Source organism: Muntiacus reevesi, chromosome 1 (assembly GCF_963930625.1).
Source record: "Muntiacus reevesi chromosome 1, mMunRee1.1, whole genome shotgun sequence".
NCBI classification, from domain to species: domain Eukaryota; kingdom Metazoa; phylum Chordata; class Mammalia; order Artiodactyla; family Cervidae; genus Muntiacus; species Muntiacus reevesi.
The window spans coordinates 136,265,779-136,409,957 of NC_089249.1; the positions used below are offsets into that span (position 1 = coordinate 136,265,779).

A 144,179-nucleotide genomic window follows, 5' to 3' on the forward strand; every position below is an offset into this window, starting at 1 on the left:
ATGCCAGCATGCTTGCATGTGGGTACTAGACTGGAAATACAATAAATCTGTACAGAGCAGCTTCATTAAGTACAGGGTCGTGAAAGCATGTCCTCTAAGATCATAAACAAGATGATCTTATTTCTTTCTCATCAGAGAAGAAAAAGAAATAAGAGGAACACAAATGGGAAAGAAAGAAGGAAAACTGCCACTGTCTGCAGATGACATGACACTACTCACAGAAAATCCTAAAGACTCCACCAGAAAATTATTATAGCTCATCAATGAATTCAGTAAATGTGCAGGATACAAAATTAATGCGTGGAAATCTGCTGCATTTCTATATACTAACAACAAAGTATCAGAAAGGGAAATTAATCAACTTAAGGTTATAAAAACTGCTTTTGTCCTTCTGAATTCTTAGCATCTAGACCCTATATGTTTGTACTAGATGAAATGGAAGCATAGCAAGATTACACACTTGCTATACATGGACTCCTAGTACACTATTATCCTTTACCAGTGAGGAAATGATTTCCCTGGTAACTTGTCTTATAAGGCCCATTCCACATAGACACCTGAAATAGCCAATGAAAAGGTTGAATATGCAAGCCTTTATTTTTTTTTTTTTAGCAATCTCTATAAATTCCTAGCAATATTTTGAACAGGACTTCTTGAATGATTATATCTTTTTCCCTCTTCTAAACATTGTTCAAATGCATTGGAACAGCACCAAATGATATTTTTTGTATTTTTAAAAAAGATATGTAGTGATTTGCCTCTATCAAGTGATAAAGCAAATGTAACTCAAGATGGTTCATGGTTGGTCCCCCAGGTAAATCTACTTGAAAAATCCAGTAATACTGCCAAAATTTGTAAGGAATTACAAAGCACATAATTTAGTACTTTGCATCAAATTTTATTCATATTTCTCTGATGGACTGAATTTAGATTAAATATTCTCTCGAGTTCTTTGCTTGGAAATCGTTTTCAAAAAAGAAAATTTTAAAAACTAGGAAAATAATCTGGCATTTTAAAGTGAGTATAAAACTCTTACAAAATCACTTAAATGCCAAAAGGATCATTTTAATGTGATTTGGGAAAGAATGAACAAAAATAAAAATATTTTTTGAACTGTGCCTTTTAACAACCCTAAGTACATCTGAGATCATTTCACAGTCATTATATTGCAGCAGAACTCTCTGTGGAAAAGAGAGCAGAGTGAAGTTTTAAATTTATTCCCAAAGTTCTCATAAAGTAATTATTTAATAAATAGAAAGTGAAACCAAAGCATAAAGTATAGAAATCTGCACAATAAATACAATGGTAACAGAGGGACCAATTTAAGAATTTCAGGGGTTTTACAGTATAAAGATGACATTAGCAATTTCTTTGGGTGCCAATTTCCAGGACTGTGTTTTTTATCTGTTGTGTGGTATAGAGTTTAGGATCATATTTTCTTAGTATTATGTTTGGCTTTTCATTCATTCAACAAATATTTATTTTGCAGATACTATGTTAGACCCTGAAGATACAAAATCAAAACAGGAGAATAATGATCCCAGATCTCTGATACTGACAATTTTAAATTGAGTGTGACAGAGGTCCATGAGATTTTGTCCTGTTTTCTAGAAATTGCTACAAAGACTCAAAATTATATGCAAAAGATGCAAAGCTCTTGCATTCTAAGCTCAGTGGTTACCAGCAGTTGGGGCCAGACACATCTTCAAGGGTTAATGAGAGGCAAGAATCCAAGCATCTTCTCTTCCATATTTATTACCCATCATCTCTGATAGTCAAAATACATGAAGACTGGTGGTGATAAAGTGAATTGCCTTATCAGAAGCAGTGTCCAAGACAAAAGACTATTTTCTTCCTTTCTCAACACAAGCCTATAGGAATGGTTATACTTCCAAAATCCACTGAATATTGAGAGCTTTGAGAGAATTACTTTTTCAATAGCAGGATTTCTACCAAAAATGGAGAAAAATATTTTGTTCCCCAACTGTACACTGTGTAACCAGCAGATTCACTCATCGGCCCCGGATCACCATAGGGGGAAGAAAAAAAGAACAGGGCTAAAAATGCAGGGAAAAGTCAATCTTCACATACTGTTAAGGTGGAGTCAAGAGACTATTTTAGAAAAGTTGCTGGGTTTGAGCTATCTTGGGAGAACTTCTCCCAAGAGAATTCTCAGCAGGAAGGTGCTGTGGGATAAGCTAAAAGTGAAAGAAAAGAGTGAAAAAGTAGGCTTAAAACTCAACATTCAGAAAACTAAGATCATGGCATCCAGTCACTTCATATCATCACTTCATAGCAAATAGATGGGGAAACAGTGGAAACAGTGAGAGACATTTTTTTTTTTTTTTTCGGATCCAAAATCACTGCAAATGGTGACTGCAGCCATGAAATTAAAAGATGCTTCCTCCTTGGAAGAAAAGCTATGACCGACCTAGACAGCATATTAAAAAGCAGAGACATTACTTTGCCAACAAAGGTTCATCTAGTCAAAGCTATGGTCTTTCCAGTAGTCATGTATGAATATGAGAGTTGGACTATAAAGAAAGCTGAATGCTGAAGAATTGATGCTTTTGAACTGCGGTGTTGGAGAAGACTCTTGAGAGTCCCTTGGACTGCAAGGAGATCAAACCAGTCAATCCTAGAGGAAATCATTCCTGAATATTCAAAATATTCAGTATTGGAAGCTGCCGTTCCAATACTTTGGCCACCTGATGCGAAGAGCTGACTCGTGGGAAAAGACCCTGATTCTGCGCAAGACTGAAGGCAGGAGGAGAAGGGGATGATAGAGGATAAGATGGTTGGATGGCATCACCGACTCGATGGACATGAGTGTGAGCAAGCTCCAGGAGTTGGTGATGGACAGGGAAGCCTGGCATGTGGCAGTCCATGGGGTCGCAAAGAGTTGGACACAACTGAGTGGCTTAACTGAGCTGAAGGGTAAAGAACGTGGAAAATACCATGTCAGAGCTAGATCTCCCATATCAGGGAGTCAGCAGGGAACCTGAACAGGACCCTCCTGGGTCCCATGTCAGAAGTGATCAATGTGAGCCAAACACCTCATCAATTAACAAGTAACCAAATGGCGTTCACCCCTAGTTCAATAAGGAGAAGTTTGCCTTTTCCCTCTCCTTCCTCTCCACCAGAACCTAAAAAAGAAGCTAGCACCTAGAAGGAGGAGGCAGATGGAGAAACTCTGTTCTGCTGAAGACACAGATAAACCTAGCTCTCCTCTAAAGAAAAAAGGCTGAATTGAGTTTGAGATCAGTCTTACAATATATAAGACTGTATGGTAAATGCAGAAACAAGACTGTTCTGGTAACTGAAAAGTACCTGGAATGTCAAAGAGTCTAGTCACCATTATATTAGGCAAAGTGAAAATTAGGCCTTGCTCTCCCCAGAGTTAGGCCCAAGTCTTAAGTAAAGGTATCAGCAATGAAAATTGAGTTAGCAGATATTTTATTAAAAGTTAGATGTGGGGCAGAGGCAGGCTTGAATCCCAGAAAAGACATCTGAACTGAAGGCACAGAGCTGGAAGCTCTTAGCACTGAAAAATACTATCACCAACAAGCAATATGAACAAAAATATATTAAATATAATAGTAGCTTTAACAATAATAATTAACTTTTATTGACCTCTTACTACCTGCCAGGCACTATACTAAGAGTACAATATGAGTTGTATAATTTAATCCTTAGAACATCCTAATGTACCTAGGGTATCACTTTTACACCTGTTTTACATAGAAGTAAAATGAAATTTTAGAGAATTTGAGAAGCTTTCCTTAGTTTCCCAGCTAGTAAACAACAGAACAAGCATCTAAACAAAAGTAGCTCTGATTCCAATGTCCACTTGCTTAACTGAATTCATTAAAATGCCTTCTGAACATTTTTAACAGTATGAAAGTAGATATTATTTAGAGATACATGAAGCAAGAAGGAAGGGAAATTCTGAAAACACTTAAAGTAGAAAAGCAAGACAATGAATAAAAATGAAAGGCTAATTTAGATATTTTATAACATAAGGACAGTGAGATGACTGTGGAAATATAAGTTTTTTTTCTTCCCAATCAGTGTTGAGAGCCAATTTAGGATGGAGAATGTGAATTTATAACAGCATAAGACTGTGGGGGTTGCTATGTCTTCACAAATAAAATGCTTGTTTTCTTTAAGAACTAACACTTCACCTACTAGCCCCATTCTCTATTCCTTGAGAGCAGCATAGAATAAAGTACATGAATATACTATTATATATGCATACCTATATGGAAAGGCTACAACCAGTGGGTGAGTATGCATACCTTTTTGAAAACAGAAGTCTATTTTGTGGATCACTTTCTTTAAACATAATCCATTTCATGGATTACAGAATATTCTATAGTTTCAGTAAAATGAAGGAAACTGAACTAAGAAATGATGAGGTTCACTTCATACCTAAATATCCAAAGCTACTGCATTCAGCAAACCTCATTTTATATAGTCATACCTCATTTAACTGGCACTGCTCAGGAATATGGTGTGCAAGATAAATCAATTTTCCAGATACCTAAAGCATACCCATGATAGCATCAAATTCATACTATTTTAGTGAATCTAATAGAAGCCTTCTAAAATATATACTTCCAGTCCTTCTTATAGAAGGTATGTAATATAAAATTTATAATTTTCTTGATGGTATACAATCATTCTTATACAAATCAGTATATGTGCCACACTACAATATAGCAACACCCTGAGGAGCTTATCCAGGTTGCTTTCCTCTAGACTAAGACCACTTCAGAGTTAGCATCAGTTCAATTCAGTCCTTCAGTCATGTTCGACTCTTTGTAATACCATGGACTGCAGCATACCAGGCTTCCCTGTCCATCACCACTTCCCGGAGCTTGCTCAAACTCATGCCCATTGAGTCGGTGATGCCATCCAACCATCTCATCCTCTGTTGTCCCCTTCTCCTCCTGCTTTAAATCTTTCCCAGCATCAGGGTCTTTTCAAATGAGTCAGTTCTTTGCATCAGCTGGCCAAAGTATTGGAGCGTCAGCTTCAGCATCAGTCCTTCAGATGAATATTCATGGCTGATTTCCTTTAGGATGGACTCGTTGGATCTTCTGACGGTCCAAGGGACTCTCAAGAGTCTTCTCCAACACCGCAGTTCAAAAGCATCAATTCTTCAGTGCTCAGCTTTCTTTATAATCCAACTCTCACATCCATATATGACTACTGGAAAATCATAGCTTTGACTAGTTGGAGCTTTGTTGGCAAAGTAATGTCTCTACTTTCTAACATGCTGTCTAGGTTGGTCATAACTTTTCTTCCAAGGAACAACCATCTTTTAATTTCATGGCTGCCGTAAAACATCTGCAGTGATTTTGGAGTCCAAAAAAAATAATGTCTGTCACTGTTTCCACTGTTTCCCCATCTATTTGCCATGAAGTGAAGGGCATGGATGCCATGATCTTAGTTTTCTGAATGTTGAGTTTTAAGCCAGCTTTTTCACTCTCCTCTTTCACTTTCATTAAGAGGCTCTTTAGTTCTTATTCACTTACTACCATAAGGGTGGTGTCATCTCCGTATCTGAGGTTATTGATATTTCTCCCGGCAATCTTGATTCCAGTTTGTGCTTCATCCAGTCCAGCATTTCTCATGATGTTCTCTGCATATAATTTAAATAAGCAGGGTGACAATATACAGCCTGACGTACTCCTTTCCCGATTTGGAACCAGTCTGTTGTTCCATGTCCAATTCTAACTGCTCCTTCCTGACCTGCACACAGATTTCTCAGGAGGCAGGTCAGGTGGTCTGGTATTCCCATCTCTTGAATAATTTTCCAGAGTTTGCTGTGATCCACACAGTCAAAGGCTTTGGAATAGTCAATAAAGCAGAAGTAGATGTTTTTCTGGAACTCTTTTGCTTTTTCAATGATCCAACAGATGTTGGCAATTTGATCTCTGGTTTTTCTGCCTTTTCTAAATCCAGCTTGAACATCTGAACGTTCACAACTCATATACTGTTGAAGCTTGACTTGGAGAATTTTAAGCATTACTTTACTAGAGTGTGAAATGAGTGCAATTGTGCAGCAGTTTGAACATTCTTTGGCATTGCCTTTCTTTGGGATTGGAAAGAAAACTGACCTTTTCCAGTCCTGTGGCCACTGCTGAGTTTTCCATATTTGCTGGCATATTGAGTCCAGCACTTTAACAGCATCATCTTTTAGGATTTGAAATAGTTCAACTGGAATTCCATCACCTTCACTAGCTTTGTTAATAGTGATGCTTCCTAAGGCCCACTTGACTTTACATTCCAGGATGTCTGACTCTAGGTGAGTGGTCACACCATTGTGGTTATCTGGGTCATGAAGATCTTTTCTGAACAGTTCTTCTGTGTATTGTTGCTACCTCTTCTTAATATCGTCTGCTTCTGTTAGGTCCATACCATTTCTGTCTTTTATTGTGCCCAGCTCTACATGAAAGATGACATCAAAAACAGAGTAAAGAGTTGGACTGTTCCCAGCTCTGTGACTTGAGGCAAATCTACTAACATTTCAGTGACTTAGTTTCCTCATTGGTAAAAATGAACCATAAAAACACCTTCTTTATGTGGTTACTGTGAAAGTCAGTATAATCAAATTTCTGAGAAGAGTGCCCGAATGTTAGTAAGAACTGCATAATTGATGATGATGGTGATGATGTTCTCAGGTAGTCCTCATAACAATCCTGAAATTTAATAATTCCTTATTTTGGAGATGATGAAACTAAGATTTAGATATCTTAATTAACTTGATAAAATAACATCATTAATAAGGAAGTGCTCACTCCAGGCACAAGGATGTAACCACTAGATTCATTCACCCACTATGTGCACACTTCCAACACATGCTGCTCACCCTACGGGTAGTGACCTGAGAGCTGGGCAGGGCACAACCCATACAGAAGCTCTACCCTCTAGACTCTTTTCCATGGAACACTTTTTGAAGACTAAACAAAAGTATGAAGGTACCCAACACAATTTTATGCACACAGCCTTTTAATAAATGTTTGTAACCTCAACATGCTCCAGTGTTTTTAGCCCTTTCAGCTGCATCCAATCTAGTACACTCTGAATCTAAACAGAAGTGAGATAACTTGCTAATTCAATCATTAATTCTAAGTCACTTTCTGGCCTAAAAAACATCTATTTCTGCGTTATTGACTATGCTAAAGCCTTTGACTGTGTGGATCTCAATAAACTGTGGAAAATTCTTAAAGAGATGGGAATACCAGACCACCCGAACTGCCTTCTGAGAAATCTGTATGCAGGTCAGGAAGCAACAGTTAGAACTGGACATGGAACAACAGACAGTTCCAAATAGGAAAAGGAGTACGTCAAGGCTGTATATTGTCACCCTGCTTTTTTAACTTATATGCAGAGTACATCATGAGAAATGCTGGGCTGGAGGAAGCACAAGATGAAATCAAGATTGCCGGGAGAAATATCAATAACTTCAGATATGCAGATGACACCACTCTTATGGCAGAAAGTGAAGAAGAATTAAAGAGCCTCTTGATGAAAGTGAAAGAGGAGAGTGAAAAAGTTGGCTTAAAGCTCAACATTTAGAAAACTAAGATCATGGCATCCGATCTCATCACTTCATGGCAAATAGATGGGGAAACTGTGGAAACAGTGGCTGTCTTCATTTTTCTGGGCTTCAAAATCACTGCAGATGGTGATTGCAGCCATGGAATTAAAAGATGCTTACTCCTTGAAAGGAAAGTTATGACCAACCTAGACAGCATGTTAAAAAGCAGAGACATTACTTTGCCAACAAAGGTCTGTCTAGTCAAGGCTATGGTTTTTCCAGTGGTCATGTATGGATGTGAGAGTTGGACTGTGAAGAAAGATGAGTGCCGAAAAATTGATGCTTTTGAACTGTGGTGTTGGAGAAGACTCTTGAGAGTCCCTTGGACTGCAAGGAGTTCCAAACAATCCATCCTAAAGGAGATCAGTCCTGGGTATCATTGGAAGTACTAATGTTGAAGCTGAAACTCCAATACTTTGGTCACCTGATGCAAAGAGCTGACTCATTTGAAAAGACCCTGATGCTGGGAAAGACTAAGGGCAGAAGGAGAAGGGGATGACAGAGGATGAGATGGTTGGATGGCATCACCAACTCAATGGACATGAGTTTGGATGGACTCTGGGAGTTGGTGATGGATAGGGAGGCCTGGTGTGCTGTGGTTCACGGGGTCCCAAAGAGTCGGGCACAACTGAGTGACTGAATTGAACTGAACTTCTGGCCTGAAAAATAGACTCATCTCCTACAAGAAGTTGTTTATGGACTTTTTGACAGACATTTTATTCCAGGTATTTTAGGCGATTTCTAAAATGGTCCCCCAATGATCTCTACCTCCTATCTTTGGCTATTCTCTTCCTTCGAGTTTGGACTCAACCTAGTGACTCGCTTCTAACAAACAGAACACATAACAGTGATAATGTCACTTCCAAGATTAAATTACAAAAACCCTGACTGCTATCTTGTTGGCACTCTTGTCCTCTCACCTGCTTACTCTGATAAAGCCAGATCACATGTTATGCTGTGGGCTCCCTATGGAGTGGCCCTCCCCGTAAGAAAGTAAAGGTGGCCTCCAAGTTAACAACAGCAAAGAACCTCCATACATGACTAGTGGAAAAACCATAGCTTTGATTAGATGGACCTTTGTGGGCAAAGTGATGTCTCTGCTTTTCAATACACTGCTGAGGTTTATCACAGCTATTTTGCCAAGGAGCAAGTGTCTTTTAATTTCATGGCTGCAGTCACTGCCCACGTTGATTTTGGAGCCCAAGAAAATGAAACCTAATGCTGTTTCCACATTTATCCCATCTATTTGCCATGAAGTGATAGGACAGGATGCCATGATCTTTATTTTTTTAATGTTGACTTTTAAGCCAGCTTTTTCACTCTGCTCTTTCACCTTCATCAAGAGGCTCTTTAGTTTCTCTTTACTTTCTGCCATTAAAGTGGTATCATCTGTGTATCTGATGTTGATATTTCTCCCGGCAATCTTGATTCTAGCTTGTGCATCATCCAGTCCAGCATTTCTCATGATGTGCTCTGCATATAAGCTAAATAAGCAGGATAACAATATACAGCCTTGAAGTGTTTCTTTCCCAATTTGGAACCAGTCCGTTGTTCCATGCCCAGTTCTAACTGTTGCTTCTTGTGCTGCATCAGGTTTCTCAGGAGGCAGGTAATGTGGTCTAGTATTTCTATCTCATTAAGAATATTCCACAGTTTGCTATCCACACAGGCAGAGATGTTATCATAGTCAATGAAGGAAAGGTATATGTTTTTTTGGAATTAACTTGATTTTTCTATGATCAAGCATATGTTGGCAATTTGCTCTCTGGTTCCTCTGCCTTTTCTAAAGCCAATTTGTACATCTGCCAGTTCTCGGTTCACATACTACTGAAGCCTAGCTTGAAAGATTTTGAGCATAATCTTGCTGGCATGTGAGATGAGTGCAACCGTACAGTGGTTTGAATATTGTTTGGCATTGCCTTTCTTTGGAATTGGAATGAATTTGTTGCACAACAATATAAAAGCAATATAAGTGTCTGACAAAAGTTGCCACATGGTTTTGTCATTATCTGGCTCCATTTTTGCCCATCCTACTAGTCTGTGAGCTTCTTGAGAGCTAAAATTTTATCTTCTTCCTTTATTTCCAAAAGCAGGAGCCTTGTTATCTAACTATTAAAACATCCGGAGCAAAGTCAAAAGACAACGATGAAGGAAAAGCCCAAGAGAAGCAAAAATGTTGGAAGGTAGGAGAGGGAGGGAGGAAGAGGAAGCTGTGGCAGAGTTTCAAATCCTACAGACAAAAAAATCAGAATGATGATAATGTTTGAAATATGACAGTACTCTGCTGAGCACATAAGTCATTCTTAACCAGCTCATGAGTAGTAGCTTGTCAAAGATAATCACCACAAGGAAGAATTAGTGGTGAGCCAAGCTCCCTCCATCCTGAGAAAGCTAGAGCTAATGCTGACAACTCAACACTTCTATAACATTTCCTGGCCTCAGTAATGAGAACTAGGACAAGAATAGCACTCCCAGTTCCATTTCCAAGGCAAACATGGCAAAAGGAGTGGGGGACAAAACTTTGACATATCACTTACACTACTAATCAATAGAAAAAGTTGTCTATATGAAGTCTCATGAGCAGAACTTTGAAAGGTTGTAAGGTCACTATTACTTTAATGTACTTTACCTGCCCAAGTTGACCTGATCCTTGATGATAATTCATTTTTCCAAACTTCTAGGGACTAATTCAGAAATATCATAATCAGTTTTTCTTTAATAACTACTCACTTTTAACTATTTTCTTAGTTTATTGTCCTAGTACTTTTGAACTTTTAACAGTCAGCAAAAATATCAGAATACACTGGATTCTATTTGTTACTTAAATAATGAGGAATACAATAAGAAAGAGACTAAGTCCTACGGAAATAAAACAGATCAGAACAAAGGGGGTTTTGGTCCAAGTCTCAGATATTCAGTAACAAAATGTGTCCTTTTGTTAAATGTGACACTTTCAGAATCATATTTTTCAGGATGCACAATAGCATTATTTCCAGGAAGTTGACTTTGTTAATGGGGAATCAAAACCTCCTGGTTTCAGGAAAAATCCCTGCAAGAAACAAAGCCTCATGAAAAAATGGAATGGAAAAAAATGTCTCCACTCTGGTCCTATGAAGCCCAGGTCTCTCTACCCAACTTTACCTAACACTTGATTAGAGGTGGGCCATGGTACAACCTTCCAAATACACAAGTCCGCCCTGCCTAGAATTCCAGGCCAACTGAGAGCACATCATGATGGACACTTTTCAATGCCATTCTCAGATGCCCAGTGAAGTGGCAGGAGCTCTACCATTTTCTACAAAACTCTTCTCCCTGTATCTGGGCAGTCCCTCTACATCAGGCATATGTAAAATGAACTACAAGCATTCTGCAGCTTAAGCAAAATTGAGCTGTTTGATACATCATCTCTACTCCTTCTTATGGTTTACTCCCACTTGGTTGTCCCAGACTCACTTTCCCCTGTCTTTTGGTGACTGGTGTGGTGGGAGGAAAGCTGAAGGGGAGATATGGACACATAGTCCACAAACTCCACAAGAAATCCTACCTCAACAGGAACATTACAGAGATGCTAAATCACTAAGCTGTTAGCATTGCAGTCCCTCAACTATAATGATAGTCTCCAATCATTGATCTACTTCTTTGGCATAAAGGCATCTACCACTGTTTTCCAAGTTACCCAGTCTTCCAATGCAGGTACTCTTATCCCAGGGTACATTAGTCATTTATTACTATTATTGCAGCTTCAACCGAGTATGTATTCAAGACTCCCCCAAACCATGCTATATTTCATAAGGCAGGAAGCTATTCCTGGGGAAGACATATTCAAGATAAGCTTAAGTCTCTCTTCTGTGCACCAACACCACACTGTGCACGCCCTTATTAAAGCACCTATCGTGGCATGGTATTGAAATTATCCTTGTTTTCAAAAAGTGTAAACTCTTTGAAAGGCAGGTACTGAATCTGCACAGACTCTAAAATTTTAGAGCTATGCATTTTTAATTGAACTAAGTAAATGCAATGTACTGAGAAGTTGTACATCTCTGGGTTATCCTTGCTCTATTTTATACAATCAAAATAGAAAATGCCCTTAAAACCTTGTAATGAAAATTTTAAGCAATTTTCAAATATAAAACATGCTCCAGGACATGGAATTTATAAATGTTAAAATCACTTCTTATTCTTCAATTTTGCCATCATTAAGATCTTCAAAAATGTGTATATTTCTTAATATAAATATATACTGTGATATTAATTCTTTGGCTTAACTCAGTGTTGCATTACTCAACTACCATAATGAGAATTCTCTCAGCAAAACAGAAAAAATAATTCTCCCCATTTATAAAGCAAATGATAGTAATATAAAATTGGATTATAAAATATTGTGAGTGCTTGAATAAGCAGTGATTAGGAACCAGAAATGTATCAAATTATCTATATTAATTACGATTTAAAGAGGCAATAAAGTCTTGACACTAAGCAACTGAGTAATAACAGACTAGAAACTGCTTTAAGTGAAAGGCTAGTTGTCTCATTTTTTTGTCTTAGGCTATTAATCATAGGGTATTCTTATTTATTGTTTTATATTAATACAAGGTATCATAGTAATAAAAACAACAAAAATTCAGCTCTATGTAGTGACTTGACTCAGTCCATAGCATTTAAAAAGGCAGAGACATTACTTTGCCAAAAAAGGTCCATCTAATCAAAGCTATGGTTTTTCCAGTAGTCACGTATGGATGTGAGAGTTGGACTATAAAGAAAGCTGAGAACTGAAGAATTGATGCTTTTCAACTGTGATGTTGGAGAAGGCTCTTGAGAGTCCCTTGGACTGCAAGGAGACCAAACCAGTCAATCCTAAAGAAAATCAGTCGTGAATATTCATTGGAAGGACTGATGCTGAAGCTGAAACTGCAATACTTTGGCCACCTGATGCGAAGAAATGACTCATTAGAAAAGACTGTGATGCTGGGAAAGATTGAAGGCGGGAGGAGAAGGGGATGACAAAGGATGACATGGCATCACCAACTCGATAGACATGAGTTTGAGTAAGCTCCAGGAGTTGGTGACGGACAGGGAAGTGCTGCAGTCCATGGGGTTGCAAAGAGTTGGATACAACTGAGCAACTGAACTGAACTGAAGCACTCCACCTAGTAGAAGCCCACATAGCTGTACATTTTGTAATATCCAGGTTCTCTATCAGAGTATCTTGGTCCCCAGGTGCCGTCACTCTCCCCTTGGTCTGGCGTTCACTTGAAAATAACCTGGAAATAAATTATTTTGACCTCTCAAAGCCTTTCTGTCCATGAAGACAGAAATATTAATTGCCACCATTACCTTTAAGCCATGATCTTCCTCTCCTGAAGGCTTTGAATTCTATATTTTCCTTTCATTTTATTCAATCATTCATCTTGTCCAGCCAAACAAGATTTTTTGTTTTTAGCTCACTATGATGTAGGAAAATATCAAGATACTAACTGGAAGGAATAAACTCAGAAATGAAACTTCCAGTGATAAGAGGAGAAAAGAAAGCAAAAGATACCTGAGAATAAGGTATCAGAGACATTAAATGAACATATACTATCCTTGAAAGCAGTGATTTTTCAGGAAAACTGAGTATAAAATAGGTAAAGAATCTAACAAAAATGGGACTGACATTTCACAAGAACATTTCTTATTGCCCATCATAAAGGACAAAAAAGAATGGAAGGGCTCTAGAAACAAAACTGCAAGACAAGCAAATAGATCCACGGATCCACTGTCAGCTGAGAAAACAGTAAAGGAAAGCTGCTAAAAGATTTCATCAAGAATTATTATAAAAAACTTGATTTAGGAGGCTGTACACATATAAACTTATTTATTAGTAACTGGTAGTTATAACATTTCTTTAAGATCAATCACTGTTTTATCCATTTGTATCTGATCATGATTATATGTTAATCAGGTCTGTGTCATCAGTTAGCGTAGGAAAAAAGTATGTAAACTTTTCTGGGCACTCATTCTTTAAGAGATACAAAATAACATTGAATTAGAATAATAAAAGCGTCACTGTTTACAAGCTACAGGTGTCAGGAGATCTCAGGCTAAGTTAGTCACAAGTCAAAGAGAGCTTTAATCATCTCTTCACTTGGCTGATTTGTTCTTGGTCTTGAGTGTTATCCTAGGCCTTCTTTGAGTTAGATGTTCTTCTATACTCCTAAGCGATATACTTCTATCACAACACAAGTTAAACTTTATATTATTGGCTTCTATTTCCTGCTAGATTTTAAATAAGTCTGACTCAAACTATGTTTTACTGACTAATTTAGCAATATCTAGCAAAGTTCCAGAACACAGTAAGCAGTCACTAAATATTTACTGAAGCAATATATGAAAGCTTCGACAGGAAAGATTACTCATGAAAGAGTCAAACACACGTAGTCTAAAAAAAGTTTGTCATTTCCCGATAGGTACTCCTGGAGAATCTTAGAATTATTAATGTTAACACTAAGGCTATGATTGAAAGCATCATGGTCCCTAGGAAATGAATGTCTAACTAAATGTTCAGGATTTTAGGAAGCAGGCATCCAACCTAATTAATCTTATGATGATAACAAGAATAAGCAGATAAACTAGAGTCATTCTTGCCCATCCTGATTCTCAGAGTCCAATAGCTCATTTTACAGTGTTCATGACACCAAGGTTCCTGGTTTTAGAATTTCTTGTAAGGACTAAATTTCAGTTAAGTCTAAAGTCTCTGATATGCAGTTACGATGGAACAATATTAAATGTTCACAAGCTTTAAAGTACCAACCATAACACAATGCCCTTACATTTGCTTGTAACTGCAACTTCAATTTAGCTCAGTTGCTCAGTTATGTCCAACTCTTTGCAACCCCATGGACTGTAGCATGCCAGGTTTCCCTGTCCATCACCAACTCCCAGAGCTTGCTCAAACTCAAGTCCATTGAGTCAGTGATGCCATCCAACCATCTCATCCTCTGTCATCCCCTTCTCCTCCCGCCTTCAATCTTTCCCAGCATCAGGGACTTTTCAAATGATTCAGTTCTTCACATCAGGTGGCCAAAGTAATGGAATGTCAGCTTCAGCATCAGTCCTTCCAATGAATATTCAGGAATGATTTCCTTTAGGATGGACTAATTGAATCTCCTTGCTGTCCAAAGGACTCTCAAGAGTCTTCTCCAACACCACAGTTCAAAAGCATCAATTCTTCGGTGCTCAGCTTTCTTTATAGTCCAACTCTCACATCCATACATGACTAATGGAAAAACCATAGCCTTGACTAGACAGACCTTTGTTGGCAAAGTAATGTCTCTGCTTTTCAATATGCTGTCTAGGCTGGTCATAACTTTCCTTTCAAGGAGTAAGCATCTTTTAATTCCATGGCTGCAATCACCATCTGCAGTGATTTTGGAGCCCAGAAAAATAAAGACAGCCACTGTTTCCCCATCTCTTTGCCATGAAGTGATGGGATCAGATGCCATGATCTTAGTTTTCTAAATGTTGAGCTTTAAGCCAACTTTTTCACTCTCCTCTTTCACTTTCATCAAGAGGCTCTTTAATTCTTCTTCACTTTCTGCCATAAGGGTGGTGTCATCTGCATATCTGAAATTATTGATATTTCTCCCAGCAATCTTGATTCCCGCTTGTGCTTCCTCCAGCCAAGCGTTTCTCATGATGTACTCTGCATATAAGTTTAAAAAGTAGGGTGACAATATACAGCCTTGACGTACTCCTTTTCCTATCTGGAATCAGTCTGTTGTTCCATGTCCAGTTCTAGTTGTTGCTTCCTGACCTGCATACAGGTTTCTCAAGAGGCAGGCCAGGTGGTCTGGTATTCACATCTCTTTCAGAATTTCCACAGTTTATTGTGATCCACACAGTCAGAGACTTTGGCATAGTCAATAAAGCAGAAATAAGATATTTTTCTGGAACTCTTTTGCTTTTTTGATGATCCAGCAGATGTTGGCAATTTGATCTATATATATATATATATTTGAAGAAATAATGGTTGAAAACTACACAAATGTAGAGAAAAATGCATAAATCTGCAAGTTCAAGAAATTCAGTAAACTCAAACAAAGCTATGCCCACATTCACCATAACTGAACTGATGAAAACTATAGACAAAGAAAATACCATGAAAGCAGCCAGAGAGAAATAATGCATTACTTATAGGGGAACACTTATTCAAGTTAACAGCTATCTCATGGAGGCCAGAAGGAAATGGAACATTTTAAAAATGCTAAAAGAAAATAATTTTTAAACCAGAATTCCATAAACATAGAAGATATCTTTTAGGGATGAAAGTAAAATAGACATAGTCTCAGATGAAGATAACTAAACTATGAGAATTTCTTGCAAGTAGATTTGTTCCAAAAGAATTGTTAAAGGAACCTCTTCAGACACACCCACAAGATGCCTGCAGCATTGAGAATGAAGAAAGAGCAAGAGAAATGGTAAATATAAGAGCAAATATAATAGACTATTTCTATTCTCTGTAGTTCTTTAAAATATGTTTGATATTTGAAAACAAGAATTATAACACTGAGTTTTAAGTGTGTATATATACAATACATAACATAATTACATTATTATAAGGTGAGATTAAAAACTATATAGTGCAAAATTAAGTGGGTGCGTGAAGGATCATCTGTAGGAAGCCTATATAGGAAGAATCTAAATGTAAAGATTCCAACTGCAATGTGACTGTCTATAGGAAAATGAACTTGAAAGTCAGAAGCAAGGTTAATCAAGAATAGATGTGAGTAGTATAATATGAAATCCTCACACAATCTTTAAGCATCCTCATGATCCTAACCCATCATGAGGATCATTTACCTCTCCAGATTCATCTCACTCTTCAATTCCTTGCACTACATACCCTAGTCAGATAAAAACTATTCCCTGCTGGCTCAAACGGTAAAGAATCTGCCTGTAATGCGGGAGAGACTGGGTCTGATCCCTGTGTCTTGAAGATCGCTGGAAAAGGGCATGGGAATTATGCCTGGAGAATTCCATGAACAGAGGAACCTGGTGGGCCGCAGTCTGTGGGCTTGCAAAGAGTCACATGTGACTGAGCAACTAACACAAACAGTCCATACTAACAAATCGCCATGACTGTATATGTTACTCCTTCTCAAGAGACTTCCTCTTTCCGTTTCTTCACCTGGACAACTTCAACTGACTTGTCAAGATTAGCTCAGGTGTTACAGCCCACACAGGACCTCCTGAAGTCAGGTTTTATGACTTTTCTATGCAGTCCACATACATATTATATGCATATGTATTTTATTGGAGATTTTGTTGTTGCTGTTGTTCAGTCACTCAGTCGTGTCCGACTCTTTATGATCCCATGGACTGCACACACCAGGCTTCCCTGTCCTTCACTATCTCCCACTCATTGCTCAAACTCATGTCCATTCAGTTGATGATGCCATCCAACCATCTCATGCTCTGCCCCTTTCCCTTTCCCTCCTGCCCTCAATCTTTCCCAGCATCAGGGTCTTTTCCATTTAAGACAATTCAGGGCTACCCCCTTAGTTGGCAGTAGTACAGCTCCCTGTACTTATGGGCCATACACCAAAAGGGTGGATGTCCTAAGAAAAACCTAGGGGCTTCTCTGGTGGCTCAGATGGTAAAGAATCTGCCTGCAATGCTGGAGGCTGGATTCAATCCCTGGGTTGGGAAGATCCTCTGGAGGAGCACATGGCAACCCACTCCAGTATTCTTGCCTGGAGAATCCCCATGGACAGAGGAGCCCAGCAGGTTACAGACCACGGGATCACAAAGAGTCAGACATGACTGAGTGACTAAGCACACACATAAGGAAGGTGGCTAAGGGAAAGGGATGTTGTATAATCAATCAGTAAATGTCCACTATAGTAGGAGATAATGTTCCTTGTTCTATGAATTTCCTGCAAAGAAGAGTCATTTACAGTCTTCATGAGTCTTTTCTGACCAAAAACATCACAAACTGCCCCTCCTTCATGAATTCCTTTCTACCAATATTTTTGTCATACCCTGGGTTTACCAGATCTCCCATGTATGTAATATAGTTAAGAAGCAGTCCATCAAAGGATTTTTTGTTTCTGATTTTGGAATTCATACATACATATATACATCATTACATTCATATCTTAAACTAGTATAGTTGTACAGCTAAAGACCAATTGATTATTCATGAATCACTTTTCACTGAAAAACACAAAAAATACATTAAACAAAGGAGAATCCAGACATTTGATGGTTGTATATTATATTAGCATTTTCCACATATACTCACTAAAATTCATTAATGATTTTTACTCCCTGGAGGACAGTAAAAGTACTGACCAAGCAGAGTTAAAAAAGAACAAAGAATTAGCACTAAAGGTCAAAGAAAAATACAAGTCTATAAAATGACATATGATATGAAGACCAGAACTTCCTCCTTCCTTAATATTACCTCTCCACAAGAAGACACAAAGGATGAAGCAGAAAAAAGCAGATAGAATAAAAGAAGACATAAGAGAAAAGTACTTTATGTGAATGGCTGTAAGGAAAAAACCAAAGTTCTACATTAATAGCAGAATATAAGTTATAAAACTGTATTAGCTATTATCATACATGACACACACAAACACGCACACACACAATCATGCATTAGAATTATTAAAAAAGCAGAAACCCAAGGTGGGGTGGGGCGGACCTAAACACTGCAGTATTCAAGTATAGTAAAATCCTAACCAAAATAAAATTGAAAATTACTTTAAAATTTTTCCTATAATTTTAATACACATTTTTAAGCATTAACAAGACATCAAAGGAAAGTGATTTATTTTAGAAAGCTGTTCAACAATATTAAAACCAATAGTATTCTGATTAAACAGAAAATTCTGATTAGCTAGTATACCCTATATACATTCAAGTGTTTTTTAATTTGAATTTCAATTTATATACACACCTGTGTATTCACACACACTATATATAGTTTTGACAGAAATTACCTTAAATTCTAAAATGCAGAATTTCCACTTTAAAACTATTAGATCTTGGGGTTGGTTTTCAAGGAAATGTTCAACTTCCTATCTCTAAAGGATTCTAAATCTATTGTGGTTTACAAGCAATCAAGTCTAAATCAATACACTTGTGTGTGTATGTGCAAAGGGTCATGTCTGACCAGGTTCCTCTGTCCATGGAACTGTCCAGGCAAGAACACAGGAGTGGGTTGCCCTACACTTACATGCAGCTAAACAAAGAACTCCAAGGATAGTCCACTAAAGAGCTAATATGCAAGTATGTGAAGGCATTCACATAAACAACAGGAAGAAAAGTATAAAAGGATTCATCACCACCTTTTTATTGTGTTCTCCCACATATGTATGAATGAGGTGTCTCAGAATCATCATTGCTATTTTTTTTATTATGGCTGTTGTTAACCAGCTCAACTGCAAATTCCTACTTTTCCTTATAGTTTCCATTAAGTGTCATCTAAGCAGCCTTCCCCCTTAGTCTTGGGTCCTTCTTTCTCTTATGCTCCAATGCCCTTTGAACACATCTCCATTATAACCATTAAATTCTTGCATCTGAATTACTTGTGTGCATGATCACTTCCAAAGTAGGTTTTAATCTCCTAGAGAAAGATATTCTATCATTTTGCCTAAGTAACTTCTACTTTGTTGGAGTTCAATATATATTCCATTAATGAATAATCAATCAAAACTCTGTATCAGAGATTAATTCCTTCAATTAATTATATAGACTAGGAGTTGAGATGGCAAGACAGATTTTCTGACATGTTTTCACTTCCCACACTCTTTGTATTACTAAGGAAAAGGCCCATAATGGCCTTCTTAATAGAGGAAGTATTTCTGTTCCCATCGAAGTCCAGTATCTCTACTTCTATTCTGTCAGGGAAACACTAACTGAAACCACCCACCCTGGCCAGACACCATAATAATTATTTGCATGAATAATTTTACCACAGGAGGTCCTGGTAAAGAACATGGAACTAATAAGCCACTACCAACTGGAAGAATTTGGGAAAGGTCAAAAGGAGATGCCACATGTCCTACCAACCTCCCAGAATCCTCCTCACTGGAATCCATCTTGACTGAACAATGCGTGCACCACCAGGAAAAACCCCGAATCAGGACGACTGGCTGCAGACAGCACAGAAACTAATCCCATAAAGCCAAGACTGTGAGCCACGTGGCGGAGCAGTCCTCCTAGGTCCCCTCATCCTGCTGCTCTCCACCTGGCTGTCCCTTCCCAAAAAGTCTCTTGCTTTGTGAGTCTCAGCACATGTCTCCTCGGACAATTCATTTCCAAGAGATAGACGAGCCACTCCGGGGCCTGGAAGGGGTCTCCCTTCCTACAACAATTCCATTCCCTCTGAGTCTTTTATGGGATTTGCTCTCATAATTATCCCCTTTCCTGCATCACCAATTATTTTCTTGAAGTTAATTATTCCCATCAACTTACAAATGCCGTCTTGTATCCTGTATCTTTATTTTAACTATAAATACACGAAACAGAAATAAACTCCCCTCTTCCAACTACCTTCATATTTCTCACCTCCTCTTCACTGCAGAACTTCATGAACCTGTTAGTGATGTCTGTCTTAACCTCCTTATTCCCATTCTCTTGTCAAGTCACTCCAACTGTGCTTCATTCTTTCCCCACTACATTAAGACTGCTCTTATGAAGGTGTTGCTGATCTCCATGTCACCAACTCCCACAGGCATGTCTCTACTATAATAATCCTGCTCAATCTCTCAGGTCATTATAAAGGATGGCCCACTCCCTTCTAGAGAGAGTTTATCCTCTCGGCTTCCTTAACACACAGGCTAGTTTCTTTTCCTATCTCAGTGACTGTCTCTTCTCAGATTTCTTTGCTAACTCTTCTTTCTCATGACTCAGTGATGAGCTCCATTCTCTTTGCCCACATCTCTTCCTATAATTTTAAAGATAATCTACATACAGATTCCTCTCAATTTGTTATGTAATTCTGTTTTCTCTATAAAACTTAAGAATCTTATGTCCACCTGCATATTTGACTTCTGCACTTAAATTTCTACTTGGCATCTCATAATTAAGAAGTCCAATGAAGAAATCGTTGTTCATATTTGTTCTTCCCCTAATCTTTTCCATAAGAATAAATTCTACTACCCTTTATCCAGTTGGTTTCTTAAGAAAAATGAGGATCCTTGTATTAGTCATGTATTGCTGTGTAACAATTCTCCCAAAACCTAATAGTTTAAGACAATGAACACTTAGTGTTTTAAATGTATATTTTCTATAGGTCAGGAGTTCAGATATGACTTAGTAGCTCTGACTCAGGGACCCTCATAAGACTGCAGTCAAGATGCTCCCCAAGTCTAACCATCCAAAGCCTAACTGGGGCTGGAAGTTCCTATGGTGGCCCACTCACTCAGTGCTGGTTATTAAATAGAGGGCTTCAGCTCCTCTCCACAGGAACTTCTCAAAGTGATTTCCTGAGTGGCCTCAGGATATGACAGCTAACTTCTCCCAAAGTGAAAGACCCAAGAGACAGCAAGATTTGAGCAGGAATTTCTTTTCTGATCTAGTGTCAAGAATCATACTGTCACTTGTACAATATCCTACTGGTTACAGAGGTTAGCCATACTTGGTTTGTGATGGGATGACCCAAGGACACAAATACCAGGAAGCATGACTCATTAGGGGCTCTCTTGGAAGCTGGCTAATCCAATTTTGCATAGGGAAAAAAATCACATAATTGAATTCTTCACAGTCCTTTTAATCTCAAATGTTTATTTCCTATAAATTATTCTATTAAACACAAGCACAACAAAGAAAAATATAGAATACGGCAGCCTAACTGTGAGATCCCATCCTCCTACTTCTCTTCCAAAACTCAGTAGACTTAGATAGCACATTTGAAACCGTGAGCTTTACTGGAGGCTTTGGAGAAATGAGTTAGGGACTTCCATCTACTGTGTACCAGACAGGAGAGTAGAGGTCTCATGACGTAAAACTCCCCACAAAAGACAAAACGCCAAAAAACAAAAACAAAACCTCACCATCAACCAATTAGAGAATGGTACACAAGATGATCACCTACCACGCAGCTCCTCTCCCTCACCTGGCCTTTAAAATTGTTTCCCTGAAATCTGTTGGAGAGTTAGGGGTTTTTGAACATTAGCTCCCACACTCCTCATTTGGCACCTGTAATAAACACTGCACTTTCCTTCAGCACAACCCAGTGTCAGTAGATTGGCCTTAATGTACCCTGGTGAGTGGACTCAAGTATGGTTTGACAACATTTACATGACAAAGATCTAAACAAACTAAAAAAAAATTATGAATCATGTAATCAAATTATAGCATTATAAATTAGCCTCAGAAAGACTAAAACTAGCACTCACTAGCTCTCCTTTTCCTTATTTGAACCAGTGCATTTTAACAGACCAGAAGACTCCATTCAGTTGTAATTATAGCCAACACTGGCTCCTAGCTCATATCTTCTCAGTCACCAGAAAGGGAAAACTCTTCCATCTTGACCCAGTTTGAAAAAAATCTGAGACGACTCTGCTTAACTCAGCTTGGTCATGTGACTACCTAATTGAGTCAGGGAAGCAAAATGCTACGAATCAGTTGGACATAGGGAAGATGGAAGAGTCCATTCAGAATACTTGCCACAGTGGGAGAATTAGTATTCCAAATAAGGAAGTATGCTACTCTCAAAAGAAATAAGAGTGTGTTGCCAAACAAAACAATGAATGTCAACTATACTTCCAACCCTAAACTATACCATCTGTCTGCATACCTGAGGATACAGGAATACATGGATGGTTGAAAGTAAAAAGTAGGTATTTTAAAATATTTCCACGGATGTACCCAGCCTTCGGGGCTTCCTTGGTATTGGTAGCTCAGCTGGAAAAGAATCCACCTGCAATGCCAGAGACCCCACTTCGATTCCTGGGTTGGGAAGATGTGATGGAGAAGGGATAGGCTAACCACTCCAGTATTCTTGGGTTTCCCTGGTGGCTCAACTGGTAAAGAATATGCTTGTAATGTGGGATACCTGTAATGTGCGAGACCTATTAAGAAGAGGTGGCAAGAATACATAGAAGAACTATACAAAAAGATCTTCATGACCCAGATAACCATGATGGTGTGATCACTCACCTAGAGCCAGACATCCTAGAGTGTGAAGTCAATGGGCCTTAGGAAGCATCACTAAGAACAAAGTTAGTGGAGGTGAAGGAATTCCAGCTGAGCTATTTTAAATCCTAAAGATGATATTGAGTGCTGCACTCAATATGCCAGCAAATTTTGAAAACTCAGCAGTGACCACAGGACTGAAAAAGGTCAGTTTTTATTCCAATCTGAAAGAAAGGCAGGGCAAAAGGACGTTAAAACTACCACACAATTGCATCATCTCACATGCTAGCAAAGTAATGCTCAAAATTCTCCAAGCTAGGCTTCAACAGTAAATGAACAGAGAACTTCCAGATATTCAAGCTGGATTTAAGAAAGGGAGAGAAACAAGGAATTAAATTGTCAACAACCGTTGGATCATAGAAAAAGTGAAAGAATTCTAGAAAAACATCTACTTCGGCTTCACTGACTATGCTAAAGTCTCTGACTTTTTGAATCACAACAAACTGTGGGAAATTCTTCAAGAGATGGGAATACCAGACCACCTTACCTGTCTCCTGAGAAATCTGTATGCAGGTCAAGAAACAAGTTAGAACCGGACATTTAACAAGGGACTGGTTCCAAATTGGGAAAGGATATCAAGGCTGTATATTGTCGCCTTGCTTATTTAACTTATATGCAGAGCACATTATGAGAAATGCCAGACTGGATGAAGCACAAGCTGGAATCAAGATTTCAGGAAGAAGTGTCAATAACCTCAGATATGCAGATGACACGACTCTTATAGCAGAAAGCAAAGAGAAACCAAAGAGCCTCTTGGTGAAGGTGAAAGAGGAGAGTGAAAAAGCCGGCTTAAAACTTAAGACTCAAAAATCTAAGATCATAGCATCAGGTCCCATCACTTCAAGGCAAATCGATGGGGAAACAATGGAAACAGTGACAGACTTTATTTTGGGGGGCTTCAAAACCACTGCAGATGGTTTACTGCAGCCATGAAATTAAAAAGTTACTTGCTCCTTGGAAGAAAAGCTATGACAAACCTAGACAGCATACTGAAAAGGAGAGACATTACTTTACCAACAAATGTCCATCTAATCAAAGCTATGGTTTTTCCAGTAGTTATGCATGGATATAAGAGTTGGACCATATGGTGCACTGGGAGGACCCTGAGGAGTCGGGTGGAGAGGGAGGTGGGAGGGGGGATCGGGATGGGGAATACGTGTAACTCTATGGCTGATTCATGTCAATGTATGATAAAACCCACTGAAATGTTGTGAAGTGATTGGCCTCCAACTAATAAAATAATATTTAAAAAAAAAAAAAAAGAGTTGGACCATAAAGAAAGCTGAGCACTGAAGAATTGATGTTTTGAACTATTGTGTTGGAGAAGACTCTTGAGAGTTCCTTGGACAGCAAGGAGATCAAACCACTCAATCATAAGGGAAATCAGTCCTGAATATTCATTGGAAGGACTGATGCTAAAGCTGTAACTCCAATACTTTAACTACTTGATGTGAAGAACTGAGTGATTGGAAAAGACCCTGATGCTGGGAAAGATAGAAGGCAGGAGGAGATGGGGACAATGGAGGATGAGATGGTTGGATGGCATCACCGACTTGATGCGACATGAGTTTGAGCAAGCTCCGGGAGTTAGTGATGGACAGGGAAACCCGGTGTAACTCCAGTCCACGGGTTTGCAGAGTCAGATACAATTGATTGACTGAACTGAACTGACTGATCCAGCCTTCATTGAGACTCATCTCAGTTACTGATAGTAAATTTTCAAAAAAATCTTTTATAAGAATACATAAAGAAAATTAATGCACACAATTAAAACACCAGCAGTTCAAAGACGAGCATCCTTTTGGAGCATTTTAGAGTGAGTTACTATGTAACTCAGATGGTAAAGAATCTGCCTGTAATGTGGGAGACCTGGGTTTGATTCCTGGGTTGGGAAGATCCCCTGAAGGAGCACATGGCAACCCATTCCAGTGCTCTTGCCTGGAGAATCTCCCTGGACAGAGGAGCCTAGTGGGCTACACAGTCCACGGGGAGGCAAAGAGTTGGACATGACTGAGCAACTAAGCATAGTGTGTAAAACACAACAGAGGAAAGGAAATTGGATCAATTTCTTCAGCTGGAATTCTTCAGCTGGAAGAATTTTCTTAGAACTTAAAGGAAAAATAATAATAAAATGAAAATTATAGGATGATGAACTTAAGAAAAAGAATATAGTGCCAGGAAATAAAATAATCAATAATACTAGTTTCAGAAGCAAGGAGGAAAACAAACTGGAGCAACATAAGAGAACTGGAAATTTTCTCAGATCATACCAAATATTAGTCAATACTCATGAACTCAAACTCTAAACATAGCATGGAAGAATGGCTAAATTTCAAGGATAACTGACAAACATGCAGAAAGATTTCATAAAACATTTCCTAGGAAAGATAATTTACTTATACCACCTATATATAAACTTTTCTTTAGTGATAAAAAAAAACTCATCTGTTCACCAATTATTTATTAAGTTACTACTATGTACTGTTTAGCAGCAGCTAGAGATAGAGCAATGAACAAACTACAGTCTAAATTCAATTTTTTAATTTAAAAAATTAAACTTCAAGGCAAGAGGTGAAAACTTACCAAGACAGATAATCTCTGTCAAGGTGGAAAAATTTGTTTCATTGTATTTTATGTCTCTTCATATTTAAGAGGTGATGCATTCATTTCATTTAACTTTGTGATAGTCATTCTGTCAGTTATGATTAGGTTCAGTCACAAAAGTAAATTAACAGAGGACTATTTCTTACACATATAAGTCCACAGGTAGGAAGTCTATGGGCATTTTAGCAGATCAGCTCCATGAAATCTTCAGAGAACTCAGACTCCTCCATCCTTAAGAATGCACCCTGTACTATCCTGCCATGCCCAACGATACACAAACACTCCCCCAAAACTGTCTGGGAATCTGTCTAAGGAATCTGTCTAAGGAATCTGCATTTTAACAGATATCCCAAGTAATCCAAATGCAGGTGATTTATAATCCACGTGAGACATTCTGATGTCAAAGAATGAGGAAAAGATGATAAAGCGACTCTTAAAATCTTGGTAATGAGAGAAATAAAAAATTACTTCTAAGAATCAAAGTATGAAATCAATAAACAGTTGCTAAGAGCAAAAAGGGCTTCCCTGGTGGCTCAGAGGTTAAAGCGTCTGCCTCCAATGTGGGAGACCAGGGTTCGATCCCTGGGTCGGGAAGATTCCCTGGAGAAGGAAATGGTAACCCACTCCAGTATTCTTGCCTGGAGAATCCCATGGACTGAGGAGCCTGGTAGGCTACAGTCCACGGGGTCGCAAAGAGTCGGACACGACTGAGCGACTTCAGTTTCACAGAGGAAAGATATGTAAAGTCACCTTAACGAAAGCCAAACCACCCATGTGTGACAAAACCTTGACTTTTACATATTTTCTTATCTATGGTCACAGGATGGTAGGTGATACAGAGTGAGCCCACAAACAATATGGAAGTCACTAAATAAAAGTCTCAGAGGTCTTCTCAAGATGTGACACCTACATCTTATTACACACCTTTTCAGAACTCCTCCATTTTCTTACACAAAATTTAGATGTGCTTTTATTGTTTTGTTGTTGCTGTTGTTTAGTTGTTAAGTCAAGGCTGGCTCTTTTGCATCCCCATAGACTGTAGCCCACCAGGCTCCTCTGTCCATGGGCTTTCCCAGGCAAGAATACTGGAGTGTGTTGCCATTTCCTTCTCCAGGGGATCTTCCTCACCCAGGGAGCAAAGAAGTCTCCTGCACTGGCAGGCGGATTCTTTACCACTGAGTCACCAGGGAAGCCCACTTTTACTGCTACCTTTTATAATGTTTCAGATGAAGCTTTATAATTTGAAATTAATTTTGTGCCAGTAATGGTATCCTCTGTCAGGTAATATTACATAAAAACAGGTAATATTAGGCTGTGGCTACTCATCCCGAAGGCTGCATATAAAATAATGTTCAACTAGAAGGCCAGACAAAAAATGCACACTACATTTTGACTTCCACATTCTCATCTTCTTTCATTCTGAAGGGAATCAGGAAACAAAAGAAAAAAGAAAACCCTAGAACAATGTGTCATAAAGCCAGATTTAAAAAATGGTTAACACTATTTTGTAATATCTATCACTGTACTTCTTTTCCTTAACACAAATGCAAAACCGAGTTGATTATTCCTATCCACTAAGAGCTTTTTGAAAATTCCAATCCATTGGTCTGTTCAGAAAAGATATGTATCTCCAACCAAATAATCCTAAATGCAATAAGTAAACTCTCCACACCATTATACTACTTCTCCCTAAAAAAATTTTCTCTTACCTCTCTTTTTTACTACGGTCTATCCTTTCAAATTGTCGTTTAATTTCCAAATTAATTCTTTCAGGGCTTCAATTCACTCAGGTAATTTCTCAGTGTCTGAACTAAGGGACTCCCACCACCAAACAGTTTCAAACTGGTGATAGAACGTTTATTAAAAGTACGAAGTCTGGGATCTGCCAACAGGACCTGAGATTCTGAGCAACTTCTGGGAACTTTAGTTTCTGTATATCCATGATTTAAATAAAACCAGGATTCTCGTCTGATGAGATAGATTTTAAGGGAAGCAATTTGGCAAGTTTTGCATCACCTGTCACAAGCCGTATACTGACGGAAAACTACTAAGCTCCGTTTCACAACCCAATTAACCGGGGAGGAGGAGGTGGGGTTAGTTAACTTACATTTCAGCACTGGGGAAGATGGAATTGTGGTCCCTTATACCCAGAAAGCTTCCTAAAAGCAAAACCAAGCGGTCGGTAGGGTGAAAGCTACGCCCCAGACTTGTTTCACTTGCTAACCAACTGCCTGAGACCCTGCCAGACCAGGCAGAAAAGGCTTGTGTCTGTTCGTTTTTTTCTTTTCAAATTTCAAATTCCTTTAAGCCAAACGCTGGACTCCAAACATCCTGTAGGGGAATAAACCGCCTCACCCGTTCTGAGTGTGGAAGAATGATTCCGCCTCGCCAATGACCGCAAGACGGACAAGCAACCTCAGAGAAGCCAGGTGAGGTCAGGAGCCCGTCTCACCCTCCTGGGAGGGAGATAGCTCTTCTCAGCCAAGCCGGCCTGCGCCAGTCCACAGCCCCACGCCCCTGCGGCCGGGCCAGGGCGGTGCATCACGTGGCCAGACAGCTCAGCCAATCAACGCAGCCCTCGGCGGTATTCAAATCAACGGCGGGGCCGACGGTTGTGGGAATCTGTGTCGCCTTCCGCTGCCATGCCGGGCACCGGGCGCTGAGGGAACCTCGGGCCCGGTGGGCGGAATGGAGAATCGGGATGTGCCTCCCGGCCCTTATCGGGCCACCAAGCTGGTAAGGCAGCGCGAACGACGAGATTGGCCGGCGGGGTGATGGCCGGTTTTACGTGAAGGTTCATAGTTTTTCCTAGGGCGGAGGGATGGGCCCCAGAGCCTAGGAGATCGCTGAAGAGGAGGATGAGGGGAGTTCTCGGGTATCGCGGACCTTTGTAGGACACGCTTGTCCCCGTCTTTTGAGAGTCTGACCCCTTCCTTTGCTCCAGGCTTCCGGGGTAGACGCATCGACCCAACTTCTTAATCGACTCTGTTCTTGGTGTTTTCGGCGTCCCCTGGAATGACTTAGAATATTCTGAGTTTAGATGCTCCTCACGCCAGATTTTCTACCCCCAACAGGATTCTAGGGGAATTTAGAACGAGTTCTAGTGTTTTGTAGGATCAGATTGTGACAGCTTCATTTTGCCGGCCCTGTGGAATTAAATACAGGTTGTATCGACTGAATACCACTCAATAACAGCTATTTCGTAACTAAACTCAGAATATTTTAAGTACCCATCAGGAGCCACCGTTGGTAGTTACAGAATTTGTACACGCGCACAGTGTTTTGTGTATTTGGTGAATCATCAGTCCACGAGGATACCGTGCCGCTGGTTATGTTGTGACATTAGGAGGGTCACTTGTGTGAGCATCAGTCTCCCCACTGATAAAGTAGAGCTGAGAGTTCTCCCGAGTAGATATTACTGTAGGTGAAAGTGTGTTGTTATCTGTAGAATAACAGACAACTTATTCTCTGTATAAACCGCAGCTCAATATAAGTTTCTTGAATAATATATGAAATGTGGAGGTGTATAAAGAAAAAACAGAGTTATTGTGTTTTCAGCCCTTAAATTTTGTGCTATGATGTTGGGACCACATAGGGTTAGCGAAGTGGTAGCTTAACAAGTAGTAACATATTTGGACTTATAGATCAGATTTCTTCATCTCTAATGTAGGGTTTTTTTAAATTAAAAAGTTATATATTCCTCTCTATGTACCACGTCTTATTTATTCTTTCCTCTGTCATGGAACATTTAGGTTGTTTCTATGTCCTGGCTATTGAATATAGTGTGGCAATGAATATTGGAGTACTTGTGTCATTTTAAATTATGGTTTTCTCAGGGCATATGCCCACTGGTGAGATTGCTGGGTCATATGGTAGTTTTATTTTTAGTTTTTGAAGGAATCTCCATACTGTTCTCCACTTGACTGTATCAGTTTATATTCCCACCAACAGTGCAAGAAGTTCCCTTTTCTCCACACCTTCGCCAGCATTTATTGTTTGTAGATTTTTTTTGATGATGGCCATTCTGATGGTTTGAGGTGATAGCTTATTGTAGTTTTGATTTACATTTCTCTAGTAATTAGTGCAGAGAAGGCAATGGCAACCCATTCCAGTGTTCTTGCCTGGAGACTCCCAGGCAGAGCCTGGTGGGCTGCCGTCTATGGGGTCGCACAGAGTCGGACATGACTGAAGCGACTTAGCAGCAGCAGTAATTAATGAAGTTGAGCATATTTTCATGTGTTCATGGGCCATCTCTATGCCTTCTTCTCCAGGAGATCTTCCCGACCCAGGGATTGAACCTGGGTCTCCTGCATTGCAGGCAGATTGTTTACCACCTGAGCCACAAGGGAAGCCCATTTTCAATGAGCTTATTTTCATGTGTTTATTGGCCGTCTGTATGTCTTCTTTGAAGAAATGTCTTTTTAGGCTTTCCACCCATTTTTTTGACTTGGGTTTTTTGTTTTTTGATATTGAGCTCTATGAGCTGTCTGTGACAAAAACAAATATTGTTATATTAACCCATACGTGTGGAATCTAGAAAAAATGATACAGATGAAGCCTATTTCTGGGGCAGGAATAGAGACACAGACATAGAGAATGGAGGTGTGGACAAAGGGAGGGTGGGAAGAATTGCGAAATTAGGATTGACATATATATACACACTTGGGCGTGCTCAGTCATGTCTAACCCTTTGCAACACCGTGGACTGAAGCCTGTCAGGCTCTATCCATGGGATTCTCCAGGCAAGAATACTGGAGTACGTTGCCACTTCCTCCTCCGGGGATCTTCCCGACCCAGGGATTGAACCTGCATCTCCTGCTTTGGCAGGCGGATTCTTTTACCACTGAGCCACCTGGTAAGCCCAATGTGTAAAATAGATAGCTAATGGGAACCTGCTGTATAACGCAGGGAGCTAGGTTTGGTGCTGTGTTGACCTAGATGGGTGGTATAGGGGGCGGGTGGGAGGGAAGTCCAGGAGGGAGGAGATATAGGCACACATATAGCTGCTTCACTTCATTGTACAGCAGAAACTGACACAGGTTGTAAAGCAATTGTACTCCAATAAAAAACTTTTATCACCACAACCTTCTATATCACCACTGTTAGACCTGCCACAAAGCCAAAAGTTTGGGTAATTTGAAAAAGATTTTTGAAAGTGTGATCATCTTTTTAAAATGTAGATATATCACAGTGTCATTAAACAAACAATAGACTTAAGTTTTAATTTGCTCCATCTGTTATGTTCATTATTGGAATCTTCACTAGTAAATATATAAACTTTTTTAATATTAAAAAGGTAAAACTAAAGGTAAAAAGTTTTACCAGTAAAACTACTGCCTGCCATAAGTGTTGTTTGCCCTGCTAAGTTATGAGTACAGGTTCTAGAGTTTATCCAGCGCCTGGTTTTCAGGTGTGTGACCTTGGTCAAGTTATTAAATATCTCAGTGCTTCATATTCCATATCTGAAAATGGGATAATAATAGTACCCATTCATTGAATTGTGAGAATTAAAGTGAAATAATGAATGTAATGCATAGTGTCTGACACAAATGCTACTATCATATCAAAATTAGTTGAAGTTGTAGAAACAGGAATAAATGCTTTCTCTGTTGAGGACTCAAGGCAGGTTCATTACAGGTCTCCATTATTCGTAGGTTTCCTAAGTAAGCCAATCAGCCAATGAAGTACTTTTAGTCAAAAACCATTACATAAAAATATTCTTGCAACACTGTAATTAAAAATAAGAAATCAGTATGAGATGTAAAAATTTTTAGCACAAATAAGACAAATGATTTCTTCATGAATTTCAATGATTTAATAATATGTGAGTGAGTGGATTTTTTTTTATTTTTATTTTTTTTCATTTTACAGTGGAATGAAATTACCACATCTTTTCGAGTGGGAATGCCCCTAAGAAAACATAGGCAACACTTCAAAAAATATGGCAACTGTTTTACAGCAGGAGAAGCAGTGGACTGGCTTTATGACCTATTAAGAACTAATAGCAACTTTGGTCCTGAAGTTACAAGGCAACAGACTATCCAGCTATTGAGAAAATTTCTTAAGAATCATGTAATTGAAGATATCAAAGGCAAATGGGGGACGGAAAATCTTGATGACAACAGTCAGCTATTCAGGTATTGGACAAAGAAATAACTGCAAAACTGAATTATTTAACCATAAAGTTTTACTCTGCTTCTATTATATAGCTACTAAAACAGCAGCCTCTTTAGGAGAAGTAATATTTTCTTTAGAAAACTATTGCTCTGAGTTCAATTGAAACCACTTAAGTTAAAGTCCTTTAAGACTAATTCCTGCACAATTCAAACCTTATAATGATAGACAGTATATATAATAATATAGAAAGTTGTGGGGAAAGAAGGAGGTACTATAACTTTAACATCTTCTGAAAGCTCTGTAACATGTGAAGGACAGAACATTATCAACCTTTAGTTTCATAGATTTAAGAATTACAAATTCTCACAGGTTCTTGCCTTCAATAGACATATAATCTATACAATCTAAGAATACATGTGATGAGGTAAATAATAGCAAACTTATGTAATAACTAACAAAAGAAATATACGACAGTTTGAAAACAATAAGCATTTATCATGTACTAGAAGCCTTAATTTATGAGTTGTGTTTTCCTTATTTAATCCCTAGAATAGCTAAACAGGATAGATATTAACTCATTTTTACAGGTGAAAAGGTGGAGACCATGCATCAACAAATCTTATTCGTTCAGTCTGAAATATGCTTATGTACACATTCATCAGACTAGTGAATACATTTCTTCTCATGTCAGCTGTGTTGTAGCCCACCTTGAGGACAGGAGACCTTTCTGACTTCCTTGGGTCAGCGTAATTGAGTTTTCTCTCATGCACCCAGAGTTCTTGATTATATATCCCTTAAATTAGATCTTTGGATTCTAATACACATGTTTTTTTACTCTACAAAATGAGTACTTTTCAAATGAGATGTAGAAATAAATTTTTGCCTATGCGTCAAAGATGATTTATGTCACACAAGTAAACTACAATAACAAATATATAAATACTTTGTATAAAACTATATAAACCTTTCCTCTCTGTGCTACTCATCAGTCACCTTTTAAGTTTCTCTGCTGCGCTCATCCTTTAGCTTCTACTGTCCTCAAGGTCCTAGGCCTGTCTACACTTCACCTCTCTCCCTGAACAATCTCCTACTATGTCTCTGCTTTCATGCCACGTCTTAATGACTTTCATGCCTCCAACCCAAATGTCACTCCTGAGCTTTAGGGCTCCCTTTTTGCCTGTTAAACAGGCACTTCACATATAATATAGCATATGAAAAATCACTACCATCTCCTAAGCTAACTTTTGACCTCTTATATCCATATCTGAATGAATGGCAATCTTCCTGTAGTTGCTTTCATTCTTTTCCTTCTCCTCTTTAAATATGATGTAATTATCAAACCGTGTATATCATGCTGCCTCAGTACTCTCTGATCTGTCTGCTTGTCTTCATGATATTTTTTTTATTAGACTATTGTTCTCTCTTACCTGAAATTCTGCAAAACTCTTAATCTTTCTACCTCTAGGCCTTTTACAGTGATAATAAAACTATGAATTGGTTTAAGAAGTCTTGTTAAAATGTTAACAGTTGCATTTGTTGATGGTCGCCTATGTGGATGTTATTTTATAAAAAACACCCTGTACTTGTTTGTATCTTTGAAATATTTTATATTAAATTGAAGGGAGGAAAAGCATTATAATCAATAGGAGCAACAGAGTTCTGAAAATTGAACAATCACAAAGGGCAGAAAATATGTACAAATTAGATAACTAATAAGAGAAATTTAGAAAATATAACTTTCTACAACTGTTTTGTATGTACCTCTCCAAAAGAATTAGTCCTAATAATAACCCTGAATTATACAGGAATAAAGTTAGAATATACAGTTTACTCATGATATCAGGAAACTATTAAAAAAAATTTAAAGGCTTAATGAGAAAATTAATTTATGTAGAATATTCATTCCTTGATAAATTAAATCCAGTGTTTTTGAGTTATTTTTAAGATTTTTGTTGTTGGTCAGTTGCTAAGTCATGTCCAACTCTACACGACCCATGAACTGCAGCACGCCAGGCTTCCCTGTCCTTCACTGTCTCCCAGATTTTGCTCAAGCTCATGTCCGCTGAGTTAGTAATGCTATCCCACTATCTCATCTTCTGTCCCACTCCCCCCCACCACCCACCCTCAATCTTTCTCAGCATCAGGGTCTTTTCCAATGAATCAGCTCTTCGCATCAGGTGGCCAAAGTATTGGAGCTTCAGCTTCAGCATTAGTCCTTCCAGTGAATGTTCAGGGTTGATTTTCTTTAGGGTTGACTTTTTTGATATCCTTGCAGTTCAAGGGACTCTAAAGAGTCTTCTCCCAGAACCACAATTCAAAAGATAAATAGGCACTAAAAGTTCATTATCTCACATTATTTAATTGCATATTCTTAAACCAGATTTCCTACAAGTTCTCCACTTAAAGTTCTTCCACGAAGACATCCAGAATTGAGAAAAAACAGCATAGAGAATTTTTCCAAAGATAAAGATAGTATTTTTAAATTGCGAAACTTATCTCGAAGAACTCCTAAAAAACATGGACTACATTTCTCTCAGGTAAACACACCCTTTTTACTAATCACTAGTTTAAATATAATTGCTGTGTGCTTAATAATATCAATAGAATAATTAAAATAAATGATTGTTTAAGATTTGTAGTCAATGCTTGGAATCACTTAGCTATATTATATTCTAAATGTATACATGTAATTTTATTTGGAACTCAGAAATAATAATAAAAATTATAGTGAGACATACTTGAAATACTATTTGTATAATTTAAGCACGTTGTATTTTAAATTAATTTGACAGTAGTGGGGGCAGATACAAAACCAAAAGCTCTATTACTGTGTATGCTAAGTGCTAAATTGCTTCAGTCATGTCCAACCCTTTGCAACTTCATGGACTATAGTCCACCAGGCTCCTCTGTCCATGAGATTCTCCAGGGAAGAATACTGGAGTGGGTTGCCATTTCCTTCTCCAGGAGATCTTCCCTATCCAGGGTTGAACCTGTGTCTCTTGAGTCTCCTGCATTGGCAGGCAGTTTGTTTACAACTAGTGCCACCTGGGAAGCCCCAAATGCTGCATTATTTCTTCAAGTGACACCTTTACAGCTCCACAGTAGACTGATACTAATAGAATTACTAAATATTAGAAGTAGTATCAGTTCATTATTTCCAAAATTTGAACATATTATATTAAATCAAAGTAATTCCTTTTTCAGGAAAATGCAGAGAAAATGAACTGTGAAATAATCGATGAAGATCAAGAAAATTTAGCTGATAACAGAGAAATAAGCCAGAAAGATGTTGAAGAAGTTTGGAGATATGTTATTCTGATCTAGTAAGCTAAAACTAAGCTATAACCAAGTTCCTGGGGTGTTTAGAATGTTATTTTGTTATTTTCATCAAGATACTCAGTTGAAGAAGAGCAGATTAATTCTCAAAGCTTAGAATTTCACCTGTATATGTGTTTCTTAATAAATACTTTTGTATTTATTGTTCTGGTACAGTAGAAGTAGAATGGTTTGACTATGATTTGCTTTCTCTTTGACTCAAAGTTGTAGCTATAGTTTGGGGTCTATGTTGGAATCCTTCAAAGTTATAAAGATAAATGTACTTTAAAGTAGATACTAAATATAAGCCTTAGAGGTTTGATTTAAGAAAAATATTCTGAAAGCTTTGTCTGTTTTCTATTCATACTCTCATATTTCTGTTCCACCTATTTCATGGAGAAAAAAAAGCTTGTATTCTTTCTTCTATTTAGCCTGCAAACCATTCTAGGTGTATCCTCCCTAGAAGAAGTCATAAATCCCAAGCAAGTTATTCCTCAGTATATAATGTACAACATGACCAATACAAGTAAACATGGAGTAGTTATACTGCAAGACAAATCAGGTTGGTATCAATAAAAGAAGTTGGAATCATTTTAAACTTGCTAAAAAAAAGCTACAGCTATAGTGAGGATAAAGAAAGACCAAAATATATAAAGTATATACATTAGGGAGACTACTGTTTTATCAGAGGTACTTTGGTCATCATGGTGAAATAATTTTTAAATGAATATTATTCACACTTGTTTTAGCTCTAAAGGTGGATTCTTGCATGAATTTTTTTTTTTAATGGAAGAGTAAGCATCCAAAGAGTATGCAAATATAATTGAAACTATTGTTTAATCAGATTTTATTGAGGACCTACAATGTGCTGGGCATTGTGCTAAAGATTAGATGATTAAGAGAAAAATGGTCCATTCCTTTCTGGAGCTTAAATGAGAAGTTACATACATATTTAAACGGGTCAAGGCACATGCAAAACCAAAGTAACACACAATAAAATAAGTCCAAATTTAAGAACAGTATTTAAAAGAATACTGGCTTTATATTGTATGTATTTTATGTAATTTATTGGTTTCAGATTTAAAGAAAATCAGGGAAATCAAGCCAGTTGCATTGGAAAATTTACATTACAGGAAGTGTATTAATAAATTTACTCAAAATGTTGGCTCTTGTTTTTTTTTTTTCCTAATAATCAGTTGCTGGCTTTAGAATTAACTGACATGCATTACTTTGATTTTCTTTCTGTGGGCAGGAACTTTTGAGATTTTAACCATAAGAACAAAAAGTAAATGTTGAAAACCTGGAGCTATGTTGTATATGCATGCAGCTTTGGATCAGTCCCATCTTTCATTACCTGAAATAACTTGAGTGTATGCTCTCATCTAAGCTTTCTATTCTTTATGATTATTAACTTTTCAAGTGAAATGTATGTGTGGTTTTTGTGTTTGTGTCAAAAAACTTTAACACTTATGCATCATATTTCACTTAGTGGCAACTGAGAGATTTTAAGCAAGCCTTGCTTTGAAATCACCTTAAAATATAATTAAATATTATAATTATTAATTAAAAATTTTAATTAATTAAATATTTTAATATTATATTTTGTATATTTATATTTTATAAAATAAAATATTCAAATATAGCTTGTTTCTATCATAGATCTCACTCAAATCAGTAATATTCAAGAAGCATAGCTAACTTTTAAACTTGTATTTTAAAATACTATATGGCCCTATATCTTACTAAATATGTAATCAATTTTAATTCTGGTAGTACATATACATATATATAAATATATGTATAATTATGTAGCAAGTGTGAAGTTTTGAATATATTGTTAAAATAGTTGTATAATTAAATGATATTTTTTGTGTAGATGATCTTCCTCACTGGGTACTATCTGCCATGAAGTGCCTAGCAAATTGTAAGTAAACAAATGGTATATGTGTGATATGTATGTGTATTATATTGATAGTTTTTAATAAGAACCAAGGGATTATTCTGATTCGTGAAAGTCATGATAAAATTGAACTATATCATTTCTGTTGGTGTTTAAATGAAGATCTAGTAAAACTGATTACATTTCATTGCATGTGGATTGTGTTATAGAACACTTAACTTTGTCTGTGCAGATAATGATTTTATAATCCAAGCTAATCATTTATGACTCAGTTCTCATAGATCATAAAATCATAAGCTAGAAGATCTCAAAGGATTTTTAGGTATAATCTACATCAATTGTCTCATGAGTCCAGGGAGTTCAAATAGCAACTTACAAGTAAAGTAGCTTGTAAGTATAAAGTTTCAATCAGAAATGAAGTCTCATAAAATGCACTTCATTCCCCTTGTCATTGTACACAGCTTCAACATTCAGATGTTTCATGATATGCTTCTTCTCCATAGGATATATTAATGGGGCTTTTATGTTTATGAAAAAGAATGATCTTTACTAAATTAGATCATTTTTTAATGTTTTGTTCTTCAAGATTTTTCCATACTGGTCAATGATGATTGATTTTTAAAATTTAAGGCCCTGTTCAAGTACAAAACACTAATTGCTTTCAAAAGTCAATTTTAAAAATGTGTGCAGAGGTGTGTGCTTCTTAATCATCAAAAGTAAAATTATATTTTAATAATTATATTACAGAAGTAATTTTCTAGGTCTTATAAAATTTGTATTTTATTAATGTTCAAAATAAGTATATATTCCCTTATTGTCCACTGGGTGTCAATATGACAAAATAACAGAATAGCAATAAAGTAAATAATATTAGATACAGAAAAATTTTATTTATCAAATCAAGGTAAAGATCTTGAATAGAAACATAAGATGTTTTAAATTCTCTTTCTAACTTCCCCTACCTACCTGCCTTTCTCTCTCATACCTTGCCTCATAGTTAGCAACTCAGCATACTTCCAGGGATTTCTCTGATACCTCATCTTTAAAGTTTGTTTCTTTTGCTTCCCAGTCCATGTTATGCATAAATGATACCAAAGATATAACTTACTGGATTTCAGTTTAGCAATAATATGTCTGGCCAGAGGCAATATTAAGACTTTCATTTAACGTGTTTGTTATTTATTCCCCCACAGTAATCCTGTGACATACAAGAATCAGTGATCAATATACTATTCCCAATTTTTTTCTAGAAAAGAAAACTTAGGACTTTTTTCTAATACATGAGGAGCTATGTATTCAAACCTAGATTCTCTAACTGTAAATTTTATATGTTTAATTCCAGTTAAGAATTTTCTATCTTAGAAAACTTTTAATGATTATCAAAATTTTTATTCTACATATTAAGAATATATCTCATATCCTCCTTATAAAAATTGTCTGTTTTGTTCCACATAAAGCCCTCATTAGCCTTTAAACTATTAAATGTGTTGATGTGTGTGTTACCTTGAAAGATAGTAGGGTAACTCTCAAATCTTAGTGCATAGCACAGTCACTAGAGATATTCACCAAAAATTCAGGTTCAACTGATTGAGAATGTCAGGATTTTTTTTTAAATCATATCTCAGAAGAGTCTTATAGTGAAGATGCCCAGATCAGTATTTGGAAGCTACTAAATTAGTGAACCAGCAACAAAAATTTCTAGATCAATAATTCCTAGCTGCATAGGAATTATGATAGATTTTGTACTGTATAGAAGAGATTATGCTTTTAATAGGCACATTGATGTTTCTGATTATGTAGTCCATGGACCATACTTTAAATGCTGTTGAGTCTCAAGGTCCTATGACTTGCTCTTACAGAGCTCTGAGTTCTAATTTTAACTTTGCCATCAAAGGCTCTTGCATCTTGAGCGAGTGGCTCTGATCTTCAGTGTCCTCATCTATAACATGAGATCAGACTTTCTTGAGGAAAATACCAATAAGTAGGCATAATTATTTCAATAATGTTAAGCTAATTGAACAGCAAGGTAATGATATTATTTAAATTCATTCAGAGTATGCTTTGTATCAGGCAAAATTTAATCATGAAAATATAAATTTGCAAAAGACAATTTGAAAGAATTATTTGCAATATCTAAATATTCTGTGATATATAAAATGAATTGTGATAAAATTCCATTAAAATAAACTTCCCTGATGCTTTTAAAATGTATTTCAAATTTTTCAATCATATACATATTAAAACTAGACAAAATATTAATAATTGCAGTGATTTCTAGTGAAAAGATAGTGAGAAGTCATGAGATATGCACAACCTTTTAAATTTTTGATTATGACAGAATTTGTTGTTAAGCATAGATCTTTCATGAAATAAATACAGGCTTTAGGCTTTTTATAAGTATCTTTAAAAATTATTTTTAAAAGAAATATATTTCACCATTTTTTTTACTTTCCACTTAGGGCCAAGAAGTAATGACATGAATAATCCAACTTATATTGGATTTGAGCGAGATGTATTCAGAACAATTGCAGATTATTTTCTAGATCTCCCTGAACCTCTACTTACCTTTGAATATTATGAATTATTTGTGAACATTTTGGGTATGTATAGATTTTTCCTTATTATTTAGATTTATTTTACTGGTTTCCAAGTCCCCCATAATTTAAAAAATCTAAAAGTATAGATAGTATATGAAAGTGACAGGCTATAAATTATTTTAAAACTCAGAAATATTCTGGTTGCTTTTATGTTTTCCAGTCATTCAAATATACCATTCTAACACCAATTCTCTACATCAATCACGTCTTGCAATTTAGTTCATTTCTGACACTACCCAGAGTTAACCCAGACCCCAAAAGTTGAGGGCAAAGTTTTTCAACTTGGATACTAACTACCCAAGACTAGCTTAGACCCTGCATATTAAGGGCTCAGTTCATCAAGACTGTCCTCACTTCATACAGGAGCTGCAAATGGGGTCCTCAGGTTTAATAGCCCTTGTCCCTGGCTAATTACCAAACCCAGGGATTCCCACAACCCCCCTGAGGTTTAATAATTCACTGTAATGGTTTTCAGAACTCTGGAAAGTGCTTTACATAATGATCACCAGTTTATTATTAAGTATATAGGTCAGGAGTTGCCAAGTGAAAGAGAGATATAGGGCAAGAAATAGGGGTAAGGGCTGTGCAGAGCTTCTATGTTCTCTTCAGGAATGTCACTCTCCCAAGTTTGTCCATGTATTTACCAACTGGTAAGCTCCCATAGCTGTGTTATTTCCATTTTAATTTGAGGTTTCACTACATAGACATGGTTGGTTAAATCATTGGTCATTGTTGATTAAGTTTGATCTCCACCACCACCACCAACCACCCTACCACCCGCTCCAGGGAGGTATGCGTGTATGCATGCTAAGTCCCTTCAGTCATGTCTGACTCTTTGTGACACTATGGGCTTTAGCCTGCCCAGCTCCTCTGTCCATGGAATTCTCCAGGCAAGAGTACTGGAGTGAGTTGCCACACCCTTCTCCAGGGAATGTTCCCAACCCAGGGATTGAAACCATGCCTCTTAAGTTTCCTACATTGTCAGGTGGGTTCTTTACCACTTAGTGCCACCTGGGAAACTCCAGAGCTAAGTAAAGTGAAAGTCGCTCAGTCATGTCCAACTCTTTGTGACCCCATGAACTATACAGTTCATGGAATTCTCCAGGCCAGGATACTGGAGTGGGTAGCCATCCCCTTCTCCAGGGAATCTTCCCAACCCAGGGATCAAACCCAAGTCTCCTTAAGGTAGGACTAAAATTCCAACCTTCTAAGCAAGGACAGCACTGGTGGTGGTTTAGTAGGTAAGTTGTGTCCAACTCTTGCGACCCCGTAGACCGTAGCCTGCCAGACTTCTCTCTCCATGGGGTTCTCCTGGCAAGAATACTGGAGTGGGTTGCCATTTCCTTCTCCAGGGGATCGTCCCAACCCAGGAATCGAACCCTGGTCTCCTGCATTGCAGGTAGATTCTTTACTCAACTTTACTCAGGCCAGCCCTAAGTCAACTCATTAGCTTAAACTGAAGCGTGCTCAGATAGGCTCATTGTGCAGAATAAAAGACTCCAATCACTCTTGAAATTCCTTGGGTTTTAGGAGCTATGTACCAGGTACCTGAGAGAAAAATCATATATATGTTTTCTTAAACTACAGTTGTCTTACAATTAAGAGCTTTCTAATACTTGCAGACTGAAAGATATTTTTGAATGTATTTGACTCAATCCATTTAATTAGATTGTTGAAATAAATTTTCAAGTTATTTTCATCACAAGTTGGAAAACCTCTAGTCTTGCACTTTGTAACTGAATGTTGCATGTGTCCTATTCAAGTGGCTTCTGAATTAAGCAGCTGCTATTTGTACTATACTAACAATATGTACTATAGCGATGCTTTATTTTTTTAATATTACTGTTGTTTTTGTTTTATTTTTGTCCACTATCATACAGTTGCATCTTAATTTTTGTTTCATTTCCTGGTAGTTGTTTGTGGCTACGTCACAGTTTCAGATAGACCCAGTGGGATACATAAAATCCAAGATGATCCACAGTCTTCAAAAATTCTTCATTTAAACAATCTGAATTCCTTCAAATCAACTGAGTGTCTTCTTCTCAGTCTTCTTCATAAAGACAAAACAAAAGAAGAATCAGATACTACTGAGAGACTACAGATAAGTGATCAAGGATTTCAAGAAAAATATGCTAAGAAAATGCAGCTAGTTCATTTAAAAAACAGAAGAGCCAGTGCTAATGACATAATGGGAGGAAGTTGTCATAATTTAGTAGGCTTACATAGAATGCATGTTCTATCCTCTAACATCAAACCAAGGTGCTATTCATTAGAAGGAATTGTAGATGCAGGGAGTTCAAGTAAAGAGGTCTCCAGTGTCTTCCATCAATCTGTTCTGAACATAGAAGGACAAAATAATAAGCAATCTTTAGAGTCTGAGACCAAACAGGAATCCCTGATGAATCTTCATTCAGAGGAAAGTATTCAAAAACCATTCTCTGTTGGTTATAAGAGAACCTCCACTTTGACCATTCAAGACCAAGAGGAGTTATATAATGGAAAGTGCAAACCAAAACAGCTTTGTAGATCTCAGAGTTTACTTTTAAGAAGTAGTACAAGAAGGAATAGTTATATTAATATGCCAGTGGCTGAAATTATCATGAAACCAAATCTTGGACAAGGCAGCACCAGTGTGCAGACAGCTATGGAAGGTGAACTCGGAGAGTCTAGTACCACAATCAATAAAAGACTCTGCAAAAGCACAATAGAACTTTCAGAAAACTCTTTACCTCCAGCTTCTTCTATGTTGACTGGCACACAAAGTAAGGTTGATGCTTTCAATGCATGTAATATTAATTTTTAATGTTTACTAACCCTGTTTTGCTTACCTGGCTTTTCTTCTCTGAAATTGCTTAATTTTTTTCTCCAAAAGAAAAATGTCTTGTTGTAGAAGACTTGTCATGGCATAACCAAGATTTATTCTACTTACCTAAAGCACTCCTTTTCTTTGCCTTAAATTTCATTTATTCTGAGTCACTGTTTATAACTGGTGAAAGATTTTCAGTCCTTCATAATCCAATGGGTTATGAAGAAAATAATGAGAATCTAACCATGTTTTTGAAGAATGTGTAAATTTCATGGAATAGTTAAAAGAAACAAAATATTAAAATATTTTTTTGCCTTCCTTATATAACTATATGCTGGTGGTATTAAAACAACTAGTGTCATTGATGATTTTTTTTTCTGGGGGTTGACTTTGCTTTCCTAGGTTTGCTGCAACCTCATTTAGAGAGGGTTGCCATCGATGCACTGCAGTTATGTTGTTTGTTACTTCCCCCACCAAATCGTAGAAAGCTTCAACTTTTAATGCGCATGATTTCTCGAATGAGTCAAAATGTTGATATGCCCCAACTTCATGATGCAATGGGTACAAGATCACTGGTAAGTTGATTTCTTAAGGAAAGAATAAGTCTGAATCATAAACCACCACCACCACCATCCCCCCACCCCCAGCAGAAAAAAAAGAAAAAAAAAAAAAAACTAAGAATACTATTCAAGTGATGTCATGGTCTTGAAATCCTAGATTCTTGAGTTTAAAAGACTTGAAAGTCTAACCTTCCCTACTGTGCAGCAGAATGCACATTAATCCTTTGTGCCCAGTCTTTTATACTTTCACATCTTGATCTTTGTATTGTCTGAGGACTTTGCCTCTTCATTCATTCTATATTGGAATGAGTCAGACTGTCAAACCATATTATATTGCCTTGTGCCAATTCTGTTTGGTGGGGAAAGAAGAAGAGATATAGGCACTACTGAAAGCTGAAGGGCACTGTAACCCTTGAAATAGAGAATTAATGGGAAATTCATGTGTAGTAAGTCAGAGTGTTTCAGATACTCTGGGAGTGGAAAAGTTGTATTTGATGCATTATGTGAATTAGGATGGCTTGTCACTATAGGCAGGAAGTTGGGAGAACTTCTGTGTAATAGTCTCGCGTTCCATATGAAGATGAGGGATGAGGCATTCATATACAGATCCCCATTGGAAATGAACTCTTGAAATTGTACCTCTAATATGTCTCTCCCTGTTTCTCTCTTTATCTCTTTCTCTCTGTCTATAAAGTACTGTCACTTCCTCAGAGCACAGCTTCGATTTATAGGATGTTCTTGTAGCAAGGAATCAGGAGCTAAGTTCTATTCTTTCACTCAGTAAAGACAGTTATTTAATAACAGACCTAATATTAAAGAGAAAGAATTACTCTCAAGTGATTGTGGCACCACTAAAAAGCATAGGGAAGTTTGTAGGGAAAGATATCTAGAGAGATATGAGTAGAAAGAAGATAATTTTGATTTTACACTTCTTCAGTTAGGTTATAGGACATTCAAGTGAAATTTTCCCTACAGAATGTTGGAAACATGAGCCTGGTAAAAACAAATCAGGGCTGAAGGTACGTATTTTGAAAAGTGGTAGTTGAAGGTATGGGAGTCAATGAGCTCTACAAAGCTGAGGAAAAGAATAAAAATCTGAGGACTGAACCTTAGAAGAAGATAGGAAAAACCTGCCAGACATGTCGAAATAAAACCAAAAATAATTCAATAAATATGCTCAGCATCTATTATGTGCACAATACCTAAAATACAATTCTGTATTCAAATTATTTTAGAATGAAGTGTGTTTATGTGTGCCTTATTAAATTAATCCCACAAAAACACAAATAGGTGAATATATAACATATAAACACGTGGTTACAAGGTTGGCACCATATATCTTTTGAAACTGGAAAATAGTGTGTGCAAGGGTGCGTGCATGTATGTGTCTTATATTTGGTGGCTTATATGGATATAAATGAGAGTAAATTAGTTTTGAAACCCAAAATTTATCCCAGGATTTGAAGATCATCATGATGGAACTGAATAATATATACATTGTCTTTAAAGACTGATGGAATAGCATTAAAAACTATTTTCCTGTTTCAAAAGATATATGGTGCCAACCTTGTAACCACGTGTGTTTAAATGTTATATATTCTCCTATTGGTGTGTTTGTGGGATTAATTTAATAAGTCACTCTCCTCTAACAGTCTTTGTGCTGTGCTGTGCTTAGTTGTGTCTGACTCTTTACAACCCTGGGGACTATAACTTGCCAGGCTCCTATGTCCAGGGCAATTCTCCAGGCAAGAATACTGGAGTGGGTTGCCATGCCCTCCTCCAAGGGATCTTCCAAACCCAGGTGTCCCACATTGCAGGCACATTATTTACCATCTGAGCCACCAGGCAAACCCAAGAATACTGGAGTCAGTAGCCTATCCCTTCCTGCCTTCTCCAGGAGAACTTCCCGACTCAGGGGCACCATATTTATATGGTATTAATGGGATCTGTGTATTTACTAATAAAATTGTGACAAAGTTAAAAAGCTAAGTCTTCTATAATCATTTGGGATTTATATTAAGGAAATACTTAATAAGTACTAAAACTAAAAAAATTGGCATTTTATTCTTCCTAATGTTATGTTATTGTCCTCATTTTTTAAGCTGAAGTTGGTTTATCACTTTATCTCAATCTGTTAGCATAATGCTACCTAGAATTTACTGATACTCTAATTTATATAAAACCTTAAGCTTTTAAATTCACCTCTTTTATTATGTTTCTAGATGATACATACCTTTTCTCGGAGTGTATTACGCTGTGCTGAAGAAGTAGATCTTGATGAACTTCTTGCTGCAAGATTAGTTTCTTTTTTGATGGATCATCAACAGGAAATTCTTCAAGTGCCTTCTTACCTACAGGCTGCAGTAGAGAAACATCTTGACTACTTAAGAAAGGGCCATGTATGTATTGTAAATCTTAAAATTCTTTATATTAGTCTATTGCAAGTGGCAAACTCATCTCAAACTAACCTTATCAAAAAGAGAGACTATTTCAGCTCACGTAAATAACCTCCAAAAGTCAGGAATATAGACAGAATATGGAGATTCAAATAGTCAGAGGACTCTTTTCCATCCCTTCATCCCTTATTTCCATTTCAGTCCTATAGTTGAAAACTGGCTCCTTCACATGATGGGATATGGTTGATTAAAGTGAAAGTCACTCAGTCGTGTCTGACTCTTTGTGATCCCATGGACTATACAGTCCACAGAATTCTCCAGGCCAGAATACTGGAGCAGGTAGCCTTTCCCTTCTCCAGAGGATCTTCCCAAACCAGGGATCAAACCCAGGTCTCCCACGTTGCAGGCGGATTCTGTACCAGCTGAGCCACAAAGGAAGCCCAAGAATACTGGAGTGGGTAGCCTATCCCTTCTCCAGTGGATCTTCCTGGCCCACGAATCAAACCAGGGTCTCCTGCATTGCAGGCAGATTCTTTATCAAGTGAGCTATGAGGGAAGCCCTATGATCCATTAAGGTTCTTTGCATTCCATGGGGGAAAAGAGCCATTCCTTCACCTTTGATTTGAAAAGTTACTGGTATGGACTCATATTGGCCCAATCTAGGTTAAATTCACATTTTTTAAGTGGCTGAGGGTGAGTGAGTTGGAGAAAGGGCCATACTCTGAGTGACTCTACATAGATTAGAGAATAATCTGTTATTCAAAAAAAGGTAAGGATAGTTGGGGGTGGAATGGGAAGGAAAAAAGGAATCTAAGCAGCCAAAAACAACCACCTGTTCTATTCAGTCTTTGACCGTCCAGCATATATACTCATGTTTCTTCCTATGCATACCATTCTAATGTTGCCCCGACTTACCATAATTATAACTATTCCCTACAATTTCTTTCTCTTGTCTACAGATGTTAGAGACCCTGCCCATATTCTTATACCTCAAAAATCATAGATGAATACTTTCACTCTTTCAAAACATTAGTGTTTTAAGATGAATTAAAATATCATGTTGATTGTTACTGTTTCATAGTTAAAAGGATAAAATCTATGGTTAATAGTACTAATGATGATTTTACATTATTAATATCTTGTGTACATCCCATTTTATGGATGAAACAAATCAAGACAAGTTTAAATAACTTGCTGTTGGTTATAAAGCTGTAGTAGGTTGTAGGACTGGGAGTGAGACCCTACTGACTTATTACTTCTCTGCTGCATAATACAGTTTTCTTAAAGTGTTGAATGTTTGGTAGCAAAATAATATGAAAAAAATTCCATTGAAAGAATCATTTACCAAATAGGAACATGACCTGAATTAATAGGTTTGACTGTATCATTTGTTCTCTACAGATTAAAAATCCTGGAGATGGAGTGATTGCTCCTTTGCCAACGTATTCATACTGTAAGCAGATCAGTGCTCAGGAGTTTGATGAACAGAAAGTTTCTACCTCTCAAGCTGCAATTGCAGAACTTTTAGAGAATATTGTTAAAAATAAGAGTTTGCCTCTAAAGGAGAAAAGGAGAAAACTAAAACAGGTAAGAGATTGAGTAATTTCCTAATCATAAATATTTTCTAATATGCTATTGCTGTTTGTTATTATAAACATTTAGAATCTAATTTCTTATTTTAATATTTTGAATTTTAAATATCATATATATATAACACCTATGTATTTCTACCTGCTTGGTTTTACTCTGTCCTGAAATTAATAACAATAATAACATATACTCTCCTTTATGTTGAGTAGTTTGTATTTATAACATGGATTACCTTAGGACAATAATTATAAATTATTTAGGTTATAATATATAAATTTTAGGTTATAAACCTAAAATTTAGGTTATAATATATAAATTTTAGTGACTCATCATTGCCATTTAGAATTTTTAGCTCTATATCAAAGCACTGTAGCCACATGATTCTAGCATGTCCAATTCCAGATCTGAGACACTCGAAGAAATATGAAATATGCTAACTAGATCCCAGTGACCTTCATGGTGTTACCAGTGAGAAGAAAGAACATCTGGAATTCAGGAGAATTAATACAAGAGGAGAATTCTAGAAAATTAATGCTAACTGGGCTCCGTTACCAGTGAGAAGAAAGAACATCTGGAATTTAGGAGAATTAATACAAGAGGAGAATTCTAGAAAATTAACGCTAACTGGGCTCCAAGAAATATTGCAAGATACCTTTCATATGTGAGAAAGTGGAGGGAGAAGCAAGGATAAAGTAAAAGGATACTCATCAAATACATGTTTGAGAAAAGCACTAAATCCTTATAAAATCTTGACCAGTGACTTCAGCTTGGATAATAATGTTAAATATCTTCTAATTCTTCACCCCATTTTTAAGTTTCAGAAGGAATATCCCTTAATATATCAGAAAAGATTTCCAACCTCTGAAAGTGAAGCAGCACTTTTCAGCGACAAACCTACAATCAAGCAACCAATGCTATTTTTAAGAAAACCAAAGTTTCGTAGTTTAAGATACTAATTGAATTGAAAATTATGTAATACTTCTAGAACTTTGGTAAGTGAAGCCATATGTAAGAATTCAGGTACTAAAAAGGAAATCTATTTATTAATAAGGTTTTTTTTTTCCATTTATTTTTATTAGTTGGAGGCTAATTACTTTACAATATTGTAGTGGTTTTTGCCATACATTGATATGAATCAGCCATGGATTTACATGTATTCCCCATCCCGATCCCCCCTCCCACCTCCCTCTAGGTTTTTTTTTTTCAATAAAACATTATATAAGGAGGTGCCAAATAGTTTTTATCAATGTGAAGCTGCTAAGAAACTAGTAGATCTTAACTGAGAGCAAATAACAATAGGTGATACAGGTATTTTAACCAGAAATGATCTTTTGTTTTTTATACAACTATCTGGAAAAGTTATCATGATGTGTGCTAAAATTGTATTTACTTGAATTTTGAAAACTGACATTTGCTCATCAAGATTAAGCTGTAATTCTGTTTAAAAAAAAAAAAAAAAACTTATCTGCACATGCTTATGGATGTTACTTAAAGAACTAGTTGTTTTAGTTGTTTATAATTACTTTTGTTTCTAAGTGCAAGAATGTGAAGAATATTTGGAAACTTGATGAATTAATTTTCATCTACTAAATATTGCACTCTTATATATTCTTTTTCTACTTTTGATCTATTTATATATCTATGTGTTTTTAAAATATGTATATATAAGACTTGGATTTGCCTTTAATGTTTACCCCAACTGCTTCAGTCATTCATTTTTTTCCAGTAAATATCTTTTGCATTCTAATTGTCATGAATCTACAAGAAGGTAAAGATATGAAAGAAGTAGAAAGCAATCATATGTTCATTTAAAAGATATTTATTTAGCAACTTCTTTATGCCTTTCATTTTTCAAGATGTGGGAAGAAAATGATGAATAAAACAGAAAACCTCTTCCCCTAAAATATTTTCTAATCAAGGAAAATATACCTATTATATACTTAAAATAACAGTACACCCCCTGAAATCAAGTCATGAGGATTCATTCCTACTGAAAACTAGCCTTTTTAATGATGAAACTGTTCTTTAAGCTAGTGTTTTTTAAATTGGCCATATTAGAAGCACCAGGAGAGTTTTAAGAAATGCTCAGGTCCTACCTTATATTGATTAAATCGAAATTTTAACGGATAGTATATAGGCCTCTATATTTTTTTAAACTCTCCAGGTGAATGCAATATTCAGCCAACTTTAAGAATCAGTGCCCTAAATACTTTGTATAAATAAAATGTCAAACTGGTATCACTTTGGCTTTATTATTTCATGGAAGAAAATCCCAAGTGTAAGTTCCTGTCATCTTGATAGAAGGTTCTCCAAATTTCTGCTTGACTATCAGTACAAACTTGAAGCAATTTTTCTTCCAAATTTTTCTGAAGATTATTTGATATCTATTTGGTAAGTGTAAAGATATATATACTGACTGGGATGTAATAGACATCTATTGTTCAATGGTGGTTTTGATTTCTCAGTGTAATGTCATACAGTAAAATGACAATGTTCCATTTGAGATTAATATTTTTATTAAAAATAGGAACAGAAAATAACATATCTTTTACCCAGAAACATTAGCTAAAAATATTGAACCAAATTAGAATTCTTCCCAAGGTGTTTGTAGACTCAAAAATTTCTTGTTTAAAGGTGTGCACTAGTGTGAATTATGTTGTGTATTGTGATAAAAACTACTGTGGGTTTTGTAACAATTTAATTTTGTATTTATTGATTGATATTAAGTATATAAATACTATAAAGACATAGTAAACTTTCATATCCATTAGTGTGCATTCAATTGAGGTTAAAGAGTACATGATGTGACATTTTAATAATGTGAACTCTGAAGTCAGATTTGAATCCTATTGTGCTATTTACTATGTAACCACAGACAAGTTATTTAACTTCTCTAAATCCCAGTTTTCTCTTATCTGTATGATAAAGATTATAAGAGTACATGTCTGCTAGGATGTTGTGAGCATTAAATACAGTAATGCATAAGAGAAGTGTTTAGCAAAGTATCTAGCATAAAATAGGCACTCTATAAATATTAGAAATTAATACTAGAAGCACCTAGAATTATATCACTAGAAGAGATTGTAGGAAAAAATATAGTCCTCTCAATTGCTTTCAGCAAAAGGGAAGGAACCAAAACAAATTGTGAACAATTTCTTGTTAAACTAATTTGTAGTGTGTGTCTTATTAAACAGTTTTTAGTTATGAAAGAAAGCTTCTGATTGTACATACTGGTTGAAAATATTTGGTCTAGTATAAAGAGAAAAATTAATGAGAAAAGAAAACATTATATCTTAAGAAGCAATCCTTGAATATGTGAAAACATACAGGATACATTACACAAGTAGAATGCTTAGCCTTTGACTGGAGTGTGGACAGATACCATTGTATCAGGGGAAAAAAGGAGTTTTTAATTTCAAATATTGATGGGTTGGTTTGATGTTAAATGCTTATAGAAAATTTCTTCTAACACTTTTACTTTCTTGGGAAAAAAGAATCAAAATTAGCCCTTGAAAGTAAAGCATTTTGGGGAAGATGTTGCAAATTTCAAGGAAGAAGATATGAAATGGTCTAGCAAATCTGTTGGAACACGTAGGAAATTTTATTTCTGGTGCCAAAAGTTATCACCACCAAGCATTCCCACTAGCTTCTGCTAATTGCTGTCATTTAGGGATCCACTCTTCTCATATACTATCTAGTTAATCTATACTCAGTAGTGGAAAGTACAAAGAATTTCCTCCTGATTAGCTTTCTGTCCTTGGAAAGTGTAAACTCTGAGTTTCCTCATCCATAAAATATGAATAATAACATCTGCTTAACCAAGCTGTAAGGATAATTAAGAGAGGCAATGTAATGTATTTAAATCTTGAACTTAGCAAGCCTAAGCTCAATTTCTAGGTCCTTTCTTCTTATATTGAATTTAATAAAATTTCTGCTGATTAAAACTCTTTTCCTTCCAAATCTCTGCCCTCATATCTCACAATATATTTTCTGTTCTCTTCTATCAGTGGTGATATTTTTACCTCATGTTTGGAAGAATTAAAAATAGTTCCAGAATTTTATATCCATGCAGCCTGTTACCTCTCCAACAAATATAACTCCCTTTGATTTTGAAGGTAAAGCACATGTGTGTATATGTGTATGCATGTGGTATTATTGTTGAAACTTCTAGAAGAGAAATGAAGGATTGTGGTTTTAACATTAAACTCTAAATTTAAGGAAATAAAGTCAGTTCACTGGACTAAAATTAACAGTTCCAAATACAATAAAGTATACCAACTTTATACTATAGAATCTTTTATTAACTCAGAATTAACTTAGCTTTTGTATTAACTAAGAATCTTATTTTCTAAGAACTAGGGGAAAAAATATACAGAATAGCTGTTTTTAATCCCTCCAGAAAACCTCCGAGAATGTGTACTGAGGAAATACAGAATGTATAAGACATTTGAAAATAGTTTTGACTTTTGCTCATTATGAAAACAACTTTTGTATCATTAATTGGTCTCTAACTTATCCTTCCATAAGCAACTAGAAAACCAAGTATTGAGTTGGCCAAAACTTTCTTTCAAGTTTTTCCATAACATCTTACGAAAAGCCCAAACAAGGTTTTTGGCCAGCCCAATGTATGAAGCAACTGTTACTAGATACCAACTACAGGTAATAAAAGACTGATTCCTCAGAAAATGAAAACAAAGGAGGTAAGCCCTATGCATGTGTGCATAATCACATCCACCTCTGTCCATGGAATTTTTCAGGCAAGAATACTGGAGTGAGTTGCCATTTCCTTCTCCAGTGGATCTTCCCAACCCAGGGATCGAACCTGTATCTCTTGTGTCTTCTTCATTGGTAGGTGAGTTCTTTACCAGCTGAGCCACTGGAGAATCCCTATGATTGTCTCCAGATTACTGCTTATAGGCAGTTGCCATGCCACGGTGCACGGAGGGACAGCCAAAATAAAGCTCAGCATCTCAGTGCATTAAGTAGCTAGAGATCAGAGGATGGCTGAGTAAGCTATTAAAAAATACAGAAGACAAAAAGTTAAAAAAAAAAAAAAAACCACTCTTCAGAGATCTGCAGTAGTTTAAAGGTTTTGTTGAGTACAAATTGGCATGGGGCAAGGTGAAGTAAGTCAGTTGAGTACTTAAAAAGAAGGGTGCGGGGGGCAAGGAAAGAATGGACTGAAAAGCAGTAAACCAAACAATCTCAGTACCTCACAGATCTGGGAATACATATTCCCATCTGTCAAAGTATAGAGAACCTCTAATACTTGGGGCATTGGGTAGCATCTTCAGAAGAGTTGTGCTTCAGGAGTGGGCCAGGTTAGCACTAGAATAAAAACTGCTATGAATTCACCCTACTATAAATCTTAAAAACAAACCCCAAAATCTTCACATTGCTCTTCTAGTAATTTTTGTGTGCCAGAACAATACTTTAAAGAAATACAACAAAATCCACATTTAACAATGTAAAAATTATAATGTCCAGCATCCAATCAAAAATTATCAGACATGCAAAGAAACAGAAAAGTGTATAATCCATAGCCAGAGGTAAAAGTGATCAATAGAAATGTACCTAGATATAACAGAGATAATGAAATTAACAGGCACTTTAACAGTTATTATAAACATTATAAATATTTTCTAGGATATAAAGAAAATCAGGAGTATATTGGTGGACATGGAGGATACAAAAAAATTGGAAGATAATTCTAGAGATTAAAACTATAATATCCAAAATGAAAAATAAATGTAATAAAATTAAGAGTAAATTAGACCCAGCAGAAGAAAAGATTCATGAACTTGGAAACATCAGTATCCACTACCCAAAATAAAGTTCCCTGGTGGTCTAGTAGCTAGGATTCAGCACTTTCACCCCTGTGGCCCGGGTTTGATTCCTGGTAAGGGAAGGTATGATTTTGGGCTTCCCTGATAGCTCAGTTGGTAAAGAATCTGCCTGCAATGCAGGAGACCCTGGTTCGATTTCTGGAGAAGGGATAGGCTACCCAATCCAGTATTCTTAGGCCTCCCTTGTGGCTCAGCTGGTTAAGAATCCACCTGCAATGTAGGAGACCTGGGTTCGATCCCTGGGTTGGGAAGATCCCCTGGAGAAGGGAAAGGCTACCCACTCCAGTATTCTGGCCTGGAGAATTCCATGGACTGTACAGTCCATGGGATCGCAAAGAGTCAGACACAACTGAGTGACTTTCATTTTCACTTTCAAAATGAAGTACAAAGGAAGCAAACTGAAAGAAACAAAAAGAACAGAGTTTCAGTGAGCTTTGTGAAAATATGAAACTGAGAATTGTATGAATTAGAGCCTAGAAGTGAAGGAAGAAAAAGGGAGGATGTAAAAGTTACTGGCCAAAAATAATGGCTGAAGTTTTCCTAAATGTAACAAAGACCATAAACCCATAGAAGTTCAAGTAACACAGCAAAAGAAAAACAAATCTGCACCAAGGCACATGTAAGCAAGTTTCTGAAAACTAATGATAAAGAGGAAAAGCATTCAGAGCCAACAATTTATACAAAGGAACAAAAATAAGATTTTTTTAAATATTTTTAAAAACTGTAAATGAGAAGACAATTAAGTGATACTGTTTTAGATTTGTTTTCTTGGCTAAGAATTGGTGTAAATTCACCACCAGTAAAAATTTTGGCAAGTGCTGTCAGTATGCTATCAACCACCAGTAACAGTCTCTTCATTACAAGCTAGTCATTGATTGATCCAGATCCAAAATCCTAGTTTAGTCAGGTTCGTAAGACTAGTCTTAGTTCTGCCTTTGGTCATGTTACTGATATTACAGTACTGAGACAAATCTTTGTCAGAGATTACTGAGTAGTACATTTAGCTGACTCTTTGGAAAAGACCCTGATGCTGGGAAAGATTGAAGGCAAAAAGATCAGGGAGCAGCAGAGGATGAGATGATTAGATGTCATCCCCGACCCAATAGACATGAATTTGAACAAACTCTGGAAGACAGTGAAGGACAGGGGAACTTGGCATGCTGCAGTGCATGGGGTCGCAAAACATCAGACACGACCTAACAACTGAACAACACTTAGCAATACTTGCAAAAGTGATGGGGAGTGGGAAGGATGGGGCAAAAGAAAAGGTTAAACTGCAACAGAATTGTAACAGAGGCCTCAACTGATCCAATGAACAGGCTTTGGAGCTGGGATGGGCCTTCAGAATTGCCCCAAATTGAAAAGAGGAACTGAGCCTTTGTATCTTCATCTAAGTGAAAGTGTTAGTCACTCAATAATGTCTGACTCTTTGTGACCCCATGGACTGTAGCCCACCAGGCTCCTCTGTCCATGGGATACTCTAGGCAAGAATACTGGATTGGGCTACCATTTCCTTCTCCAGAGGATCTTCCTGACCCAGGGATTGAACCTGGGTCTCCTGCATTGCAGGAAGATTCTTAACCATCTGAGCCACCAGGGAAGGTACCTTCCTGTAAACCAGTCAATCAGTATGGGTTGATTTGGGAAGTGCAACCCTGGGTGAAGCAGTTCCCTCCAGTCAAGCATGGTTCCTAAAGAGGACTGCAGCCAATATCCCTGACTGGTGAGAAGTGAATGACTCAGCACAGAAGGGGTTCTATGGAGAACACTTCATATCCACTGCAAGGGATCCCTAGCATTAAAACAAACAAACTAGAAAAGGGATTGGGTTAATATGAGAGAGGTTATGAGAATTGATGTTTTGGGATATTATTTGCTTTATTGTTTGTTGATTTATTAAAAAGTAATGTCTATCATATTAATAGATGATTTGGAATTGAAAAGTTTAAATTGCCTGTAATCTTAACAATCAGATAAAAACCTTTGAAATCTTGGAGTATCCTATCTCAACAACTCAGAATAAAGTAACTCTCTTTTTATCTTCAAAGGCTTATATGATTGACTGAAATTAGCAGTAATTTTTCTTAAAAGTTCATGATGAAGCTAAAAATACAGTAAAAGAACCTGCATTCTTACTCATTATGTACAATGTTTCAGACTTTTGTATTTATGGATTTTTTGTTAGCTTTCTGATTTATATCTTGGAAATTCTAAAGACTGCATCCATCTTTAGATTTTAGCAGTTTCTACCTGTCTTCTTACAATTCAGTGATCTAACTTGCCAGGCATTACTTTATGCTCAAGTGAAGAGTTCAAAGTCTTTCTTTTCCCCATTTTAACATTGTGTGTCCCCTCCACTCAGATTTATATTTCACCTATTGCTAGGCTGTAGTGCTATTAAGTGTTGCTATTAAGCACTTATTGGTCAGTAAACAGAAAATTAAATTTCAAAATCAAATCATAAATTGGAAAAATTACATAGCTTAAAAGTCACAGACAGTGGAAATTTAACTTTCGGAATCAGTGTTACATAATTTGTAAAGTGAGTGTATTTTTAAGAAACCCATTAATAAGTTAGATTTGGATGACTCGTGGGCAGCAGTGCCATCTGCAGGTCTGTGATGCCATTCTTCTTAGTGTCTGGTGTTCTCTAAGAGATTTGACCGTACTGAATATTTATGGTTTTATAATGTCAAGTACAAAGTGGCATTAATCAGAGACTGAAGAAGGATGAACTTATAGGTACAGATCCTCATTAGAGATTTTTAAACCACTGAGCTAATCAACTGCCATATCCGTATTAATAATTCAAATGTTAAGCATAATGTGTAAGATGTAAACTATATATATAAAATGAGCATAGATATAATGCTCTGGAAGTGGGTTCTAATTGTGTATATATTATCAGCTGTGTGATATTAAAGAAATTACTTCTCTGAAATGCAATATTTTTAATTTATAAAATGGGAATAATACTTCCTTCATGACATCTTTGAGACCTCAAAATACATAAAATGTATAAAATGCCTAGCACAAGTGTGCATACAATATGCTACCAATTAATATTAATAGTTCCCTTTCCCTTAAAATTAGAACAAAAATCTCAAGACCATTTACTGTCTTTGTACCTAGTGCATTTAAGAGTTATAAAATATACCATTACCTTTTCGGATAAAGTAGAATTTGGGATACTTATCCTAGCCTGTATATCTTTTCATTTTTATGTCTTTTATAAAATTTAAATGTAGATATATATGTTGGTAGCTGCATAGAGTATTTCTACAATATATTTGTAAGAAAAAATAAACAGTGATTGCTGAATTTGGGGAGTATGAAGGAGTCTTATTTTTTTAATGTGTGTACCCCTGAAACTGTTTTAATTTCTATCATGTCCAACATTACTTTTCCAAAATAGAATGCTAATAAATATAAATATTTGGAAAAGGAAAATATCTGAGATTATCCTTATGTTAAAATGAATGACAATTCCCTCTCTTCACCCCCACCTCTATAAATCTTTGCTTCTAAATAAGACAGAGAAGTCTTACCTGAGTAATTCAGATTGAGTAAATTTTCTCTAAAATCGTCATGTATACTTTCAAGGGAATCTGTAGACAGCTTTCTTCAAAATTGATAAGAATGGAATAAACTGCCTAAGATCTGTCCTCTTGGAAAGCAGAGGCTGACATGATTATTCAGTTGCTAGCTCTGTGATTACATAGTAGACTATAATTTCCATGGCCATTCATGGACATGCCCAGAATAACACCATATTTGAATCACCTGACATGCATGTTTCCAGCTGAGGTTGAGCAAGATAAGGCTCTACCTTCTTATTTCAGCTCTCATGTTGTAAATAAGTGTCCTTTTTACAGTTATGCGGTGCCATGTTTTTATTTTGGAGCTTTTGATAGGTGACTTCACCGTTTAAAATGAACTCCAAGTACAGTGCTGAAGTGCTGCCTTTTGTTTCTAATAACAAGGTGGTGATATACCTGATGAGCAAATGAATGTATTAGGTAAACTCCATTCAGGCACAAGTTATAGTATGTTGACTATCGGTTAAATGTTAATGAATCAACAAAGCAATTAAGTAATGCATTTTTAAACAGAAACATACATAAAGCAAGGTTATAGATTAGTCAGTTCATGAAAATGTTAGGGCCAAAGGCTCGAAGGAACCTAACTTTATAATTCCCCTAGGAGCAAAGGTTTGTGATTCCTATTTCAGTGTTTGCGGTGACTTTATAGAAACATTATATTGCCATATGTTTACAAAAGAATGGAGGTATCATGGCTGACTTTGTCCCCCTGCACCTTTCTCTCTTTTCTGAATTTATTCTAATGAACATACACTAATTTTACTACAAGGAATAAAATTTTCAAAATATATACAATATTAAATGCGATAAAAGTAAAATACATTGATTTAGCAGTCATATGGATATGAGTTACTGCTTGCCATTTAATGGCTATGTAACTTTCGGAACATTGTTTAACTTTTTCACAACCTATATACAAAACAGATAATATGTAACTTGGAAAGTTATTCTGAGGATTAACAACAGTGTATCTAAGTGTCTAGCTCAATATCTAGTATTCAGGGAACTCAAAACAATGTAACAATTAATATTAATTCTCTCCTAGGACTAAATCACAGAAGCCCAAGTCTCAGAAGCTCAACAGGTCTGAAAAATCATGATTTTCTTCTCAGTTATTATCCCCATTCACAAGGACAAATTTAATAGATTCAGTGCTTCAGCTTCTCTACACTTATTCTTGTTCCATCAACTATTTGTTGAGTATCCACAATGTGCAGAAACTCTTCTATTGGTGAATAAAATAAAGTTTCTGCTTTGGAGTATGTTAAATCACATGACTTAGGCCTTTGTAGAAGATCTATGGCTTCCCACATGGCTCAGTGGTAAAGATTCCGCCTGCCAAGCAGGAAACGTGGGTTCAATCCCTGTGTCGGGAAAATCCCCTGGAGAAGGAAACGGCAACCCACTCCAGTATTCTTGCCTGGGAAATCCTATGGAAAGAGGAACCTAGTGGGCTACAGTCCATGGGGTCACAAAGAGTCAGACACAACTTAGTGACTAAACAGTAACAGTAGCAGAAGAATTATAATGACTTTGACCTCCACGTATATTTCATCTAATACCCAGATGTGGAGATGGAGCAATTAACCCTAAAATATTGCATATTCTGGAAATGCTTCCTTTTTGAATCAAGTCCATCAAAAGTTTACTTAGGTACAGCCCCAGATTTTTACCCCTAAACTTGTTTAATATGCATGGCATCATAGTACTTGATTTTTCTTCTAACAATAACTCTCCAAAACTTGTTCCACCTGGACCCTTTTTCTCCTTTTCTTTGAGAGTTCATAGTATCTCCTTTCTCTCTTTACCAACCTGGGGAGATTAAATTTGTTGACCATTTACACTAGGTTGGTCTGAGACAGTCAAGAGACTCTGACTATTACACAAGTTTAGAAAATTTCTGAATGAAAGCTCTATTTCAAAAAAGTAGTTTTGAGAATAACTGAATCCACATGTCAAATTTAATGATAATTTGTTGTTGTTATGGTTGTTCAGTCATGTCCAATTCTTTGTGATCCCATGGACTGCAACACTCCAGGCTTCCCTGTCCTTCACCAGTTTGAGCTTGCTCAAACTCATGTCCATTGAGTTGGGGATGCCATCCAACCATCTAGTCCTCTGTTATCGCCTTCCTCTCCTGCCTTCAATCTTGCTCAGCATCAAGGTCTTTTCAAATGAGTCAGTTCTTCACATCAGGTGGCCAAAGTATTGGCATTTCAGCTTCAACATCAGTCCTTCCAGTGAATATTCAGGACTGATTTCCTTTAGGATAGACTGGTTGGATCTCCTTGTAGTCCAAGGGACTCTCAAGAGTCTTATCCAACACCACAGTTCAAAAGCATCAGTTCTCTGGCGCTCAGCCTTCTTTATGGTCCAACTCTCACATCCATCCATGACTACTGGAAAAACCATAGCTTTGACTATAAGGAACTTTGTCATCAAAAAAATGTCTCTGCTTTTTAATACACTGTCTAGGTTTGTCATAGCTTTCCTTTCAAGGAGCAAACGTCTTTTAATTTCATGGCTGCAGTTACCATCTGCAGTGATTTTGGAACCTAAGAAAATAAAATCTGTCACTGCTTCTATTTATTCCCCTTTTGTTTGCCTGAAGTGGTGGGACCAGATGCTATGATCTTAGTTGTTTGAATGTTGAGTTTTAAGCCAGCTTTTACTTAGAATGATTTTACTTGGGCATAACTTATAATAGAATTATGCTTTTAAAAATAAGCTACACAAACGGGAGTTCTCCTTGGCCCCCCATACACAGAGAAGTAGCTGTGTATTTCTCCCTCTGCCCCCATCATGATCTGTTAGCTGTGTTGTCCTTTTCCTTGTTGTAAGGTGCTGGAACGTCACCAACTATATTCCCATGTGTTGGCCAAGAGGCTGGCAGAATCCTTCCATGCATGGCCCAGTGTCCCACTGTGTCCTTTACTAATTATACAGCTTAGCTGACTTCACTTGTGCGCAGCTGTTCTTTTGCATTTTTCTATTTTATCTTGTCTCTGCTTTTTTTTTTTTTTTTTTTCTGTCTCTGCTTTTATGTTGCATTCAGCTTTTCTCTTCTGCACACAACAGTGTCCCCTCTGTGCATCCTCTTTTCTTCAGCATCAGCTCTCAACCATTGGGAGAGGCTATTTACCTTTGGGAAATGATTTTATTTTGCCACCAGATAAACCAGCCCCCTCCCCATGTGCTTCTTTTCTAACACACTCTGGATTTGGAAACAAGACAGTAAGTAGTTTTTCTTCATTCCAGAACATCCTGGGCCATAGCTACACAGCAGGGATCAAAGCAGGCACACATCAAAAGCACCCCAACTGAGAGGAGCAGCCCTGAAGCTTCTGCGCCTCTGGCTCTTGTTATCTTCACTGCCTGTGAGTCATGTATATCTCATCTCATCTTTCCTGTCTGCTATTCCTTTTCTAACGCTCAGCAGAGAAAGCTGCTCTTTACTAAACTTATTTAACAGCTCAAGATAAAACTCCTTCAATTTTTCCCTCCCTCCATCCTCTCATAATTACTATACTTAAACAATTTCAGTGATACTCATTTATTTGATGTTACTTAAGCTCTCACTGTGTGCCAACTACTATGAGTGAGTGATGATGCTAGAAAAAATGAATGATACACTTCCTACTCTCAAGGAGCCTTCTACTAATAGAGCAAGACTACTATCACATAGACAGTTCTAATACAATGTGTGATCAAATCCATTGTTGTCATTGTTTAGTCGATAAGTTGCATCCAACTCTGTGACCCCATGGACTGCAGCACGCCAGGTTCCTCACTCCTCTCCTATCTCCTAGAGTTTACTCAAATTCATGTCCATTGAGTCAGTGATGCTATGTAACCATCTCATAGCATGCCCTCTTCTCCTTTTGCCTTAAATCTTTCCCAGCATCAGGGTCTTTTCCAATTAGTCATTTCTGCACATCAGGTAGCCAAAGTTTTGGAGCTTCAGCTTCAGCATTAGTCCTTCCAATGAATATTCACAGTTGATTTCCTTTAGGATTGACTGATTTGATCTCCTTAGAGTCCAAGGGACTCTCAAGAGTCTTCTCCAGCACCACAATTCAAAAGCATCAGTTCTTCAGCTCTCAAGTCGTCTTTGGGCTTCCATGGTGTCTCTGGCAATAAAGTATCTGCCTGCAATGCAGGAGACCCTGGTTCAATCCCTGGGTCAGGAGGATCCCTGGAGAAGGGAATGTCTACCCACTTCAGTATTCTTGCCTGGAGAATTCCGTGGACGAAGACATCTGGCAAGCTACAGTCCATGGGGTCATAGTCACGACTGAGCCACTAACTCTTTCTCATCGTTAGTAGCCTTCTTTATGGTCCACCTCTCACATCCATACATGACTACTGGAAAACCACAGCTTTGACTATATGGATCTTTGTTAGAAAAGTGATGTCTCTGCTTTTTAGTACACTGTCTCAGTTTATCATAGCTTTCTTTCCAAGGAGCCAGCATCTTTTAATTTCATGGCTACAGTCACTGTCTGCAGTGATTTTGGAGCCCATAGTAGAAACAAAAGATCTTTTTGGAGTAAATGGAAGGGGCACCATTTCTCAGATGAGGTGATACCTTGCATGAGTGTTTTTCCAGGCAGAGGGTTCACAGATGTAGGGACAGAGTATGGTAGGGTTAGAATAGTGTAGATAGAGGCAAATCATTAGGGATGAAAAATAGCAAATGTGTTTTTGAGATTGGGGTAATAGGAGCAAGTTAAGATTGCTGAGCTATGGATTTGAGTCAGGGAGGTACTAGAGATACTGCTGGGAAGAACATCATAAAAACTTCATACTATTTTTTCCCTTTATTTTGTTCCACTGCAGTGATTTCCACCAATCTGTCTTCCAGCTCACTTACTCATTCTTCTGCCTCATTTATTCTGTTATTGCTTCCTTCTAGTGTACTCTTTATTTCATTTATTGTATTGTTTGTGTCTTTTTTTTTTCCTTTTTTTTTCAGTCTTTTGGCTCTTTGTTAAACATTTCTCATAATCTTGTCAGTCTGCCTCCATTCTTTCTCCAAGATCTTGGATCATCTTTACTGTCATTGCTCTGAATTCTTTTTCAGGCAGATTGCCTATCTCTACTTCACTTAGTTGTTCTGAGGTTTTATCTTATTCCTGTATCTGGAACATATTTCTCTGGCATCTCATTTTTTCTAGTTTCCTATCTTTGTGCTATCTGTTCCACAGGCTGTAAAATTGTAGTTCCTCTTGCTTCTGGTGCCTACCCACTGGTGGGTGGAGCTGCATTTTGTCTCTGGTAGGCAGGGCCATGTCACAGGGTGTGTTTAGAGGCAGCAACTGTGAGCTCATGATGACTGTAGGGAGCCTGTCTGTTGATGGATGGGGCTATGTTTCCACCTGAGGCATCCCAGCCCTGGAAGCTGCAGGCTACTGAGTCAGGCCAGGTCTCAGTGTCAAAATGACAGCCTCCAGGAGAGCTCATGCCAGTGAATATTCCCTGGGGATTCTGCCACCGCTGTTCACCCGAACTGTGAGTTAAAACTAACCCCTACCTCTCCAGGAAACACTCCAACACCCATGGCCCAGGCTTCTGTGGAGTCACTGCTTTGCCATGGGTCCCAGTGCACATGAAACCTTGTGTGCACCCTCCAAGTGTAGAGTCTCCGTTTCCCCCAGTCCTGTGGGGCTCTTGCACTCAAACCTTACCACCCTTCAGAGTCAAATGCTCTGGGGGCTCCTGCTTCCAGTGCTAGACCTCCAGGCTGGGGAGCCTAACATGGAGCTCAGAACTCTCACTCCTGTGGGAGAAACTCTGAAATATAATTATTTTCTAATCTGTGGATAACCAAACTGGTGAGTATGGGATTTTATTATATCATGAAAAGTACCCCTTCTACTGTCTCTTTGTGACTTCTTCTTTGTCTTTAGATATAGAATATCTTTTGTGGTAGGTTCCAGTCATTTTTGTCAATGGTTTTTCAGCTATTAATGTTATTTTTAGTGTGTTCAAGAGAGGGAATAAGCTGAAGTCCTTCTATTCCCGCATCTTTCTCCTTCCAAAACATCATAAAAATTTATCTGACATGTATTCAAGAACTTAGACTTTATCCTATAAAGGTGGACTTTACCGAAATGTAACTTCCTTGTGTAAAGTTGAACAACAGGCTCCCAAATAAGTTTATGTCCTAATGGCAAAACCTGTGACTATAACACCTTATATGATATAAAAAAAAAAAAAAAAAAAAAAAAAAAAAGAATACTTTGCAAATGTGATTGAAATAATCTTGTAATAGACCATCCTGGATTATCTGTGTCACCCCAATATAATCACAAGAGTCTTATAAAAGGAAGATAGGAAGATCAGAGACAGAGATGTGATGATGGAAGCAGAAGACAGAGAAGATGCTGCTGTCCTGCTGGCTTAATGGCCTCTAAAAGGTGGAAATGTCAAGAAAACATTCTTTCCTAGAGGATTCAGAAGAAAAGTGATTCTGTGAAACCAAGTTAGACTTCTAACCTCCAGAAACTTAAGATAATGTTTCTGTTGTTTCAGTTAGTATATGGTGTTTAACAGCAGGAATTCAATATACTCCTTGAGAGCAGGAGTTTTGGTTTCATTGCTACGCTACTCTATCTTGAATGGTACAGAATAACCATGCCAAAGTATGTTTCTTTGAGCTAAAGGAACCAAAATGTTGAGGAAAAGCTCTAAACCAGGGCACAGGATCCTTTTTAAAGGAAACTTACATTGATAAGGGCTTCCCTTGTAGCTCAGTCAGTAAAGAATCTGCCTTGGAAGGAAAACTGTAACAAACCTAGACAGTGTATTAAAAACAAAGACATCACTTTGCTGACAGAGGTCCTTATAGTCAAAGCTATGGTTTTTCTAGTAGTTATGTATAGATGTGAGAGTTGGTCCATAAAAAGACTGAGCACCAAACAATTGATGCCTTTGAATTGTGGTGGTAGAGGAGACTCTTGAGAGTTCCTTGAACTGCAGATCAAACCAGTCAATCCTAAAGGAAATCAACCCTGAATATTTATTGAAAAGACTGATGCTGAAGCAGACCCCCCTGATGCAAAGAGCTGACTCATCGGAAGAAAACGTGATGCTGGGAAAGACTGAAGGCAAAAGGAGAAAAAGGTAGCAGAGGATGAGATGGTTGGATGGCATCACTAACTCAGTGGACAAGAATCTGAGTGAACTCCAGGAGATAGTGAAGGAAGGACAGGGAAGCCTTGCATGCTGCGCCCTTAATGTCGCAGAGTCAGACGTGACTTAGCAACTGAACAATAAAAACAACAATCTCCTTTGCCCAGATTATCACGGCCCCAGCTAAGGAACTTAAAATGGGTAGATGAAAGACTTTTTTCTCTCCTAGACTTCTGGTGATAAGAATAGGCTAGCTATGACACTCACTTGCTCTGGATGCTGCAACTGAAATCCAGGACCCCTGACAAAGGTGGCCTAAAGTAAAAATTCTTCCCAAAGTCAGCCTCTCGGATTTCTATCTTCAGGATGGTCAAAGTCTTTTTGTTTTACCTTTTCCAAATTTAGATTAACAGGAGAAAAACATTTGTGAAAATTAGTTATTTGGATTGTTACTTGTGTGAATTTGGTTTTGAGAGACTGATTATTGATCCTTTCCCTCCCAGAGACAGCTATTGCTTTCTTGTTTGTCTGGTTCTGTGTGCTGAAGGTTTGGCTTCCCTCCTACTGGAGCATATAGGTTGTCATACCTGCATCTGCAAGCAGCCAGCTGTCAGGGAGGTGGGGTGGGAGCCAAGGGTATCTAGATAACAAGCCAGAAATGTGGGTTGCACCCTATTTGCAGCAGATATCTTACCAACCACTGCCAGTTTTCATGGTTTAAGTCTTTCTTGCTTTTGACTACCTTTGAAAGTGAATCTGGGTTGTAAGAGTTGCTTCTTCTGCACTTTCTGTCGGGATACCACTTGTATCCGTGGTTACAGTATAAGAAAGCTATTGTTTTTGGTTTGAGTCACAATTGGAGTAGTATATATTTGCTTTAAAAAATCTTCAAGACCTTGAACAGTATCTGGAACATATAAGGTGCTCAATAAATATGTATAGAGGGGGTAAAATAGAGAGGACTTACAATGAGGGACCCCAAAGAGGCAACCAGAGGTCTTGTGAATTTTTACCCTGTATCAGCAGTGTATAGAATATGGTTTTTTTGCTTGACCACTTTAATGTGCTTCTCCAACAGGTTTCAAGGTTATGTTGAGGGCACAACTCAAAACGTAAGACAAGTAGGATTCATTTTTCTTCAGAGTCAGTTTGTCATGAAATTTTAGCGATAAAAAATCCTTATTTATGTAAACAATCTATACTATGTGATAGGGTACAAAAGTATTTTACAGACTTCAAGGAAATTTGATCCTGCAAGTCAGTAACCTCTGGTTACGCCCACAAAACCCTTGAGAGTGAGTTCATTCTCATCCAACATTCAGACTATTTGGGTGACAAGATCTGAGAGACACATGTCTACTGGTAATGATGGAAAACATCTCAGTCATGCAGAACTCCTTTCCTAAGCTTTCAATGGTCACATTCTCTTCTCTTTCTAAAGAAGTTCCTGAGCACTTTACTTTGCTTCCAAAATTGATATGCATTTGTCATCTATCTTTTTTATTATTCTCCTAACATTCTTAAAATCTAGCACTGAAAGTGAAAAGTGAAAGTGAAGTTGCTCAGTCATGTCTGACTCTTGGCGACCCCATGAACTGTAGCCCACTAGGCTCCTCCAACCACGGAATCTTCCAGGCAAGAGTACTGGAGTGGGTTGCCATAAAATCTAGCACTACAGTTACCTATATGACCTCTTACAAATCACTTAATCTCTTTGAGTCTCAGTTTCTTCATTGGTAAACTAAGGAGCTTCTATCAAGGTATCTTTAAAGTTTATATCATGTTTAAAATTCTTTGATAATATGTTTTATGGTATTAGCCAAATGCTAGTAGTTGGCTTAGAGTAGCAAATAAGCAAACATTCATCAGTTGACATCTGTCCCTCATCTTTAGTTGCAAGATATCAAATAGCTATTTTTGTATTAAACAACCATCCCTCAAGATCTAAAATCTTAAAACAATGACCATTTATTTAAGCTCACAATTCTGCAATTCAGCAGTTTTAACTGGGTTCAGAAAGATTTCATGATCTTACCTAATTTAGAATGGGCCTCTGCTTAGACGGCTTATCTCCATTTCATGCCTCTCACCTTCCAGCAGTCCAGCCTGGGCTTTTTCTCACGGCTGAGTAAAGCTCCAAGACACAGCGAACAGTTGCACAATGCTTCTGTCTAAGATAAATCCTAAGATAAATTAAAATTTAATTTCAGTGCAGTTGGAACCTTTCTAAATCCAGTTGTTAAAAGAAATTCCTAATTAAGTAAAACATCTCTAATGAATACAAAAAGAAACAATAAATTGTTGTGCTTAGTCGCTCAGTGATGTCCAACTCTTTAAACCCAAGGGACTGTAGCCCGCCAGGCTCCTCTGGCCATGGGGATTCTCCAAGCAAGAATACTGGTGTGGGTTGCCATGCCCTCCTCCAGGGGATCTTCCTAACCCAGGTATCGAACCTAGGTCCCTCACATTGCAGGTGGATTCTTTACTGTCTGAACCACCAGTGAAGCACAAGAATCCTGGAGTGGGTAGCCTATCCCTTCTCCAGGGGATCTTCCCAACCCAGGATTAGAACCAGGGTCTCCTGCATTGCATTTGGATTCTTTACCAGCTGAGCTACCAGGACATTCAAAAATGTTTCCTCATGCAAAAGAATAAAACAGGAATTTGACTCAACAGTAGATAATTCAGATAAAACTTGAAAGCATTCATTCAGAAATATGAATATTGCAGATCAAAGTGATTTTTTTGAGACCAAGATTCTTTGAAAAATTGAATCAATTGCACACAACCTGAACAGACATGATTAATTTAGCTAAAGAAAGATTATGAGGGATTTATGTGGAAAGAAATTATTAGCAAATCTTACTGAATGTCAATTTTTGAATTTGCAATTAATACCAGGAAAAGACACTGTAGCAGTTTCATGGAATATCTCATGGCTCTAGTACACATTTTTGTGCTTTTATCAGCAGTTGCAAACTAATTGACAAAGCTTGCATGGTAAGCTATTAGAATCTACTAATCTGCTTTTTTTCCCACTCAGCTTTTTTTTTTTATATATATATGCAAGATAAGCAAAGTCTGGAAATAAATAATTCAACAAGTCTGATTTGGGCATTTTCAGTGAATTCTTTTCTGATATTTCACCTTTTCATAATTATATTTGATAAATGTTTGGCCAAATTTTTAATTATAAAATAGGCTTAAAGCCCTGTAACTTATGCCCAACTTCACCACATTATGTTTGTGTGTGGCTTGTTTTTCTTCTCCTGTGTGCCCTTGTACTATTCTGCTGATTGCATAGAAGGATCTTCTGAGAAGCAAGTTAAAAATGACTGAGGTTTTCAATCTGACATCTTATTTTACAAACCTGATTAGAATTCAGGATATTGAATCATGGCTTGAATAGCTTGGCTTGAGCTGAAGCCTTATATTCCACAGATATTCTAAAAAGCAATCTGCTCATGCATTTGACTAGAAAATCTCTGCTTTTTCGAAGAGGCATCTTTAGAAGAAACCCTTTGATAAATTAGAATTTTCTTCATAAACTATGATAATAGCATCCTCATCACAAATTGATATTATCAAAAATGAGGTCACTTGCTTCTTTTTTCCAGCTATGCACTGAATCATTTTGCTGATGGTGAATTAGCCTTGAGAAGGATGAGGTGGTGTTCATCTCTTCATTTCTAGGCATTGTTCTAGATCCTAAAGACAAAAAGATACTGCTGCCATGGACATGGGCCACAATTCTCTGGTGCCTCATTGTTTTTTTCTGTCTTACATAAAAGATCACAGAATTGCCTTTGTCATATTGTGAAGTAAGTACTGAGTAACACTCAGGTGGATATGTAATTATCTTCTCACGTCTTTGAATTTAAGAATTACTGCTGCTCATTTAAATTTAAAGGCCAAAAGCTTGAAGTTGTCATAGAAGTTTAGTATTAAAACTTTAGAAAATATGTACTGAACATTTAACCTATTATTATACACCAACCTCAGTTGTGCTTGAGAATAAATGTGTTAGCCATTTTGACTGAAGGGTGATAGGACAGTGGGCAGAAGCCCTATTTATTCAAAACAACTTGACAATCAACTGTGGTACAGAAAAGTTGCACCATTCACTCTTCCATTCATCCATTAGTGTATTCACTCACTAATACCTGCTGTGTCCACTGCATTGTGCTAGACAATGGAGTTAAAAGACTAAATAAGAAGCCCTAGTCTTGATATAAAGATTAGTTCACAGGCTGGTTAGAGAAAGAGATGAATAAATTGTCAATTATAATGTAACAAGTGCTATAACAAAGTATAAGGCTATGAGGTAACATGTATCACATGTTGTGTATTTTTGTATTACATCGTCTACCCTAATTAAATAAAACATCTCAATTATTGAATACAAAAATAATAGGTACTCAAAACTTGATTTCATGCACACTGGGATGAAGTCTAATGAAGAAAGAGACTTGGTCTTTTTATTCACTGCCATATATACATAGTGTTCAACACATTTGTATCTTACAAGTCTTACTAGAAAAGTCTTAAATTTCTTGCCTCTTGCATTGTCTTACTTCCAGTACCACTGTATAATACCTAATGCCTTCAGTCATGAAGCTCCTTAATCTCATTTTCCCACTTCTAAAAATGTATAACAGAAGCTCCTCACACTGTTCTATATGAAGTTCAGGCAATTCTCTGAAAATTTATTTGACAAAAATATATACTTACCAATCAGTGAAATTTAGTTCCCAACCAAATTTAAGCACTAAGGACCAGACTAATGAAATAATTTGTGTAAAAAGCAATGCTGTTCAAGATACTTGAAGCTATAATTAAAAAAAGAAAAACTGACCACTAGACAAGATGAGGCACCTAACTGTGCCAGCTTCATGCTATGAAAGGATTCTAGGCTGTCATGCCCATACAGCCTAGAAAAATCCAAATTGAGGAGATGGAGTTGAGAATTGTGGGAAACAAGAGGTCTAGAGTTCACAGGAAATAGTCATAAAAGGGATATCTACAAAGAATTCTGAATCTCTGAAGTGTTCCCCTTGAGTATTCAGCTGAAATACTTATTAGCACTACTATATTAGGAAATTATCCAAGGCCAGGAGAATCACCTGAGTGGTTTAGAGGTCACAGTGCTACTCACCCACACAGAATTGAGTATATAGTACCTGTTCCCACCACACAGACTAGAAAGCCTCAATGATTCATGAAGAATTTGGTAGAATTCTCAGAAGATTCTTGACTCAGTATTGGACAGTAATATTATATAATACAGTATTAAGGAAAATTGGTCTTAGCACTGCTTCAATCCAATCTAAAAATTCTTAAAAACAAAATAAAGGCCAAACTGTTTCCAAAAACAGTGAGTCACAGAATAAAGTTCAATAATATTTAAAAGAATACAAATAAACTTAACAATCAATAAAGTAAAATTTAAAATGTCTGGCATCCACAGAAGGGAATGGAAAGATATGTTCAAAGTCCTGAAAAAGGAAAACTCTTCAACCTAGTATACTCTACCCAGCAATATTATCATTTAGAACAGGAGAGAGAAAGAATTTCTCAGACAAGCAAAAGCTAAAAGATGATGGCAATACTAAATCTTTCCTAAAGGAAATATTGAAAAACCTTCTTTAAATAGAAAAGAAGTAAGACTCTATAGGAAAGAGAAAAATCACAATTGGAAAGTAAATCACTTAAATAAGTCAGTGTACAGATTTCTTTTTTTTAATTTTTAAATTCTGTGAAAATGATGATAACCAAAATGAACAGCAAAAGGATAAACATGAAGATGTAGTAGAGGACATCAAAAGTATAAAATGAGGGGGAATTCTTTGTCCGTTGCTTCGTTTGCTATTTTCTCCCATTCTGCAGGCTGTCTTTTCACTTTGCTTATAGTTTCCTTTGCTGTGCAAAAGCTTTTAAGTTTCATTAGGTCCCATTTGTTTATTTTTGCTTTTATTTCCAGTATTCTGGGAGGTGGGTCATAGAGGATCCTGCTGTGGTTTATGTCGGAGAGTGTTTTGCCTATGTTTTCCTCTAGGAGTTTTATAGTTTCTGGTCTTACATTTAGATCTTTAATCCATTTTGAGTTTATTTTTGTGTATGGTTAGAAAGTGTTCTAGTTTCACTCTTTTACAAGTGATTGACCAGTTTTCCCAGCACCACTTGTTAAAGAGATTGTCTTTTCTCCATTGTATATTCTTGCCTCCTTTGTCAAAGATAAGGTGTCCATAGATGTGTGGATTTACCTCTGGGCTTTCTATTTTGCTCCACTGATCTATATATGGCCTTTGTGCCAGTACCACACTGTCTTAATGACTGTGGCTTTGTAGTAGAGACTGAAGTCAGGCAGGTCGATTCCCCCAGTTCCATTCTTCTTTCTCAAGATTGCTTTGGCTATTCGAGGTTTTTTTTGTATTTCCATACAAATTGTGAAATTATTTGTTTTAGTTCTCTGAAAAATACTGTCGGTAGCTTGATAGGGATTCCATTGAATCTATAGATTGCTTTGGGTAGTATACTCATTTTCACTCTGTTGATTCTTCAGATCCATGAATATGGTATATTTCTCCATCTATTTGTGTCACCTTTGATTTCTTTCACCAGTGTTTTATAGTTTTCTATATATAGGTCTTTTGTTTCTTTAGGTAGATTTATTCCTAAGTATTTTATTCTTTTTGTTGCAATGGTTAATGGAATTGTTTCCTTAATTTCTCTTTCTGTTCTCTCATTGTTAGTGTATAGGAATGCAAGGGATTTCTGTGTGTTAATTTTATATACTGCAACTTTACTATATTCATTGATTAGCTCTAGTAATTTTCTGATGGAGTCTTTAGGGTTTTCTATGTAGAGGATCATGTCATCTGCAAACAGTGAGAGTTTTATTTCCTCTTTTCCAATCTGGATTCCTTTTATTTCTTTTTCTGCTCTGATTGCTGTGGCCAAAACTTCCAAAACTATATTGAATAGTAGTGGTGTGAGTGGGCACCCTTGTCTTGTTCCTGACTTTAGGGGAAATGCTTTCAATTTTTCATGAGGATAATGTTTGCTGAGGGTTTGTCATATAGCTTTTATTATGTTGAGGTATGTTCCTTCTATTCCTGCTTTCTGGAGGGTTTTTATCATAAATGGATGTTGAATTTTGTCAAAGTCTTTCTCTGCATCTATTGAGATAATCATATGGTTTTTATCTTTCAATTTGTTAATGTGTATTACATGGATTGATTTGTGGATATTGAAGAATCCTTGCATCCCTGGGATAAAGCCCACTTGGTCATGATGTATGATCTTTTTAATATGTTGTTGGATTCTGTTTGCTAGAATTTTATTAAGGATTTTTACATCTATGTTCATCAGTGATATTGGCCTATAGTTTTCTTTTCTTTTTTTTTTTTTTTTTTTTTTTTTGTGGCATCTTTATCAGGTTTTGGTATTAAGGTGATGGTGGCCTCATAGAATGAGTTTGCAAGTTTACCTTCCTCTGCAATCTCAAAAATATACAAGCAACTCCTGCAGCTCAATTCCAAAAAAATAAAAGACCCAATCCAAAAGTGGGCCAAAGAACTAAACAGACATTTCTCCAAAGAAGACATACAGATGGCTAACAAACACATGAAAAGATGCTCAACATCACTCATTATCAGAGAAATACAAATCAAAACCACAATGAGGTGCCACCACACGCCAGTCAGAATGGCTGCTATCCAAAAGTCTACAAGCAATAAATTCTGGAGAGGGTGTGGAGAAAAGGGAACCCTCTTACACTGTTGGTGGGAATGCAGACTAGTATAGCCACTATGGAGAACAGTGTGGAGATTCCCTAAAAAACTGGAAATAGAACTGCCATATGACCCAGCAATCCTGCTGCTGTGCATACACACTGAGGAAACCAGAATTGAAAGAGACACATGTACCCCAATGTTCATCACATCACTGTTAATAATAGCCAGGACTTGGAAGCAACCTAGATGTCCATCAGCAGATGCATGGATAAGAAAGGTCTGGTACATGTACACAATGGAATATTACTCAGCTATTAAAAAGAATACATTTGAATCAGTTCTAATGAGGTGGATGAATCTGGAGCCTATTATACAGAGTGAAGTAAGCCAGAAAGAAAAACACCAAAGCAGTATACTAATGCATATATATGGAATTTAGAAAGATGGTGATGATAACCTTGTATGTGAGACAGCAAAAGAGACACAGATGTATTGAACAGTCTTTTGGACTCTGTGGGAGAGGTTGAGGGCGGGATGATATGGGAGAATGGCATTGAAACATGTAAATTATCATATGTGAAACAAACCACCAGTCCAGGTTTGATGCATGAAACAGGATGCTCGGGGCTGGTACACTGGGATGACCCAGAAGGATGGGATGGGGATTCAGGTGGGAGGGGGGTTCAGGATGGGGACCACATGTACACCCATGGCAGATTCATGTCAATGTATGGCAAAATCAATGTTTTAAACTAAAATTAATTAATTAATTAATTTTAAAAAATTAATATGGAGAGAGTAACACAGAAACTTACAATACCCTATAAAATAGATAGCCAGTGGGAATTTGCTGTATCATTCAGGGAACTTAAACAGGGGCTCTGTGATAATCTAGAAGGGTGGGATGGGGAGGGAGATGGAAGGGAGGTTTGGGAGGGAGAGGACATGGGTATACCTATGGCTGATTGTTGTTAATGTTTGAAAGAAAACCACAAAATTCTGGAAAGCAATTATCCTTCAATTAAAAAAATTAAGTGGCGATAAAAATGAGGGAGAAGAAAGTAAGAAAATGTAGATTTTTTTAAATATATTTGAGCCAATGCTACTGTCACCCTAAAACAAGTAGATACAGACACAAATAGGTTGAAGATAGAAAATATGGTTCTTTGAGAAGACCAATAAATCTGATAAACCTGTAACCAGACTTATCAGTTAAAAAAAAGGAAAAAAGGTACAGTTGCACAATACTAGAAATGGGAAATGCAATATAACTATAGATTCTACAGAGATAAAATGGAATTATTATGAACAGCTGTATGCCACTGAATTCACTAACCTAGGTGAAATAGACAAATTCTTAAAAGACACAAACAGATATCATGAAATAAATGTCTCAAATAAATAACCTGGAGTCATATATCTTTGATCCTATTAAAGAAAAAGAATTTTATAGTTAAAGCCCTTTCATAAAACAAAGCTCTGGCTCAAATTGCTTCACTGGTAAAATCTACCAAACATTTAAGGAAGTAATAACAGTAAATCTGTACAGAATTTTCCAATAAACTTAAGAGCTGATAGAAATTTCCAGTTTATTCTCTGACTCCATCATTACCTTGATATCAATACCAGAAAAAGAAATAAAACACTACACACCAATTCCCCCATGAACACAGTGCAGAATTCTCAAAATTTTAGCAAATAGAATCTAAAAATTGGTAAAATGATAGTATATTTTTCTGGTTTATCCCAAAAATGCAAAATTGGTTTAATATTCTATTACAAATGAGTCAATATAATTCACCATATTAACAAGCTAACAAACAATTTGCATGTGATCATCTTAACATACAGAAAAAGCATTTGACATAATCTAACCTCCATTCCTGATTTAAAGCCCTCAACAAGTAGGAAATTTTTTCAACCTGATGAAGGATATTTGAAAGAGCCTACATCTAATGCCATGCTTTGTAGTGAAAGACTCAATACTTTTTCCTTAAGATAAGGACAAGATGAGGCTATAATTTCTCTCTACTTCTATTCAGCATTGTCCTGAAATTCTAGCAGTGTGATAAGGCAAGAAATAAAAGAAATAAAATGCATCTAGATTGGAAAGGAAGAAGTAAGGCAGTCTTTGTTCATAGCAACATGATCTTTATGTTGAAAACATGATGATATATTTTTTAAAAACTACTAGGACTCTTAATGAGTTTAGAAGAATTTCAGATACAAGATCAATACGCAAAAATCAAATTCATCTCTACACTAGCATCAACAAGGAGAATAAATTCATATTAATAAAACAGTACCATTTGCAATAGCACATAACGTTTAACAATTACTTATTAAGTGCTGAGGTTTACAACACAGTAACAAATAAATAAGGGCACTGTCCTCAAGACACTAAGTGGGTAAACAAACATAAAAACTGATATAACATTCTGATAAGCAATAGAATTAAGAGTGAATTTAAGGTTAAATATTACTAACAACTTCCTCTTGTTAGGAAACCTATTCTTCCATTGTCTGAGAATGACTCATAAGCAATCCAGTAATTCCATAAACTGAATCAGTGCAACCAGAATTCCTAATACTATTAGAACAGCTCTTTTTCTGATGTTCATGTGCCAGAAGTAAAGAGGATAAGTTTTCTTAATCCACATGTAAGGTTCTTTTGTCTAATAAACCAGTTCTCTGGCCCAGAGGGTGGGGGAGGTCTGTTCTAAAAGATCCAGTAACCAACCCCCCCCCCCCGCCCTTTGTTTTACATTTGTACCAACTGGCAGAATCTAAGAACTTAAAAGTGTACCCAGGTCTTCAATAGCTGAGGCATCATAATCCAATGGGGTGGGCCCAGAACTTTCTTTTATTGTGCCTTTTTTTCTGTGAATCAAGAGCTGATTAAATGAGTATAATCAAGATTTTAAGAAAAAGTAAAATATTTCAAATTCTTTCAACAAAACAAACCCAAATCCTTAAGAACTCATTTATAAATTCAATTTTTAAATTATTCTTGTGTTCATTTCATTAAGGCAGTTCTTCTAGTGACCTCTATTAACTTGATTGAACAGACAAGCTTTATTTCCTTCTTATACTGATTCACTGAGCATAAGAGTGCATAAATGTTACTGTAGGCTGCTGCAGGGCTGTACGGTTTCAAGATATCAGATATCAAAATACACCACACTCAAACCACAGACCACAAACTATTCAAATTATTACTGAAACAGGCATATACAAGCAAGGGGGATTCCATGAGTGAGGGGCAGGATCCACCAGCAAGTGAGCACTCTTAACATCCCTAGAGGAAAGAGAGAGGCAGAGTGTGCATGATCATAAGGATATCTATACATATCCTTCTTTGCTTATTATCTTTGTGAATGGTGCCAGGGCAGACTAAGTTCTGGTGGCAGGGGAGAGAAGAGGGGCAGGGTGGGTTGCCTTATATGTGACTTATGGGAGGAGAGGGGAGCAGCAGAAGTAAGTGCAGAACTTTTGACCGTCTATTGGTTCTCACCCTGGGGGAATAGATGGGTGGGTGCCAGTTTCCATCCTGACAGATGTCGAATGACTTAGCCAAATGTCCCTGTGCTAGGGTGAGTTAATTCTCTCTCTACAATAAGCAAGGGCTTCCCAGGTGGTTCAGTGGGCAAAGAATCGGCCTATGATGCAGGAGATGCTGGTTCAATCCCTAGCTCAGGAAGATCCCCTGAAGGAAGGCATGGCAACCCACTCCAGTATTCTTGCCTGGAGAATCCCCCAGAGGAGTCTGGCAAGCTTTAGTCCATGGGGTCACAGAGTTGGAGACAACTGAAGTGACTGAGCACACAATAAGCAAGACGCACACAATCAGAAGTGGAAGACAGACATGCTAACAAATGAACAACATGATGTGATATATACAAAAATTTTAAACATATAAGAATTTTTTTAAAAAGTACAAAAGAGAATATCTTGTCTGAGGCATCACAAGAAAACAATGCTCTATCAGGGTTGTGGTGAAAACGGGGAATTTACCAGATGAAAGATGGAGGGGAGCTCCAAGTAAAGGAGTTAGCCTATGTGAAGCACGAAACAGGATGCAATTGACAAGAAGCAGTAAACAGCTTGCTACTGCTAGAGCACAGATGAAAGGGGAGAGCGGCAGATGTTGACACAGAAGTAGGCAGGGGCAGGTGTGTGGGATCTTATTGCTGTGCTAAAGTACTTGGACTTTACCCAGTGCTAATGCAGACCTCTTGAAAGGTCCTAAGTATAGAAGGGACATGATCTGATTTTCCTTTAAGAAGAATGACTCGGACAGTATGGTTAGGGAATGGTTGAAGGCAAGTTAGCTGAGAAGCTTCCAGGCCCATCTATCTACACGGAGCACTAAAATATCATTGGGCATGTAATGAAATCAAGAAAATAACATTTACCAGAACTTCCATTTGTGGATGAAAGTAGTATTTATAAGAACATAGACCTTGGAATATGACTGCCTTGGTTGAAATTCTGTTTCTACTGAACAAGTTCCTTCAGAGTAAGGAGGTGTTACAGGAGGGAAGGATAAACAACTAACCCCTATGGAGAAGATGAAGATCTTAGAGCATCTCAGATTTCACTGTGAACTCTTGATATATCCATTCCTACTCAACTATTCCTCCTTTAGTCTTAAGGAAGAGTGTAATATTCATTTAAATGCTCAAGCAAAATCCTAGAAATCCAACTTTGTTGTTTAGTTGCTAAGTCATGTCCGACTCTGCAACCCCATGCACTGCCACACACCAGACTCCCTGTCCTTCACTCCTAGGACTGCAAGGAGATCAAACCAGTCAATGTTAAAGAAAATCAACCCTGAATATTCATTGGAAGGACTGATGGTGAAGTTTCAATACTGGCCACCTGGTCTGAAAAGTTAACTTGTTGGAAAAGACACTGATGCTGAAAAAGATTGAAGACAAAAGGAGAAGGGGGCAGCAGAGGATGAAATGGTTAAATAGCAACACTGAATCAATGGACACAAATTTGAGCAAAAACTTCAGGAGAAAGGGGAGGACAGAAGAGCCTGGCCTGCTGCAGTCCATGGGGTCACAAAGAGTAGAACACAACTTAGTGACTGAATGACAACACCACCACCAAAATTTATCACAATGAAACAGTTTCTTTGGAAAACACAGAAATCAAACAATGATTTGATTTTACCAAATAACAAAAAAAAAAAAAAAAAAAAAAAAATAGAGAATAAGAGGAGAGGATAAAAGAAAAAGTAACACTCCGTTGGAGGTCCAGTGTATCACGCTGAAATGACAGAAGGATACAATTAGACCTAGAAGGTGGCTTCTCTGGCAGCTCAAACATAAAGCCTCTGCCCGGAAGATCCCCTGGAGAAGGAAATGGCAACCCTCTCCAGTATTCTTGCCTGGAGAACTCCATGGATAAAGGAGCCTGGGGGGCTACAGTCCATGGAGTTGCAAAGAATCAAATACAACTGAGCTACTAACGCTTTCAGACCTGGAAGAAAGGTCTACATTTGGAGCTTTGGAAAGGATATAACCCAGCTGTTCTCTAACTTCACAGAGACAGCACAGAGGAAATACTTGAGGTAGAAGGTATTAGCTGAACAGTTAGACATGAAATCAAACTCCCTGAGAATCAGTTTTGGTATTGCTCAATATTTATACAGAGTACTTAGCTAAAAAAATGCTTATACCTATTTTTCTTGCTTTTTACCTAAAGAACTTCGAACCCAGTGAGGTTCAGTACATAGTAATTAGTTTTCATTGTGACTTTAATCACACATGGTAACTTGACATTTCGTACAATCCGTGAGTCTGTAAACCTTCCCGGAATTGCCATTATTTGTATTTTTCAAACAATTAGTCCTCAAGCAGCTAGCTGGCTTCTCATATTAAAACAGGCTGAAAAATAAAGGCTACCAAAGATGAAAAGCCAAATACAAAAATCACTAGAATCAGTTCTTGTTTTTAAATAACATGACTACACCCGCAGCAGCACAGGAAGACCTAAGAAAGGTGTTTGGTACAGTTGTGGTTAGCAGTAAGATTGGTTTTCCCTGGAAGTGATAGTTAATATAAAATATAGTTTGTTAATGCCCCGTCACTCAGCCAATGTTTAGTGGTACAGTGTAGTGTGGTTCTCTGGCACCTGGCTGCTACAAAGCCTTCTTTTTTGGCTCCTTGTAATGAGAGGTGAACATGAAGAAGAGCATCTGGGTCCTGGTATTGCTGAGACTTCTCTTCAGTGGACTGTCAGTGTACAGGTATCACAATACAACACATGGCTCTACTCAAGGAAATGAGATTCCTTCTGAGAAAATGAAATCCAGCAGAAATGGTGTCGAAGCCAGAAAATCCTCCTAACATGTGCCTCTCCTACTGCCTTCACTCTCTCCCTTCACCAGAAGTGACCTCTCCATCTTCTCTGCCTTCTCTATACCTAGGCTGTCCTTCAGATTCCAACTCACTTCACTTCCCTATAAAGCTTTCAAACTATCACAACTCCCAATGATGTCTTTCTTTTAATAAATATATCTAAATCAGGCTTTTCTCCTTCTGCATCGCTAAAATATCACACAGAGTATGCAAACAGATGGGGAAACAGTGGCTGACTTTATTTTTGGGGGCTCCAAAATCACTCCAAAATCGGATGGTGATTGCAGCCATGAAATTAAAAGACGCTTACTCCTTGGAGGGAAAGTTATGACCAACCTAGACAGCATATTAAAAAGCAGAGACATTACTTTGCCAACAAAGTCTGTCTAGTCAAGGCTATGGTTTTTCCATGGTCATGTATGGATGTGACAGTTAGATTATAAAGAAAGCTGAGTGTCGAAGAATTGATGCCTTTGAACTGTGGTGTTGGAGAAGACTCTTGAGAGTCCCTTGGACTGCAAGGAACTTCAACCAGTCCATCCTAAAGGAGATTAGTCCTGGGTGTTCATTGGAAGGACTGATGTTGAAGCTGAAACTCCAATACTTTGGCCACCTGATGCGAAGAGCTGACTCATTTGAAAAGACCCTGATGCTGGAAAGATTGAGGGCAGGAAGAGAAGGGGATGACAGAGAATGAGATGGTTGGATGGCATCACCAACTCGATGGACATGGGTTTGCGTGGACTCTGGGAGTTGATGATGGACAGGGAGGCCTGGCGTGCTGTGGTTCATGGGGTCACAAAGAGTTGGACACGACTGAGGGACTGAACTGAACTAAACTGAACTGATGCATTATCTCATTGAACTATACCATATTTCAAGTCAGAAATCTTCAGGCAAACCTTGTTCTGCCTTTTATTTCTCCATACATTCACCAAGCACAGAGTTTTATCAGTCTTCCTCTGAAATAGTTCTTGAATCTGACCATTCTTATCCCCCTCCTACCCAAAGCATTCCCCTTCATCAACTACCTTCACTTATTTGTTCACTTTCTAGTTTATCTTGCCCAAGTCTCCCATTCCAACACATTGGCCACAATGTAATCATAGTGGTCTTAATAAAAGGCAGATCAGATCAGATCACTCTCCTGGGTATAATATTTCAGTGATTCCCTCTGTTCTCATGATATGGGTATCAATTTCTTTTCATAGTTCACACAGCTCCGCAAAATCTGGCCTATGATTCAGTTCAGTTCAGTTCAGTCACTCAGTCGTGTCCAACTCTTTGGGACCCCACGAAACATAGCACGCCAGGCCTCGCTGTCCATTACCAAATCCCGGAGTCCACCCAAACCCATGTCCGTTGTGTCAGTGATGCCATCCAACCTATGATTATCTCTAGTCTAACTTCATCTCTTGCCATTTTCCCAAATTTGCTCACTTCCAGACTTTTGTAAATTCCTCCAAACTGTGCCTAAACTCTCTTCTCCCTGTGCTTTGACTGGCTAATGTTTATATATTCTTCCTATCTCATCTTAGATATGTTCTCAAAAATCCTCCATACATCAATACAGATGTTCATTCTATGTGATACTACAGTATCCTATATTACCATCATTTTCTAGATACAGAGCTCTTAGTTATAAATAGTAAAACTACCTTTAGTTAATCAAAGCCACACACACAAATTTTATATACTAGATAGCTAATAGAATCTCCAGGATAGCTAAAAAATGACACTTAGAGACTACCAGTCCAGTGATAATGCTCCAGGCCCCACTGTAGAATGGTTCCACACCATGACTGCCTTGGGTGAATAAAGATACGCCTGATCTTGGGCACTGGGTGCTACCACTAAGACCTCTGCCCTTGCCTCTGATTGATGGAGTCCAGGACACATGCCTGAATCTTCACTGCAAAATATGCTGGGAAAGTAAGGTTTTGTCATCTATCTTGGAGAGTGCTCAAATTAATTGCTTTATAGGTTTGTTGAAGATCTTGAGGATGAGAAGCCTAACCACTTATTAATATTTAAATGAGTTAAAAAGTTTAATGAGTTTAACAGGTTTATAGGTTAATGAGTTTCTTAAAAATGTTAAAGTTATCAGCTGGTATAGCATATATCTTGTATGTTCCTGGGGACCCCTTTGGACAGTACAACATTTGTGCTGACAAACTATTGAGGCTTAATAAAAGAGTGTGGAAATATGAATGGAATATTGCTATTTACTTTCTGAGTGCAGCACATGTACCAAGGAATAGAAAGGTGATGTGGAGTTCAGGCAAGCTTTAATGACAAGCAAGGATATCAAAAGGGGTTCATCTGCAGCAGATCAAAAGAACACAATTGAAGTCCTCAACCTGGTCAGAAATGGGCCCTGAAATGGGTCAAAAAGGTGACCAGAGAGGGTGAGAGGTAGTGCAGTGTGCTTCTATAATACTCTGTACTTCTCCAATCATAGCACTGATAAAATTTTATACACTAGCTTGTTAGTTTCTTGTCATTCTTGCAGAGTTACAAGATCTGTGAAGACAGAGATAGCTTATCCATGCCTGCTCCATAGACAATGAGTAACAGATATTTTCAAAAATAAGTAAGTGAAAGAATAGTGAATGAGGGTAAAGATGAGGGCATAGAAGAAGAGGGAGGTGGGCACCAGAGAAGGATGCCAGGTTCCTGTGGGGTGACACGGATCAGCTCAGGCCTGATGCTAGCCACTCCCACGCAACTCCTTTCTTTCTAATCCACTTCTTGTTCTCTTTGGGAAGGATTGAGGTCTCTGGAAGATGGCCAAAAAACAATTAAGCGAGCAGCCAGCCCAAATTAATGCTCAAGTATCAGGAGTATCTGAGTGCTGAAAGCCACTTCTGTTTTCCCTCTCTCAGCTGAGGGGGTGGGAACAGATTCCCAAAGCCATCGCTCCTTTCAGGGGGATTTAGAAGGCATATAAAGGCCTATGGCTGAGGACTTGTTTCCTCACTCCACAGTTGGTGCCAGAACCCTCAATCCTCTACTGAGAGAAAATGTCCATCCAGTAAGTATCCCTGGGAGATTTTTTATTAATGCTTTAGTGTGTTGATGATAAATGAGCTACTTCAAGAGCTCCTGAAGACAACTGATGATGCATTTAGGGAAAGCCTTGGGTCTTGGTGGGAGAGTTTGTTTCTTCCTATATGCATATTGAAGCAAATGTCTAGAAGTCAGGTCTAAATTACAGTGGGATTTTATGGCTTGGAATGGGCCTTGGAAGCAGTAGTGAGCATGAAGATTCAAAGAGCCAGACCTGGGTTCCACTTCTTGTCCAGTCATTTCCTAACTGTGTTATCTTAGGCAAGTTACTTTTTAAAGTGTTGGCTTTTCCATATATAGGATAAGTAGTACTTACCTCATAGTGGAGCTGTGAGATTTAAATGAATGAAGAGCATGTAAATTCCTTTTGATGGTATGTGGCACATAGTAAATGCTTAATAAAAGATAACTCTCATAATTAGGCAGTCTTGTCAGAGCTGTCACTCTAAGAAGTTATCTAATGAGCCAAAGTGAGAAGGAAGAACATTAAAATATATATATATATGTATATATGACCTAAATATTCTTGTCTGACTACTTTTAAAATGTACTGAAGCTCTTAAAGATTGGTGACGAAATAAGACAGTGGGAAGAGATGATGGTATAGTATGCATGAATAGCAAAGGATGAGGTATTGATCCCAAAACTTGTAGTCTCCCACTTCATAAGAGGGAGAGGAATGAGACTGTCTGGGAGTCAAGAGAATGAATGATGCAGTAAGCTGAGTGTATGGGCACAGTAAGCTAATTCTGTGGGAAAGACTTGATCAGGAAGAGAAGTGACAATAATAATGGAATTTGTTGACTTATCCTCAGAAATATGGGAAAACTGCAGAAGGCAAGTTCACTGTAATATTAAAAGGGAGGTAATTTTCCTTGTCATCAAAGGAGAAACACCAACCTGGGCCCCCTTGCCAACGTGATACATTTCTGCCACCCTTCCCCAGTTTCTACCACCACCACCATATTGCCTCCCAAAACACTGTACTCCCAGCCCCGGCTAGACTGGCAGTACACACCAGCACTGAGTAGAGGAGATCTTTTCTCCTGAAGCTCTGCCTCTGTCTCCATGGACTCTCTGAGATTCCACATGAACTTCTTCCTCATTATTCCACCATTTCAGAGTTGAACATCCAGCTGGTGGTTACAAGAAGCTGTTTGAAACTGTGGAGGAGCTATCCTCACCACTCACAGCCCATGTTACAGGTTGGTCTCAGCTTTCTTGAAGCTATCTTCTCTTTTTTGTCGAGATCTCTCTTTACTGTCTCCTTATTCATTGGCATCTCTCAACACAGGTTCCCCTGTGGGCTACAAAGAGAGGAATCTGGAGATTTGGGCTTTTTATACCAAGAACCCATTTCCTCTTTACTTTTCTAAAATATATATTTTAAAAATGCCACCTAGCTGGAATTCCTTAATTACTGGGACTATACCTTTGTTCATCTTTAAACTGTCTCTTTCCTCCCAATTGCCTCCTCTGGAAAATGGAAGAGATGAACCCAATACTCTTTCTCAACTAGATTCTGATGTTAACAGTCTAGGTGCTGGCAATCAAATTAATGCTGTGTCTTTTAGGTGAACCATGTCTTCTTTTCAAATTTTTATCAGAAATATAAATCTTTATAAAGTGGACTGTATGAAATAATACATTTTGGGTTGGAGAGTTGATAAGGATTAAACAAATACTGCCACATGCTGTACTTTCAAAGGACCAAAGGGCACAACCTGTTTAGACTGAATGGCCTTAAAACCTCTATTGTGTGTCCCTCATTTTGCAGAGAAGGACACTAAGGCCCAGAGATAGCACACAGCAAATCCTGAACCAGAATTAGGTCTCTGACAGCCCTGTGTACTTTCTGCTACAGCAAGGTGACCTTTATCTGGACAGTAACCCATATTCTCAAAGGAATTTAGCTCTATATTTTAAAAATCCAGCATCCTGTTGTTTCACTGAAATGGTTTGTTCTATTGACACATCTTTTTTTAGTATCTCAATCTCTACTTCTAATCCATCCCTCTTGTATCAAGAAATTTGATTTTTTTTCTTAAAAGTAAGATGGTAAAAAGGCAAATGTATTGGTAGCTGGGAAAGTCTGTTAGATGGAGAATCTCATTCCTTTCCAGGTGTTCTTCCCTGTCTCCTTCCAACCTTTTGTTTAAACTCAGAGATGCTGCCACATTTCCCACCCCTTGGTCCCCTAGAAAAAGGAGAGTCAGCCAGCAGACATTTCCTGAGAGCTACCCCACGTGAGAGCTGGGAATGGAAATCACTGCCAGCTTCAGAAGTAAAAGGCTGCCCATCCAGATGGCTTATATAATCACTGCTCCTTAACAGAGATGAGAAGAGCAGGTATAAGAAACAAGATTCTGTGTCTCGCTTTCTTCACAGGCAGGATCCCCCTCTGGCTGACCGGCAGTCTTCTTCGATGTGGGCCAGGACTCTTTGAAGTTGGATCTGAACCATTTTATCACCTGTTTGATGGGCAAGCCCTCCTGCACAAGTTTGACTTTAAAGAAGGACATGTCACATACCACAGAAGGTAGGTTCCACTCCCCTTCCTAGGGTTGGGGCCTAGCTCAGCTCCTCCTTGCATGTGAACTTCCTGAACCCAAAAGGAGACCTTATACTCACCTCCACTCAGAATCCTCCTGGGCCATGAGTCTGCATGGACACCTGGGAGCTATAGGACAGGATAAAGAAACAGCAAAGAACTAGGGCTTTGGGTCTGACATGCCTGGCCTCAAATCCTGTTTGTCCTAGATACCATTTGCCTAGGTCGGTGCCCTTTGGCAAGTTGTTAGCTTCTACTTCTTTGTTTTGTTATCTATAAAAATGGGAGAAGTAAAAGAATTTACTTCAGAGTTTATTACAAGGATAAAATGAGAACACAGTGCTTAGTCCATCAGAAGCATTTAATAATAATAATAGTCATTTTATTATTATTAGACCATGGATTGCTTGATTTCTTTCCTTTTTTATAATCAGAAACGCCAATGGAAAGGAGGGAGGGGGTGTCACAAAGCAGGCAAGGACCAAATATGTCATAATGATACCAGGAATAAGTTTTCTAAAAACAGGAGATGGTTGCTAAAAGGCTTGAGGCCCTAAGCCATCATTCCAGCTTCATTACAAAGACTCATTAGCACCACAATAAATACTTTGTTTTATGCTTTAATATTCAGGCCTATTAGTGGCTTTGTTGATCACCACAGATTTCAGGCATTCTGAAGAGACATCAAAAGCAAGAATAAATGGAGTCTTGAAGTAGTTGGGATAACTTGGACTATTTTAGAAAAGAAACAGATCAGGTCAAGCAAAAATTTAGCTGTGAAAGCTTATTTTGGAGGTCAGAGAAAGCCTTTATATGCCTTCTAAAGACCTTGGTACTTTTTCCTCTTCACAAAAGTACAAAATCAAATTTTAATTGGCTCTCCACATGAGAAACCCTAGGCAACGTATGCTGTCTAGTCTGGGATATGGTTGAGGAGGTCTGCCTGTGTAAGAGACTGGATTCAAGAATATCTACTTTTAAAAGTAGCAAAATAAAATTTTAAATTAAAGAAAAACACTAGAGGAATATGAGGAAGGAAATCTAATTCAGCACACCATGTTCTATACCTCCCCACTCAGTGTAGGATGATGAGTCATAGGCTACAGGAAGTCAGAGGCCCAATTTGAACTATCCATAGGGCTGCATGGTGGGATATGGAAAAGTCATATTTTCCGGCTCAGGCCATAAATGCCCATCATTAACTTCTCTGAGCCTTGATTTCCTCATCTGTCACTGTGAAGTTTATAATTGAAGCTCATGGCACATTGTCTTTCTCCTTCAGTCACCCCAAGAAAGTGACCTGACTCTTCATTCTTCATGTTGTGAATTTATGATTCTTGATAACAGCACATGGAATGACCTTCTGTGCTCCCCGGGGACTACACTACTTCCCCTTCTCTGTAACCTTTCCCATGTCTCAATGTCCTTCAGGTTCATCCGCACTGATGCTTATGTACGGGCAATGACTGAGAAAAGGATCGTCATAACAGAATTTGGCACCTGTGCTTTCCCAGATCCCTGCAAGAATATATTTTCCAGGTTTCTAAAACCCAACTGCATGTTATTAAAGACATTTTACATTAGCCTTTTTCTCTCATGGCTTGAAAGTTACTGGACTAAAAAATTCATTTGCTTCTACAGGTTTTTTTCTTACTTTCGAGGAGTGGAGGTTACTGACAATGCCCTTGTTAATATATACCCAGTGGGGGAAGATTACTATGCCTGCACAGAGACCAACTTCATTACAAAGATTAATCCTGAGACCTTGGAAACAATTAAGCAGGTAGGACACAGTGCTCAGAAGATATTGCTTAGGAATTTAGAATTTGCACCTTAGAATTAAGTCCACTGAACATTTTGTTTGAAGAATATGAGAGCCAGATACATTAAGTTTCAAATCACTGCTTTGTCATCAACTACTAGCTATGTGACATAAGGCAGACTTTTCTTCTCATCTGTGAAATTTTAAACATTTATTGTGTGAATTAGAGGAAAACTATATAAAATGCCTAACATATTTATTTGTGACACAAGTATTAAGTCCCTTCCATGTACCAGAATGTATGCTAGATGCAAAAGATACACCAATGAGTAAGACAACATGGTCCCTGCTCTTCGTGGTTTTTATAGGCTAGCATGGAACTGGCACATTTAATATTGAAAAGATTAAGTTCATGGTTCTAAGAAAGTGTGTTGCACCAATTTTACCCCTTGTTATAGACCTTCTTATTTGAAATAAAGCCATACCTTAAATGAAAAAGCATAAAGAAATACATGAGCAATACTAGAAAGTGATAAATTTTGCTGAGATATGCAGCAGTCTCAGTGCAGCATTCTGTAAGACATATCTACATTTCCAACCAATGTTTATTAAGTTGCATCTGTTTTCAAGGCATCATTCTTGCCTTCAGAACACTTAACATTTAGGTGGAGAAATCAATTAAATATATTACTTAACTATAATAGAACACAGAATATAGTAAGTCCTTTCAGAGAAGGAAACCTTCTATGGAAGTGCATATAAAGATTACTTCTAGCAGTGTTGAGGGGGTGTGAAGTGGAGCAGATCAAGGAAAATTTTAAAGTATTGCATTTGAGTTTGAAATTTGAGGGAAGGCAAAACTTCATTGAATTTGGAGAAGGAATATTTCAGATACAGGAAGTACCATGACCAAATGAATAGAGGTGGGAAACTGGAGGATAAAGAATAAATTTTTTTGGCTAGAATTGCAGTATTTCTCAATGGAGGTGGCATTGACATTGGGCAGGTAGCACTTCATCACTATGGGGACTGTCTCATCTATTGCAGAGGTTTGACATCCCTGGTCTCACCCACTAAACACCAGATATGTCCTCAATCATTGCACAAACCCCAAATGCTCCCCAACATTTCCAGCTTCCCCACTAGGGGACAATAGCACTCCTAGGTGCAAACTAGTGATCAGAGCATGCCATGTCAAGGGTAGAGTGAAACTAGAAGTTTGAATAATGGACAGAAATTTAGAATAAGTTGTTTGGTTGATGGTAAACTACTGAAAGTTTTTGTTCAGAGAAGTGGTATAAGCAAAGCTTTAGGTTATTTAATCTGGAAACTATGTGTAAGCTGTATGGGAGGGCAGAAGAACTGGAAGACCAGTTAGTGAAACTGAAGACCAGAAGGAGAAACTTAGTGTAATAGGAATAGAAAGGAAAGTCGTCGCAACACTGGGTCTCAATACTAAAGGCCGATTTATAATCCCCAAGACTGTTTACTAAGGTTTGACATATTTTCAACAGCTTTTTCTTGGTTTGGATATATGTTTGTAACCACATATGAGTGTGTGTGTAGATCCTTTAGAGAAGTTCTGAAACTAAGTTTCTAAACTACTCATTTGACTTTGACAGTGTATCAGATTACCATGGTAATTTAACTGGAAGTGTGAAGTTCAAAATAGTGTGAAGTTCAAAATAGTGTGAAGCTCCAAAATAGACTTTATTAGGAGTCAGGCTTCATTGTGAGCAGCACTATACCCTAACTTCATATAAAAATGTAGTTTTAAAAATTGGAGGGTTTTTTGTTTGTTTATTTGTTTACCATGACTGAAACAGCCTGCTAACAAGTACCTTTGCCTCCAGACTGATTCCCTTAAATACAGCTTCCTTAATTCAGTTGAAGCAATTTTTTTCTAAAATGCAAATATGAATGTGCTATTCCATCTAGTGCACCCACAGTTTTCAAGATAAAGTTAAAACACAGACCTCTGTGGCTGGCCCATCTTTATTTCTCCTTCTCCCTGTGTGCTCTTCACCACAGCCATACTGAATGACTAGAATTCCCCAAGCAGCGTTCACTATTTACAAATCTATTTACAACTTTACAGTAAGGTTCCTGCTTCCTAGAACACATTGTTATCCTTCTGCATCTGACTGACTTTTACTCATCTTTCAACATGAGTTGGAGTCATCGCCCTTGGGAAGCTCTGCCTAATCTCCCAGTTTGGGTTAAATGGCTTTTCTTTACAGATATGGTTTTGCACTTACTACACTTATTCCAGCTTATTGTTCTAGTGTTGTTGTTCAGTCACCCAGTCGTGTCTGACTCTTTACAACCCCATGGACTGCAGCATGCCAGGCCTCCCTGTCATCACCATCTCCCGGAGTTTGCCCAAGTTCATGTTCATTGCATCAGTGATGCTGTCCAGCCATCTCATCCTCTGACACCCCCTTCTTCTGCCCTCAATCTTTCCCAGCATCAGGGACTTGTCCAATGAATCATCTGTTTATGTCAGATAAGCAAAATACTGGAGCTTCAGCTTCAGCATCAGTCCTTCCAGAGAGTATTCAGGGTTGATCTCCCTTTAAGATTGATTGGTTTGATCTCCTTGATGTCCAGGGGACTTTCAGGAGTCTTCTCCAGCACCAGAGTTTGACGGCATCAATTCTTTGGCATTCTGCCTTCTTTATGGTCCAGCTCTCACAACCGTATGTGACCACTGGGAGACCATAGCCTTGACTATACGGACATTTGTCAGCAGAATCACATTTCTTCTTTTCAACACACTGTCTAGGTCTGTCATCGCTTTCCTGCCACGAAGCAATTGTCTTCTGATTTCATGGCTGTAGTCACGGTCTGCAGTGATTTTGGAGCCAAAGAAGAGGAAACCCATCACCACTTCCACATTTTCCCCTTCTATTTGCCATGCAGTAATGGGGCCAGATGCCATGATCTTAGTTTTTTTTTTAAATTTAGCCTTAAGTTGGCTCTTTCACTCTCCTCCTTCACTCTCATCAACAGGCTTTTTAATCCCTCTTTGCTTTCCACCACCATAGTGGTAACATCCCATATCTGAGGTTGTTGACGTTTCTCCCACCTATCTTAATTCCGGCTTGTAATGTATCAGCCTGGGATTTCTCATGATATGCTCAGCATATAGGGGACAGCAGACAGCCCTGCTGTACTCCTTTCTCAGTCTTGAGCCAATCAGTTGTCTAGTACAGTGCTGTCAATGGAACTTTCTATATTTCTATATCTGTATTGTCCAAGTATTGAGCACATGGATGTGGCTAATGTGACTGAGGAACTGAATTCGAAGTTCTATCTAATTATGATTAACTTACATTTAAATTGCTACATGTGGCTACAGTATTGGATACTGCAAATCAATACTGAAATTTTTGAAAGCAAGGACCATCTCTGTTTTCCTAGACACTGACAAAGCATCTGGCATATAATAGAAGCCCAGTGAGTACTTGACAAATGACTGAATTAATGAATGTCTTGCCTAATATTTAAATGAGAATACTAAAAACTCCCTAAGCTTTAAAACATATTCTCTTAATCAAATAGAAATAACTTTGGTTAGACCAATGTGTAATCATGGATTATTTATTCAATAAATCTTTACTGAGCAGGTCCCAAGCAGAAATTCTAGTGCTCTGCATCTTTTGACAAGTCACTTGACCTCTCTGACTCCTCAAGTTCTCCTTATATAAACTGAGAGGTTTGTGATAGGCTTATGGTTTTTAATTTTTTATGAAAATCAAATTCAATCGAAGTACTGAATCCTGTTTTCAGAAATTTCCATTAATTCCAGGAATTCATGGTTCCCCTGAAGTCTGTTTAGGTTAAGACTTTCTATACTATAATTCTGAGTTTTCTTTCAGTTCCAAATTCATCTACATGTAAGACACTGGATTTGGTATTTAGGTTGTATCATACAAAATTTGTATATTTATAAAATGAAAATGAATAGATATCAGCATGCAGTTCAATGTAATTCAATAAGGAAAATGTAAAGAAATTTCAGGATTAAAATTCCTCACTGTTTGAGGACAGCTTGTATATACAAAAGGAAAATAACCAACCAGAGCAATTCATGGTCTACATCAACAGAAGAGCACAATCAGAGAGAACTTAAAGATTTCAAAGGCATGAAGGGTCAGTGTGGGGATCAGGGAAGAGCTCTGCACTAAAGTTGGAACTTCCACAGGTTTGAAAGAAAGTAGGACCCAGAGAGATGGAAGGAAAGAGAATGTGCACTTAGGGTGAAGGTGCACATAGGGTGAAGGTGATGGTAGAGGTGAGGTCAGACTGAGGGACCAAAGATGGAATACAGTCTTTCTCTTAACATGGATGACATCTCTTTTGCTTCCATAGGTTGACCTTTGCAACTATGTCTCAGTCAATGGAGCCACTGCTCACCCCCACATTGAAAATGACGGGACTGTTTACAACATTGGTAATTGCTTTGGGAAAAATTTTTCAATTGCCTACAATATTGTAAAGATCCCACCACTACAAGCAGGTCAGTTTACCACTTTGACTCTTCTTAAAACAAGTATGTATAATGTGAGAAAATTACTGGAAATACAGGATTCCACTATATGGACTGTTAAATTACTTTCAGATTTTCAGAAAACTATCCTCATCCTCATCCTACCAGGGGACAAATACCCAAGAGCACCATAGTAGGAAATGACAAATTGAAAATATAAAAAACATGTGGCCATGTTCTGTTCTACAGTGTTTCAAAGATGTAGTGTATATGTGACTTTGATCATATAGAATTTAGATTCAAATCAAACAAATAGTTATTGAGCACTTATCCATGTGCCAGACAAAATTAAGATTTTAAACAAACCTATGTCTATGTATATGAAAGTGTACTTAGTATTTTATATGTATTTAATTCCCAAAACTACAAATAAAACCTTTTAATTCATATATAGACTATACAGAAAGAATGCAAAAGCAGAAGAGAGTACTCTTTAGAATTTTACATTCATCCTCCATTCATTGTCAGAAATTTGATATTGATCTTGTTAATAGAATTATTTGAGTATATATGGATTTTTATTTAGTTTTTGCTTAGTATAATTTGTGAAGTTTAGATCCTGGACCAGCAGCATCACCTGGAAACCTGTTAGAAATACAAATCTCCTGAGGTAGACTGAATGAGTAACTCTGAGGGTGGGCCTGTGGTCAGTATTTTCAGAAGCTCTTTATATATTTCCAGTGTACACTAAGGTTTAAAGACACTGCCTTAGTAGCAAATAAACTTTAGTGTGCTTAAGAATTATTGTACAGGGCTACTGACACAAAAAGGGCTTCCCAGGTGGCGCTAGTGGTATATGCCAATGCAGGAGACTTAAGAGACGGGGGGTTCGATCCCTGGGTCTGGCAACCCACTCCAGTATTCTTGCCTGGATAATTCCATGGACAGAGGAGCCTTATGGGCTACAGTCCATAGGACCACACAGAATCGGACATGCCTGAAAGGACTTAGCACCCACAGACAGCAAAACCACATATTCTACAACTTTACAGCTAATTTAAGAGGTTGTAAAAGTCACTTTGACCATACCAAAGTTTTGCCTTACCCCCTTGTCTTAGAACCCACCTCCAGTTAGTAAGATGTGACTCCACTATACTCTATCTACCACACACTGTTTGAGCACACTTTCCAAATCTGCTGCTATTTGGATTTTCCTGGGTGATTGCAGCTCCACATGAAATTTCCCTCAGAAATGCCAGTGACCAAGAAAATGGAAATAAACTCTTTAAAAAAAATCAAGATCTGAAAATGTATTTCTTTGCTCGCATAAGCTGTTCTAAATGCTTTGTATTTAAAAAAAAGAGGCTGTTCCACAGCCTTTTAAAACCACTTTATTTCAGACAAGGAAGATCCAATAAGCAAGTCAGAGATCGTTGTACAATTCCCCTGCAGTGACCGATTCAAGCCATCTTACGTCCATAGGTAACTCGAAGGCCTGCTATGAATCTTCAGGAAAACTCAAGTTTAAAGATCTGCTTTGCCTACCTTTGATACCAGTCCTGATCATGACATTTTCTTGCAGAAACCTAAATTTAAATGTAATTAATTTCATGTAGGCACTGTTGATTCATATAACTGAGCATATCTCATCTGTACATATTTCTCTGTGGTTTGAGCATCAACCCTTCCCACTCACAAGTTTATTTCTGTTTCTGAACAGTTTTGGTTTGACTCCCAACTATATTGTTTTTGTGGAGACACCAGTAAAAATTAATCTGTTCAAGTTTCTTTCTTCATGGAGTCTCTGGGGAGCCAACTACATGGATTGTTTTGAGTCCAATGAAACCATGGGGGTAAGTCTTACATTTATTTGTCAGGTTGATGAGTCCAAAGAATAAGTGTTTCATAATGCATACTTTTTTTCTTTTTAAATGCATCAAAATATTCTCACTTTTAGGTTTGGCTTCATATTGCTGACAAAAAAAGAAAAAAGTACATCAATAACAAATACAGAACCTCTCCTTTTAACCTCTTTCATCACATCAATACCTATGAAGATCATGAGTTTCTGATTGTGGATCTCTGTTGCTGGAAAGGGTAAGAGAGCACATTGAATGGGTAAATGTTACATCTCCAGTTGCTCCTGGAAATCAGGTTTTTTTACCCAAACCATGGGTAATGATTGAAAACTGCTCAGGTCCACGAAACAGACCTGAAAATAAAAGATTCTATGACTTGATGAATGAACTTAAACTTAATTTCCCTCAAATTTAACAAGATCCTTTGAGGAGCCTTAAACTGCATCTACTCTGGGTTTGATTTTTTTTTTTTAAAAAAAGACAGACATGCTTTCTTCAGAATAGCAAGTCACTAAAAAAGACAGTATCCCCTAAAGACACAGACAGAATGGTGATAGAGAAACAGAGCAGAAAGTTTCAAAGGCTGCTGTTATTTAAACATACCCGTGAAGCAGGACTCTTTTCTCTACCCAGAGTGGGCAGAAGTGGCTCCAGTATACCTGAGTCTTTAGGAGTTTCTAGATTGGAGACTAGAGACAGGCACTTGTGCTTTTAAAAGACATGCATCATGTCTCTAAAATTATTTGTAATTGTCTGTCCTCATGTTTGATTTCTTATTTTTGCAGATTTGAATTTGTTTATAATTATTTATATTTAGCCAATTTACGTGAGAACTGGGAAGAGGTGAAAAAAAATGCCAGAAAGGCTCCTCAGCCTGAAGTTAGGAGATATGTACTTCCTTTGAATATTGACAAGGTAATCACCCTCTACATAGATTTTAGATATAACGAGAATGTTTCATCTTTCTCAGGATTTTTTCTCCTGTTGTGTGTTTATACATAAAGGCTCAAAATTTCTGAACTGGAAGGGACTTTAAAAATTAGCAAATTCAATTCCCCTCATTTTATAAATGAAACTGAAGCTCATGACTTAGCAAAATCCAATTGTGACAGAGTCAAAGTGAAAACCAGTTTTCACTCTCAACCTGTTTTTCTTTTTTTTACAAAATCTTTTTAAAACTGATTGCTAAAAAAAAAAACCAAAAAAAAAACAAAAACAAAAAAAAACCAAAAAACAAAAAAAAAAAACCTGATTGCAATCCAACTGGTTAGAACATAAACAAATAAAAGCTGTGGGATAAGTGGGCAAAAATAACTTAAAAAACAATAGGTTGGTAATCTTTGAAGGCTTTTAGGCTAGGCTAAAAGGTTTGCATTTTATTTGACAGGTGGTGGGGAATTAAGGATTTTGAATAGAAGAAAGCCATACTCAGAGTGGGTGGACTGGTTATCAAGTGTACTGACTCTTCTAGTTGTCTCTCCTGCTAAATGTCCGACTTCCCTGAGCAAGTCTGTCAATGAGCAAGTTACCCCAAAGTTCAGTTGCTCACTCTGAAACCTAAATAAATTGGACTAAATAATAACTAGGTCATTTACTGTTTTGATTTTCTAAAATAAGGCTGTGTCATGTGTAAATAGTATTGGAAGGAAAAAGATACCTGAGATTGGAGACAATTTAAATTACTCAGGTGCCAGAAAAATGTAGTGGTAGTAGCAACAGAAAGACAAAAGTGAGCGTTCCTACAGATAGAATTAAAAGGATCCTACATTTGATTGGATGGCAGAATGAATTAAGTCTTAGACATGCAAAACCCTATGTGTCTAGAATGTTGATACCTTTGGAAATAGGAAATGCAATAGGCAGAGCAGACTTGGAGATAGACATGAACTGTAGACCTAGGAGGAAAGGGTAATAATGAGTGAAAGGGCTAAAGACAAACCCAGGTTGACCAGGGCTTCCAGCTTTCTCGTGTGTCATTTGGGGCAAGACATTTAACCTTTTCACATCCCCTTTTCTTTATCTGGGCTTTCCTGGTGGCTCAGACAGTAAAAGCATCTGCCTGCAATGCAGGAGACCCAGGTTCAATCCCTGGATTGGGAAAATCCCCTGGAGAAGGAAATGGCTACCCACTCCATTATTCTTGCCTGGAGAATCCCATGGACAGAGGAGCCCCACAGGCTACAGTTCATGAGGTCGCAAAAGAGTTGTACACAACTAAGTAACTAACACTTTCGTTTCATTTTCTTTACCTATATCCACCATACAGGATTTTTGTGATCAATAAATGAGGTGATATATATCAATCTCTGAATATAGTCCCCCACATAAACTGTTAAATAATATTCATTATAATTCTCATCAACAACAAAGAAGTATGAACTTCTCTTGCTAGCAATGTCTGTCCTCATATATTTGATCATCATTTCAATGCCAATAACTATTAGCTGTCTTCTTCTAACCCTGCTTTGTGTCACAAGGACCTGCACTTCCACATGCAAGCCTACCAGATATCTTCATGAAGATGTTCTTGATGCTGATCTTATTGTTGTTGATGAGAATTACAAGATCAGCATCAAGAACATCTTCATGAAGATATCTGGTAGGCTTGCATGTGGAAGTGCAGGTCCTTGTGACACAAAGCAGGGTTAGAAGAAGACAGCTAATAGTTATTGGCATTGAAATGATGATCAAATATATGAGGATAGACATTGCTGGCAGCAAAAGTTCATACTTTGGAGTAAGCATTCTAAAAGAAATTTACCAATTTGTTGATTTTAAAAAATGAGGAACTTGACAGCCAGAAAATGTTGAAATAAAAGATAGCCAAGCACATAAGTTGGGGAAACACCCATGTGCAGAAAGTGGTAGAAAAAGAAGAGTCAGAAAAAGAAAGAAAAAAATTTACTAAAGGGTCCTAGTTACAACTAAGAGAGGAAAATGCCACATTGACAAGGTAAGAGAAGGTTTCATTGGTGTCCACTGCTGCGTATAGGCAAGCTGAAAAAAATGAAGCTGAAAAAAGGAGCCAAAAACCAGATTCAGTGACCTCCAGTAGAATACAGAGAGAGGCAGAAATCAGGTTTCAAGCCACAGTGACAATGTGGTATCAATTACTATAACCTGTACTTTTAATGTTTGGTAATGAAGAGAAAACTAGATCATAAATTAGGGAAAGAAGAGATAAACAAATTGAAGAAAGGGCTAAGGAAGGGAAAGAGTATAAGATGACTAAAGCTTCAGGTTTAGTGATTGAAATAATGGTGATATTTTTAAATATATCTTTCTTAGTTTTGAATAGACTGCATTTAAATGGTCAGAAAATCAAAATGATCTAAAAAGGTTTGCACTGAAAGTGTCACTCCAACCTCTATCTGCATCCATTCCATACCATTCCTCTTCACTCTTACGTGTAACTTTTAATGTCTTTCCTTTGCATTTGCTTGTTTATGGAAATATTAAAAAATACCAACATATAGAATTATTATTCCCACTTTTTACACAAAAAGTAACTTTCTGTATCCACATTTTTGTTCTTTGCTTATTTTCATTTTAAAATATATATTGAAGTTCTTACTTTCTTCAACCACACAGTGTTCTTTTTTACCAATATGCTGCAGTCCCTCACTGCTGAGTGACAGAGTCATTTCCATTTTTTGACTGTTACAGATGATGTCACAAGGAATAACTTTGTATGTATGTTCTTTTATGTATATGCAGATATAGCAATAGGATAGACTCTCAAAAGTGAGTTTGCTGTATCAGAGGTTAAACACATCTGCTTTAAAAAATAAATAGTGAGAGAGAGAGTGAAAAGGAGGTGCTGGTTTGGAAAGCAAAGATCACGTTACAGATCTCTTGCATTAAAAAGTCTGAATTTAATAAGAGAAAAAATAAGATACAACAGAGTAAAATCATTACAGTTACAGTCCCATAAGTAATGTGTTAAACATCAACATTTGAACTAATTTTTTTTTCTTAATTCAGACAATGCTACAAATCATAAGGACTCACTATGTTGGATCAATTGCTATTTCCAGGTCTTCTGTTTGGAGAGAAAGAGAGAGAGACATATATATAATTTTGTTTATTTTGCCACCTTTAGGTAGTCATATATCAATATGTATCTATACATACATGCTGCTCTCTGCTTCCCAACATCACTACGAAGAGCCTTGAGGTCACACTTCATGGAATCTTAAAAGAGCCATTCCTCACCTCCTATCTCTTCCCAATTCTGAAAATCCTTCACTATTTCCTTTTAGTTCATTGTACATTACCAGAAAAATTCCATCTATCCTCTGCTCAGAAGGTTCCTTCCATCTTATCTCTTTTACCAAAAAATCTGACACTCTCTAGGACACTGGTCTCTTCAGCAGCAGTTTCCAGGGGTAGCAGTTTCTCCTCCAGCCCTTGTACCACTGGGCCTGGGATTGAAACACTTGTTCCACTTTGCTGCTTCCAAACCATTGTTCCTTCTGCCCAACCTTAAAATCTTTCAATTTCGAATCTCACTTCAACTAATTATATACTCAAGGGGTATGTGTACATTTATATATACAACCCCTCATTATTGTTTTCACGTACTAATCATCACTCCCTCTTCTTCTGGCTCAGTGTCACACTCCCCTGATCTACTTCCGACTCTCAGTGATTTCAGTATACACATCATAGATGATTCTTCCAACAGCCTGGCCTCGTTCCTTGACATCTTCCACCGATCCTGTCTTCCATTCTGACTCAGCCACTCACTTCCTAAGTCATACAATTGACCTTGCTATTACCTTTGACCATGCATGTATCATAACCTTGGTTCATACAGGACACATTCTGACTTTCCTTTCAAGATTACCAACCCTATTACAATTCCCACCAGAACCTCCAATCTATTGAACCTGCTCACCATCTCTCACTCCCCTGAAGACTTATCTTCCCTCCTTATTCAATTAAAATTTCATGATCATTGTAATCACCCCCTTGAGTAGATCCTCATTTCTCTTGCCACTTTCTTATTTTATAGAATTTATTTGTCAAAGTCACAAATCCTAGTTACATTTAAGTCTCTACCCACTCCATGCTTGTACCTCTAAGGCTCAAATTAAATGCTAAAAATACACAATTGTGTTCATTGGCCCATTTTTTAAATATATGACCACAAACCTTACTGCAACATTTCCCAGCTTCATTTTCCTAGTTAAGTATTTCACACCCTCCTCTTTCAAACTTCTAACACATCCCACCTCCACACTCATACTCAACTAATGGCTCTGTTTCCTCTTTTACTGAAACAAATGAAAGAAATCAGAAAAGATTGTAGACTCCTGCCACCACATCTACCCACCCACCAGCATCTGTACGCAGACTGAATTATCCATCATCTTATTCAGAACTAGTCTTTCCCATCCTTCCTCACCCACTCCAGGACATTATTCTACAACTCTCCCACTCTGTCATATATCTCACTCTCCTCCTGTTTTCATTAATTCATGCATATCATGCTGTTATTTTGCCTTCTTATAAAATCCTTCTCTTGACTCTTCTTGCCCCTTCATTTATCCCTTCTTTCCTGTCTTTCCTTTAATGTTGGAGGGCACCAGGACTCAGCCCTTTGTCCTGCTTCTATTTGTACTTTAACTCCTTTGTAAAGACTCATGCCTTAAAGCAGCCTACATTTCCACTTCCAACTTTCCTTTTAACTAAAGCAGCCTACACTTCCACTTCCAACTTTCCTTTTAACTCAAGATTCTTGTATGCTATTGCCAATGCTAAGTCTTTATTTTGATGTTCAGTAAACATCTCAAGTTTAATAAGACAAAACTCAAACTTCTCCTCTTCCCCTACCAAAAAATTTATCCCACCCTCAGTAATCCCCATCTTTATTGTGACAACTCCAACTTGTAACTATTTGGGCCCACAACCTTGGAGCCATCCTTGACTTCTCACGTAATTTCATGCCTGTTCCCTATCCAATATCTTATCTATCAGGAAATCCTCTGCTCTGCCTTCCATTCCTCACTAACTTCAGTGCTACTAGCCCAGTCTGAACCATTGTCTTCTTTTGACTAGACTACTATAAGACAGACTGATTCCCCTGATTTCACACCTACATATCACCTATTCTTAAAGGAATCTTGACAGAACAGCCAGAGTAATTCTTTTAAAAATAAATCATAGCCTTGCAAACTCTTCTGCTCATCTCTTGCTCACAGGAAAAACCCAAGTCCTCACAATGACCCATCAGGCTCTACCCAGTTCAGCCCCATGATACCCCTCTACCCTACTCTCCTGTGTTCTCTCCCCTGCTCAGTCAGAGCAGCCAACCTGGTCTCTTTAATGCTCTTCAAACACCCTTGACAATACTCTTGCCTCCCGCCTTTGCAATTTGTTCTCTCTGCTTAAATACTCTTCCCCAGATATCTACATTACTTCCTTCATCTCCTACAAGTTTTATCCCAAATATCACATTATCAATGAAGCCCACCCTGACTACCTACTAAAATTATAAATCACTTACCCTTCACACTTCTGATCCCCATACTCTGCTCTGTTTTTCTCTCCACATTCATGATATACTAAACACTTTATCTATATTTATAGTTTTCCAAATTAGAATGTAAATTTCATAACAACAGGAACTCTGTTCTCTGAAATATCACAAATGTCTAGAGTAGAGTCTAGTACAAGCCATGTATTCAGATATTTAATGCAAAACTAAATGCATATGTTCTTTGAAGAGCTCATGATATTTATTCATTCCTTTCATAATATAATCTGAAAAATGATGTGGGGGCAATTACGGTATCAAGAGATCTTAGAAAACATCAGGTTCAGTAGTTTTTTCATTTGTTTTCTTTTTTGACAACATAAGGATATGATGTTTTTCCAAAAAAATCAAAATATAGCTAACTTTAAAGGAGATAAACATTGTATGAATACCTAAAGGTTGAAGTCTTTGTCACTGTGAAGCAAAATACTTCTTTTTCCAGAACCACATCCTCAGGGCCCTATGTGTCCTTTGAGGTCAGCCTCATTTCACAGATGAGAAGACTAAGGGCCTACGAGGTTATATTTTTTTTCATATATCACTGATTTTCCCAGTAATACACAGTCAGTGACTGACATGGTCATGGACAGCTTTCCCAGTCGTGTTCTTGGGCTCTCCCTTCTAGAGTTTTCTGTACTGTTTCTTCTACATGTTGACTTAAGTAATGAAGAACTCAGGAAACTAAACCTGGAAACTGTTCTCATGGCTGCTTAAATTTTATTCCTTGTTCACTGAGATTTCTGTTATCCTCTTTCTTAGGCTGACACAGGCAAGAATTTAGTCACACTCCCCAACACAACTGCCACTGCAATTCTGTGCAGTGACGAGACCATCTGGCTGGAACCTGAGGTTCTCTTCTCAGGGCCTCGCCAAGGTGAGATGGTATAGGAAAAGCTTCACATGTGAGAGAACAAAATGTTCCACTCAAAGAAAGTGAGTTTTCCTAAGCATGTATTTTATTTTGTAGCATTTGAGTTTCCTCAAATCAATTACCAGAAGTATGGTGGGAAACCTTACACATATGCTTATGGACTTGGCTTGAATCACTTTGTTCCAGACAGGGTAATTAATCCCTCTTCCTAATATTCGAACAGTACTTTGAATCATATGTTAGTCAAGTAAAGCATATTGACTGATTTTTCTTTCTTATAAGCAGCTCTGTAAGCTGAACGTCAAAACTAAAGAAACCTGGGTATGGCAAGAGCCTGATTCATACCCCTCAGAACCTATCTTTGTTTCTCACCCAGATGCCTTGGAGGAAGATGACGGTAATGAGAGTAATAGATGTGTCTGAACCCTCTCTTCTCGTTGGAATTCATATAGTTAATTCACTAAGAGATGACTTATGTTGATTATTTCCAAATGTTCAGAAATAATCCTTCCTGCTATTGAATAGGACAGCACTAAAGAATGTAAATGTGTTTGAAGATAAGTTTTATCTTATGGTCAGATTTCATTAAGTACTGTTGGAAAAATACTTAGAGCACCATCGGGTGTCACAACAGAATATCAATATATGCTCTAGATGGAGGCGAGAAGGAAGAAGGAGCAGCATGTTATCTAAGTTTTGCCTTTCCTGACCTAGATACATTTCTGAAAAGAAATAGGGTTCTAAGGAGGGAAACTGAATATTCTAACTGATCCAAGAGAATTGGGGCTTTGAGATTCTAGTTTTGGTTTTTCTTTTTAGTAAACTGGGGCTAGAAGGGGATCTAGAGCAACAGTCTATAAAACAGCAATTCAGATACACTCAACTACAAAGCTGGGACAGTGGGGTAGGTTATACTTTCCGGGATTAAAATATGGGAGACCGCAGAAAAATGAATAGAATAAAGAGTTGTAGAGCTGTTTTACACTAAGTGATTTTACATTTGCAGTGCATCCAGTCAAAACTGCAAAAAGTGTGTTCCTATTTTGTTTGATGGAAAGCATCCAAGCTAGGTCTTGGAAATTGTAGAAATAATGTACCTTACTGTTTTCAAAGTCTTTAAGAAGTCTTTTTAAAATGTCACAACATTTTTTGCAGTAAGTAGAGCAGGTGTTAAATCTTATGACACAAATAAAAACACAGAAACATTCATTAGATAAGAATTCAATGAATATTCACTGTGTTCTAACCATTGTGGTAGGCTATCGGGATACAATGGTGGGCAAGAAGGACACTGTCACTCCCTTCCTGGAGCTTATAGTCTAGGGGACTTGAAAAATTTAATATCCCTCTCATGGTTGCCACGGGCTTTGCTGGTAGCTCAGGCGGTATAAAGAATCTGCCTGCAATGCAAAAGAGTACTCTTGCTTGGAGAATTCCATGGACAGAGGAAGCTGGCAGCCTACAGTCCATGGGGTTGCAAAGAGTCAGACACGACTGAGCAACTAACACTTTCACTTTCATGGTTGCCACACAGCCAGGTGGAAGAAGAGTCAGAACACGCTATCAGGTCATCTGGTTTTCTTTATTTGTGAGTGTAATGTCTCCTGTAGTATTTCAATGACATTTAATCTATGGCTCTGGGCTTTTTTTTTTTTTTTTTTTAATTCAACACTGCCTTATTAACTTCTCATTAACAGGTGTAGTTCTGAGTGTGGTGGTGAGCCCTGGGGCAGGACAAAAGCCTGCTTATCTTCTGATTCTGAATGCCAAGGACTTGAGTGAAGTTGCCAGGGCTGAAGTGGAGATTAACATCCCTGTCACTTTTCATGGACTGTTCAAAAAATCCTGAGCACATTCTAGCCTGTCATGTTTCTGGTGACAAAACACAGAAAAACACAGTCAGGTCCGCAATCAAATCCTGTTTAGCTTTAGCCTACTGTCTGTAAGGGTTTTTAACTTGCAGATGCACACTGTTTTGCAGTATTTTACAGAAAGCACAGAGTTGAGTAAGGAATTCCTTTTTAAAAAGTGCTTATTTAGATAATCGTACTTTGTGAGACAGGTACATCATAACTAAAAACTCTTTATATATTTACAATCAAATAGAAAATGAATGTGGATTTATTAAACTGCTTTTCACTCCTATTATAAAAGTTTATTTTAGGCACCTATCTGTTCCAATTACTTTTTAACATTTAAAAGCAAAAACCTTCTACAGCTGATATGTATGTGGCTTTGCTGTGTCAAGGCAGCATCTTGGAAAAAGACTTAGTTACTAAATTTCAAATCAAACTTCTTCTCAAACCAGGGTCTTTGATCTAAGACAATCATTATAATTGTATGCACATATGTATTATTCTTCAAGGATTCTCATGGTTTAAACTTTAATATTTCCATTTAGTATAGGCAATTATTACTTTTTCTGATTTCACAGTAAGGCAGCCTGTCTCTAATTCACTGAGGGCTCTCAACCAAATAACTTCTCAGAGATTATGTTATCTATTAGAAACTTACATAACATCAAAGCAATTACATATAGTAGTGACTGTAACTTTTTTGAAAAAATAGCATAAAATACTTACAAACATAATTGCTGTTTAAAATCAGATTATGGGGATAATAATGTGGGTGGGGGGGTTATACTTTGTTGCCTTTTCTGCTTAATTATGTTTAAGCACAGTGCACCTGACTGAAGAGAAAGTGAAAAAAGAGAAAATACTGTCATTAACATTCAGATATGAATATATTTAACCACTTTTGTTTTTAAAATTATTCTTTTCTGAGATATATGTTGCAAAAAAAAATGAAGATTGAAAAAAATTTTTATTCTATATCTTAATCCTGTTTGACTAAGTAAAAACAGCTTGAAGGAACAGACTGACTAGGGTACTTGATGCATCCATTTGATTTCTTTATTTAGATAAAATGCAAACTCATTTTTTAAGATTATAAGTACTCATTAAAATATACTTTTCAAAGAAAATCTAAAATTGCAAAAAAGCAGAAATTATAAAGTAAAATCATACAGAGCTCATCTAAGCATAACTACTGGCCTTTTCCATCATTTCCCATGTGTGGCTTTTTAATGTAATCATGATTTCTTTGGGAGTAATTCCTATCTCAAAAATATCTCAAAAAAATAAGAAGAAAAATGCCATAAAATAACATGGAATATGTGACTGTAGATAAACATCAATCTGCTGGATTTTGTCTCTAGATATGGCACATGAACTTAATTCCACAAAGAAAGCTATTCATACATTTATTTTTAAAATGTAGAAAATAAATTGCTGAATAATTACCAAGTTTTGTGCTTATTTAAGTCTCTAAATGTAAGAGAATTCCTAATACTGTCACTTCCCACACTCGCCAGTCAGCCCCTGCCTTCTTCCCATTCCTTTTCCACAGGAAAGTCTGGCAGTTCTTTGTGCCTGCTTCTCCAGTTGGAAGATCCCACTTTGAGCTCTGTGCTCTGTGAAGATAGCCACAGTGTTAAGAAGGGAGAGAGGAACATCTGACTAAAGGAGCATTCTCTCAATACCTTTTCACCAATTGGATTGTCTATATAGTCATTGCTGATATTATACCAAAAAGACTTAGGAGCTGCTTTACAAGTGCAAAGATAGAACATGAGTTTTAAAAACTTAAATTAGGATAAGGGAGATTTATGTCAAGCAGGAAGGATTAACTCAGAAATTCAGATTGAAAAAATTAAGTAACCTGATTTCTAAGAATCAAATCAAAGGTATTCATCTGGAGGAATCTAGAGAATCATGTCCCATTCATAAACACATAAATCTGTTTTAAGGGGGAAATTCAAATTGAATTAAGATAAATAAACCTATTAGTAAGTACCTACTTTTAAAATAAGTTGTTTGAAGTCAGCTTTTTTCCATTTCAGCACCCTATTTGTCATAGCCAAGGAGAAATAATAACATCTTCGAGAATATATAAAAGTAATTAGTAACTGATAATTGCCTCATGACAATCTAGACAGAGTTCTTATCAGTTAACCCAGTTCAGTCGCTCAGTCGTGTCCGACTCTTTGTGACCCCATGGACTGCAGCATGCCAGATTTCCCTGTCCATCATCAACTCCCGGAGCTTGCTCAAACTTATGCCATCAAGTTAGTGATGCTATCCAACCATCTCATCCTCTGTCATCCCATTCTCCTGCCTTCAGTCTTTCCCAGCATCAGAGTGTTTTCCAATGAGTCAGTTCTTTGCATCAGGTGGCCATAGTATTGGAGTTTCAGCTTCAGCATCAGTCCTTCCAATGAATATTCAGGACTGATTTCCTTTAGGATTGACTGGCTTGATCTTGTTTTCCTCAAGGGACTCTTAAGAGTCTTCTCCAACACCACAGTTCAAAAGCATCACTTCTTTGGTGCTCAACTTTCTTTATAGTCCAACTCTCATATCCACACATGACTACTAGAAAAACCATAGCTTTGACTATATGGACTTTTCTTGGTAAAGTAATGTCTCTTGCTTTTAGATTTCCTATACTATATTCTAAACCAAAAAAGATCAACAGGCAGCAAAGCCAGCCTACATTCCAAGAATTCTGTGGCAGTTTTATTCTATCATCTACAATCTGGCTGAAGACTAAAATGCAGTGCTTTCTTCTGTAAACAGATAAGAGTGATCAATGATTAAGATTAAGAGAAAATGTCTCCTAAAGGATCCCTTACAGGGAAGTCGCTCAGTCGTGTCCGACTCTTTGTGACCCCATGGACTGTAGCCCACGAGGCTCCTCCATCCATGGAATTTTCCAGGCAAGAGTACTGGAGTGGGTTGCCATACCAAATCAGTCTCAATGGGAAAACGATCTCTGAAAGACAGGAGATAAGGAAACTCATACTCACTGAGTGCCTTTTACTTTTATAGAAAAGGGGAAATTACTCCAAATATTATACCCACCATGACACTATCTTCATTTTAAAGATCAGGAAAGGGAGGTCAAGCAACTTTTCTAATAGTCACAAAACTTAAACTGAAATCTAAGCCTATCAGTCCTTCCATTAAAAATTTGGTTTCTGATGCTTTCTAAAATATTTCTACTAATTTAAATTTTATTTCAAATACAACCACTGTCATACTACTCAGTCATCAAAGCTGGGAGCAAATAAAATCTTTGACAACTTAGTAACTCCTACTATTGATAGTGGGTCAAATGCTCCTTGAATAATAGTAACCAAATAACAAGCATATATTATGCCAGGGATTCTACTAATTAGTCTTTATATGTATATAGTTTTGATAACGCTATTTTGCAGGTGAAGAAAGTAAAGCTCAATAAGCTAAATAATTTGGTCAACTTTCCACACAGAATGAAAATCTGATTCCAAGTACCATCTATATCTGTTGGGAACTGTGAACTATACTACCTTGAGGTAGTTCATAATTTCAACATTAGATCACTACATTCCTTTTGATGGCATTTAAAAAAAAAACCACTTTCCATTGACTTCTGTGAAAATATGTTACATGCAAAAATTAATGTGGAATACAAAGTGATAATGACCGTGTCCAATCTGATTCCAAAGTTTGAGAAGTTCTGCAATGTCTAAAAGTTACTAGGCAATTAGAACGAATGTGTCTATTTTGTCACTTGGACTTATCTATGTAATAAGCAAAAGTTTTATGTACTTCTTTTAGTGTGCCATAAAAAGTAATTCTGACAGTAAAGGTTTTGTGAAGCAAGAAAGTTAGAGAAATTCTGTTTAAGACTCTTGTTTTTAACTTAGTAGGTAAAGCTGTAACCTCATAGGACCTAGTCTAGAGGGTAATGATTTAAATAAGTTTATAAATTCATCCTCAAGACAAGCCATTTTGTATCAGTTATTACATTAAATTTGCATTAAAGAGCTTTACTTATTTTAAAAATGAAGATGAAAGAATAATGTTCAATATTTATATGATTAGTATGGATATTTCATATTCTAATATGTTGATAATATTATACTAGATGGATGATAAAATATGTTCAAGAAGTTACCAAAAATAATCTCAAAACTCACTGTTTCTCAAGTTTTTTTAACTTGGATTCATCTCTGTATCTGTATATATATATATACACACACACACACACACACACACACACACACACACACACACATATATATATACACACACATATATCTTAATCTCCTTCCAAAAAGTAAGCAAAAGGGTATCACCCCTTTATAAGAGCAACACTTGCATTGAGACATAGGACTAAGTATTCAAGGTCAAACAATTTACCACACTAAAAGAGGAAATATTGCTAAGTGTTAGGAAATTATATAATAGTACATTTGTAATAGAACTATTAATGAATAACTAATCCAAAAAGCAAAAAATACACGTTATGGCTGAAGCTATTATAAAGAGGGTTGTAAAAAGCCTTGATATGATGACTAAGTGAAATGTAGAAGAGACTTGAATATTCTTTATAAGTGGTTATGAGTTATTATTTCAGTGCTATGATAGGAAGTAGTACTAAATAGTACTAGGTCTGCCTTTGACTGGTTTGGGGGAGGTATTGTGTACCTAACATGATGCCTAACATGCAATGAAAGTGAAAGTTGCTCAGTTGTGTCCAACTCTTTGTGACCCCATGGACTATACAGTCCATGGAATTCTCCAGGTCAGAATACTGAAGTGGATAGCCTTTCCCTTCTCCAGGGGATCTTCCCAACCCAGGGGTCGAACCCAGGTCTTCCACATTGCAGGTGGATTCTTTACCAGCTGAGCCACAAGGGAAGCCCAAGATTACTGGAGTGGGTAGCCTATCCCTTCTCCAGCAGATCTTCCCAACCCAGGAGGAATCAAACCAGGGTCTCCTGCATTTCAGGTGGACTCTTTTATTTTCTATGAAAATTTAATTTTTTTAATTTATTTATTTTAATTGGAAGTTAATTACCTTACAATTGTAGCGGGTTTTGCCATACATTGACATGAATCAGCCATGGGTTTACATGTGCTCCCCATCCTGAACCCCCCCTCTCACCACCCTCCCCATCCCATCCCTCAGGGTCATCCCAGTGCACCAGCCCTCTCATGCCTCAAACGTGGACTGGTGATCCATTTCACATATGATAATATACATTTTTCAATGCTATTCTCTCAAATCATCCCACCCTCGCCTTCTCCCACAGAGTCCAAAAGTCTGTTCTTTACATCTGTGTCTCTTTTGCTGTCTCGCATATAGGGTCATCATTACCATCTTTTGAAATTCCATATATATGTGTTAATATATTGGTGTTTTTCTTTCTGACTTACTTTGCTCTGTATAATAGGCTTCAGTTTCATCCACCTCATTAGAACTGACTCAAATGCATTCTTTTTTAATAGCTGAGTAATATTCCGTTGTGTATATGTACCACAGCCTTCTTATCCATTCATCTGCTGGTGGACATCTAGGTTGCTTCCATGTCCTGGCTATCTCAAACAGCATTTCGATGAACATAGGGGTACCATGTCTCTTTCAGTTCTGGTTTCCTCAGTGTGTATGCCCAGCAGTGGCATTGCTGGGTCACATGGCAGTTCTATTTCCAGTTTTTTAAGGAATCTCCACACTGTTCTCCATAGTAGCTATACTAGTTTGCATTCCCACAAACAGTGTAAGAGGGTTCCCTTTTCTCTGCATCTTCTCCAACATTTATTGTTTGCAGACTTTTGGATAGCAGCCATTCTGACCAATATGAGATGGTATCTCATTGTGGTTATGATTTGCATTTCTCTGGTAATGAGTGATGTTGAGCATCTTTTCATGTGCTTGTTAGCCATCTGTATGTCTTCTTTGGAGAAATGTCTGTTTAGTTCTTTGGCCCATTTTTTGATTGGGTCCTTTATTTTTCTGGAATTGAGCTGCAGGATCTGCTTGTATGTTTTTGAGATTAATTCTTTGTCAGTTGCATCATTTGCTATTATTTTCTCCCATTCCGAAGGCTGTCTTTTTACTTAGCTTATAGTTTCTTTCGTTGTGCAAAAGCTTTTAAGTTTAATTAGGTCCCATTCATTTATTTTTGCTTTTATTTCCATTACTCTGGGAGGTGGGTCTTAGAGGATCCTGCTGTGGTTTATGTCGGAGAGTGTTTTGCCTATGTTTTCCCCTAGGAATTTTATAGTTTCTGATCTTAAATTTAGATCTTTAATCCATTTTGAGTTTATTGTGTATGGTGTTAGAAAGTGTTCTAGTTTCATTTTTTTTACAAGTGTTGACCAGTTTTCCCAGCACCACTTGTTAAAGAGATTGTCTTTTCTCCATTGTATATTCTTGCCTCCTTAGTCAAAGATAAGGTGTCCATAGACGTGTGGATTTATCTCTGGGATTTCTATTTTGTTCCATTGATCTATATTTCTGTCTTTGTGCCAGTACCATACTGTCTTGATGACTGTAGTTTTGTAGTAAAGTCTGAAGTAAGGCAGGTTGATTCCTCCAGTTCCATTCTTCTTTCTCAAGATTGCTTTGGCTATTCGAGGTTTTTTGTATTTCCATACAAATTGTGAAATTATTTGTTCTAGTTCTCTGAAAAATACTGTTGGTAGCTTGATAGGGATTGCATTGAATCTATAGATTGCTTTGGGTAGTATACTCATTTTCACTATATTGATTTTTCCAATCCATGAACATGGTATATTTCTCCATCTATTTGTGTCACCTTTGGTTTCTTTCATCAGTGTTTTATAGTTTTCTATATATAGGTCTTTTGCTTCTTTAGGTAGATTTATTCCTAAGTATTTTATTCTTTTCATTGCAATGGTGAATGGAATTGTTTCCTTAATTCCTCTTTCTGTTCTCTCATTGTTAGTGTCTAGGAATGCAAGGGATTTCTGTGTATTAATTTTATATCCTACAACTTTACTATATTCATTGATTAGCTCTAGTAATTTTCTGGTGAAGTCTTTAGGGTTTTCTATGTAAAGGATCATGTCATCTGCAAACAGTGAGAGTTTTACTTCTTCTTTTCCAATCTGGATTCCTTTTATTTCTTTTTCTTCTTTGATTGCTGTGGCTAAAACTTCCAAAACTATGTTGAATAATACATGAGAGTGGGCACCCTTGTCTTGTTCCTGACTTTAGGGGAAATGCTTTCAATTCACCATTGGGGATAATATTTGTTGTGGGTTTATCATATATGGCTTTTATTATGTTGAGGTTTGTTCCTTCTATGCCTGCTTTCTGGACGGTTTTTATCATAAATGGATATTGAATTTTGCCAAAGGCTTTCTCTGCATCTATTGAGATAATCATATGGTTTTTATCTTTCAATTTGTTAATGTGGTGTATCACTGCAGGCCGATTCTTTACCAACTGAGCTATAAGAAAAACCCCTAAGCTACTCAAGAAATGGTAGCTAATATTTTTAACTTGGGGTTTCAACAAACTTAACAGCTTTGTTTACTACATGATTTGTCTTTAATATTTAAAGTATTTTATGATATACTACATGGGAGAGAGTATAAAACAATTCTCAATCTTATACAAGGATAGGACCTTTTTTATTGACACATATCATGAGACATATGTCTCAAAAACAAGCTAGAATCCTAATAAATATCCAGTGCTTTTAAATTTTAAAGATGTTAATTGTAATCACCAAGGCATCCACTAAAATGATAACTTTTAAAATGTGCTAAATATTGAAATATGCTCTAGAAACATTTAACAAAAAAGAACACAAAAGTGGAAGAAGAAAGGAACCAAAAAAAAAAAGATATAGAAAACAAATAGCAAAATGTCATGCAAAAATCATATCAGCAATTAAATATAAATGGATTAAGCACTCCGATCACAAGGCAGAGATTGGCAAGATGTATTTTTTTATGATCTACTGATAGACTGTGTACAAGCAACATAGTTTAAATTCAAAGACACTAATAGATTTTTCTTTTAAAGAATGGAAAAAGTAACCAAAATAGAACTGAAATGGCTACACTAACATCAGATGAAATAGACTTTAATAAGGCAAAAATTGTTACTAGAGACAAAGACATTTTGTAATGATAAAAGGGTAAATTTTAATAATACATAGGGGAATAGTATGAACAACTCTATGCCAACAAATTAAGCAACATAGGTGGAATAGACAAATTTCTAGAAAAATGATGAAAATAAAAATTGACTGAAAAACAAATAGAAAATCTGAATATACCAATAAGAAGTATAGAGACTGAATTAGTAATTCAGAAATTTCCCCAAAGAAATATCCAGGTTCACATGGCTTCCCTCATGAATTGTACAAAACATTTAAAAATGAATTAATACTAGTTACTTGCAGAGTTTTCCCAAAAGCAGACATAGAGGAAATACCTCCCAAATCATTCTATTAGGGAAAATTTACCTTGATAACAATATCAGACAAAAACATCACAAGAAAAGAAAATGACAGACAAATATCACTTAAGAATTTACATGAAAAATCCTTAATAAAACACTAACAAACCAAATTCAGCAATGCATAAAAAAGACTACACCATGACCAAGTGGATTTCTCTTAGAAATTCAAAGTTGGCTTAATATCCAAAAATTAATCAGTATAATTCACCATATTAATAGAGCAGCAGACAAAGTTACATGATCATCTCAGTAGATGCAAATGCATTTGAAAATATTCAGCATTCATTTTAAAAATGAAAAAAATCACATCTAGAAGGGAACTTCTTCATCCTGATAAAAAGTATCTCTGAAAAACCCACAGGTAACATTCTACTTTATGATGAAAGATTGAATTTTCTTCCCAAGATCAGGAATGGGTTGTATGCTCTTCCCACTACTCTCCAACATTTTACTGGAAGTTTGCAATTTGGCAAAAAAAATAAATAAATAAAATGTATACAATTGAAAAATAAGGGAAACTTTACAGATGGCATGATTTGTATGTATAAAGTTCTAAGGAATTAACTTTAAAACATGTACTGGAACTAGTAAGTTCAGAAAACTTGCAGGATACAGAATCAATACACAAAAATTAGTTGTATTTCTATATACCAGCAATGAACAATCTGAAAATACAAATAAGATAGTAAGTCCATTTACAATAGTATTAAAGAATAGACTATTTAGAAATAAACTTAAGAAAATGTTTCAAGACTTGTATCCTGAAACTGTAACACACAGTTGAAAGAAATTAAAGAATTCTTAAATGGAAAAACATCCCATGTTCTTGGATTGAAAGATTTAATATTGTTAAGCTAGCATTTCTACCCAAAATGGCCTGCAGATTCAATGCAACTTACTGTCTTTAAACATAAATCGATGTGCTGATTCTAAAATTCATAGAACATCAGTCAGTCAGTCAGTTCAGTCACTGTCATGTCTGACTCTTTGTGACCCCATGGACTGCAGCACGCCAGGTTTCTCTGTCTACCACCAACTCCCAGGGTTTACTCAAACTCCTGTCCATTGAGTCAGTGATACCATCCAACCATCTCATCCTCTGTTGTCCCCTTCTCCTCCTACCCTCAATCTTTCCCAGCATCAGGGTCTTTTCAAATGAGTCAGTTCTTCACATCAGGTAGCCAAAGTATTCAGCTTCAACATCAGTCCTTCCAATGAACATTCAGGACTGATTTCCTTTAGGATGGACTGGTTGGATCTCCTTGCAGTCCAAGGGACTCAAGAGTCTTCTCCAACACCACAGTTCAGAAGCATCAATTCTTCAGCACTCAGCTTTCTTTATAGTCCAACTCTCACATCCACACATGACTACTGGAAAAACCATAGCCTTGACTAGACAGACCTTTGTTGGCAAAGTAATGTCTCTGCTTTTTAATATGCTGTCTGAATTGGTCATAACTTTTCTTCCAAGGAGCAAGTGTCTTTTAATTTCATGGCTACGATCACCATCTGCACTGATTTTGGAGCCAAAAAAATAAAGTCTGCCACTGTTTCCCTATCTATTTGCCATGAAGTGATGGGACCAGATGCTATGATCTTTGTTTTCTGAATGTTGAGTTTTAAGCCAATTTTACATTCTCCTCTTTCACTTTCATCAAGAGGCTCTTTAGTTCTTCTTCACTTTCTGCCATAAGGGTGGTGTCATCTGCATATCTGAGGTTATTGATATTTCTCCTGGCAATCTTGATTCCAGCTTGTGCTTCCTCCAGCCCAGCATTTCTCATGATGTACTCTGCATGTAAGTTAAAAAAGCAGGGTGACAATATACAGCCTTGATGTACTCCTTTTCCCATTTGGAACCAGTCTGTTGTTCCATATCCAGATCTAATTGTTGCTTCCTGACCTGCATACAGATTTCTCAAGAGGCAGGTCAGGTGGTCTGGTATTCCCATCTCTTTCAGAATTTTCCACAGTTTGTTGTGATCCATACAGTCAAAGGCTTTAGCATAGTCAATAAAGCAGAAATAGATGTTTTTCTGGAACTCTCTTGCTTTTTCAATGATCCAGCAGATGTTGGCAATTTGATCTCTGGTTTCTCTGCCTTTTCTAAAACCAGCTTGAACATCCAGAAGTTCATGGTTCATGTATTGCTGAAGCCTGGTTTGGAGAATTTTGAGCATTGCTTTGCTAGTGTATGAGATGAGTGCAATTGTGAGGTAGTTTGAGCATTTCTTGGCATTGCATTTCTTAGGGATTGGAATGAAAACTGACCTTTTCCCGTCCTGTGGCCACTGCTGATTTTTCCAAATTTGCTGGCATATTGAGTGCAGCATGGTCACAGCATCATCTTTCAGGACTTGAAATAGCTCAACTGGAATTCCATCATCTCCACTAGCTTTGTTCATAGTGATGCTTCCTAAGGCCCACTTGACTTCACATTCCAGGATGTCCTGCTCTAGGTGAGTGATCACACCATCATGATTATCTGGGTTGTGAAGATCTTTTTTGTACAGTTCTTCTGTGTATTCTTGCCATCTCTTCTTCTTTTTTTTTTTTGTAAGGTGAGTCACACACGTTTATTGTGGGTCTTAGGTGTGACGGGGCCCCGGCAGGTGCTCTTATGTGGTCTGGCCGCGCAGCATGTGCTCACCGTCTGAAGGACACCAGCTTCTTCTTGCTGGAGCTGGCATTGAAGCAGCCCTGCAACACAGGCAGAAGGCCTGTCATGCCTCTTCCCTTGCAAGGGGCTTGCCTGCTTCGTGTGTGCGTGCGTCTGCAGGTGTTTCCGACTCTGTGTGATCCCATGGGCTGTAGCCTACCAGGCTCCTCTGTCCATGGGAATCTCAAGGCAAGAATACTGGAGTGGGTTGCCATTTCCTTTTCCTTGCCACCTCTTCTTAATATCTTCTGCTTCTGTTAGGTCCATACCATTTCTGCCCTTTATTGAGCCTATCTTTGCATGAAATGTTCCCTTGGTACCTCTAATTTTCATAGAAAAGGGAAGAGACCAAAAATAGCCAAAATTATCTTAAAAGAAAGAACAGAATTGAAGGATTCATACATTTCCACTTCAATACCCACTACAAAGCTGTTGTAATCAAGGCAGTATGGTATCACTATAAGGATAGAGACATAGATCAAACTAACAAAATTGAGAGTCTAGAAATTAGCCCTTACATTTAGTCAAATCATTTTCAACAAAGGCATCAAGATAATTCAATAGGGAAAGAATAGTATTTTCAACAAATGATGCTGGGGAAAAACTGGATATATTCATGCCATAGAATGAAGCTAGACCTTTATCTCATGTAATATGTACAAATTATCTCAAAATTGATTACGGAATTAAATGTAACTGCTAAAACTTCAGAATTCCTAAGGGTAAATTTCCATAAACCTGGTTTCTTAGATGTGATACCAAAAGCATAAATAACAAAATAAAAAGATAAATAAATTAAACTTTATGGGGAAAAAAAAATTTGCCACATAGGGAGGCATGCAGGATCTTAGTTCCCTGTCCAGGGATTGAACCCACACCCTCCTGCAGTGGAAGCATGGAGTCTTAAACCACTGTATCAACAGGGAAGTCCCCTATGGAAATTTTTGAAATCTGTGCTTCAAAGAACACCATTAAGAAAGTGGAAAAACTACTTACAGAAAAGGAGAAAACATTTCCAAAAAAATACAGCTGATAAGAAACTTGTATATAATATACACATATATACATTACATATATTCTACTAATATTCCTAGAAATATTTATTAATAATCATACTGGTATTTCAAAACTCACTTTTCACAAAGCTTGCACATTCATTTAAAAACTACATAATAATGGGGAAAAAAATAAAAATAAAAACATTTAAGTATTAAGTCCATGAAGTAATGATGCTTAATGATTGCCATAAGAAATGTTATATTTTCTATATCTCAAATAAAACATCTTGCACAGTCAGATGAAAAACAAAGCTGTATAATATGTGTCCTTGTGTCTACTTCCCACCATATATTTTATAAAATAGAAATTGTGTAATACCTGACATCCATTTGGAATAAGAGAATCTTAAAACTGAAAGGTTATCCAGGTCAGCCTGTATCTGGTATAAATCTTTTTCACATTTTAGGGAAGGGATTATCTAATCTCTTCTTCAATCCCCTGGTGATAGGAACCCATTATTTCTGAGACAGTGGGTACACTAATTTACAGATCTATTTGTGAGAAAGCTAATTTTTACTGAGATGAAACTTTACTTACATTAGTATTATAAACAATAACTCTCTTACCAAGAAGAACAACAGAAAAATCTTGCTTTGTTCTAAGAAAGTAGTGCTTGTGAATATTTTTGTTATCCTTAGATAATAGGTATATTCAAAGTATATAAATCACAATATTACAAACAGTACAATAATAATGTCTAAGATATTAAAGTTTTGTGATCTTAAAAATTAAGTTGTATAACCATAATCCCTCAAACTAGAAATGTGTTTAGCGTCATGTAAGTGAGATGTGTCACATGGCTTTTCCTAACTTCAGGGGAGTTCACTTGCAACTAATAAACTTAACATTTAAGAAAATATTAGTAAACTAATATTATGGCATAAGTAGCTAGTTTGGCCACCTGAAGCAAACAGCCGACTCTTTGGAAAAGACCCTGATGCTGGGAAAGATTGTGGGCAAGAGGAAAAGGGGGTAGTAGAGGGTGAGATGGTTAGATAACATCATTGATTCAATGGACACGAGTTTGAGCAAACTCTGGGAGATAGTGAAGGACAGGGAAGTCTAGTGTACTACAGTCTGTGGTGTTGCAAAAAGTCCGACATGGCTTAGTGACTGAAAAATAAATAGCTAGAGTTTTACATGAAGTTATAAGTAAGCTCTGACCATGCAAATGTTGAAGATGAAGGTTACTATAAGACATGTAATGAAAAAGCTTTGGCAGGGCTCTGTTGTTATCCATAGGATTGTGAATGTCTTCTTATCTCTCTGTTCCCCAGTGTCCTCAAAGTGAGAGGTGTTGGACCATATTATCTTTATGGCTCCTTCTAGCTTTGAGAGTTCTGTATAGGATGCATACATTAAGAGAGCATAGGGGTTATTAGTTCTATGTTGATTTACAATTAAATAATATCTTCAGTACTAACTGATAATCAACTGTGTGCAAGGCTCTCTGTTCCAAGCACAAGGTGAAACAAAATAGGTAAATATCCCTGACTTCATGGAGCTTATATTCTAGTGAGTTGAGCAGAAATGAACACTGTAAGTAAAAATACATACGTTCAATAGTGGTTAGTGTTAAGGAAAATAAGTGGAAAAGGAGGTATATGAAATATTGGGAGGGGATTAAAATTTTTGGAGAGATGGCTAGTCTTAATTAGGCAAAATTTTAGTCATTCCTGATGGAAGAATCTACAATGGAATAAACTAGCAAAGTATGTAGGCAGATGGGTCTTTGGAACTGGGAGGTTGGTGAGATTTCCTGGGCTTTCAGATTGCAAGCCGTTGGAGAGGTAAACAGGTTTAAGGTCATCTGGTTTAAACAGGTTTAAGGCATCTTTGGAGTAGCTTTATTCAGAGGCTAGACTACAACAGAACAAGCCAGAGATAAGGAGGCTGTTAAGAAGCTACTGCAATAATCCAAGTGAGAGAGGATGAAAGTCTGGACTGGAAAAGTGGTGATGAAAGTGATGAGAAGTAGAATTCTGCATATATCGTGAGGATAGGGCCAACAAAATTTGCTGACAAATTATGTTTAGGGGAGACAGTAAAGAGTAAATAATAACCCCAGAATTTTTGTCCTGAGCACCTGGAAAGATAGATTTACCATTAATGGAAAAGTCAATGTGAGGAGCTGGTTTAGTGACAAATATCAGGAACTGTTTTTGACATGCTAACTTTGAGATGTCTATAGCAATCCACGTGACATATCAAGTAAGCTACTGTTTATAAGTTTCTGGAGTTGAGAAGAAATCAGGTCTGCAGACATATATTTGGGAGTTGTTACCACATACATGGTACTTAAAGCCATGAAATTAAATAAAGTCAACAAAAGAAAAGATAGCAAAAGGGAAATAAAGAGATTCAAAGATGAGCTCTGGGACACTCCAACATTTAGAAGTCAGGGAGATGAGAGGAATTAATTGAAAATTTTTAAAGGGTAGACAGAAATATATAAGAAATAAAGAAAATGGATGTTATGGAAGAAAAGTGTTTTAAGAAAAGGTGGGTGGTCATCTGTGTTAAAAGCTGCAATAGATCAAGTTAGAGAAGGATTGAGAATTAACCTCATCTGCTCATTTAGCTTAGTAATATGGAAGTCATTGGCTGACTTTGTTAAGAGTAGTTTCTGTAGAGTGCTGGGGAAAGATACTTGACCAATATAGGTGTAGGAAAAATGAAAGGGGAAAACAAAAATATAAAGCATAGCAAACACCTTCAAGAGGCTTTTCCATAAAGGGAAGGAGGGCAGTGAAATGATAGTGGGGGTAACTGGGAGAAATTGGGATCCAAAAAGCTTTTTTTTTTTAATTGAAGAAATGATGGCTAATTTTTATGCTGTTAAGAATGATCTAGTAAAGAGGAGAACACGATGAGTTGGTAGAAACAGAAGAAAATTTCTAGGGCAATGTCCTTGAAAAGGCAAGAGAAAAATGGAATCTGAGGCATGTACACTTTGGATGGGTTGAACCAGTATCATGCAAAAAAGTTATAATGAATAGACATGGAATTTAAGCAGAGAGAGACAGGAAGATAAAAGATTATTAGGATAGGGTCAGTGGTCATGTCCGGCCAAGCTATTTTGTAATAGGAAAAAATAGACAGTAACGGTTGCAAAATAGTGTGTGAAATTGAGATTGTAGAGAGTTTGCAGTAAGGGGTATGACAAGATTAAGAATAGGACATGGGAGGGACTTCCCTCATGGTCCAGTGGTTAAGATTTCATCTTATGTGTAAGGCTACATCTTACCATTTTTCATGTCATTTTTGACATACTGCTATACATAAGTGCTCCATAAACAGTATTTGTTCACTAATCAATAGGCTGTGCCAGAGCTTCAAAGGACAGGAACACAGATTCTGCATTCTGATGAGCCTTGCATGGCACATTTTAGGAGCACATAGTCGATACTTAAATAAGTAGTAGTTCTTTTGAGAACACATGGACTGCCTAAACTTTATCTGAGATCTGTCACTGACAGTTCTAAAAGGAGGGAGAATGCTGTATTTATAAAAAGCTTACTAAGTCATAGTATACTTGTAAGCAAGCTGATGTTCCTGATTTGCTAATTTGCTTGTTTGTTTGCTTTTTAATGAGTAAACCAAAGTTCAGAAAATGGAAGTAACTTGCCCAAATGTATTCATCTAGTTAGTAGTGGAGGAGACATCAGAACTCAAACCTTTAAAATCCATCCTATCCTACATTCTTGTATCTAACTTAAGCAAAGATAAAAGAAAAGCAAAACACAACCCAGTTTAAAAGATATTAGAGAAAACTGAAATAGGCTCAAGTTAGTGTCTATACTAGTACCTACATCTGGGTTCATCCCCCTTCAAAATAAATTAGGCTGCAGAGTGTAAAGGAGTATCAGAAGCCCTGGATTCTAGCCCTATTTTGTTTTTCATAAGCTACATAACCTGAAGCAAACTCAAAATGCTGTTTGCCACAATAATTATATCTGTCCAACCACCCTCTGAAACCATTCTAAGACAAGTGAGATGCCATATAAGCATTTTAATAAACTGAGGAGCCAGATTCAAGTATAAGGCACTGCTTTAAATAATTTAACTGTTCATTTTGAGAGTAATAAATAGATCAATTAGCAAAGAAGTTTTAAAAACATAATAAATTAAAACCAGAGCACAAAGAAGTCAAGTCACTTTTACTCCTGTTACTGAAAGCAGCTTTTTTGTCATCTACAGAGGTTGCTTGGGAAACCACTGCAAGTGGATTACAAACCCCTTCACTGCCAGCTCTGCTCATAACTACCACCACCACCACCACCACACACACACACACACACACACACACACACACACACACACACACACACACACACACACACACACACACACACACACACACACACTTTTTTTCCCCTTAGACTACTTCACCAAATGTTCCTAGGAGCGATCCCAAAGGGATTTTTAACAGAGTCAAACGGTTGAAGAGAAAAACGGAAGAACTAAGGACATCACACAGTTATGTCAAGTTTACCCTGTTTCCCATAATCAAAAGGAAAGATTTGTTTAACTGCAGGAACACAAGGAAACACCATTCATAAAACACAGCTAACAGTAAAAAATTCTTTGTGTGACAATAGAACAAAAGGTTCTCCACTGAAGTATTTGTTGTTTGGCAGCCATCATGGAAATACGGCTCTTCAACAAGCCCAGATCCCTCACCATCTGAAAAGAGCTTTTGATTCTCAAAAACTCTGTGAAGTGGGCAAAGCAAATATTGTTTATTCAACTCTTTCACTCAGCTAATATTATTGAGTAACCACTATGTTCCAAGTACTCTCTAGACCCGTGATGGTGGAAATGTTCTATATTGTGTTGTTCGATGCTATAGTCACTGGCCACATATGACTACTGATCATTTCAGATGTGGCCATCATTAAAACCCACCCTCCCTAGTTGAGCCCTGACAAGAATTCTGCCCCATGTTGTTTGAGCCAAAAGAACGAGACCAAGTTTGGTTCAAAAGCAAAGGAAAATTTTCCTCTTCCTTCAAAGAATGGAAAGGTTGGAGCTCACACTCTAGGGCAGTGCTCTCCCGACAGGACGTGGGCGGGGCTGCTTACCTCAGCAGAGCCAGGGCGGAGTTCTTCCGGGTCTCCTAGGCTATGCTGCTCGGAGCACTCATTCCAGATCTCAGCGCCGGCTGCAGCGTCTCCGCACACGGCCTTCTGCCGCCATGTTGAATTTCAGTGAGTTACATCCAAAGTGTCTCTTTAGACAACGCTGGAGCTGAGGTGGTGTTGGCACAACCATTTAGCACTAAGAATGCTGGTCTGAAGTACCATGGGAAAGACTTCAGCCAGTGGCACCCTATGAGCAATTAAAACTAGATGAAACACAAAGGGGATAAAGGTTAGACTTTTTATTACCATAATTCTGTTTTTAATTCCTGGACATTTTTAGTGGGTTTTGCTGGTGATAGCATGATTGAGGAACTGACATTTTTTTAAATGAAACTGCAATTTTTCATTGGTGTTTTTATAAGCAAAGAAACCCAGTCTCAACAAGTGAATTAGCTGCTTTCCCAATATCTCTCCTCTTTCTATCTCGACTCTTTTCTTCTCACATTCAAAGCACAACCCCAAAGCCACTCTCTTTGCCTGAACCTTGCCCTGACTTTCATAAATGTCCATGTGAATGACCAGCTGGTTCTATCCCTTTCATACCCCAAGGTGGATCTGCTTACCCCCTCATCTGTGCCAAGTTACTTCAGTCTTGTCTGACTCTTTGTGACCCCATGGACTGCAGCCTGCCAGGCTCCTCTCTCCATGGGATTTCCCAGGCAAGATATTGGATTGGGTTGCTATTTCCTTCTCCAGGGGATCTTCCCGATCCAAACTTGAGTCTTTTAAGTCTCCTGCATTTGGAAGACAGGTTCCTTACCAGTTGTGCTACCTGGAAAGCCCGTTTTATTTGTCTCAATTATTTCCTAGAATGTTTGATCATGGAAGACTATTAATTCCTGATCTCAGTACTCTCTAGTGTCACTCCAAAAATTTAAAACTAATAAAACATTCAGATAATAAAACTGGATGTATGAAACGAGTTGTTCTCACACTTCTCTAGAAACTTAAAATTCCCATAATGTGCCCAGCACAGTTAAACATATCCAGTAGATACTTAGATATTCATTAAGTATCTGTGATGATGATACATGATCCATATAATTTGCTTCTTAAATACCATGAAAAATTGTAACTCAAGCACTAAACAATGAGCTTCCCTAGAGAAAATGAATTTGCCTGATATAAGCAAAGTATTTTCAACTGGTTTTTGTGTTTTGTAAATACCCTTTACTGGATTAAGAATGTTTCCTTCTATTTCATATTTCCTAGGAACTTTTTATTATGAATGAATGTTGACTATTAAAGTGATTTTTTGGTGTCTATCAACATATGATGTGCCTTCTATATTTTGTTGATGTAACAAATAAAATTTTTTAAATTTTCATTATTAGAAATAAACCCAAGTTGGTTATATGTTATTATTATTCCTATAAATTCCAGGATTTGGTATCCCATTGTTTTATTTAGGATTTTTGTGTCTAGGGTTATTTTTAAAAAGCTGGCTTGAATTTTCTTAAGTTCTCATCAGGTTTAATTATTAAGGTTATATAGATGTCACAAAAAAGTTGGTAAGTGTTCTTTTTGCCCCTATTTTCTAGAAAAAACATGTGAGGTGCAGTATTTCTTTCTTTATATATTTTGAAAAACTCATAGGTAATGATTTGAACTCAAAGTTTTCTCTATGGAAAGTGTTTAATTATACATTAACTTTTTAAGCAGTTATATATAATTCCTTGATTTTGTCTTCTTCTCTCATTTTTGGTAAGCTTTATTTTCCTAGAAATTTGTCTGTTTCATTTAAATTTTCTAAGGCTCTGACATAAATTTGTTCATAATGCACTCTTATGGTTCTTTTCTTTATAATTGGATGATAACTGCTTCGTGATGTTGTGTTGGCTTCTGCCATACAACAATGTGAATCAACCATAAATATACATATGTCCCCTCCCTCTTGAACCTCGCTTCCACCCCCCATACCATCCCACCCTTCTAGGTATGGTTCTTTTTATTGTCGCCTTTGTCATTCCTTCTCACTTTTTTTTTTTAACTTCTCACTTTTTGTCTTCATAATTTTCATCTAAACTTATCAGTATTATTAGTCTTTTCAAAGAAACAAACTGTCGATTTTATTTGATAATTTTTCTTCATTTCAATGTTTTCTGCTTTTATTATTTAACATTTTGGGATGATTACTGAGATTGTCGGTCTATACTTTGTATGATTTCAGTCTTTTGGATTTTCTTTGAGAAGTTCAAGGTCAGATTCCTAAACTAGGGTGAGCCCTAGTTATGACTGGTCACCGCATAATGTTCAGCATGGATTGATCAGAGGAACTGATCCTTCTTTATAATGCTCTAATTATAATTACTCAGTCTGCATAAAAGTAGTATGCAGTTTACCTGTGTTTCAAATAGTACTTTTTGAGAACATCTAATTCATTCATCTCTTATCCTACAAGAATTCAGAATGACTCCTCCCAAGTCTTCTACAGAGATATTTTCTTTTATTAAGCTGGGCCAGCTAGGAACACAGACCCAATTTTGTTTACAATTATACATTCTTCACTTTAAGCTAGGAATGTAGGCAGCTCCTGCTACACAAGAACCACACACCACTGAATGAGAGAAGCAAACAAAAGTGATTGTTTTTCAGGTCTTAAGATTATATGGTTATATTTATCTTCTCTGCCAATACCTGAAAATTTCATCTTATGAAATAACAAATTAAAACTCTTAATAACGTGATAATACTCAGTGTTGATAAGAATGTTGTGAAATCCTCTCTTTTTTTAAATGTTTATTTATTTTACTTGCTTGACTGCTCTGGGTCTTACTTGTGGCATGCAAGATCTTCGATCTTAGTTGCAGCAGCTGAGATCTAGTTCCCTGACCAGGGGTCAAATCCGGGCCCCCTGCAGTGGGGGCATGGTGTCTTAGTCACTGGACCACCAGGAAAATCCCACCCTCATACATTTCTGGAAGGATGGATGGGAATATAAATTGGCATAGAATTTCTGGAAACAGTTTGCAAAAATACATCAAAAGAAATAAGAAAATTGATTAATCTTTTATTCAATAAATTCACTGCTAAGTAACCTGGCCTTTAAAGAAAGGACCAACATTTCAGAGTGTATGCAAATGTCAAATAGCTATATAGAACAGTTGAAACTAGCATCATACACAACTATACTTTCAAAAAATTTTTAAAAATTTAGATCACAGGGGGAAAAATATTAAATTACTTTATCATAGTGAAATAGTAGGAATAACCTAAATTTCTGGCAAAAGAAAAATGACTGAGCAAATTATAATACATCTGAAAATTTCATATTATGAAGCCATTGTTGATAACTATGTATTATTTAAGGAAAATGCAGATAAGTGATATAAAGTTAAATGCACAACTTACAAAGATCACATGCTTACTCTGATTATAATTATGTAAAAATGTGTATATGAATAGATTACCAGAAAAGAATGTATCAGGAAAAAAGTATTTTATCAGTATTACAGGGTGATTGCTTTCCTCTTTTTGAATTTTGATTCTTTTTAAAGTCACTATAAATATTTTACAGTGAAAACACACACAAGTTTTCAAAGGAAAGACAAATTCAAATATTTAGAATGATTTGTAAGTAGCAATTTTACAAATAGAACCTAAAATATTACATAAATAATTTATTAAATTATGTATATTCTAAAATCCTACAGAATTAAAAATAGTATAGTACCTGTGGGATTTTCACTGAAGGCATTAACACTATGTTCTATGTATCATTCTACCACAATGCTCTTCTTTTGGAAAAATGTCTGCCTGGGATGAGAATCAAACAGATATAAAGTAAAAAGTTCCACCTGAGGCTTCAATTAAGTCTTTAAAAATAAGAATCAGTTTCTATTCAAACTTTGTAAGTTGAAACAAAGTATTAACCATATGTTACACATCTTTACATTTTCTACTCAGCATTCAAAAGCTATAACTAATTATACAATTTTATTCTAAACTTGGGCTTCCCATATGACACTAGTTGTAAAGAACCCACCTGCCAATGCAGGATTCATGAGAGACACTGGTTCGATCCCTGGGTCAGGAAGATCCCCTGGAGGAGAGAATGGCCACCCACTCCAGTATTATTGCCCAGAGAACCCCATGTACAGAGGAGCCTGGTGGGCTACCGTCCATAGAGTTGCAAAGAGTCAGACATGACCGAAGCAACTTAGCATGCAAGAATTCTGGATTTTAAAATATTAAGATACTTTGCTAATATTACTGATAGAGAGTTTTTTAAAATGGCAGCATTCATATAAATATAAGGAAAATTGGCTAAGTATAGGCACTTCTTCCTTTGTTTAAAGTCAATTTTTTGGGTCTGTCTCCTAAAGCAAAATTAAACAAATGGAACTGAAGTAAATATAAAAGTTTTTGCACAGCAAAGGAAATCATCAATAAAACAGACAATCTACTGAGTGGGGGAAAGTGTTTGCAAAAAATATGACCAATAAAGGATTAATATCCAACATACATATATGAGCAGCTCATCCAACTCAACATCAAAAAGACAACCTGATTTTGAAATGTACAAAATAACTGAATAGACATTTTTCCAAAGAGTAAATTCGGGTGACCAGTAGGCATATGAAAAGATGCTCAACATTGCTAATCATCAAGGAAATGCAAATCAACACCATAATGAGATGTCACCTCACCTGTAAGAATGGCTGTCATAAAAAAGAACACAAATACAAGTATTGACCAGGATGTGAAGAAAAGGGAACCCTCATACACTGTTGGTGGGAATGTAAATTGGTGCAGCCACTGTGGGAAACAGTATGAAGGTTCTCAAAAACTAAAAACAAAGCTACCATATGACCGAACAATTCCACTCCTGGGTATACAATCTATAAAGAAAATCTAAAAATACTAATGTGAAAAGATACATACACCCCGATGTTCATAGCAGAGCTCAGATGGTAAAGAATCTGCCTGTAATGCAGGAGACCTGAGTTCGATCCCTGGGTCAGGAAGATCCCCTGGAGAAGTGAATGGCAACCCGATCCAGTATTCCATGGAGAATGGAGAATTCCATGAACAAAGGAACCTGGCAGGCTACAGTCCATGGGGTTGCAAAGAGTAGGACATGACTGAATGACTTTCACTTCACTTGGGGATGTGGAAGCAACCTAAGTGTCCATCAACAGATGAATGGATAAAGAAGATGTGGCATATATATATATATTTACACACACACACACACACACACACACACACACACACACACACAATGGAATACTACTCAGTCATAAAAAGAATGAAATTTTTCAATTTGCAGCAACATGGATAGGCCTGGAGTACATTATCCTTAGTGAAATAAACTGGACAGAGAAATACTGTATGATGTCACTTATATGTGGAAACTAAAAAATATAACAAACTAGAGAATATAACAAAAAAAAGAATCAGACTCATAGATACAGAGAGCAAACTAGTGGTTACCATTAAGGAGAAGGGATGTGAGGGGCATTATAAGAGTAGGGGAGTAAGAGGTACAAAATATTAGGTATAAAATAAGCTACAATGATATATTGTGCAACATGGGGAATATAGCCAATATTTTGTGGTAACTATACATGGTGCTTAGGGCTTCCCAGGTAGTGCTAGTGGCAAAGAACCTACCTGCCAATGCAGGAGACATGAGAGACTTGCTTTGATCCTTGGATCAGAAAGATTCCCTGGAGGAGGGCACAGCAACCCATTCCAGTATTCTTGCCTGGAGAATCTCACAGACAGGGGAGCCTGGCCATAGAGTCGCAAAAAGGTGGACACAACTGAAGCAACCTAAAATGCATGCACGCATGCATGGAATTTAATCTTCAAAGAGTGTGAATCACTGTAGTCTGCACCTGTAACTTATATAATAGTGTACATCAACTATACCTAAATTTTAACAGTCACCCCAAAATAATTTTAGAATAAAAATGTACAGATACACATTTTTAAACAACTGTGATGAAAACTCCTAGTAAAATAAGAATAAATGGAAGCATCCTTAATAAAATTCATCTGCACAAACTAACATTTATATATTTATTTCATATACTTACATAAATATTAATAATATTTATTTCTCTCAAATATAGAAACATTCTATTAAAATCTAAGAATCTAAGATAGGAACACTATTGACTTTAGTAGTTAATATTGTCTGGCTATGTTAGGAAATACAATAAAATAGAAAAAAAGAAATAGCATCAAATATTACAAAGTGAAGGAATTTTTATCTCTATCTATAGGTAACATAATGGTCTACCTGGAAACTTCAAAAAAAAATCAACTGAGAATTTTAGACCAAATAAGTAAATCTGTGGTACAAATTGAGAAAGAGATCTTTTTCTTGTATACAAGCAAAGTTCATTTTCAAAATGCCATGAAAATAATCCCATTAAAGAAAAACTTTAAAAATAGCTCAGGATAAAGTTAAAAAGAAAAATCCAACACATCCCTGGAGTAAACTCTAGAATTTTATGAAAGACATAAAATAACTGAATAGAGAAGTATGTTGCACCCTGGATAGGAAGACTTGACTTGAAAAATCAATTCCAAAGTTCATCTGAGAGAAGAAATGCCAAAGAATAGCCTCATATTGCAGAGAAGCATAAAAGGAAGAAGGAGGAGAAGGTGAAGGAAGAGGAAGGAAAGGAATCAGACCTGTGTCTCCTGCATCTCCTGCATTGGCAGGCAGATTCTCACCACTGAGCCACCTGGGAATCTGCGTCTTTAGACAGGGCTGTGTATTTGTACAGTGTTTTGAAGGACAGTTTTATACTATCTAGTAAAGTGTATTATCTTTCCTTTTTAATTACTTTTATTTTTCATGGAGATATAATATCTATGCTAAAGCATGTAAAGCGTACTATATTAATTATACAATTTGGAGATTTTTCACACATGTAAAATATCATGTAGCTATCACCAGGATTAAGATATGGTAACTCCTATCATTACAGTTAGTTTTGCCTATTCTTGAGTTTCATGTAAAGGAAATCATACAGTTAATTTTCTTTTGTGTCTGGGTTCTTTCAGTAACGCATCTGTGAATTCATTCACATGGGTAAGGAGTTCAGATTTTTGGTCAATTTTCTATTGGTAAACATTTAGATTATTTTCCATTTGGGCCTGTTAGGAATAAAGCTATTGTGAACATTCCTGCACATGTCTTTTGGTGGGGATATATGTTCATCTATCTTGGGATTACTGAGCCACAGAATGTCTTTCGCTTTAATAGATATTCCCAAACAGTCTTCCAAAGTGCTGTATTAGTTTGTACTTCCACAAACAATGTACGAGAGTTCCAGTTGTACCATATCCTTTCTAACACTGGTTAATCAGTCTTTTTAATTTTAGGCATTTTCATGGGGACTTGATGGTATCTCCTTATGGCTTTAATTTGCATTTCCTAGATGAATAATAATATTAAACACCTGGTTTTCAAATAAATATTTGGTCATTTATATATCCCCTTTTGTGAAGCAATGATTTCTAAGAAAATTTGAAATGCACATACACCTTAACTTAGCACTTCCATTTCTGGGGATTATTCCACAAAAATATTCAACTTATTTCTGCAAGAAATATGTATATTGGAACATTGCTTATAATACCAAAAAAATGAAAACAATCCACATGTTTTGTTTAGGGAAATGTGAGAAACTAGACAGCTATCTGTATAATGAAGCAAATCCATGAAAAACAGAGTTTGAACACTTTTCTTGCCCTAGGGGATACACAGAGCACAGCCAGAGATTTTTCATAGTTTTTGAGATCTACACTTTCTATATATATGACAATCTCCAAAAAAGATAATACTTTTCCTATCAATCTCAGTGATTTCTTTTTGACAATCTGGCCATGACAGACCCTCCAGCCTCATCGCCCATCATTTTCCCTTGCTCTCTCTAATTCAGGTACAGTGGACTACCCTCAGGTTGTCAAATATTCTTGCTCTCTTGTACCTACAGGTCTGTCTACATATATTTTCATCTATTTGTAAAGCTCATCTCTATCCTGTACATCTTGTCCTTATCTCCATCCAGTTAATTCCTATCCATTCTTCGATTTTAGCTAAAAGTATCACTTCTTCAGGAAGGACATCTCTGATTCCTCAACTAAGGTAGATATCCTAGTACATGATCTCATAGCTGATTTTACTGAAATATCTAACATATTTATAATTAATTAACCTATGTCTTTCCTACCAAAATAGAGGCTCCAAACATGCCTACTTTATTCATCATTATAACCCCAGCCTATACAATGCCTATACCAAATCAAGTGCTCAGAAAATATTTGTGGAACTGAATGAAACTGATTGCGGAATTCCATATAGGTGAAATGTTACCACATTATCATTAGCTAGTTCAATGATATCATTGAAAAAAAGAGCCCAGGTTAGATAAATTAATCACCTTAAGTAATTTCATAACTAGGTATTAGCATAGCTAAAAGATAATATCATCAATGTTCCAGAAATCAACCTCCTGCCATGAGTGAAGATCATCAACATTGTCCAATGATAATAAATGATATGAATCTATAAAGAAACCAGAAGACTAATAATTCATCATGTTAACATTTATATAGTTCAAGAATGCTCCTCCACTATCAATGAGATACACAATTGCAAGGTGATTCTTGATTGCAAATCTTGTGTTCAGAGTTGTTTCTTCATGACAATTGGGTATAGTAACACATTTTTCACTGTTGCATCCTTAGCTACTGACATATACCAGACTCCATATATCTTTCCAATTTCTCATTAATTGGATCTTTAAACAAGAAAAGTGTTGGTGTTCACAAATGCTGTCATCTATTCTGTGTTGACATTTTCTCCCTCAAAATAAAGTTGGCTCTGGCATTAACATCTGTTGCAGAAAATCTTCTGGGCTAACAATGATTTTTCAAGCAGCCTGAATCAGTTCCTTCTAGTCCACTCTCCGGTTTTATGTTATGCATATTTTTACACTATACTCTTAAAAGGGAGAGAGACTACTTGCTGAGTGTGTGGTAGATCTGGGATAAACATTGACTATAAATTTGCCTTGTCCCCTTATCCACACTCTTTTGCAAAGCATCTATGCAGTCTCTCCCATTGAGGTAGAGTGTCTCTCCACCCTCTAAATCTGGTCTTGGTCCTGTGACTTCCATGTGACAATGGGACTTTAGTCAACATGGTACAACTAGAGGCCTGGAAAGTGCTTGGGTTTGGAGGCTTGCTATCTCTTGCTGCTTTTAAGAACCCTATTGCCACATCCATGTGAATAAGCTGGGCGGCATTCGTTGCCCTGATCGTATGCTGTGTGCTCTGCTTAGCTGCTCAGTTGTGTCTGCCTGGCGACCCATGGACTGTAGCCCACCAGGCTCCTCTGTCCATGTGGATTCTCCAGGTAGGAATACAGGAGTGAGTGTCCATGCTCTCCTCCAGGGGATCTTCCCAACCGAGGGTTCAAACCCAGGTCTCCTGCATTGCAGGCAGATGCTTTACCATCTGAGCCACCAGGACTGACAACTGCCAAACAAGGGAGGCTACATATGATTGCTCACTGACAACACAGGTGTGAGGGAGACCAGACTGTCAAAAACAGAAGAGTAAGCAAATAAACAATTGTTGATTTAAACCACCAAGTTTGGGATGGTTTACTACGCAACAGAAACTAACCAATATAGGATAATGAGAAAAAAAGAAACAAACAGACCCAGCTGCGTGTAACCTTATTTTCCCAGTCCTGGCCCTGGGGTGGAAATGTCCATGGAACTGAGGGTTAGATCAAATCCATCACTGACTCAATGGACATGAATTTGAGCAAACTCCAGGAGGTAGTGAAGGACAGGAAGCCAGGGGTTGCAAAGAGTAGGGAACAACTTAGCAACTGAACAACAAGAAGCCCGGCACTTTCCCTGTGAAGATGGTATTTAAATCTGAATTCAAAGCATCCTCAGAGAGTTAGTCATTTTTTCTGGATGTCTCCCATGTGTCCTTGAAGTAAACATGCTAGTAAACTTCTGCTTGTTTTCCTCTTATTAATTTGTCTTTTGTTACAGTTGTCTCAGCCAAGAATTCAGAAAGGTAGAGGGAAAATTATTTTTCCTCCCCTATTCTGACCAAAGAAACAAAATTTGGCAACACTCCATTAAAAGATGGGGCTTCCCTGGTGGCTCAGTGATAAAGGATCTGCCTGCAATGCAAAAGACGCAGGTTCTATCTCTGGGTCAGGAAGATCCCCTGGAGAAGGGCATGGCAACCCACTCCATTATTCTTGCCTCAAGAATCCCATGGACAGCGGAGCCTGGTGGGCTACAGTTCATGAGGGCGCAGAGTTGAGCATGACTTAGCAACTAAACAATAACAACAACTAAAAGATACTTCTGACTAGCATGTATTGACGAGAAGAATAAGCCTAACTCTAAATCAGACTTTATTTCAAGTCAAATATATTTTGTTAGGTAAATCCTTAATATGTCAGCATACTCTTTGCTTCTGTTTCAAGCAGAGAAAACCCACACTAATATTGAACAGGAAAATTTATTATGCATGCTTTAAGTTTTTCTTCCTTATCCCCAGCAATCTTTCTGAGATGGTTCCCACCAGCATCTCCTCTCCTCCATAGCACTGTTCCCTATTATCTTTACTCTTACCATAATACTTCAATATACTTTGGTGGGTGGGGATAAGAAGTAATTCATTCTTGATATCATATCCCTCAGCACTTAGCACAATGCCATGATAGGCATGCAATACACCTTTATTGAACAGAAATAAATCTGAGAACACCAAACAGCACAGGCCTGGACAAGTAGCCAGTGTTCACAATTAATGGTTTGCAAATTTCTATTTCTTGAAACTATAGGTCATTTTGCTATGAAATTAATTGTCACATGGTTGACTAGCTTCAGTTACTTTTTAAAAAATTTTATTGGTGTATAGTTGATTTCTGTTGGAGTATAGTTGATACTGTTGTGTTAGTTTCAGCTCTACAGCAAAGTGAATCAGTTTTATATATATATATTTACTCTTTTTAAGATTCTTTTCCCATATAGATCATTATAGAGTACTGAGCAGTAGGTTGCTTTAAATTACCTGTTTTATATATAGTAGTGTGTATATGTCAATCCCAATCTCCCAATTTATCCCCCACCTTCAGTTATTTCTAAGACATTGTTCTTAATTCCCCTTTCCTCCTTCCCTTGCTGCTTGGTTCAAGAATGGGTATGTGTCCCAAACCAGAGACAACCAGTACAGAGTGTCCCCATGGTCATTGTGAAAGGACACGAGACAACTTATGTGTGCATGTGCAAAGTCACTTCAGTTGGGTCTGACTTTTTGTGACCCTATGGACCATAGTCCACCAGGTTCCTCTGTCCATGGGATTCTTCAGGCAAGAATACTGGAGTGGGCTGCCATGCCCTTCTCCAGGGGATCTTCCCACTGCGGGGATCAAACCCATGTCTCTTATGTCTCCTACATTGGCAGGTTGGTTCTTTATCACTAGTGCCACCTGGGAAGCCCAAGACAAATTTGTAAGAGCAAAACTCAGGACTCTTGTGGAAAAAACTCTCTCTCTGTCCCTGATGTGAACAAAGAGGCATGTAGCCCTTGCTGTTGAATGCAGTAATCAAGCAAGCCTGAAGGAAAACAGCCTGAGGATATTGAAGATGAGGGCCAAGATAATTAAAAAGAAATATAACTAGGCCCTTGGTCAAACTGTGTGTGATGTCTACATTACTAGTGGAATTTTTAGTTTTGCTAGCTAATATATTTCCTTTATCACTAAAGCCACTCTGGGTTATATTTTTCATTAGTTGCAACTAGAATGATCCTAAATAATACACTCTAAAAGGATTACTTCAAAATAAAAAATATCTGGCTATGGCCTTTCTTCTGAGATATTGCAGATTATCTCAAGCTTCAACTCCATCATAAATAATTCTTAGATAACTCTAGGAGAGGGTATTATCTCTCCCCAATGATTCAGTGTCTCTTGTTTATGACCTTCATTTGTTGTATACTGTTCTGTACCATCTACTATATTGTTAATCATATGACTGTTTTCTGTCATTATTTTAATATATTATAATCTCAATAACACTGTAATTTCTTTGGGCTCATGACCATCCTTGTATCTTGTACAACATTTTGCAGTCAGTGGACTGCAATTGAATTCAACTAAAGGTTAAACAACCCTTTCAATTTTCTTTATCAGTAGGAAAGACATAGCTATGGTGTTGAAGGAAAATGTCAAAACCAACCTATTGAGAATGTTTATCTGACAGTAGAACTTGAAAGCATTTTAAATGCCCATACTAAAGACTTCACCCAATGCCACATTTCACACGGAACACTTTTCCATGTTATAACAGCACTAAAGGTTTACTGCATACTAAATTTTACAGAACACTGTGTATTACTGTACCAGACAGTTTCTCCTTGTCTCAGTGACTTTGGGTTTCCCTGGTGGCTCAGCTGGTAAAGAATCTGCCTTCAATGTGGGAGACTTGCATTCAACCCCTGGGTTAGGAAGATCCTCTGGAGAAGGGAATGGCTACCCACACCAGTATTCTGATCTGGAGAATTCCTTGAAAAGGTATGACCAACTGAGACAGCATATTAAAAAACAGAGACATTACTTTGCTGACAAGGTCTATCCAGTCAAAGCTATGATTTTTCCAGTAGTCATGTATGGATGTGAGATTTGGACCGTAAAGAAAGCTGATCACTGAAGAAGGGATGCTTCTGAACTGTGGTGTTGGAGAAGACTCTTGAGAGTCCCTTGAACTGTGAGGAGATCCAACCAGTCCATCCTAAAGGAAATCAGTCCTGAATATTCATTGGAAGGACTGATGATGAAGCTAAAACTCCAATAATTTGGCCACCTTATGGGAAGAGCTGACTCATTAGAAAAGACCCTGATGCTGAGAAAGATTGAAGGCAGGAGGAGAAGGGAATGACAGAGGATGAGATAGTTGGATGGCATCACCGATTCAATGGACATGAGTTTGAGCAGGCTTCGGGAGTTGGTAATGGACAGCGAAGCCTGGAGTGCTGCAGTCCATGGGCTTACAAAGAGTCGGACATGACCAAGAGACTGAACTGAATAGTGACTTTTCCCTTGTCTGCTATTATAATCTGACATATCGTTACTCATATTTTAGGATTAAGTTTCTCTGAATTTCTAGATTAAGGTAAATTCCCTTATTATAAATTCTCATGTGTTCTCTACATGTCCTTCATTGGATCTGTTATGTTTGTCATTACATAAATAGCTGTTTAAATCCACCTATTCTGCTACACTATAGCATCTGCTAGAAAAAGGGTGAGGGTGAGACTCTCCTGTCTATTAACGTTGACTAGAACACAGCTGACAAATCCTCAGTAAATACCAGTAGAATGAATGAACACTTTGGGAGATGGCTGCAGATTAAGAATGTTCCCTCTCTCAAGAACAATGCCACTGTGCCCCTCATCTCTGCCATCTTTGGTAATTGGCTAAAACGCATGTTTTATAATGTTATTCCTTTATATGCTATTCTTTCTATACAATCTTATACTTCTTCCTCAGGCTTTTGTGGTGGCTCAGATGGTAAAGAATCTGCCTGCAATTCAGGAGACCAGGTTTTCATCCCCGGGTCAGGAAGATACCCTGAAGAAGGGAATGTTTACTTACTTCAGTATTCTTGCCTGGAGAATTCTATGGACAGAGGAGCCTGGCAGGCTACATACAGTTCATCAGGTTGCAAAGAGTTGGACACGACCGATGGACTAACACTTTCACACATCTTCCTCATCTCTGATTCTTCTTTTCATTGCTTTCCTATTTTTCAGTACTCTACAAAACTCTTGATTCCACTGCAACAATTCTTTTTATATTGCCAACCTAGTCACAGGATGTTCCTTCACCTTCTTAGTCTTACCAAAAACCTGAATTCCCCAGGAGAATACATCTTCTCCTAAGTCCTCTCAAGGCTGCCTATTTTCTCTCTCCAAGTACCACAGAGTCCAGATTCTTTCCTATTCTTTTGTACCTTGTTGCTTTTCCATACTAAGGCTGAATCACTTACCTCCTTGACATCCATCTATACCACTCTCTATCTCAAATGATTGCTATCATCTATAGACATCCTAGTTACTCTCCTGCAAACATGCACTCTTTGACTGCTAGTCCAGATCTCCTTTTATTTAACTTCTGCCTTCTTTGTGGGTAATTTTAAATTTCACATATGAAATTAATCTGCAAAGCCACTGGTAATTTGGGGGACCATCTCAACACCATCTTTATTTACCTCTAATCCAGAGAACCACCTGTAATCCATGTATGCAAATACCTCCTAGACATCTCCACTTGGATATCCATGTGTTCATTCAACAAATGTTCATTCAGGCGCTGGGGATGCAGTGATAAACCAGATATGTAAAGTCCTGCCTTCAAGAAACATATAATCTGGAAAGGAAATCAATCACCAACAAGAAATAGACTTGCTGCTCTTCTCAGTGAAATAACAGTTGGGGTAAGAGGTATCTCACCAGTGAAGGTACCTTCATTCTAGGCTGTGTCATAGTTAAGTCATGGTTTACAGCTCCAGAAAGTGTTCATCATCCAGGAGTAACCTGAGTTGCTCATGTACTAACAGTTTGTAATTGATACCCTTGTGTCTCAGATGTCCTTTATCTTTCTTAAAAAAGATGCACGAGAACTAATAATAACTTTTTAAATTATGTAAATACATTGTACATTAGTACATCTCATTAATTTATTAATACAGGATGCTTTTGCTTGGTTGATTGTGCTTTTTTGACATTTTTATTTCAGTGTTAAAGAGAGATTGAGGAAGTCCCTGCTTATATTTCCAGGACCATTTTTGTTTGTTTATATTTTATGGCTCTGCTGCTGCTGCTAAGTCACTTCAGTCGTGTCCAACTCTATGCGACCCCATAGAGGGCAGCCCACCAGGCTCCCCCATTCCTGCGATTCTCCAGGCAAGAATATTGGAGTGGGTTGTCATTTCCTTCTCCAGTGCATGAAAGTGAAAAGTGAAAGTGAAGTCGCTAAGTCGTGTCCGACTCTTGGCGACCCCATGGACTGCAGCCCACCAGGCTTCTCCGTCCATGGGGTTTTCCAGGCAAGAGTACTGGAGTGGGGAGCCATTGCCTTCTCTGTTTTTGGCTCTAGAATACCCTAATTACTTGTAATTAGCCTAAGCAATACTTATTTGTTTCATACCTGCAAATCTTTGTGCATCTTGTTTCCTTTGATTAGAAGGCCCTATTTACCCATTCTAAGCCTAAGTAATTCCTACTGTTTATTCAAGACTCTGCTCAGCACCATTCTCTCCAGAAATACTTAGCAATCCCTCTTCTGTGCACTCATAAACATTTTAATTCTGTATTAAAATTGTATGTGTTTCATCTACAAGACTGCATGCATTTTTTCACTCACTTAAAAAATTTATATATATTACTAGACAGGCATTAATTCAGTAAATATTTATTGAGTGCCTATTAGAAACCAGGTGCTCTTCTTGGTGTTCAATAAATTGCCTGCCATCATAAGAGTGGTATTGTTGTGTAGCATTCGGGATAGCGATTATGTGCTACAAAGAGGGGTAAGAGAAAGTCAAAGACTGGGTGGGAATGGGTGGAGTGTAACAGGTAGGCTCTTCAGAACGGGCCCCCTCCATGAAAATGGTATTTCAGAAGATGTATCAATGAAGCAAAAGAAATGCTGGGGAAAGAACCTCACTGGCAGAGACAAGTAATTTTCAAGTTCCTAAGGCAGGAAGGAATTGCTGTATTGGAGGGGCAGCAAGAACAACATAGGTAGATGGGCGTGAATAAGGCAGGAAATAGTAAAGATCAGTTTGTGTAATCAGTAGCCAGATTACATCAGATCTCATAGGAGCCTGGATTTTATTCCAAATGAGATGGAGAGTCACTGGAGGTTTTGACAAGGATATTAATTTGATCTAATGGTTTTTAAATATTATTCTGGAAACTGCATAAAAAATAGATAAATGGGAAGCAAACAAGAAAGTTGAGTGGCCAGACATGATACCCAGTACTAGGGATGCAATGATGGGCAAGAAAGAGAGTTAATAGAGTCACACAGGAGAGTGATGAAGAATACAGACTCCAAAGTCTACCTGAGTTGGAACCCTGACTCCTCCATCTTATGCTGTGTGACCTTAGTTAATTAATCTAATGTCTCTGTGCTTCAGTCTCTTTGTATATAAAAATAAGGATAATGCTAATAATAAGCACTTATCTCTTAGAGTTGCTGTAAAGATTAAATACATTAATACATGTTTAGTACTCATACCCAGAACCTGGCACAAAATAAATTCAATTGTGTGAAAGTAAGATATACAAGGCGGCACTGGAATTGATCATTTATAAAAGCAACAGTGTTATTAATAGTACACAGTGCTAGGGAAGCTCATAGGAAGAGTTCCTACCTAGTTCTGGGTAGTCAGCATGGTAGTTGGGCACTTAGGAGGTGTGCAAAGAATTATGGTCTTTCATTTTCAGATGGATCTTTGTGGTATCAATTTTAATTCCATACCGTTACTGGTATATGAGTCATTACTCTCTCTGTTTATTTGCCTCGGAAGTCATCTCTGCTTTTAAGTATTTTTAATTAGTATTTCCTCTGAGGATCTTATTTATTCATTTAAATCTAGTCATTCTTCTATGAAAAGGTTACTCCTTGATAGCAGATACTGAGAAAGCTACAGTAGCTCTACAGATTACAAAGTTAGAATCTGTACCTGTGGTTTTCTAAAGGTATCCCCACTTTTAGCCTGAACGCACCATTGCCTTCCCTAATTTATCAGCAGTGAGTCATTACAACACAAAAGTAGCTTTCAGGTTATAGATGGAAGTAAAATGAACTCAAGAAAATGGCCATGTCAGAAAACCTAGTGAATGACTCTGTGTAATTACTAAAATACCACCACAGGGGGGCCCAGAGTCTTTCCTTGAGTGCTGTGTGTTCTTTGGAAGAAAGACCTCTAAGCCCCGTGACTCCCAAGGACAAGCACACAAAGGAGATGAATCACTTTCCAGTTTTCATCAGTGAATCATGGTTGAGATCACCACCACTTAATTTGAGCTTTTCAAATGTATGAGTCACGACACAAGTCCCTGCATTCTAAATTAGAATGAGAACAGATTTCGTGATGTTCGGTCAAGTAGCTCTTACGGGGTCTTTCTTCCTGGAACCAGGGCAGTTTGCCTGGACTAGAAGAAAGGGGACAGCACATCATATGTATTTCAAACAGCCAGTTCAGGCCTAAATACACTATCCCAGCAGTTCTCTGGTAACTGGCTCAATAGAAGTTAGAACTTAGAGAGAACTCTGCCAAGGGTATAAGTAGTACACAAAATAACTCTGCTAAAACCACAGGATCCAGAGACAGTTTCAGGCATGGGGGTTCCTACCAAGCAAAGTTCAGGTATTTCCTTCTTTTATTAAACATTAGAACTTACTCACACTTGTCTCCTCTAATCCATATCAGGCTGTCATCTGTCCTAGGAGTCCCATAGTCACATGGATGACCCCCTGCATTTCTCAGTCTCTGACTTCTTTGACCTCCTTACTGCTAATGACCTCCACCTCACATCTTCTTCCTCCATCTCTCATCTCACATTGCTCACTCCCACATTCATTCCAAGATGAAATGGTCCCGTCCCATCTCTCAAGGTTGAAATTCAAACTCCCCACTCACTGCAGCCTTCCTTCTACCTCTCTCATTCAATTACTGCCACAGTGTTATTTATTCAACCTCATCATGACTTTCAGATACCCCCTCATTTCTCCTGATATCAGCCCCTCTAGTCTTCAGTTCAGTCATTCATTCATGTCCAACTCTCTGCAACCCCATGATCCGCAGCACACCAGGCCTCCCTATCCATCACCAACTCCCGGAGTCCACCCAAATCCATGTCCATTGTTTCGGTGATGTCATCCAACCATCTCATCCTCCATTGTCCCCTTCCACTCCTGCCCTCAATCTTTCCCAGCATCAGGGTCTTTTCAAATGAGTCAGCTCTTCACATCAGGTGGCCAAAGTACTGGAGTTTCAACTTCAACATCAGTTCTTCCAGTGAACACCCAGGGCTGATCTCCTTTAGGATGGACTGGTTGGATCTCCTTGCAGTCCAAGGGACCCTCAAGAGTCTCCTCCAACACCACAGTTCAAAAGCACCAATTCTTCTGTGCTCAACTTTCTTTATAGTCCAACTCTCACATCCATACGTGACCACTGGAAAAACTATAGCCTTGGCTAGACGGACCTTTGTTGACAAAGTAATGTCTCTGCTTTTTAATATGCTGTCTTCAGTCTTCACTTCTTCAATAATATCAATGGTTGCTACAACAGTAGTAATTGCAATAGCAAGTAAGTAATAGCAATTAACAATGACTAACATTTGTACAGTTATTAATTTATTCTAAGCACTGTGTTAAGCATTTTTGTGCCTTCCATGATATAATTCTCAGGATTCAGGGTTTGTCTATGGACTAAGTGTTAACGGTTTTATTCAAGCCTTCCATTCTGAGCCCTTTCTAGGTCTCCAACTGGATACATATGCACTGTGACAATGTAACTGCACGCAGGAGATGCATAGCCATCACTCTAATCCCTAGGACAATGTAGCAGGATGGTATTGTGGTTTAGTGAAGAATTATACCTGGAACTTATGCCATTTAGATACAGGTAATGGGGCTTGCCAAGAAAAAGGTTTTTTTTCAGCTTTATGAAGTAATTATACTGGAGTTTGGAGTGTGACATATTATGGAATATAAGAGACTTGGTAACTCCCACTCAGAGCTTCCTGCCACTTGGCAGGACTTCACCATAGACGGGTGAAACACCATCACCAGCAAAGTAGGCAGTTGTTATGTGAAGAACCAGGGAAACTTGAGAAGTTATACTTACTTCACATAGATTAGGTGAGATATCTGGGCACCCTTTGCTTAGAATGTTCTTATAACATCCGTACATTTAGTTTGGAAAGCCTCCACCCTGAATATTTGCAGTATTACTACAGATAAATTATTATCCCCATTTTATAGATAAATAGCCTAGATTTTATCACTTCAAACTTTCTCTTGCCAACAGTTCCAACTCCCTTTTCCAATAGTAATTGCACTTCACCTACTTGTCTAAACCTCTGTCTAGCCCAGATTTTTCTCCTGACTTGTAGAACATTAGCAACTTCCTATTTGACATTTCCCCTTGGTATGAGACATACACCTCACACTCAATATGTCTAAAACCAAGCTCAGCTCTCCCTGAAAACTGTTCATTCTCTTGGTTCCCATCCTTTCGACTGATGCAACTAGTTACCCAGCCTCATAAGCTGAAAACCTAGATGTTAACCTTTATTAGCGTCTGAATATTCATTGGAAGGACTGATGTTGAAGCTGAAACTCCAATACTTTGGCCACCTGATGCAAAGAACTGACTCATTGGAAAAGACCTGGATTCTGGGAAACACTAAAGGTGGGAGGAGAAGGGGATGACAGAGGATGAGATTGTTGGATGCATCAGTGACTTGATGGGCATGGGTTTGAGTAAGCTCCGGAAGTTGGTGATGGGCAGGGAAGCCTGGCATGCTGCAATCCATGGGGTCACAAAGTTGGACATGACGAGTGACTGAACCGAACTGAACCTTTGTTACTCTCCTTCTTCACAGTTCAGATGCAAATAAACACATGTTGCTCTTATTCCTGTTATCTCTCAAGTCCATACAATCCTCTTTATTCCCACCATCACCCAACTCAGGTATCTCTAACCTGGAGAAATCTGGTCTGTAAAAGTTCAAGTTAGCACATAAGACCTTTCATAACCAGCCTATATTTACCTCATCATATCCCCCTGGCCACTTCCCTTGCATTCTAGTTATAGGTACACTCAAATACTTGTAGATCAATCAAATGCTTTCACATCTCAAGACATGTTTTAAATGTATTTCCTATGCTTAAAACACTCTCCCCATTCACACCCCCAATACATACCTCAATTCTGCACACCTGTCCGTGTATGTACAACATATTCCCAGCTTGGTTGTTACTCCCTGCTCCTCAGATCTGGAATCTTCCCCCCATTGCCATCCCTCTTAAGTTTGGATTAGGTCATTTTTATATGTGCTCCTGTATTATCCAATTATAGTAGATAGCACCCTATATTGCCATGATATATTTACTTTACTGTTACCCCCAACCAACATAAAGCCCCTGAAAGGTCAGAAATGTTATCACCATTATATTTATTATTAAATTCGTAGTGCTAAGCCACATGTCTAGTGATGCATGCAAGTTTTTCCATAATTTATTGAAATGATTTGGTTTAACTGGGATCTCATCTCTCTGAAAGTGCTTACTATCCAGATATATTCCTCACAGAATCTCTCAGAAGCGTAAAACAATAAGAGGCTTAAGCCTAGAGCTACCTCTTTCTTGTAAGGGCTCTTAAAAAATTATTAGAATCATGTGTGTACCATAAAATTCATTTCATCACTGACCTACAAGATTGCTCTATAAACCTCTGGCTAGACTGATTTTATGTGGTTTAGTAAAAATTTGATCTCTATTGTTTAAGAGGATATAATTAAACACACACACATTAGTGTTCTGTTGCTGCATAACAAATTATCACAAGCTTCCATCAGTAAATAACATGAATTTATTATCTCACAGATTCCAGGGTCAAGGTGTCCAATGTACTTTAGCTGAGCCTTCTGTTGAGAGTCTCAAAGGTTGAATAAGATCAAGGTATCAACTGAACTGAGTTCTCTGCAGAAGGTTCAAAGGGAAGAATCTGCTCCCAAGCTCATTCTGGTTGCTGGCAGAATCCAGGTCTTGTGGTTGTGGGGTTATTGTCTCCATTCTCACACTGGGGGCTGCTGACCAGGGGTCACTCTTGCTCACATTCCTCAGCTTGTGGCTCCCTTCATCTTTAAGCTGGCCATTACGTATTGTACTCCTATCATGCTTTGAATCTCTGACTTCTGCTTCTCCAACCAGAGAAAAACTTTCTTGAGTTAAAGTGTTTGTGTGATTAGCATTGTTCTTAAAGTCCAAATTTCTAAGAACAGTCTGTTTATGGTGATTTAGGCTTTCTCAAAGAAAATTTAAGTTTTCTCTATAGTGTTTCTTACTTCTTTTTGAGCTTTCAGCAGCTGAATCTTTAATGTCCATATTTCTGCAAATAGCCTGTTCAAGGCAATTTGGGCTTCTTTTATCATACTCCTCAAAATTCTTCTAGCCTCCAGCACTGCCTAATTCCAAAGCTACTTCCACATGTTAGGTATTTGTTACTGTGAGGGCAGGACCCCACTTCTCAATACCAAAATCTGTATTAGTTTTCTATTACTGCATAACATATTATCACAAACTTAGCAACTGTAAACAACCCATACTTATTACAGATATATCTTGTTTTATTGTACTTCATTTCACTTCACTTCACTGCATTTCACTGATAGTTTTTTACAAAATGAAGACTTGTAGCAACCATGCTTCAAGAGACTCTACTTGCACCATTTTTCCAACAGCATTTTTTTTTAGTTAAGATAGGTAAGTCAGTAAGAGAAAGATAAATATTGTATATTAATGCATATATATGGAATCTAGAAAAATGGTAATGATTAATTTTTTTAATATTTATTTATTTATTTGACTACAACAGGTCTTCATTGTGGATGCAGCTTCTTTAGTTGTGGCATGCAACTTTTGGTTGCAGCATGTGGAGTCTAGTTCCCTGACTGGGGATTGAACTCTGGCCTCCTGCATTGAGGGCATGGAGTCTTAGCCACTGGACCACCAGGGAAGTCCCACTACTGGTGAATTTAAATGCAAGTCAGCAGTGGAGAAACAGACATAGAGAACAGACTTATGAACATGAGGAGAGGGTGAGATGTATGGAGAGAGTAGCACGGAAACTTACATTACCGTATGTTAAATAGAAAGCCAATGGGAATTTGCTGTATGTCTTGGGGAACACAAACAGGGGGCTCGTATCAACCTAGAGGGTGGACTGGGGAGGAAGACGGGAGGGGGATTCAAGAGGGAGAGGACATGTGTACACCTATGGCTGCTTCATGTTGATGTTTGACAGAAAACAACAAAATTCTGTAAAACAATTATCCTTCGATTAAAAAATACATAAAAATTTTTTTAAAGATATGTACATTGTTTTTTAGACATGTTACCCCACACTCAGTGGACCACAGCATAGTATAAACATAACTTTTATATGCACTGGGAAACAAATCTGTGTGACTTGCTTTGTTGCAATATCTACTTTACTGCAGTTGTCTGTAACCAAATACGTAACATCTCCAAGGAAAGCCTGTATCTGACAGTTTGTTTTTTTTTGAGTTGGGAGTCAGGCGTATCTTAGGCTAGGTCCTCTGCTTGGGATTTCAAAGCTGAAATCAGGGCACTGGCCAAGCTGAAGGCTCTGAATAAGAGTTTTCTTCCAAGTTCATTCAGGTACCTAGCAGAATTCAGTTCTTTGTGATTATAGGTTGAGATCTCCACTGACTGCTGGCTGCTGGCTGGGACTCACTCTCAATTCTGAGTTTAGTTCAGTTCACTTGTTTAGTCGTGTCCAACTCTTTGTGACCCCATGGACTGTAGCACATCAGGCTTCCTTGTCCATCACCAATTCCCGGAACTTACTCAAACTCATGTCCATTGCGTCAATGATGCCATCCAACCATCTCATCCTCTGTCGTTCCCTTCTCCTCCTGCCTTCAATCTTTCCCAGCATCAGGGTCTTTTCCAATGATTTGGTTCTTTGCATCAGGTGGCCAAAGAATTGGAGTTTCAGCTTCAGCATCAGTCCTTCCAGTGAATATTCAGGACTGATTTCCTTTAGGATTGGCTGGTTGGATCTCCTTGCAGTCCAAAGGACTCTCAAGAGTCTTCTCCAACATCACAGTTCTAAAGCATCAATTCTTTGATAGGTCATTCCCATTCTTTATCTTGCAGCCCCTTCTTTCTTCAAGCCAGCAATGCTATGTTGAATTCTTCTCATGCTTTGAATCTCTGACTTCTGCCTTTCCAACTAGCCAGAGGAAAAATTGCTTTCAAACAGTTCAAATGATTAGGTTAGGCTCACCTGAATAATCTCCTTATCTTAAGGTCAACTGATTAGTAACTTAAGTACCTCTGTAAAATCTGTTTTGCCACGTTACATAACCTAACAGTAGGCACAACCTTGGAGGGTGGAGATCATGGGGGCATCTTAGAATTCTGCCTTTTAAACATCCTCACACTGAAAATACTTGAGAATTGTATTCATAGTGGCAATTCCAAGTTTTCATTTCTTTCCACTTTTCCATTTTATGCAGTAAAAAGAAAAAAGAAAATATGACTTGACAATCAGGAAAACTATAGAATGATGCTGTTATTGATTTAGTTCAAATCACTGATTTTATAGAATCTTGGAGCTATCTATTTACCCATTTGCAATGACTACAACTGTATGAATTACTGATTACAAAAGATAGAATGGTGAATTTTTAGAAAACTGCTTTTGTTACATGGTAGATCTTTCTGCAAACACACACATGCAGGCGCATATAAATATATAAATTTATTTTTATATTAAAATAAATATATATTTATTTTAATAAATAAATATATTTATTTATTAGGCTAGGTCTAATAAATATTGTTTACTTTATTGTTAATAACAAGCTTTTAGAATAGGTGGTTTAAAATAAAAGTATGCCTAACAATTTTGTTAGGTCTTTTGTTAGGTTATTTATATTTTTATTTTTGGCTGCACTGGGTCTTTGTTGCTGTGGGTGGACTTTCTCTAGTTGCAGTGTGTGGACTTATTGCAGTGGCTTCTGTTGTTGCAGAGCTTGGGCTCCAAGGAACAGGGGTTTCAGTAGTTGTGACTCTCGGACTCCAGAGAGTGGGTTTAGTAGTCATGGTGCACGGGATTGGTTACTCTGTGGCATGTGGAATCTTCCTGGATCAGGAATTGAACCTGTGTCCCCTGCATTAACAGGTGGACTCTTAAACACTGGTCCACCAGGGAAGTCCTACTTTACCTACTTTTACAGCAAAAGAAATAACAAATGCTGACATCCAATTAGTTATAACCAACCAGCTGCTCTCAACTGAAACAGCAGGGCAAGGTTGCATAATGCAGTTGGCTTTCAGTTTCTCTACTTAGGCACCAAATGTTTATGAACTCCCACTCTATATGCCAAGCACTTGGGTACAGAGATGCAGATGGTATCACCATGAACCCAAGTGAAGAGCTCAAAATTTCTCATTTTTCCCAGCAGGCAAGTTTCTTATTTCACTGTTTCACTTAAACATGTATACTTTAAATATTAGTTGCCAGATTCTGGAGGGCATTTGAGAAATCCTAAAAATCTTTTCATAATTAAACAAAAATACACCTACATTGTAATCAGTGTTAAACATGTATACTTTAAATATTAGTTGCCAGATTCTGGAGGGCATTTGAGAAATCCTAAAAATCTTTTCATAATTAAACAAAAATACACCTACATTGTAATCAGTGTTTATTCCTTGCTTCTTAAGAAACTGATGCTTTAAAAAATATATAATTTGGAAAATTGTAAGTTTTCTTTAAACATGACCCTTGATCAAACATTTTCTTGACTATTTTGACAAGTAAGAATCAGGCAAAAGACTGAGGTCATGTTCTTTGGGATCACATACCTTTAAGGTCACATCTCTTTGTCAACATCATCTGTTCTTTGGGAAGATATAGTAGTTGGCCCCAAATGACACTTACTTTGAAAAGATCTTCTTGGCTTAATCCTAGTCTAACCCAGCCAATCCACTGAATCAACCCAGCAGCAACCCTGGCAGACACTGAAAAAGAAGAACACCAGGCTCCTCATGAGCTGTTTCCACTACAGCATACTGAGTTTTATACCCATAAAATATAAAGATAATTAGTCATTTAGGCCTACCCCTTGAGGACTTTTTAATGCAGCCTGGCATTGAATACAATGTTAAAATGCATGGCTAAATGAATTTCTAACCATTACATTTAGCTGCTATTCTTCACCTGATTATAATTCCTCATCCTGAACTGCAGTTCTTCTGACCAGAAATGGAGCAAGTGGGGATGGACTACAAAGAGAAACTCAGAAGAGTTCAGTGGGTCCTGGAGCTGAGAGGAGGGAAGAAGGAAGAATGGAGTCTGGCAGATGGGATTTCTTTCACTATTCCTCTTTTCTGTTCTCCTGCTCCTCATCTGAGAGATCTTCCTTATCACCACCAATTCTCAAACACTACCCAAACATCCCCGGTTTCTTATCCGTCTACTAACACTGGTCCTACAGGTGCTAACATAGCCATGCTGTATTTCCAACGGTAAAAATTAAAAGTCACATCCTTCCATAATAAGGCGAACTTATTATTCACCTGTTCATCCATTCATTCAAAGGATATTTACCGGCCATTTCGTGGACGCCGGGTGTGCGAGAGCATCCGGGAACGCCGGGCGGGAGGGGACTGAGAAGACCTAGCCTAGGTTCTGTGGATTTGGACCTCGGCATTTCTAACCCAAGATCTCGAAATGCATTGTGATTCCTGTCCATTGGACTGTAAAGTTTATGTAGGTAATCTTGGAAACAATGGTAACAAGACTGAATTGGAACGAGCTTTTGGCTATTATGGATCGCTCCTAAGTGTGTGGGTTGCTAGAAACTCTCCCGGCTTTGCATTTGTTGAATTTGAAGATCCCCGAGATGCAGCTGATGCTGTCCGAGAGCTAGATGGGAGAACGCTGCGTGGCTGCCGAGTAACAGTGGAACAATCTAATGGTGAGAAGGGAAGTCGTAATCATGGACCACCTCCTTCCTGGGGTTGTGGACCACCTCCTTCTTGGGGTCGTCACCCTCGAGATGATTATAGGAGGAGGAGTCCTCCACCTCGACGCAGATCTCCAAGACGGAGAAGCTTCTCCCACAGCCAGAGCAGGTCCCTTTCTAGAGATAGGAGAAGAGAGAGATCACTGTCCCGGGAGAGAAATCACAAGCCGTCCCGATCTTTCTCTAGGTCTTGTAGCCGATTTAGGTCAAATGAAAGGAAATAGAAGACCCATTTGCAAGAGGAGTGGTGTACAGGAGATAACTTCATTTGACAGGAGTATGTACAGAAAATTCAAGTTTTGTTTGAGACTTCATAAGCTTGGTGCATTTTTTTAAATGTTTTAGCTGTTCACGTTTGTCTGTTGGAACAGTGACACAAAGGTGTAATTCTCTATGGTTTGAAATGGATTATATGGGGCATGTAATATCAAGAACTGTTACTTTACAATGTTCCCTTAAGCAAAATTTAATTTGCTTTGAATTTTAGTCTTCCATAGGCTGATAATAAACCTCTTAACTCCTGCCCAGCTAAAGTCAATGTTTAACATTATGGAAATAAAAACTGGCAAAAAATTGAAGATTTTTTTCAACATAGCTGGGATATGATATG

General features: G+C 37.4%; 2 protein-coding genes and 1 pseudogene across 7 annotated transcripts; all 3 read left to right on the forward strand.

Annotated features, from left to right (window-relative positions):
* The first annotated feature begins 28,012 nt into the window (after positions 1–28,012).
* Positions 28,013–59,486, forward strand: DEPDC1 (DEP domain containing 1). 4 transcript variants are annotated; one of them, XR_010659775.1, is made up of 14 exons: positions 28,013–28,135; positions 31,271–31,536; positions 33,897–34,053; positions 34,721–34,839; positions 35,263–35,393; positions 36,708–36,755; positions 39,191–39,331; positions 41,242–42,090; positions 42,537–42,709; positions 44,917–45,093; positions 46,492–46,677; positions 47,496–47,672; positions 57,174–57,212; positions 59,387–59,486. XR_010659775.1 is itself a non-coding variant. In XM_065911184.1 (13 exons), exons 1-12 carry the CDS (start codon positions 28,088–28,090, stop codon positions 47,634–47,636), a joined length of 2,436 nt encoding a protein of 811 aa, XP_065767256.1. In that variant the 5' UTR covers positions 28,013–28,087; the 3' UTR covers positions 47,637–47,672; positions 51,438–55,855. The 4 variants fall into 4 exon arrangements, 3 of the variants coding, with proteins under 3 accessions (XP_065767256.1, XP_065767247.1, XP_065767270.1); XM_065911184.1 differs by lacking the exons at positions 57,174–57,212; positions 59,387–59,486 and adding an exon at positions 51,438–55,855; XM_065911175.1 differs by lacking the exons at positions 57,174–57,212; positions 59,387–59,486 and having other exon boundaries at positions 47,496–49,620.
* Positions 47,644–102,654, forward strand: RPE65 (retinoid isomerohydrolase RPE65). 3 transcript variants are annotated; one of them, XM_065911211.1, is made up of 15 exons: positions 51,492–51,532; positions 57,174–57,212; positions 81,561–81,643; positions 82,827–82,977; positions 84,421–84,528; positions 84,631–84,772; positions 89,126–89,273; positions 90,644–90,725; positions 90,964–91,096; positions 91,201–91,340; positions 91,888–92,017; positions 98,403–98,517; positions 98,611–98,705; positions 98,800–98,911; positions 100,212–102,654. In XM_065911211.1, the coding sequence occupies exons 5-15, from the start codon at positions 84,452–84,454 to the stop codon at positions 100,361–100,363; spliced, it is 1,326 nt and encodes a 441-aa protein (XP_065767283.1). In that variant the 5' UTR covers positions 51,492–51,532; positions 57,174–57,212; positions 81,561–81,643; positions 82,827–82,977; positions 84,421–84,451; the 3' UTR covers positions 100,364–102,654. The 3 variants fall into 3 exon arrangements, with proteins under 3 accessions (XP_065767291.1, XP_065767283.1, XP_065767292.1); XM_065911219.1 differs by lacking the exons at positions 57,174–57,212; positions 81,561–81,643 and adding an exon at positions 47,644–47,672 and having other exon boundaries at positions 51,438–51,532; XM_065911220.1 differs by lacking the exons at positions 51,492–51,532; positions 57,174–57,212 and adding an exon at positions 59,472–59,505.
* A 40,565-nt stretch (positions 102,655–143,219) lies between these two features.
* On the forward strand, positions 143,220–143,819 carry LOC136163781 (serine/arginine-rich splicing factor 3 pseudogene; annotated as a pseudogene).
* Positions 143,820–144,179: the final 360 nt, after the last annotated feature.

Excerpts from the sequence above, each read along its gene's own strand:
- DEPDC1 (XM_065911184.1), top strand. The coding sequence starts at position 28,088 with ATGGAGAATCGGGATGTGCCTCCCGGCCCTTATCGGGCCACCAAGCTG. Across the intron at positions 35,394-36,707 it reads TATACTGCAAGACAAATCAG|ATGATCTTCCTCACTGGGTA; the intron begins GTTGGTATCAAT and ends TTTTTTGTGTAG. Across the intron at positions 45,094-46,491 it reads ACTACTTAAGAAAGGGCCAT|ATTAAAAATCCTGGAGATGG; the intron begins GTATGTATTGTA and ends TGTTCTCTACAG.
- RPE65 (XM_065911219.1), top strand. The coding sequence starts at position 84,452 with ATGACTGAGAAAAGGATCGTCATAACAGAATTTGGCACCTGTGCTTTC. Across the intron at positions 84,773-89,125 it reads CCTTGGAAACAATTAAGCAG|GTTGACCTTTGCAACTATGT; the intron begins GTAGGACACAGT and ends TTGCTTCCATAG. Across the intron at positions 91,097-91,200 it reads AGTCCAATGAAACCATGGGG|GTTTGGCTTCATATTGCTGA; the intron begins GTAAGTCTTACA and ends TCTCACTTTTAG.